Source organism: Indicator indicator, chromosome 1 (genome assembly GCF_027791375.1).
Source record: "Indicator indicator isolate 239-I01 chromosome 1, UM_Iind_1.1, whole genome shotgun sequence".
Taxonomy (NCBI): domain Eukaryota; kingdom Metazoa; phylum Chordata; class Aves; order Piciformes; family Indicatoridae; genus Indicator; species Indicator indicator.
The window spans coordinates 23,818,121-23,962,299 of NC_072010.1; the positions used below are offsets into that span (position 1 = coordinate 23,818,121).

General features: G+C 43.7%; 2 protein-coding genes and 2 non-coding genes across 4 annotated transcripts; 2 read left to right on the forward strand and 2 right to left on the reverse strand.

Moving 5' to 3' along the window:
- The first annotated feature begins 42,741 nt into the window (after positions 1-42,741).
- Positions 42,742-54,401, forward strand: USPL1 (ubiquitin specific peptidase like 1). Its single transcript, XM_054399962.1, has 8 exons — positions 42,742-42,840; positions 43,400-43,528; positions 44,606-45,260; positions 47,584-47,670; positions 48,592-48,721; positions 50,457-50,582; positions 51,141-51,301; positions 52,471-54,401. The coding sequence occupies exons 1-8, from the start codon at positions 42,742-42,744 to the stop codon at positions 54,348-54,350; spliced, it is 3,267 nt and encodes a 1,088-aa protein (XP_054255937.1). The 3' UTR covers positions 54,351-54,401.
- Positions 54,402-61,279: 6,878 nt separating this feature from the next.
- TRNAV-AAC (transfer RNA valine (anticodon AAC)) lies at positions 61,280-61,352 on the reverse strand. The gene has a single exon. It is a non-coding gene; the product is annotated as a tRNA-Val (tRNA).
- A 256-nt stretch (positions 61,353-61,608) lies between these two features.
- TRNAN-GUU (transfer RNA asparagine (anticodon GUU)) lies at positions 61,609-61,682 on the reverse strand. Its single transcript has one exon. It is a non-coding gene; the product is annotated as a tRNA-Asn (tRNA).
- A 10,308-nt stretch (positions 61,683-71,990) lies between these two features.
- ALOX5AP (arachidonate 5-lipoxygenase activating protein) lies at positions 71,991-81,462 on the forward strand. Its single transcript, XM_054389660.1, has 5 exons — positions 71,991-72,060; positions 77,480-77,579; positions 79,537-79,607; positions 80,601-80,682; positions 81,300-81,462. Exons 1-5 carry the CDS (start codon positions 71,991-71,993, stop codon positions 81,460-81,462), a joined length of 486 nt encoding a protein of 161 aa, XP_054245635.1.
- Positions 81,463-144,179: the final 62,717 nt, after the last annotated feature.

Here is a 144,179-nt window from a genome sequence, read left to right on the forward strand (position 1 = left end):
TAGGGTTATCAATTGGACTTGGTGATCCTGAGGGTCTTTTCCAACCTGAATGTTTCTGTGATTCTGGGATTTCTCTTCATCTGGCCTCTGGCAGCTCTCTGCAGCCCGGACAGGACACTGCCCCAGGCCATCCAGGTAAACAAGCCTGGCCATGGGGTCCCCAACCTGCTGACTCCTCTGGAGAAGTGGTGGCCCCAGCAGAGGGACTCTGAGTGAAGCTCAGGGACAATACTGGCTCCTGTTCCTGTCAAAAAAAAAAAAAATGTTGAGGAGAATCAACTTATCTCTGATTCCTTTTACTTCCCCAACTTGATGGCTTAACATGCAGTAAAATCCTTTGTATTAAGTAAATAAAAGTTTAAAAATTATTATTGAGGACATGAACATGTGAAATACATTGAAATAGTTGTTGATTAGTCCATAGCACTCACGGTGAGGTAAGGACTCAAAATCCTAGTATTCCTAGGAGGGAAAAAAACTGCTGAGATGTGACACTGACTTTATTTAGAATACTTATAGATGAGGAAACTCATCAATATGCAAGACAGGTGTGATTTCCAAAATTTGTGGGAGAGAGTAATTGTTTTTATCTTCTCAGTGTTAGGTCAGGATAGATATAAAAGTCTTTTTTTTTCCATTTTAATATTGAATTCCCACTTGCATACTACATGCATGTCAGAACGTGGTACATGACAAAGAACTGGTAACATCATACTTAGAATATAGTGTCCTATTTTGGTTACCTCAAGAAACATACAGACTAAACCCTGGCTACCACTCAGTCAGCACACTGGGGCAGGGGCAGAAGGCATGCCACAGCAGGGCTCTGCCTCACTGGGTGCAAGTGGAGGTCCCAGCCAAGGGGCAAGTGCATCAGCAGGGAGCAGAGTGACTCCTGACCTCCCACCTCTCTCTCTCCCCAGTGGCTGTGAGCATCCTGCCACTGGGATCCTGCAGAAACACTGCCCTTTTTGTCCAGCATGCCACAAAGTGTTTGCTCACAAATTTGTGAATTCACAAATTTTTACCAAGGTAAAGGTCATTTCACAGACTAACCTGGTCTTCACTGCTTCTTCTCTGAATAACCTGAAACTATCAGAAGGCTATTAATATGAAATTATTTTTCACAGAGTTACATTTCTGAGGAAAGGCAATATTAAAGTTTCTCTTTCCCAGGCTTACTACATACTTTAGTACTTTAATCTGGACACTTAACTACTAGACACCTAAGAAAATCTTCCTTCTTCCTCTTGCAAAGGCGCATTTACAGTTTGTATTTTGACATATGGTAGAAAGGTATTTATTGTAAAAGTAACAAGAAAGAAAATAAGCAGCTTTTTTTTTTTCTTTGTGTTATGCCTTCCTGATATTAAAGCTGCGTGATTCACCTCTGGTTTAAGTGAGAAAAGCCTAGAGAAAGTTCCAATTCCCAACCGTTTGTTACTATGCCCATACAACCATATGCCAGTGGAAAATTAGCTAAGAGTAGATGTTATTTCCTCTGCCCTCTCTCCAGTCACCCTTTTCAACCTGTGAGTTCTGGGACTTGCTGAAGGGGGAAAAAAGGATGACTGTGGCTGGCATGGGATCTGGCTATAAAAGCCTCAAGCAAACTGAAACCTTTCTGTTCCTGGGGAGAATTCTTCCATCATCAGGCAGGATAAGAATAAAAAACTGACTCAGTTAACTATATTATTGAAGTACTATGGAGCACAGTTGTTAGAAGACTTGACTTCATAATTTAATTGTAAAGAAATGACTGTACCCCATGTTCATTATTACTATAAACTAACAAAAAAGATCAGTGCCCTCCCAGCAAACCCACAATTTTTCATGCTAGCCACCCCACTGTGACACTACAAATCAAACTCCACAATTAGCATCCAGGCTAATTGGCAGGTGGTAAATATTCTAAGCAATATTATGTGGATAGCAATTGTAAGAGAGAAGAACTCCATCTAATACAACTTTATTTGATATTTTCATATGAATGACTTAAGATTTTCATATCATAGAATCACAGAATTGTTAGGGTTGGAAGGGACCTCAAGGATCATCCAGTTCCAACCCCCCTCCCATGGGCAGGGACACCTCACACTAGATCAGGTTGCCCAGAGCCACATCCAGCTTGGCCTTAAAAACCTCCAGGGATGGGGCTTCTACCAAGAATTTCCTCCTAACATCCAATCTGAATCTACCCATTTCTATTTTTGTTCCATTCCCCCTAGTCCTATCATTACCCAACACCCTAAAATGTCCCTCCCCAGCTTTCTTGTAGGCCCCCTTCAGATACTGGAAGGCCACAATAAGGTCTCCTTGGAGCCTTCTCTTCTCCAGACTGAACAGCCCCAACTCTTTCAGTCTGTCCTCATAGGAGAGGTGCTCCAGCCTTTTGATCATCCTGGTGGCTCTTCTCTGGACATGTTCCAGCACATTCAGATCCTTCTTGTAATAGGGGCTCCAGAACTGGACACAGTACTCTGTGTGGGGTCTCACCAGAGCAGAGTAGAGGGGGAGAATCACCTCCCTCGACCTGCTGGTTACACATATGAATGACTTAATTGCTGGTCACACACACAACGTTGTGCAGCTACACCATCATCCTGCCTACTGCTCAGACATGTGACTAGCATCACCTTAGATCCAATCAGCCAACCCATTCAGTCAGGTTATTATCACTGTCATCATCACCACATTTTGATTCAGTAACATTTTTCTCTCTGATTTTGAGAAATGCAGCCTCGCTCACATTCATTCAGAAAACTGCTGACCCTTTTCCTAGTTGCTCACTTGGAGAACACATCATTTGTCTCCACAGCCCTTCCTGGCTTCTCTCATATCTGTTACCTTCACTTTCAAGGCCCTTCCTTGCCTATCACCATCACACCTATTGTTTCTTTATCATTGACAGGAAGCCAACTGTGGTTTGATCACATTTGAAGCTAGGCCAATTTTCATGGAACATAAAGCTGAAAAGATCATTAGATCATACTGTCCAATTTATTATTTTGTGTTTGGCTAAAAACACTTTCAAAACCTCTCAATTTTTACTCAACCTTTACCTTTAGAGACACTTCTTCTGTCTCTTCCCCTCCTATCTTCCACTTGTCATTTAATGTCGAGAGTCCAGCTTTCAGCTCCTCTCTCACCCACATCACATTTTCAAACAAACCTTATGCGCCTTTTCCTGTTTATACCTTACACTATAGGGAAACTGCTTTAAATATTTGAAAACATACTTCACTGCTGTTCTTCAAAGCTTTCTCTGGAATTCAGCATACTAAGATACCCCTACAGCCCCTATGACCAAAACGTGTGATAAGAAGGTATGTATATACATGCCTCCCATGTTGAACTATCTAAAAGAGGAAAGTGTGGGATGTAGGAGATGGATCTTCCCATACAGTAAATGGAGGGTGGCTCCTGTTGAGAGCTATTTTGATGAAGGAACTCCTAAAATATCCCAAACAGTCCTCTGAAGGAGTGACTGGATAAGCCATGGAAATAGCCTACGGAATTACATGAGCTGGATTCATAAAGTATGAATGCTCCCCCTCAACTAGTACTTTCTTTCTCATCTGTGTAGATTTTCTCATTTCACCTGTATTACATTTACACTGCAAACATTTAGGATTGCAGATAATCTGTTCAATCCATGTTTGTGTGGTGCTTAACATCACAGGAAATTCTATGTCCAAATTAACACTATTTTACAATAACACACTAAGTATGTTATTAAACACCAACTGATTATGTAATTATCTATGCATGCATGCCAGGGAGAAGATGCACAGCTGTGCATCAACTTTAACTTTGCTGTCTTCTAAATTCCTTAATAACAAAGAGCTGGAATGTGTCTGTGGCTGGCACCTCTTGGTTTTCTCCCTAATGTGAATGATGGGCAAACCCTCCAGACAATTCAACACAGGAGAAGAGATGGGAAAGTAAGACTGATGGGAAGGTATATGTGGATCCAGGATGCATACAGAGGTTTTGGGAGAGAAAGCAGGGTGGGGGAAACAAACCATGGAAACCCTTGTCAAGTGTGTGACAGATGTCATAAGCTATTTTCCAAAACAATCAGTGAGAAAATGGTAAAATGCACGACTGGTAAGGTAAAATACAAGCAGTTCCTTTATATATGTGAAGAGTTCATGCCTCACAGCATGAGTCTCCAAAAACCTGCTTATCACTGGGAAAAAGATAATAAAATATTGTGAAGAAACAATGAGCTTCAAGAAGTTACTTACTGAAATGGGAGCCTCACTTGATTTTTTGGAAATCTAATCCTCATACAATCTATCAGTAAAACTCATACCAAGCATCATGTACAAAAGAAACAGAATGGAACAACTGCTAATACTGATGATCTAGTTCTTGCTCTAGATCTTTTCATCCAGATCACAAAAAATAAAGTTCTTTCAAAGCCCAAAGTGAGCAAAAAATTCCTCCTGAAGCAAATAAAGAAACAAAACCTAAGACACAGTCATAGATCAAAACCTGATGAGAATAGACAAGGCAAGATACTGGACTGAACGATCGACTTAGTTGCTATTAATTTCATTACTTGTAATGTGTTGCAAAAGAATGGATTTAGTCCTATGTTATGGAATAGTCGTTAATCATCCAGAAATTGAGGTCAGTACAATGGCATAAGAATCTGTACTTATTTGGGTTACTCAGAATCGTGGAAAACTGTTCATCTAACCAAAATAAGTAAGTAAACCCTAAAAAGACCAAATAATGATAGATAATGTACTAAAGTAAATCCAAGAGAAAAGAGTTTTTAATGAGGTTTCAAATTAAAGGTGCAACTGTATGGAAATTAGTGTAATAAAACTCATTGTGTTAGGCAAAGTAATGGTTACCTACAAAATCTCCAGATAAGCTGGTGTTACCCACTGACATTCATTCTCCCATAGATCTAATTCACTCACACTGTTATCCTCACTTATTCACAAGCACTGAAACTTAGCTGTCCAGATGGTCTGGCCAGAATAACTTACTCAAAACAGAGTAAGTTATTCTAAGCTCCCATTTCAGGAGCTGTTCGTAATTAGCAGTAAAAAAAAAAAAAAAGTTTTTTTTTAGCAGACCTTTTAGGACATCCTTCAGGAATCATCAGCTGTGACAAGACAGTCCTTTGCCTCAGTATCTTGGTCTCCTGGCCTTCCATAAATCTTAGGTCCTGTCGCTGCCCGCTGTCTGCTTTTCCTTGTTTGGAATTTAGGTCTGAAATGTATGCCTGCAGTCTCTCCTCCTGTCTGGCCAACAGGGAAAAGAACGGTGAATGTGCTATGCTACAACCTTGCTACCATCCTCCTGCTGTTAGGATACAAGGTCTTCTGCTAGCAAGTCAATCTGTGCTGTAGCACACAGATACTGCAGGGAATGGTGTCCTGGAAACGGTGTCCTTCATTATCAGTGCAGGCCATTTCCTTAACCCTTTGTTTCACTCTTTCACCTTATGCTTACACATACGTTTCCATCCATCCTGCATTTATACTTCCATTACAACTCTCCATAGTGTTATGCTAGTTAAACTGCTCTGATGAAGAGTGCTGCAGGAAAGGCACACTCCAGGCTTCCAACTCCTCCACCATTTGCCATGCTGTCCTCTGTTCTTGCAACAATAGCCACAGCCATTGCTGGTAAGCTTGCTCAGGGAGCAAACCACCACCACCACCACAAAACCCCAAACAACAACAACAAAACCCCACACCCAAACAAACAAACAAAAAATGAAACTCTTTATTGGCAAGGGTAGGGTTGCTTTTGTCAAGGGTGTATTTCCATGGACTGGATCACCAGGGCAGCTGAATGCCAGTGTCAGGTGCAAGGGAGGTGGAAGGACTGCCTCCGCTCAATGGAAGTCATTCATTAGATCAGTTACGCCATAATGGGAAAGAACACCAGGTGCTTCGGTCTCAGGAAGGAACCAGAGCACCACTTCAGCAGTTTAGTGAAAATCTCTGCTCAATGTGCCACTATAGTCAAAGTAAAAATACAATAGGCTGCTTAAACAACAGAATTAGGAAAAAGCTAGCATAGTAAGATTATAAAAATAATTGTTGTGACCTTAGCAGGAAAAAAGAACAAACATGAGGTACAGGTCACCTTCTTTTCCAAAAGGAAGAGCCAGAAAGGACTCAAATGTGAACAAGATAAACATTGAAAATATCCTATGAAAAGAAACTAGGAAGTTTAAAACCAGGAGTGTTATACATGTACATGTAAAATAACAACTGCTCTAGGAAAGGTCAGATCAGACATTTCTACACTTGTTATCTTATAACCCCCCCAAAAAAATATACAGGATCACACAGGATGTTAGGGGTTGGAAGGGACCTACGAAGATCATTGAGTCCAACCCCCCCTGCCAGAGCAGGACCATGGAGTCACAGGAACACATCCAGAGACATCCAAAGTGTGGAAAATTCAAAACTGATCAGAAGAAATGTTTTTCAAATTATATGCAATTTGTCCATACAGATTATCAAGGTAATTTAGCTATTAATGTAAATACAATGTTCCTATCAATGGTAGCATAGATCAAACTGGTTACTACATAAAGAAATCAGGAAGAAACTTAATTGGAGTTAATATATTAACTGAAGCATTGGGATACATTTACTAGTGAAGCAGGAAACTTCATATAGGAGTTACTCTATTGGCTTAAACTATAATACAAACAATAATTTTAAAAGGAATATCAACTTGATTTCATTATTTGACTTTTATTCACAATCTCACAGTAACTTTTCCTGCAGTTTGCATAAAATGCTAGTACCAGCTCATTAACATAAGACAGATTTTGAAACAACTGAAGTTTGAATACATTAAGATCTTATGTAAGCAACAGACAAATACATGAAAAACTTAAATCAGCATGATTATAAACTATTTTTCTCCTGATTTCTAATCACAGCCAGTTTCTTAGAAGTTTGTTTTTCATAGACCTGAAACTGAACATTCCCCTTGCCAATTTAAACAAACAAAAAAACAAGGATTCTCATCACAGATCTTGCCAAAAAGCTCTCTCAAAGCAACTACTTACTGATTATTCACAAGCAAGGGAACTAGAAATAGTATGCCATCATTATACTGCTTGGTTATCTTGATTAGATCATCCTGCTTTAGTTTGAAATGCATAGTCACAGCACATATAGAAAACACATTGCCCTATTGTATTAAATTATTATAAAGACTTACAGAAAATTGTAAGTTCTGTAATTTCTTCTCCAAGAGGGAAAAGTCTTAATTTTATTAAGATAGACAAGGGAAAAAAAGAAGAAGAAAAAAAAAAAAAAGGAGTGTAAGTATGGGGCTTTTTTTTTTTTGCTTTTTTTTTTTTTTCAGTTTTTCCTGCCTAGTCTGTGAAGGTAAAGAGAATATAACACTGTCCAGGGGTGGAGAACAGTGAGGAAACAGGAGAGGCTGCCAGCACTGCCAATGCAAGGATGAGACTTCATGATTTAGTCAGTGGCTGGGTCAAGTAAACAGCAGAAATAAATGGCTGAAGTACAATACACACAGTACAATAGAGGGTGCAAATGAAGACTGAAAAGGTCAACAATATAGACAACAAGAAAGATACCCTGGGAATTTATTCCAGGATAGAGAATGCAGCTGGTACCAGGATGAGAGAAAGAGACATTTAAAGAGCTACATAAATTTTGTGCAGTGACACTTGAATGTAGCACAGGTACCTGTTCTGTTAAGAGAAAGGAATTTCAGTCGATATACACTTCTGGGTCGAGGACCTTACTGTCCACAGTAACAGAAACACCATCTGACATACAAGCAAGCCAACAGGCTGCAGAAAGACAATATACAATTTCTGAACTCGAAAGGCAACACACCATTCATTTATGTTCCACGATCAGCAGGAAACTGGAACATACTCCTTCCCCTTGATTAACTCTGTTTTGCAGGTAACACAGGCTGTGATTTTGTGAGTGAAAGAATTGTTATTTGCCTGATTTACCTTTTGGTTTTATACCTTTTGCCTATGATCATTTTAATAACACACTCTACTGACAAATATTTACCAGTTTCTAAAATAAAGGGGACATTTGGCTTTTCTAAAGCTATTATATATTTGAGAAAATGTACTGAATATACATAACTTGAATATACTTCACTGTACCTTTATGTGCAAAGTTGCCCCATGTAATTTTTTCCTTTTAAGTAGAGGGAAACTACTCATGAGGGAGGTGGTTTAAACTAACTTCATTTAGATGTGAAATAATTTCTTGTTGAAGATGTTTCTTTCCTTGTTCCAATAGCATAAAAGCTACTTATTTGGTAATTGAAGTTTTTGGACTGAAACAGGCATTTCTGAACTTCTTGTTGATGATTAATGCACATTTTAAAGAATCATTACTTTCTGACAGGCACTACTGAAGCCAAGTGTCTGATAATATACCAGCTTCTGCTCCACTTTAATTCTAATGTAATGATCAGAACTCTTTTATCCTTTAATGCATTGTTTTAAATATTAAAGTGAAAAAGTTCAGCAGCATACATAGTAGTTGCTGTAAGAACAGAACACCAGCCTTACAGTGTGAACATCACGTAGGCATTAAACCAAAGATATTTTCGTATTAGCCAAAGCATATTTTTGAACATGAACATTTGCCACAATCTACTGTATATCCACTATACAAAAATATCTAGGCTTACCATATATATGCAGAAACCCGACATAAAATAATAAAATTACTTCAACTCACAGTAAGCTTCCAGATTGCATTTATCATCTGCTCTGTACGTTGTGCACATTATTTTCCCGAAATGAACAAAAGTATTTCTTGCCATTTTAAATGCTTTAATCATTTACTCGTCTTTTTCCAAGGTACACAGAAGCTGCAGGCAGGAGCGTTGTCTCCACTCTAACATACAGCCCAGCATTACGCACAGCACGTTCCCAGCGCCCAGCAGCGCCCAGCAGCGCCCAGTGCTCCCTCGTCCGCCTTACTGAAACGCACAACTATGGTATTACTGGCAACGTTGCAGTCCTACCGAGGCATCCCTAGCACAAGCCGCAAGACTTTGAACTGAAAAGCACAGTTCAAAGACAGCGCTAAGAGCCAAACCACACTGCACTACGGGGAATGGCTAACCCACCGCTAAGAAGCGCGGAAAGCCACCGCAGCAGCACCACGGGACCTGTCGCTTCAGCGGACACGTGGGAGGCGGGAGAGAGAAGACAGAGCGGCAGCGACAAAGGTCGCGCTGGCAGCGGGGCTCACGAGGTGCTGCCGGTCCAGCCAGGGGACAGAGCGGGAGGCGCAGGGCACTGAGCAGGGCGGCAGCCAATGGGGGCCCCGCGCACCGCCCGCCCCCAGGCAGCAGCTGGCGCGGCGGGCAAAGGTCCGCGCTCCGCCACGGCCCCCAGTCCCCCAGCAGCTGCGGCCCCGGCTGGCTCCGGGCGGAGCCACCCGGGTCCTAGTGCCGCCCGGTAGGAGCTGGGCCTTTCACCTCCTGCCCGGCAGTGCTGCTGCAGCTGCCTCCGGTGGCTGGAGTCACCGTGGCGATGCCCTGATCATCCTAATGAAGACAGTTTTCTGGTGGCGCAGCCAGCTGGCCCAAGGCAACGTTTGACTCGATTATTTATCTTAGGCTGAGGAACACAAGGCTTCTTGAACGTACACCAGTACGTTCCAGAGCTGCAGAAAGCCACGGGTGAAACCATCGCACCAGGAGAAAAGGACTAAAGGATTCAACAGAAAAGGTCAGTACCTTCAGCACCTGACATCAAACCTGGCAATGCCTATAAGAAACCCTGATTAGATCCTCAAAACTCAGCCCCTAAACTGAACCTTAGAGCTACACATCTTCATCACACAATACAAGAAAAAGCCACTCAGAAGCAGGTGGGAAAGCGAGAGCAGGACTAAAGCCGTACATACTCCAGCACACACTAGCAAAAGATTCCAGCATCTGTCCTGGTAAAGGAAGGAAGGATCTTGACAAGTCAAAGAGTCAGAACAGAGAAATCTGCAGGAAGAACGGTCCGGTGAGTCAGCTTTTACACCTGTAGATGTGGAATATATCAGCATGTCCAGTTTTCTGGCTTGCTGTTGCTACTTAGGTTTATTGAAAGCAGATGCAGCTGTTCAGGAAGACAGACGTACTGCCTTCTGCATCTACATTTCATTCTCTCAAACGCGTTATCCTGACCTGAACGGCGATTCTAGATGTATTTGCACTTTTCTGCCTCCTTCCTCTCCGTACCTATACTTCAATACCACTTGAAGATGAAACTAGTAGTACTGTTAAGTCTTCATACTCTTGCAGTGAGACATCCTTAAGTGACCTGAGATGACTTAGTCCGGGGTGCTAGAATTACATGGTTACTTTTAAAGTGCCTTCCAGTATTTCCTATGGGAATTGTGATCAGTTTTGTTAATGATTGCACATAGTTTTTATTAATGTGTCAACAGTCTTGCAGCCCAAACCAGACAAGCTCCACATCAGGGAGCTTCATAGCACATGAAAAACCTGAAACATCCTCCTACAGATTCAAAACAATATCTGAAAACATTTACTTCACATACTTTTTAGAACACCTTTCTCTCATCTTGCTGCTGTGAGTGCACATGTGTCTCCTATTACAGATCCTAAAGAAATGTAGGACTGGAACCCCAGACCAGTTTTGGACCTACTTTTTGCAGTTTCCCACCAATGTAGGTGATAATTTGTGTAATGTGTTGTCAAAACGTAAATCTCTTTTGTCTTTCACGTTTTTATTAAAGCAAGGAAAAGATGGTGAGAAAGCCAAAATACAAGGACAGTTGAGATAACCAGAAACCAACTGGTTTGTTCTAATTAGTGTTTTTACAATATGGAAAGCATTAGATCTGTGCTATCAAATTCCCAAATAAAAGCATTTCTGAATCTGTCTAAACCATTAAAAAAATCTCCACAGGTGGCAGTGCAAAGTGAATGCTTCTATAGTCTCTCATCAAAGAGTCCAGAATGAGTATACTCAAACTGTGCCAGTTTATTTAAAAAAAAAAAAAAATAATTACCGTCCCTCAATTCCAACTTAGGCTGACAAGACAGATGTAACCTACAAACTCAGCAGTGTGAATAAAGAGCAGTCAGACATGGTAAAACACAGCTTTTTGAAAGAAAGTACATTGAGTAAGTAATTGACAGCACATGTCCAATATGCACAAAACTTCTCAAGGATTAAAATGGGTAGGAGCATCTTCCAAATTTTTGTATGTATTGACATCAAGTTTCAGAGTGGGCTGCAGTATTGAGGGCATGCCTTTAGGCTGGCGTGTTCATTTAACATGAGTCATTCAGCGTGGAAACAGCATAGTAGAAACATCCACAAACTAATGAACTGTGAAAGAATTACAGCATTCTCCCCCTCAGGCTTCCACCTACTAAAGTGTCACAAATAAAGTTAATAGTCACAAAAATGACTTAGCAAAAGAGGAATTAAACACTAAATGACAATCGGTTCTTTTACAAGTCAGTCACTTGTTTTAACTGTTTTTATTTGAAACAGTCAGTAGTCACCTTAGAAAAGAGGAGCAGAAAAAGACACTCCAGCCTTCATTTTTATAACTACTGCGACTACAGATGGGGTACTCCTATGACATGGCAATTGGAAACTAGGCTTTTCTCAATTGATAACAACCTTCAGAATTTGAGAGGGATTAAAACTATGAAGAGCTCACCTCTCCTCTTCTTCCCCTGCTAAAAGTTGGTTTAAAAGACACAGATTGAATAACCAAACACTTGCCATGCAATGAACCAGGGTGAAAGGGATTAGCCTGGCAAAAAAACCCAACAAGTGAGCAGCCTAATTTCCTCATCCCAAGTTACTACAATAGCTTGCAGAATCATAGATAAGAGTAGGTTTTTTAACTGCTAAGCAGATATCTAAGCTTATAGATCTAGCATGCCCATTTTTCCAGTACAGCTAGAGAAACCTAGTATGCCTTTACATTACAGTTCCTGATTCATATGTTGTATTTTGGCACTGGAATGAATGCATAGCACTTTGAAAGCCAGAATTTTCTCTCCCACCCATCTAGAAAGTAAAAATGAAAAGCTGAGTGCTGCAGAAAGGGATATGAAATAGAAGCCACTATTAATCATTTTTCGTATCAATCTAGTTTCAAATGAAAAGACTGCTTACATTAATCTTTTCAGGTCTAACTAAAGACTAAATTAAAAGGAATCTCTTCTACTATCCTGTAGTTAAAGTAAAACTTCCACTCGTGTTTCTAGTCACTTTTTAAAATTTGTGTGAAAATTCCAACCAAGTACTACCAGTTTAGTACTCTCATGCTGTCTTTATACTTTTTTTTTTCAATCTATACAAGGATTAAAAGTTTCCAGCAACAATTAATTTGCCAGTAATTACCTAGATTCTTCAAATTTTCTGCAAATTGGATGTAATGCCTGTAGAGCAGTGACTTGCTTAGTGGTGAAATATGCCACCAGAGGTTAGTTACAACATACTGTGAGTGAAAAAGGATTATTTAAAATGACAGTTCAAAAAATATTCAGTTCTAAATATTTAGAGAAACAGGCTCACTAACAATGAACCATAAATTGACACTAACTCTAAAATAACTCTCTTAGAAAAGATACTTAAACTGTTTTTATGTGCCAGAAGTCCCTGCTAAGTAAATTGAAGTTGCTGAACACAGTTTTAGAATTTAAGATACTGCACAACCCTAACCTTCTATATTTTAGAAGAATTTTTTCCATTAAACAGACAAATTTTTGGAGAGATACACAAATACATTTTACCAAGAAGTATCATGTACTGTTTAATAAACTACATGCAAATTCTTACCAGAATGCCACTGCTTTTGAAGATGCCATATCCATCGTTATCCTTAACGTATCCATCATTAGTACCCTGCTCGCTTCGTGTTCAAGCTGCAGAATGGATTTCTGACAAGCAACCTGCACCTACCAGAATGGTTTGTAGAAAGCAAATTTAAAAGCTGTAAAACACAGAAACCAAACCAACAGTTTGCAAACCACTGCATGTGCAATGTAAACATAGTCAACATAAAACTAATTCTGAAGTGTTCATCGTATTATGCTGGACTGTAATATAACCGCAGTTGTAGTGATTTAAAAGTTCCATGTTACAAGAGCAAGGTTCCTCTTTTTCTGTTAAATCTCATATACCTCACCTCATTAAGGGTAGTCATTTGCCTATGAGTGATTTCTTATAAAAAAGCAGGATAGAAGAGTATTATTCTTAATCATATTAAAGGTCTTCTAAGGACAAATGAAGATTGAAGTTCCAACGTGCTGGACAGCGCATAAACACAGAGCAGTAAAAGGTCTCTGATCATAGGAAAACCAACAGTCTAAACAGATAAGACAGCATGGGGGAAAAGTTCACACACAGCACAAACAGTGTGATTGTAGTAAATACAACAGTAGCTCTATGTCGGGGATGGATTTTGCTGGCAAAAAAATGGAAGGAGATACAGAGTAAGGAGGGCAGACTGAGTAAGGGAAAACATATGACGTAAGCAGGATTGAAGCAGAAGTGAAAAGGTAGAATGGATGGAAAGAGGGTGGAACAAACAATGACTATAGGACAGAAAACAGCTAATTAAAGCTAGTGGACATTCTCTGAATGGCCAAAGGTCCCTGGGCTTTTGGCTCTTTCTGCTAGTTAGTCTCTGACTACATCCTTTACTGCTCCTAGGATTAGAGGAGAAGGATTAGGTGGTTGAGGCCCCATCCCTGGAGGTGTTTAAGGCCAGGCTGGATGAGGCTCTGGCCAGCCTGATCTAGTGTGAGGTGTCCCTGCCCATGGCAGGGGGGTTGGAACTAGCTGATCCTTGTGGTCCCTTCCAACCATGACTGATTCTATGATTCCATGATTACACTGATTTTCAGTCTTTTCCCCATCACAGTCTCCCCCACACCTTTTAATACGGCATCAAGATATTTCCTTTGCCTGGAGCTTTAAATTGAGAATCACCTGAATCTGCTCAACATTACCATTTATAGAACAAGCACATGCAGGTCATCCTTATTTGCAAATTATCCAAATTCTGATATTCTGATTTATTTCTTTCTTAGGTAACACATACTGGACAAGATTCATCAACACACCAGAAAAGTGAGGCAAGACACTGCTCTATAAAACAGCTGCTGCAAGTTTGATCAGAGTACATAAAACATTGTGTTCCACCCAGAATAACAGAGAGTTAAGCTAGGAATTGGGATTGGGACAAGCTGCTCAATAGGCCCTAGTGCATGCAGCTAGATGGAAATATTCTAACCTTCTACAGTAAACTGTACTTGTTCTTGAATTAAATGACTAGATTAGCTTTACATCAGAAAGGAAGATACATTTTTATTGTCAAAACACTCACTGCTTATATCTTATAGCAGAGATGGAGGTAAGTCGGTGTAAAGGGCAAGTTTGCCCACAAAGGCAAATTGAACCTATGGAACTGAAGTGGTGTAACTTTTTATGGGCTTTTATGGGTAAGGGCAAACAAACTAGAATAAAGTAACTTTCTTCTGGTATAAGGTCTCCAAAACAAATGGTTTATACAGGCATAGCAACTGCAATATTATTAAAAACATTTTCTGGAATGGGGCCAGCGCTCCTAGCTTGTTTCCTTCTATGTGGAAATAAGCTACCAATAGTTTTATACTGATACAGCTCTGTTCACACTACAGGGAAAGATGGCTGATACTTAATTATGCCAGAGGAGATAAAAGTAGCAAAGTGCCTGATAGAGGAATTACTGTTTCAGATACAGTCCATTTACCTACTGCAAGAGAGCTGCAATATTCCTAGCACAGGCAAGGCTTAAAGTACTAATTCTTAACGTAAGAAATAATCCCTCCTGTGTAATTCCCAGAACATCATCAACCTTTGAAATGTTAATGGAATTACTAGACACAAACCAGACTTTGAATTTCTGCTAGATTCTGTCAAGAGTTCAGCTGACAAGAATTTTCTGAGCTACTCAAGTGTCACTTCTTTTCATAATAGTTTTTTAGTTTAAAATTACTTCTTTTGGGGGTTTTTTGTTTGGGTTTTTTGTTGTGTGTTTTTTTTTTTCCCGGCAACAGTGCTGTGATAATTTTGAATCTTAGTGAAAACATTGCTAAAAACAAAATGCATGTTTTGGCTTGAAAAAATCACATAAAAGCAATTACTCCTCCTCATCCAGGCTACAGCTTTGGAAATTATCTCTGACTTGCCAATGAAAATAACAGGCAAGTAGTTATCCAGCAAAATCTCTTTACTTCAGCTGTACAATAGTACTTCCACTGCTATTTATACTTAATTTGGTTGTTTAAAACAGCATCTGCAAATTCAGGCTTAGTAACTAAAGCAAAGGAGAGGGCACTTCATCCATTACAAACTGAAATAAATACTTTGCCTCTTAATTTAAGAGCATCTTCAACTGAACCACTGTCCTTTTGAAGTATCTGGAGTCCCAAAGCCAAGTCTCTAAATGACTGCTGTATTCACAGTGCTGCATAAAATGAAATTCAAGTCACTGACTGTGCCTCTCTGATGTCCCAACTGGAGACTTCATTTGACAGCAAGTACAGTACTTGCATTGTAAGATGGACTTCCATAACTTACACAATTAGCCATTCCACAGGATAATGAAGGATAATGAAGTTAATCTACAAGATGCTACATTTATCGCTTTTGCTTGGTGAGCATGTCAGGAATGAGATAGAAGACCCTCTTGGAAGACCCTCAACCTCCCTTTGCTGTATTGCAGATAAGGCTGAAGAGTTTCCTCCTTCAAAAATAGAACCAACCAGCTCAATATGACAACATTAAAATGGTGGGAATCAAGAGGAGGGTATTGATGATGATCAGGACCACAAATTTCTGGACCTGCTCTCCAAAGAATGTCATCTCTAACCACATGGAAAACAAGAAGGTTATCGGGAGTAGCCAACATGGATTTACCAAGGGAAGATCCTGTCTGATAGCCTTCTATGAAGTTGTGATCAAGTGGGTAGATGAGGACAGAGCAGTGGATGTCATATATCTTGACTTCAGTAAAGCTTTTGATACTGTCTTCCGTAATATCCTCATAGAAAAGCTCAGGAGATGTGGCATAGATGGCTGCTCAGTGAGGTGGATTGCAGACTGGCTCCACAACAGAGTTCAGAGGGTCATCATCAGTGGCACAGAGTCACCTTGAAGGCCTGTGGCAAGTGGTGTCCCCAAGGGATTGGTGCTGGGTCCAGTTTTGTTCAATATCTTTATCAACAACCTGGATGAGGGCAGTGAGAGTACCCTCAGCAAGTTCACTGATGATACAAAACTGGGGGGCTTGGCTGACACCTGTCAGGCTGTGCTGCCATCCAACATGACCTGGACAGGCTGGAGAGCTGGGTGCAGGCAAACCTCAGGAAGTTTAATAAGGACAAGTGCAAGGTCCTGCATCTGGGGAGAAATAACAACAGGCACCAGTACAGGTTAGGGGCTGCCCTGCTGGAAAGCAGCTCCACAGAGAAAGACCTTGGAGTGCTGGTGGACAGCAAGTTCTCCATGGAACAATGTGCTCTTGTGGCCAAGAGAGCCAATGGTATCCTGGGATGCATCAAGAAGGATGTGTCCAGCAGGTCTAGGGAAGTTCTTCTACTTCTCTACTCTGCCCTGGTGAGACCACACCTGGAATACTGTGTCCAGTTTTGGGCTCCACAGTTCAAAAGAAACAGAGAACTACTGGAGAGAATCTAACGGAGAGCCACGAGGATGATTAGGGGACTTAAGGATCTCCCCTATGAAGAGAGACTGAGATCCCTGGGGCTGTTTAGTCTGGAGAAGACTGAGAGGGGATCTGATCAATGTCTATAAATATCTGAGGGGTGGGTGTCAAATGGAGGGGGCCAGGCTCTTTTCAGTGGTTCAGAGTGATAAGACAAGGAACAGTGGGTTCAAACTTGAACATAGAAGATTTCACTTCAACATGAGGAGAAACTTCTTTACAGTGGGGGTGACAGAGCACTGGATCAGGCTGCCATGGGGGGGTGTGGAGTCCTCTTTTCTGGAGACTTTGAAAACCCACCTGGATGCATTCCTGTGCGGACTCCCCTAAGTGATCCTGCTCTGGCAGGGGGGTTGGACCCGATGATCTCTTGAGGTCCCTTCCAACCTCTGATACACTGTGATACTTTGATACTGTGATGATGCTCAGTACCAAAATCTGAAAAGTGTATTGGGTAGTGTCCAGTCCTGCTATTGTTGTTAAACCCTAAGGTAAGCTACACATCTGCTCTCACAGCCAGTGAACACTATTTCAATTTCTTGGATCCCAAACCCTAAGAATAAGGTAGGAAAGGTCTCTGAGACAGGAGAGAGGAAGCTAATTGTGTTAGAGAGGAATGGAACAAAGATATTCCATAATACACCAGTGTGTTAGGCACAAAAAGAGGCATATGCACAGCTTATGTATTGCTCAGATACCGTGCTTTAACTTGCAGTGGCAATGGAGCATACTTACCTACGATGATATGGACTGTCTCTTAACATAACTCACTTCTTTAAGACTCCATGTGCTGTCTGCTATGGGGTTCAGTTTGGTTGGTTTGTTTAATTATCAAGAACTCTAAGTAATTGTTGCTCAGATTTTATATAACTTTACAAATTCGAGAGGTGCAGAATTTGCCCTCAGTTGTGTGTATCCATGAGAAGAATTACAGGAATTACCAAATTGTCTAGGGAAAAAAATGATAATCTGTATTTTTCATTACCTCTGAGGAAATATGCAACTTACTGCAAGCATGTGATATTTTTTTCTACTTAAAAAGAATTAAAAGAGCTACTATGGCAACTCTTGTGTTTAACCAATTGCTTAGCAGGAATAGTTGCTTACTTTCTTAAATCAGGTGATCTACTTAGGATGCACCTTTTTCTCTCACAGTCCATATTGCCTGTAGAACTGAACATAGAACCCCTAAATATCTTCTTGATGTTAATGGTTCATTGAAATTAAATATCTTTTAAAGGCAATTATTTATTTGATTTGTCGTAATATTTTTCCTTAAAATACTCTCAATTTTTATTCCTGATCTCAAAATACAGGTATTTTACAGTATCTTTCTGTTTCTGAAGAAGACAAGAAAGTAAGTCTATAACTGAAATTGGGCAAATCTTAAAAAAAAAAAAAATTAAAAATATCCCCAAAGCTCTAATATTTTCTTTTTGAAACATCATCATATAGAAAACTTTTTTTTTTTTTCAGACTGGAAAATTTCTTTCTCTACCAATTGCATAGGTATTTTGCACCTTTCTCCTTCAAAACAGTGAAAGAGGACTCTGGGTGATAAATTAGGATGTGTTACTGCTGGCCGTAACCGCTCCTATTTCTGTTCCACACCCTGTTCCTCTCTAGGTTTCCTGCCTCCACGACTGAGGCAGCAGTATGCTTTGCAAGAACAGAGTAAAGGAAAGCAGCATCAGTTCTAGGTGACTTTAAGGCTCTAGGTTACAAACTACATTCAGCTGTTGCAACATTGAGCTACCCTTTCCCTGGAGAAAGTGGGGACCAACTGGAGCAGGAAACAAAACCAAGTTAATCTCATCGTCTAAACTGAGCCCCTGCCACTTATTCCAATATAGAAGCAAGCTGTTACTAAATTATGCACACATTACCAACAGACACCTCTGTCTTTGCAAAATGGAAATTGCAGTAGCTGACCTAACTACACACTCATGTGTTGGAAAACAAGATAAAAACATGCCTAGGAATGAAACTAGACATCCATGTTCTGTGCTGGTAAAGAAGTCCTCTTTGGAAACACTACTGCTGAAATGGTAGATAACTATATAATGCTCAAACTGTAACTAAGAAATCCTCTCACAAATAGAGGCATATTGATTTTAAATGTAAATGGTACGTGGAAAATATTTATAGTTTTAAGTTGCAGCCTTTGCTACTTATTTATCATAATTTAGATAAGAAGAAACTTTTAAGTTCCTCCAAAGAAATCATTTACCTGAACTGTAGCCTGAAAGTCCCTAGTAATCAGGCTGTTCTGAGATACTCATCCCACTGCATGTCAAAGACCTAGTATTTCAAGGATGGCATTTCAAAATCACTTAGTGATGACTTAACTTTGTCTCACTAAAGATAAACCAGCCTTTATTCCCACTCAGGTCAGCTCATTGATTTCAGAGAAAGCATATGCTGAATACTTTCAGAAATTCCACCAGGAGATAAAAAGGGAAAAAAAACCCCAACAAACAAACTGATATACTTCTTGATGCATGGCCAATAAGTATCTTTGTGCATGTTCCAAGTCACTGAAATTACTTTTAATTGCTCACTAAAATAACGTAATCTGAGATACCTTACCTTCTTACTCTTCAGGTACAGGACTCGGAGGAAAACCCAGTTTTGTCCACATACAGGAGGTTGTGCTAGGTACAATAATAGTTCTGCTGAAAGATTCAGAAGAAAAATTAACCTGCTGCTCTCCACATCTAAATTATAGACATCATAAGCACTATTATTACTGAGTAACACTGAACTCAAAAAGCTACTTAGGCTTTTTGGAACTGTGTTCAATAAAAATTTGGCTTCATGTACAACCAGAATCCATTCCCACCAACAGGAAAACCTAGTAAGTTTAAGAATATTGTTCTTTAAGTATATGACAAATAAAGTAAGATGCATCAAGCCCTTAATTTTATAATTCTGTAGCATTCATAAAAAAACAGTTTAAAATTGGTATCTAGGGGACACTATTCTTAGCATTCATACTGCAAAAATAAAGCCAGAAAATTTAGGAAGTATCTCTAGAATGAATTCTCTTTTTTGGATGGTTTCATTGGAATGCATTTCAACTTTTACAACTTCCCTGAAGCAACAGCCTCCTTGTCACTAGTGCTGTTCCTGTTTGGAGTACCCTAAGACTTCATAAGCTTTTCTTAACTGGTTTCTGATTTTAATTATCCATTACATTTATAAACCATTTGTTTAAAACAGTATGTTCATGTCTTTTTTTAAGTATAAGGGGGCTAAAGTAAAGGCCTACACTTCAGAAATATTGTTCGGTCTACATCACTGAAGTTCTTTGGCATCAGCACTGTACCAGGATGGCACTGATAGAAAGTTCAGTGTGTACAAAACCACCAGGCAGAACAGAAACCACTCTTTCTAGACTCTAAAGATACAATGGTATTCAATTTAAAAAAATCAAGTATTTTTCATTCTGTAGGATTTTTAGCAAATGGTGGTGTTAGGGTTTCTCATATATGCATCTATAAAGAGATTATATTATATGCAAGTGATCATATATGCAAGTGATCCAATAATTTAGCAACAAATGATACAGGTATCAGAAATGTGTCCACCACTGAAAAGGCTGACAAACTCTGCCTTTCTGATAAGAACTAATTTGGTTGGGTGGGTTTTGGGGGGTTTTGTTGTTTGGGGTTTTTTTGGTTGTTGTTGGTTGGGGTTTGGGGGGTGTTATTTTGGGTTTTGGTTTTGTTGGGTTTTTTTTCAGATTATCACGTGTTTGGAACACCAAACCTATCACCAGTGAGAGAACCTCTGCAGTTTGAAATGAGAACACAGGAAAAGCAATTCAAGTACCTGTTTAAATATTCAAAATTATTTTATTAGTATATTACTAACACTTCATATTGAATGTACATTGCATACATGTCCCATGCAGAATATGGCTACAAACCAGCTTCTGCTGTGAAGTCATTGTTATATTATAAAAATAATTGGATGTCTAGAAAAAAAGTGATGTACAGTAACCATTCATCTAAAATTAAATCCTGATCCATGATAAGGCTTAGGAAAAAAATCCTGACAGGCAGAAAAATCAAAAGCTGATTTTTAAAAATAGAAAATTGGCAGATGATTCCAAGTAGTAAAAACCTGACCATGAAGTAATTTTTATTTCCACTCAGGGATTTGAGACTTAACATCTCCAAAACAGTAACTCTGGATTAGCAAAATACTGAATGCAGAAAATAAAGAAACACATAATGGAAACTCAGAAAAAAATGTAGCAAAAGGGAATTGTGTCATTACTATCTTCATAATCTCCATCCTCAACAGCTACTTCAGTGACAATAAATTATGCTAAAATAATTTTCCAGACAAAAATTTCCCTCCACACATCTCCTAAGTGTGCCTGCTATTGCATGTGCCTTTTCATTTCAAGATACTTCAGAGGATCAAATGACCAAAACAAAAGCTGCCAGGCTCCGACATAATACTGCATGTATGCTAATGTAAACGAAATGCCACCCTACAAATACCAGTTGAGTATAATTAAAAGACTAACAAAGCAAAAGTACTTACCTGATCTTGACAAAACACCTCTTAGCTGCATCAGTACAATTTCCTAAATGAAGAGTCTTCCTTACAAGTGAGTGAGCTTTCTTCAGATCATTATTCTGGGGCACAGGCTCCTCCAAATGGCAGAATGAATGTATTGCCATGATTGAAAATTTACAGATAATCTGAAGAAATTGAACTGAAAGCAAGAAGTACAGTGGCTTTATTTCATGTAAACTTAGTGAGAAAACTTAGTTTTCAAGAACTTACTTATCAATAGCATTTAAAAATACACAGAGGGTAAATGTATGCACTGAATGATAAATTAATTAAAGCAGATGGATAGTTCATTTGAGCAGGTAGAGAACTTCTACTTGCTGCTACTATGGAGCACCATTTCAGTAAAATTTAGAGCTGATCCTTTTAGAGAGGCATGCTGCAAAGCAGCTTTCACCAGGGCATCTATAGTGACACGTCTTTTTGCAAAACATTGACTTGTAATTTAGAATTACCTTCAAGTAGTTCCACGTTATTCCTTCCAGTGTGAATTATTCCTTAACAGCAAATACCACGTAACATCTACCATTGTTACACACATATATCCAGCCTTTGAAGGTTGCCCTCAAGTTCCCCACAACTTTCTCTGATTTCACAGAATGTATGCAGTATTCCACTTTGTTTGCTTATTTGTGGACAAGACTAATCACTTCTAAGACGGATTCAAGAGGCATAATTCGATGAACATCTATTTTGGTAAAAGTACCAGTTCAAACAGAGACAATGCTCCTGCTGCTTATTCTCATCCTTGTGACACAACCTCATCTGTGCAGGTATATCTGCTGGTGGACCCACTCACTATACTATATTGGGCAACTAACTTGGTGTGTCAGTGTGAGCTGAAATTCCCCCCACACCGACAATAACCAGGCTAGCTCAGTCTGGAAGCAAATGAGAGGCTGTATTTACAAGCAAAATCTACAGTCTATGATGAAATGCAATGAATATGTACACATATACAAAATTCACAACATTTGCAAATATATACAATCAACAGGAAAGCACAACCAAGCTCCCTTTGCTTCCCCCCACAGGGGACCTTTCCCAAGGTCCCCTTTCCACCCCCCCCAGACCCCCCTGGCAGAAAGCAGAGTTAGCTAAAAGCAAAGAGGCTGTTAACTTAGCTCACCAAGGTCAGTGTGTTATCTTCAGCCAGAAAAGAAGAAACAGCAGCCAGACAGCCCAGGAAGTTGCCCTGACTGTGCCTACTCTGTTTTGAGTAGTAGTTCTTAAACATTTCTATCTATCCAATGGAAGTGTTTAGAACAATCATTATTTTGCTTTCTTACACCCAATAGTGACTTATTTACATTCTTTTGCTTTCTCTGCTTGAACTTTGAGAAGAAAAATTAAAAAGACAGTTTCAAACCATCACACTTGGGTTAAAAATTGCCACTTGCCATCAATTCCTCTTGAAGGTAGGATCCATTTTCTGATCCAAGTCACTGCATGCAATACAAATGACTGTGCTAATACAACAGGAGGGAAAATGAGAAAATGAGCACACAGCTAATTGTAGCCACAAATGTCAGCACCTCACAAATTACTTTTGTCACCCCAGTTTAAATGACAAGGTAGACCATAGTTTTGCCACTGAAAGCAGTATAGGGTATTCTTGGACTGCTGTAACTTCTATTTCCATCTCTGCATCAAGAGTTCACCATCCCCACAAACCACCAAAATTGAGTGCTTATAGGGCCAAACCAAAATTGCCTGGGTTAGAGAGATGATTTCCTGCCAGAGGCCATGCACTGTGAATTTAAGAAGGTGTGATGAAGTACACAGAGCACACAAATATATGAATATATACTTGGTGCCTCTCTCTTCCACTAACAGCAGAAAGAACTTAGATCATTGCTTAGACTGCTAAAGACAGATCAGTGGCGCTTAATGTGCCTGCCTAGGTTATGCCTGACTCTTTCTAACTTTTATATCTACTACCTGACTTTGAACAGTTTTGTCAACAAGGAGGATTCAGAAGTCATTTACAGTTCAGTAAGAATTCAGAGATTGCAGAATTCCAAGTACTGGACAGGTAGAGTGGGAGAGAGAACTGAGCCACAAACTGCCTGAACTGAAGTAAAGGCTGCAGCATATGGCCATGTTATTAGAGAAAAAACACACACCTAAGAGACACCCCTTACAAGTACACCAGCTGCAACTAGTACTTCTAATTACCTCTTGAGAGACAACCACCTCAGAAACTAGGTACTGTTAGATCCCGTTTCTCACAGGACTCCTTGACTATCCATTTAGTTTTCAAATCTGCTTACTTGGCATTAAAAGGTGAGGCCTCGGTCGCCAAACTCCAGATCTGCTCCTTGTGTTCAGTTTTAAAGTACAGTATGTACCACACTTGACAGCTTCCGATCTCCTGGCTAGCATCTCCCATTTGGGACATGTTCTTAGCAGATCAGCCACTTCATCCTTTAGAACCACTGAATAAATTAATGTTATTAAGTCCTCATGACTTGCGGGTCTTCAGCACTTTATTCCAACGTTCAATTTTTGGTTATCTAACCTGGTAATAATGTCCTGTCAACATTATTTGGAAAGAATAAAATGTCCACGATGTCTTTGTGAAGAGTAGCATAAAGAAATCATTCTGGTCTTTCCTAGCAATAGTCATGAGGTTTAGGGTGACAGGTTGGACTCGATGATCTTTGAGGTCTCTTCCAGCCTTCTTGATTCTATGATTCTATATTCCCTGAAAGTCCAGGAGACCTGTCAAGTCCTTAACACATTACATACTGTATTACCATCCTCCTTTTCTTTTTGAAATAAAATCACAGAAACAACCCTGAAATGTGCTGTTACCAGTAACACATGACAACAACTATATCCTATTACTGTGGTTAAATATTTGGAAAGGTTAAAATGTTACATATAAGCATTTCTGGTCACACGCATGTGAAAATGATTTGCCTTTTATAGCCAGTAATTTTGAGATTTCCTCCTTCATCACCAACATCTTGCTTAAAAGAATCTAAGAACAGTTAAAGAGGTATTAATAGTTCAAATTTTATTCAAACACAGGAAGAAAATCCATATGACTTCTCTGCATATCTTAAGAAGGATCATACTACTGTCTTAAATAATGACAGACACTGTTAATAGTATTATTTACTAAACTCAACCAGCTGTGTCTTGACATCTACACAGTATATTGTAACAGTGGGGGGGTTTGCTGTTGTTTTGTTTGTTTGTTTGTTTGTTTGTTTTTGGGTGGTGGTGGGTTTGGGTTTTGTTGGATTTTAGGTTTTTTTTTCCAACACAACAATGCCCTCTCACATTCCAGGTCCTTGCTTTGGAAAGTTTTTAGGGCCCTAAGCCTTTCTCAGACTGCTAACCTGCACTGATGGCTTTGTTACCATAGTCTCAGTGCCAGCAGAGTAAGCTTAAGCTCATTCACACAGCTCAACTGCACATAAAGCATCAGATGCTCAGGCACTGTACTCTGAACTAGTTCTGGAACTGAGTTAGCTGTATACTAGGAAGGAATTCCTATAGCAGGAATTCAATCTGATATAAGGAATTTGATGCAATAGAGAAAAAGGCATGGACATATTTCTCTCAGTGGTTTAAATCTTGGGTAAAACCTGCAACTCCGTGCTACAACATGATGCAATAGGTAATAGAATTGCAATGATGTGCTAGACCTCAGCTAATTCAATTACTAATGAAATACCTATTTGCATAATGTGTGATAATCATAAAATCATTTTTGTTGGACCAGACGTCAGAGGTCACCCAGTTCAGCCTCCTCAAAGCAGCATTAATATGTGAATACTCATTAACACTACAGATCGTACGCTTAACCTTGCAAGCCACTAATCACGTGTAATCCTTCATCAAATGCACTCAACTGCCTTTGATAGGATTACTTATCTGCAGAAGGGTTTGTGGCACCAGTTACTTGCCATACATTACCCGTAAGCATGGCACACTATAGTACTTCCCAGCTACACATCTAACCAGTATCACACTTTCACTTTAAGCATTTTTTGGTTTTGAGCAGATACTGTTTGTGCAATTTTTGAAGTAGGTCTGCTGTACATTAGTAGATTTGGATATATGAGAATAGGATGGTGTGAAGTAGGCTGTGATAAAATGAATAGGCAAGGCAGGAAGAGCAGTTGGGTTCTGTTTTCAGGTGTGTTTCACAGGCTGATGAACGTATGAGAGGTCCTGCTCTGAGAGATACCTACAAACCCAAAGAAATTAACACCATTAGCAGCAACGGTCCTTCAATCAATAACAGTGACCAAACTTTATCAGAGTAAGTTTGGGCACCTCTGCTTTCATTTTTATTTTGCTCCTTCACTTGTGTTCTGATAAGAATAATTGCTCTGATAATCCATTTGGGATTTGTGTTAAAAGTTTGCAGCTTTCTTTCATGCATGAAGTAGTAATTCAATATTGTACAGCATTGCTAATTAAAGAATAATAATTAAAAAAATCACAGAATCCAAACGTAAAAAGAGGGGGGGAAAGTTTAAATGTCTTTTAAATCAATTCATATACAACACCACAAGTAGAGGCTAAAGAGAGACCTCATTGCTCTCTACAACTACCTGAAAAGACATTGTGGAGAGGCTGGTGCTGGTCTCTTCTGACAGGTAATTAGTGATAGAACAAGAGGGAATGGCCTTAGACTGCAACAGGGTAGGTTTAGACTGGACATTAGGAAATTTTTTTTCACACAAACAGTGGTCAGGCATTGGAATGGGCTGCCAGGGAGGTGGTTGAGGCACCATCCCTAGATGCGTTTAAAGGTTGTTTAAATGTGGTGCTTGAGATATGGTTTAAGGGTGAATTTTGTAGAATAGAGTCAGTGGATGGACTTGGTAATCCCAGGGGTCTTTTCCAACCTGAATGATTCTATGAATTTGAAAATAAATTTGTCATGTATTAGTCCATTCTGAAGCCTGAAATACAGTAAGTCACATCACAAACTCTTATTGTATTTCAGGCTTCAGAGTCTTCCCAGTAAGACTCTGTCACGCTAACAAAATAGAGGAGAAAAAGTTATCTTCTAAGTAATGATTTTATTTAAATGTTTATTGCCTGATATTGTAAATAACTTCAGATATTAATGCAACTTAATTAAGTTTATTTAATACAACTGAAAGAAGGTGATATTTTTATTTACTTTTTTCACTTTTTAGGATTTCATAGTTTAGTTTGGACAATACTGTAAACCATAAAAATGCTATTTAAGTGGTAACAACAGCAACAAGAAATAAACAGCATGAGGATATATATAAAGAAAGGAATTAACTTAAGGAGCTTTAATAACCTTGGTCTTAGGCTTTTCTGAAAGGTATTTTTAAACACCAGTATTTTTAAAAATACACTGAAAACCTTTTAAATGCTACAGTTCAAGTCATTATTTACATACCTTACCCACGCATTCATTAATAGCCACTCCTGTATGCTAGGCTGCTTAGACAGCCTGTTCCTATTTGACCAGATATACTAGCTCTTAAAGGACAGGGTACTCCAAGAATTTTACTCTTAATTATCCAGTTATATTTAGACCTTTCAGCAAACTTTCCCACCAGTGTGTAAATGGCAGAAGTTAGGTCACATAACAGTGCACATGCATCAACTACACACTATCACAAAAGGGGACATGCTTGAAAGATTCAGGTAGGAAGCAGCAAGAAACAAGAATCAAGGAAGCGATTCTAAATACAAAAATGAGAGGTCAGACAGATCTCAGTAAAGCTTTTGATACTGTCTCCCATAATAGCCTCATAGAAAAGCTCAGGAGGTGTGGCATAGATGGCTGCTCAGTGAGGTGGATTGCAGACTGGCTCCACAACAGAGCTCAGAGGGTTGTCATCAGTGGCACAGAGTCAACTTGGAGGCCTGTGGCCAGTGGTGTCCCCCAGGGATCAGTACTGGGTCCAGTTTTGTTCAGTATCAACAACCTGGATGAGGGCATTGAGAGTACCCTCAGCAAGTTCACTGATGATACAAAACTGGGGGGGTTGGCTGACACCTGTCAGGCTGTGCTGCCATCCAACATGACCTGAACAGGCTGGAGAGCTGGGTGCAGGCAAACCTCAGGAAGTTTAATAAGGACAAGTGCAGGGTCCTACATCTGGGGAGAAATAACAACAGGCACCAGTACAGGTTAGGGGCTGCCCTGCTGGAAAGCAGCTCCCCAGAGAAAGACCTTGGAGTGCTGGTGGACAGCAAGTTCTCCATGGAACAATAAGGTGCTCTTGGGGCCAAGAGAGCCAATGGGATCCTGGGGTGTATCAAGAAAGGCGTGTCCAGCAGGTCTAGGGAAGTTCTTCTACCTCTCTACTATGCACTGGTGAGACCACACCTGGAATACTGTGTCCAGTTTTGGGCTCCACAGTTGAAGAGAGACAGAGAACTGCTGGAGAGAATCCAACAGAGAGCCACAAGGATGATTAGGGGACTTGAACATCTCCCCTATTAAGAGAGACTGAGCTCTGGGGCTGTTTAGTCTTGAGAAGAGAAGACTGAGAGGGGATCTGATCAATGCCTATAAATATCTGACAGGTGAGCGTCAAGTGGAGGGGGCCAGGCTCTTTTCAGTGGTTCAGAGTGATAAGACAAGGAACAATGGGTTCAAACTTGAACACAGAAGATTTCACCTCAACATGAGGAGAAACTTCTTTACAGTGAGGGTGACAGAGCACTGGAACAGGCTGCCATGGGGGGTTGTGGAGTCTCCTTCTCTGGAGACTTTCAAAATCCACCTGGATGCATTCCTGTGCAGACTACCCTAAGTGATCCTGCTCTGGCAGGGGGGTTGGACCTAATAATCTCTTGAGGTCCCTTCCAACCTCTGATATACTGTGATACCGCGATCCCCAAACTGATGGAGTATTTTCACCAGCAAAATGTTGACCTTAAATATCTTTATAGTTTTGTCAACAAATGTTAATATTTTTTCCTGATTAATAAAGCTATTATTAGCTTTATTAATTTTATAATAATAGATTGTACCAAATATTTAAGTTCACTTTTAACATCAAACGATATTGCTTTCGTGTTTTAGAAAGTAAAATTTTACTGGAAAACCCTAACTGCATTCCTGTGCTTGTGGTACCCTTGTGTAGTTGGCATTCTAGTTGAGACAGGAAGCTCAATACCTGATGACCATGTAACAAGTCAGTGTCCTGGTGCCCTGTCTGAGGGAAGAGTGAACAAACTGTAAGGAGATGCTCTCATGACATCTTGCAAAGACAGTGGCATGGGCTGAGTTGAATCTGCTGCTGTTATTCATAACATGCTGCAGTCATGCCAGCTTTAAAAATCAAAGTACTGGCTGGAGCAAAATATTATGGGGCTTGAAGTTCAGATTGCAATACAGAAGGCTTCCTGTTCTGGTTGCTGCTTGAGGGTTCTGGGATTTTGGGTGTTGCCTTTTCTGCTAGGATGACAGTGGCACAAGCAAGGATGGGGGAGTAGTTTTCTGGTTTAGGCTTTTGGCTCTCTTCTGCTTGATGCTGCTTCGTGTTGTACTTTTTCTGCACATAGGCTAAGGTAATTAGCATTTTTGTGCTATGTTTATCTGATTTTGTTCAGTAAACTCCTTTCCTATCTCACCTTTTAATTTTGTCTCTATCACGAGTTTTTGTGTTTTACTTTCCCCTTACTGCTGCATTAGGAAAACAGACTGGTTTACCTGCTGGTTCCACTTGACCTGTTTTGTTCTGATTTAAACCATTACAGGCAGACAGGACCAAACCTTGCTACGTCCTGCTTCATGAAAAGCAGACAGCTGGGTTTGAATTTTGACCAGGGCATGAAACTACCTTCCTGACAACTTTGACTAGAAAACAAACAAAACAAAAAGAAGAGAGTTGTATCAATTATACTGTATTGTACACAAAGAACAACATCAGTATACAGATGTGGCATCAGCACACCTCAAAACACATTAACACACCACAGGTTATATGACAATTACCAGTGTGGCTAGTTAATAACATTTCTGATGTAAGGAAAAAGCACCACCAGACCAAAAAGGACAATTACAGCCATTCCTTTTTGTTCTAAAGGAAAAGGTATAAATTATGCTTTTTATTTTTATTTATGTAGAAAAATTATTGAGCATTAACATGGGTTTGAACCTATTATCTCTAATTTTAAAGTACAAAGAAAGGTTGAGAGATTGACAGGGGATATACAACTAGATGTATTTAACAGACCAGTAAGTTGCAACATATGAGGAAAAGGAGATAAATTTACATTAGCAAACAAGAAGGTAGCAGTATTTGGTTTCAGCTAGAAGTTGAACTATTCATATTATAGGCTCCAGAGGAAAAAAGTAATAACTTTTTTTGCTATCATCATCATCCAACCTGTACAGTCCCCAGGTCTCCCACCAGTACAGGAGCTAAGTATTATAGAAAAAATGTTCTAGAAAAAGTTGTGGGTTTTTTGGTTGTTTGATTGGGTTTTTAATTTATTTTTTTCTTTTAGTTTTCCCAACATTTATTTGTATGTTAGAGAAGGCTAGTGGTCTTCAGGCCCAAAATGTTTACTTTTTTGAGGGTGAAGAACCACATGTATTCTTACAGCAACCAACATAACAAAATTCAAACACGATGTGACCTTTCAGCACCACTACAAAACACGAACTTACATGTAAAAATATCTCCATCCTACACTTCATAAAGACAAAGTATTTTCTTTAATTAACCCTACCTAAGGAATGAATTCATACTATCAGCTTTACTAGCTGTTTCACAAATACCCATTAACACTAAGCCTGTTGGTAAGTTTTCAAATACTACAAAAAACAACCTCGAAAGGATAATTCGAAAACAGAAAAGATTTTGCAAAGTCTTGAAGTTTCCTAAATTAATCCCATCAAGTTTAACCAAGTACCTAGACTCGTAAATTTCTGTGAAAAACTAGGGAAGTATGCAATATGATGACAATTCAAGAATGAGGACCTGGGGCAGTTATATTAAAACTCTTCAAAATAAGCATTACTCTTTTTTTTCTGCAATTATCCAGTACTTAGTAGAAAGAGATACCAGCAACTGGAGCCTCTGCTCATGCATAGTGTCAGTGACTGTAATAGCACTAGCACATTTCCATAGGACATTTTTCCAAACAGGATTGTAAAAAGAAAGAAAAACCCTAACAAACAGAATCAAGCAAAACCAAGACTAAATAACAAAAGACCACAAGATACTGATGCTAAAATTTAGATTCAAGTGTGTAGAAGTACCAGAGGGAAAAGTCTCTGGTGGATAGGTAGTAATACGTCAGTTTAAGTTTAACTGGGGAAGTAAGAATGAATCATCTATCACTTTTAAACTTCTCATGAAATACAATTGTTCCTTCTTTCTCAGCATGGATTGCCATTTTACCAATCTGTTTAACTGAAGAGACTCCTTCCTTTTGAAAGTACCAGAAACTGGAACAAATGGTATATTATAAAGTGTAACAAGAATCAGCAAGTGTGTTACTTAATATTCTTCCTTCTGCTAACATCTGAAGCAAGTTCTGCAGGCAAGATATGTAGAAACTTTTTCCAGGTGTGACAAGGGTTCAACTTTAATTAATATATTTGATCACGGCTTATTTTCAAGAGAATAAAATGGCCAGCTTTCAAAGTTACTCTGAAAACAGAATGAAACAATTAGATCCTTTTTAAAGAGTCATGTGTAACATCAAATATTGTATACATGCATGGATATAATTTGGAGTTGATTTCCCTCTTACAAAGACATACAAAAGAGAAGCAGCACATTTTGCATCATCCAATTTTTCCTTCAGCCACTGTTGCTGAAAAATCACCATTCTCAAAACTAAAGAAACACCTGCTTGATAAAATGCCTTTGAATCCTGCTATGCTATAGCATAACTTAAAACTATAATCACAACCAAGAATAAAACAATGAAAAAAACCACCTTAGAAACCTCAGACTTTCATGCAGAACAGAAAGCCAGTATAAAATCCAAACAAAAAGGAGAGTCATATACAACACCTGTCGCTAACAAGCAACCCCAATTAAAGAAAAAACATACCAACATACCATATTTGAGTATCAAATACTAGCTATGATTTATTCAATTAATCTCAGAACACTTTGCTTGCTCTAATCCTTTTTATTTTGTATGTTCTTTGAGCAATATGTCTCCAAACTTTCATGTCAGATTTTAAAGTCCTTACCACCATAATCACACTGGCCAAGATCTTTGCCCTCACAGAGACACTGATTTTGTTTGACTGTTGTTATATTAACTCATGCTAGGACCTATTCAATTTTTCCAGCAACATTAAAATGCATTTTTATTCATACTGACACATGCTAGGAGTAGCAATGCAACACCACAATGCCACGAGAATATAACCTGACTACTGGAAGAATCCTACAGACACAAGTGCTCAACACAGCAACCATGATCATGACAAACATCACCCATCTTTACATAGGTTTCTGAAGCAACATTTAATCATCAATACTTTCCCACTTGAAACATTCCTGAAAAGAATAATTAATTTCTGAGAACACGTGGTAGGTTGAAAAATTTTAAAGGCATAGTTTAAAACTACCACAGAACACAAAAGCTACTAAGTTTTGGCTGTTCTTCCCTATTGGAATGGGGTCAGAAGCCTACAGACTGTAGGACAGGGTAACAGAGTATTCTGAAGGCCAGCTGCAATTCCCAAGTGGAAATCTTTGCAGTGATTTCAGAGAACATTGCATCAGGCCTAAAGTGTTCCGTTTCTCTCTCTGCTACAAAGCAAAGTATATGCTTCTGGTAAGGGTGACAAAGTAAGAGCAGCTCTTAAAAACCAAGCAAAGTAAGTTTATAACTCAGCGGTGAAGAGATTTCTCCTGCTCTGGCAAGATTACAGGTAACATAGCAGGGAAACAACATAGCATTTATTCTCAGAAAAAGTGAAAAATGTCTTTAAAATAAAAGGTTTTTACTTCAGAAGAATGGGTTTGAACAGGTAGTACCTGACAAAAAAGAACCTGGCCTTATGTTTTAGCTACTGATTTTATAACCTTTATCTCAAAAATTATCTCCTTGCTTTTGGTTAAAATACTACAATGTCGTATCCAAAGGACACTAAATGTACACATTAAAATCAGTAATTTTAGTAGTTCGTGGACTTAGAAACGGTTATGAAATGCAAGAAATTTTACAACCACAGTAATCTTGACTTCATATATACAAAAACTATCAAAGATGAGATTACTGTGACTAAGCTTTTTTATGTTCACAGGATCACAGGATGTTAGGGGTTGGAAGGGACCTCCAAAGTTCATTGAGTCCAACCCCCCTGCCAGAACAGGACCATAGAATCTAGCACAGGAACACATCCATAAGGGTCTTGAAAGTCTCCAGAGAAGGAGATTCCACAACCTCCCTGGGCAATAATAATAACCTCCCTGTTATTAATATTCTGTTGTTAACTATGTGATGTATTTAAGCATTAAGCAGGGAGAGCTATACTTAATATTGATTATTTACTTTATCCTCCTTACATTTCCAAAATGGCACTTTGCAAGTTTAAATGTTAACGTTCTTTTGTTAGTTTCTGGAAAAAGAAGAAGGAAAGCCAGCAAACATAAAAACTGAGAAACAAGACCTTCAGAGCAGAAGTTTTCAGTTGGTACCTCCCACTCCATACTCAGTTTCTCAGGAACCATCATTCAACGACAATCTGGTTAGAAGTAAGCAGCCAAAGGGTATGCAATTTGCATGTGAAAATATTTTTAGAAGACACACATGAATAGCATATGTTCTCAGCCTGACTACAATCTTCTAAATATATGCCCTGAATATTATTTCCCCTACATTCAAGGTTATTTTCCAGACAAAGATTCCCAGTACAGATCCACTACTCTTTGAAAACAACATAGATATCAAGCTTAATATCATTACTAATTACTTAATATTCAAGTGTTTAAATAGCATTCATTTTAGAGATCACCTTGGGGACTGGGGGCACCCTCCATATGAGTAATTTTTCTCCTCTGTATCTGCATATACAGACTGAAAGGGTTTTATTTTCTTGTTGCACTACATGCTTGTAGTATATGCCAAGAGGCTACAGTCATAGAAAGTGCCCAATTATTACAACATTTAGAAAAGATGTATAAGAAAGTAAAATGAACTAATATTCAACCTGTTTTAAAGTCTTTACTGCCAACATAATTACAAAGTTGGCAAATTATACTTGAAAACAGAGTGGAACAAGAAGATACTCCGATTCAGAAAATTAAGTCAACTATGTGCATTCACTTGGCCAAAGCATCTTCAAAAACCGTATAAGAAAACTCTTATACTCCCTCTATGTTAAGGAAAAAAAAAAACAAAAAACAAACAGTTAAAGAAAGGTAAAGACAGAAGTAATTAAAAACAGAAATAAGCCATGTGCTCATACATCGTTAGTTAAATTTAACCCAAATCTAGTCAAACTGACACAACATACCAGGGAAAACAATGCTTGAGCAAATAGCAGTCTAAGTAGATCCCAAGTCACTAACAGTCCACATCTGGAACACTCAAACCAATTCCTGGGGACTCTGGAGTTTGCATCATATAGTAATTATTACTTTAGGGCTGTTCAGTTTAGGCCAAATGAAGCTCTGTTATGCTGTAGATGAAAAATCTCAGTTCCTTTTCATTACCAACAGGCAGACTCTTTGTCAAGCACATGGAAGAACTTAGGTCTGGATTCTTTACCCAAGCTTTCCTTTATTCAACTTGAATGTCAGGGAGGAAAAAAAGAGGGTTACCAGTAAATTATACTGTGGTACATAACAGTATGTAGAAACTACCTGACATCATATAATTGTTCGGGCTGGAAGAGACCTTTAAAAGTCATTTAGTCCCACCACCCTGCAGTGAGCACGAACATCTTTAACTAGATTAGGTTGCTCAAAGCTCCAAGCAACCTAACCCTGAATGTCAGGATGGGCCATCTACCTCTCTGGGCAACCTCTGCCAGTGTTTCACCACTTTCAATGTAAAAAATGTCTGCCTTAGATGTAGTCTGAATTTACCTTCTTTTAGTTTATAACCATTAACCCTTTTCCTATTGCTATAGACCCTTGTAAAAGTTAACTTACCAAAAAAGCTGGGGGGGGGGGGAGAGGGAGGGGTAGAAGGGGAGGGGAGGAAGAGGGGGAAATGACAGGCAAAATAGAAAATGGGAGGCATTATGTAGCTTAAAAAAAACTTAACAACATCAAGTCAGGAATACTAACTGATCAGAGAACTGGAATCTATACTGGAACTTTGCTAACAAGAGGACAGACGTTTATTTAACCACTGTAGAGCACAAACACACCCCCAAGTAAACACCTTTTACCACATAATCTCTTAGGCAGTATATGCTTGAAACAAAAGCTTATGCATGGTAGAAGCCCAAACCAACAGACCACAGTCACCACCGGGAAAATTGCAAACTTAAACTTCAACGAAAATCATCTAAAAATTCATTATTAATAATCAGAGCATATATTAATTTTCATGTATCCAAACACTACTTCACCCATAAGTAAGTATTAGGGCTAAAATCACAGTATTCAAGATGGTCCTAAGATGCCATGAGAAAAATCATTGCATATACACAACTATCTAATGAAACTACTTAATAACATTATTCAGTGGATTGCATTATTCAACCAGTTTCAAGAGTCACACAGAGCAACTGAAAAACAGATGAGATACACAGGCTTGCATTTGGCTGTGTATGTAGAAACACCAGGCTCAATGGCTGTAGATTTAGTCACTTCCTTCTACTCGGCATACCCAAAAGCATTACACTACACAGACGAAAACACATTCTCCACAATGAAAGCACTAACGAATCAAACACCAAGATCAATCTACCAAAAGTACTCCTCCCAAGTTACATTAGTCTTTCTTCAGTCAGGCGAACAACTTCCTCCAAATGAACGAAATACCCTCAAACACTAATCCAAACCTCTACTACTGCAAAAAGCTAGGTTATGGGTGTTACAACGCAGCCACCCTAACTACTGGATTATTTCACGATGTAAATCATACGATGCTAAACGCTTTTAAAAAACACGACCAAGAGTAAGGTGTCAGCAAAGCAGAGGCGGACAGTAAGAGGGAAAGCATTTTTGTGTGCTATCACTAGAACAACTTCCTGACTCATTCCATCCTCCAGCCCCAGGGACCAGGCTGGCTTAGTCCACGCTGACAGCCCTGACGCAGCTGAAGCAAAGCGCTGACCTAAATGCCATTGCCGCGGAGCTCCTTGCAGCTCACGCTCAAGGAAAAAGGGCCAATATGGATTCAAAAGCTACATCGAGTACTAGAGATATTTCACCCTGCCACTGACAGTGCAAAAACGCCCGTTGAGAGCGTGCCCCCCACATCAGCCTCTTGAGACTGAAACCTCCAGACACGACTGCACAGCAAACTTTAGGCTGGTTAACAGAAGACTTTCAAAAGAAGCCTGCACATCACCGCACTTCGGTAGAACTGACAAAACCCGCGACTCGGTGCTAGGAGACAAAGGCAAGACCCGAGGTCCCAAACCTCGAACTAGGTTAAATCGCAGCTTGGGCGTGATTTTAAGCAGGTGATCAATGAACTGCTGATTAATCCTCAACTCTCTGCTCTAAGCAACGCCCAAAGACATTGCCAGGAACGACGCGGCTGTGAGGCGTCAGGTGGTCCCTCCAGTTACCGGGCCGGCACTGCGGGACACGGGGACCGCAGGCCTACGGCAAGCCACGCTGCCGCCTCCCGTCAGGGAGCTGCAAACGGGCCAGGCTTGCCACGCTTGATCCCTCCGGCGAACGGCAGGAGCAGCTGCCGGCCCCTGAAAAGGCAGAAGGCAACAGAATCGAGCAGCGTGCCACTCTCCCGCAGCAGGCCCGGCCCCCAACGGCGGTGGGCGGGCCACGGCCCAGGCCGTCCCCTCCCATGGCCCCGCGCGGAGGAGCGGAGAGGAAGGGCACGGGGGAGGGGAGGCTTCATCAGCCCTTGTTCGCACCCGAAGTCGCGCAGCTCCGCTCCGCCTCCGCTGCCTGGCGGGGCGGGGCGGGGCGGGGCGGGGCGGGGCGGGAGGGACGCGCCGGAAGCTGCGCAGCAGCTGGGAGGGCGGCTGCGCGGGCCGTGCGGGCCGCACTTGACGCTACTGGCTGCCCGCAGGCGACGGCTGCCGAGTGACGGCCGCCGAGTAACGGCCGAACGTCGGCGGGCAGGCCGCTGAGCGGCCCCGAGACGAGCGGTGGCGGCGCGGGAAGCCGAGGCACAGTGGCAGCTCGCAGGTGAGAGCGGGTCTTAGGCCCGGCAGGCCGGGTGGCTGTGGCGGGAGGGGCGGGCTCGGCGTGCACGGCACGCTGTGGGCCACGCCGAACGCTTTGGCAGGCTGCTAGGGTGCCTGTCCTCTAGGTTGTAGCGGAGCTGTTTCTAAATGCCGACTTAGTATTTCATGTCAGTAGCTGTACGGCTGAGCTGTGCGTTCCTTCTGTCAGTGTAACGCCTGCTGAAAGCCCCCTTTGATAAAGGATGCGCTCGGTGATGTGCCAAGTGCACGTGTGTAGATACAGACGTTACCTTGTATAGTATTCTGATGTTCAGACAACGAACTTTATAAACACTTTTTTCTTCTACAGTTTTTCCATAGCTTACGGATCACTCTGGATGTGGATTGGGAACTAAGAAGGCTGTTTCAGATAAACCTATGGCTATAGGTTTATCTGAAAGAGTTGAGCACCTTTTGGTGCCGAAGGAAGATCAGCAGCCAACACACCGTGGTGGCTAGCACAGCCCAGGCCGCTGGGTAGCTGGCACCCCACCCCTGTGCCCTTCATCTGCACTGCCTTGGGTCAGAGTCTCAAGGCTCTATCTACACCAACTCCCTTCCTGAAATCTTGTATCTCTGAGCTGCTAGATATAACAAACTGCACTAGTTTAGGCTGTATTTTTCTCACAACTGAGTTAAAAAAAGAAGAGTTAATGTATTGACAAATTTCTCAGATTTGTCAACAAAACATGAAGTCCCTGTCTTGTCATAAAACCATTTAATATGAGGAAGCTTAAGAGGAGTCTGTAGAAGAAACTTTTAGAACAGCAGAGTAATAACATTGTTTACTGGTTTACTTTGCAGCTCCATCAGTTTTATCTTTATTTGCCTTAGTCAATGTTAGGCTTCTTGCAAGAAAGAAATTTACATTTGCTTCTACAGAAGGGAAACTTTGTTACAGCAACAATGTCTTGTTACTGTTTCACTTAATAAATTCTGGCCAAAATAGTTTGGGTGTTTTGCTTTATTCTGTTTTGTTTTGGCTTTGTGTTTTGTTTTGGTTTTTTTTTTTTTTTTTTTTTGTAGTGGCTGTGAGTTGAATCTTTACAGTTATAACCTCAGATAAAAAAAATAATACACTGATTCCTTATTGTATAAAGAAAGAAGACTTCTGTTTGTTTCTTTTAATCTTTCCAATATCCCCTTGGTAAAGGAAAGGCAGCTTATAAGGTGATTTACACAAAGGTAATTTTTAAGGGTCCTTTTAGCCTTTAAATAAACAAGAGGTGTTCACTGTAATGTAAGCAGTGTTCTGTTACCTGCTTACTGCAGTTTGCTGTTGCTTTTTATTCATAAGATACTGTTGCATAATGTACAGCTCACTGTTATCAAAAGGTCCACATATCTTTTACCATAGAGTCATGCAGTGGGTTGGGTTAGAAAGATACCTGTAAGTATGGTCAAGTCAAGCCCCCGTGCAGTAAGCAGGGACACCTTCCACTAGATAAGTTGCTCAGAGCTCTAGCCAAACTGACCTGGAATGTTTTCAGGGATGGGTCATCTGCCACCTCTCTGGGTAACCTGTTCCAGTGTTTTATCACCCTCACTATATATACTCTATATATATACACCCTCTTTTAGTTTAAAAGTGTTACCCCATGCCCTGCGGCAACAGGCTCTGATAAAAAAATTCCTCCATGTTTTTTATATGTCCCCTTTATGTATTGAAAGGTGCAATAAAGTCTGTCAGGAGCCTTCTTCAGATTGAACAACCCCCAATCTCTCAGCCTTTCTTCATAAGAGAGGTGTTCCAGCCCTCTAAGATTTATTATAAACTTTCCTTTGGACCCATTCCAACAGATTCATGGCTTTGCTAAGGACTTCCAAGAGCTGCACCCAGTGCTTGGGGGGGGTTTACTAGGGCGGAGTAGAGGGAGAGAATCACCTCCCTTTAGCTGCTGGCCATGTTGCTTTTGATGCAGTCCATGGTGCTGTTGTCTTTCTGGGCTGCAAGCATACTTTGCCAGTCTGTGTCCAACTTTTCATCTCTAAGTACAGTCAAGTCCTTCTCCACAGGGCTGTTCTGTCACATTATCCCTCAACCTGTGTTGATACTGAGGATTGCTCTGACCCAGGTGCAGAACCTTGCACTTGACCTTGTTGAACCTCATAAAGTTCATGCAGGTCCACCTCTTAGGCCTGTCAAGGTGCCTCTGGATGGTATCCTTTTCCTCAGGCATGTTGACTGTGCCACTCAGCTTGGTGACATTCACCAGCATTGATGAGGATGCACCCAATCCCACTGTTTGTGTGGTTGGCAAAGATATTAAATGGTGTTTGTCCCAGTATGGATCCATGAAGGACACCACTCGTTACCAGTTTCTTATGACATTGAGCTGTTGAATGCAACTCTTCTGATGTGATCTGGCCAATTCCTTAGCCATCTAACAGTCCATCCCTCAAATCCATATCTCTTCAGTCCTTTGCCTTTTCCTTGTTTCTGTCCTCTGCCCTGTCAGCTCTTTAGCTCATCAGACCTTTTTATAGGCCAGTTTAACTCACTGGAAAAGCTTGTCTGAATTTTGTGCTCCTTTGTGACTTCAGTTAGTCTGTGCAAAATCTGACAAGGATGTGAGCTGTTGGGGATGGTGGGAGAGGAGAAAAGAGACTGCAGCAGCAAGTCATTCCATCAGTTCATCTGCTTGAGGAAGCATAACCATAGCCTTAATAACTATACCAAGTTCATAGCATATTTTACATGACATTTTTCAAGTTTCCAGGATAAAAGAAAGAAGCATAAGTGGTTTAATACATGGCCCATTAAGCTTGAAAGTGCATTGCTGTGTGCTTTCCCGTATTACAGGTATTGCACATGGCTGCAGTGGGTTGTTTCAACACTTGATTCAGCAGTCATTTAGTTGGCTGATTTTCTTGATCTAATGCCCAAATCTTGTACAGTGTGTGAAGATCACTAATAATTTAGTGTAATGTTACAAATACCATTGGTACCGCTCTGTGGTATCCAGTACCGGCACACCCTTTTTATTTGCTTTTTGTGTTTATGTCCAAAATAAAAGGACAATTAATGTAGAAGAATGTTTATTATATTCCTAAATGCAATAAAAGTCTTGGACTCCAGTGATATAGCTCTATTGCTTGGTGATTAGAATAGTACATCTCAGAACAGTATTAAAGCTTCAAAAAGAAGAGCAGAAGTAGCAGAACAAAACTGAAAAAAACCAACAAACTTTCCTTTTGAGGAATGATAGGGAAAACAGGGGACTTTCAAAGAAATAAATATGTTTTATAAAGCCAAGGCAGGCTTAAAAAGGAATAACTTGCAGGTTGTAAGTATTATGAACCTTTTTGATTGTGTTGTATTTATGTGGTGAGAAATTGTCTAGAGTGCCAGTTGTGTGATCTTTATATTTTATTTACTCTGGAGAGCTGAAACTGGTTCAGGCCAAGGAATTGACTAAAACTCCCCTGAACAAGTTAGAGAAATTTTCGTACTAGCTATAACATGGAGAGTAAAGTTGTTAAGTGTTTTAGTTGGGTTGGTATCTGCACAGCTTGTAATTGTATTAAAAAAAATCAGGTTCCTAGCTAGACTAAATACCTGATAATAGAGTTGAATCACAGTGTGATAGTGCTGTTGCCACTGTGTGAAAAATTGGAGAGCTTGCCTTTCCTTTATAGTCCAACAAGATTGTATGTTCTGAGCTAATTCATTCATTTTTACCTTGACTGAGACCCAGACCATGCTATTACTTGTACAACTTCCAGCTCTAGTTTGAAAACTAAACATGGGCTTGAAGGCACATGGATTGATACTTTATGTTTTTAGGCTTAATTATAACTACTCGGTGTATAAGTCAGGGCATACTCTCTTTACGTGCTGCTGAACACAGTGAAATTGTCTCATCTCATTTTGTCCCTCTCATCTCATCTCATTGTGACCCTCTCTTAAGTTCCTGTTGAGGACTGATTTGAAATTAACTGTTATATTTTCCTACCCTGCGTTTTTTTTTCCCCTTTCTTTTATTTTTTCTTTTTTAATTCATGGTCTTGGTTTTCAGCATTCTGACGAGTTCTGTAATGTCTGTCCTTGCCCAGTATTACAGATAGGTTTGATCTGAACTGGATTTTCATAGGTCTTCAAGAATGCCTAGGGATTATTGATCTGAGTTAGTGCTGTAGTGCAAGAAAGTGTTAAAAGGGCATCGTAGTGTGGGAGAGTATCTTATACAAGGGAAGTCCATTTCTGGTATCCCCATCATAAGAAGGACACAGAGCTGTTGGATGATTCAGGGGATGGAACATCCTCTGCTATGAGGATAGGCTGAGGGAGCTGGGGTTGTTCATCCTGGAGAAGAGAAGACTCTGGAGGGACCTTATAGCTGCCTTCCAATACCTGAAGGGATCCTACAGGAAGGCTGGAGAGGGACTTTTCATAAGGGTGTCTAGCAATAGGAAAAGAGGGAATGGTTTTAAGCTGAGGGAGAGTAGGTTTAGATTGAGTCTTAGGAAGATGTTCTTCAGTATGAGGGTGGTGGGACTCTGGAATAGGCTGCCCAGAGTAGTTGTGGCTGCCTCCACCCTAGGGGGGTATAAGGCCAGGTTGAATGAGGCCTTGAGCAGCCAAGTCTAGTTGAGAGGCATCCCTGCCATTGGCAGGGAAGTAAGAGTAGATGGTCTCTAAGGTCCCTTCCAATCTGAGCCATTCTATGATTCTGTAAGTAATGAAAAGGAAACAGTAGTGGCTGAAGGAAAGATACTACATTGATGACTTTGCAATTTAACTTAATAACCTCCTGCATCTTAAAGAGAGATGTATTTATTCTAATTAGTTCCATTGAAGTCAGCAGGAGCAGAACTGGGTTCCTGTAGTTCTAAACCCCTGTGTTTTTCTGCCTGATTCAAGTTTAGCCTCAGTATCAGTGAAGGAATCATAGAATCAGTCAGGGTTGGAAGGGACCACAAGGATCATCTAGTTCCAAACCCCCTGCCATGGGCAGGGACACCTCACACTACATCAGGCTGGCCAGAGCCTCATCCAGCCTGGCCTTAAACACCTCCAGGGATGGAGCCTCAACCACTTCCCTGGACAACCCATTCCAGGCTCTCACCACTCTCATGGGGAAGAACTTCTTCCTCATGTCCAGTCTGAATCTCCCCACTTCCAGCTTTATTCCTTTCCCCCTAGTCCTGTCACTACCTGATAGCCTAAAAAGTCCCTCCCCAGCTTCCTTGTAGGCTCCCTTCAGATACTGGAAGGCCACAAGAAAGTCACCTCAGAGCTTTCTCCTCTCCAGACTGAACAGCCCCAACTCTTTCAGTCTGTCAGTGATCTTAAGGAGCTGCCTTCTGGTGTGCACCTCATCCCTAATGAAATTTTCCACCACAAATGTATCTGTGTGATATGTGAGAAGGACAAAATTTTGCCCTGGATTCAAGAAATCATTTAAAATAGAATATGCAGTGTCACTTGTAAAATATGCACTAGAGTTATACAGCAGCAGTACTGTGGAAGAGCTAGGAAGTCTGTAACATCATTGAAATAACATTAGGAGAAGTTTCCCAAAACTGACAGTTTTCCATAAGCTGGCATCAGGATGCTCTTCTGTAGTTAAAAATTATGTTTGCAGGATAAACTTTGAATAGTTCACTATGAAATAAATTTCAGCAACAGTGTGGGGGAGGGGTTGGCTGGGTTTTTTTCAAGTGTTCCACAGCAGCCGCCTATGACTGTATGAGATCATTCAGTGGGTTAGATGCAGTAGGTTGGGATGCCAGGCAAATATGTGAGAGACCTTGTAGAGTGCAAACAATAGATAAGCTTGCAAATTCAGGGCCCAAGCTGTTAAATCTATTATGTGAATTAATTTACAGTTTTGAGTTCCTAACCTAAACCAGAAAATAAGTATTTTCAGTTAAGAAAATACTCTTCTGAATTCATTTCCACAGCATATACAGGCTATGTTACTGTTGGTATGATTTATTTTTTTTTCCCCTAAGATCTGATCTAATTTTTCTTTAATTGTTTTATTTACTTCTTATTTTTCAGGAGTCTTTGAAAAGTCCTTAGTGGTCATGACATTGTTACAAGTGACATAAGTTAGCCAGTGGCTCAGAATGATGGATACCCTGAAGACTACAAATGGTTTGCAAGTGATTGGAGAAGGGACTGGTATAGGGAAATCGACACTCCACATGGTGGGGTATTTGGGAAAAGTCAGTTGACACTTGTTTTACATGTGTGCAAAGTTCATATCTTTCTCTGCTTTGAGAGATTTTTAATTGGTCTTAATTTTACAAAAACTAAGAAAAATTACCAAAATTATTTTCCACGGAAATCTATAACAATGGCGAAAGATTATTCTAAATAAACCTGTGCCTGTGATTTTTTTGCTGGCACTGTTTCTTATGACTATTTGCATTCCTATGAAAATGGGTGTGTCTTTCAAAGATCTGAACACAAATTCCCTGGTAATAAAGACTCCTATGGTTTAGTTCAAGTGGAATGAAATGTGGCCTAATTGTGTTGTTAAAGATACCTTATTATATATTTGAATATTTAAATAAAAATATAACATTTATTTAGAACACTCTACCATATGAATACATATAGTATAAATATTGAAAAAAGTAATCTATATATTTTTTACTATTGTATTAGGTATTATATTTAGAAGTTGCACGTTAATTTTCTGTCTTGGTATGTATATATGTCTTACCTTGGAATAATATATGAAATACATACATCTGTGCTGCATTATTTATTTTTTTTTAGAACTCTAATCTTGTGGAAACACCTGCACATGAGTATTGTCCAGTCTGCAAAGAGAAGGGACAGATCCAAGTTTTACGGGCCTACCGCCTTAATTTTCAAGAGTCCATTTTCCTTTGTGAAAATCCTCAGGTATTACATTAATTAACAGTTGTGCTTGTGTAGAGGCCTTTCCCTTCAGTAGTTATACCTCTGAGTTCTGAGATTTCCTTGGTGGTTTCCAGCAGACTGTTGAGATAGGACTCCTGTGAGTCCAGATGCTGGATGATATTTTCCTATATATGGCAAAAATATAACTAACCTTTGTACATGCAGTGCTTAGGTGTAGCTAGCTACCCTAAAGTATTAAAATGGTTAAAGGCTTATGTAAAAGGGGAACACAAGGGCACCAACTAAACTTCTGTACCAATCAGAATAGAAGGTAAAATTTTGATTATTCCTGTACTAATACATGACTCTTGCTGGTCTGAGTCTCCCAATTCCCTTCTTTAAATCTGGGTAATGTAGGTAGGTTTGTAATTATAATGTTGTTTGGTTCAGTTTGGTTTTCTCTTCTTTTAAGTTTAACCTTAGCTGATTTCCCGTGCTGCTTAATATTTGAGTTGTGATTTCACTGCCTGTCCACCACTGTTTCACGTATGTGGGGAGCATACCAATCCCATATGGACTAGTGCCCTTAAACTAGACTAGATATGGGTCTCTGACTTACTCTTCCCTTCCCTTCCTGCTTTTAAACAATCATAGTGTCATTCTGGAGATTGGTAGCAGCAATTTGACTATATTCTGGTTGCAGAGCAGCTATGTATGTAGGACCCTACCAACATCTGGTCTAATGCATCCGACTAGCCTGAAAGATACCTTGCCAGTGATCTCTCAGGCCAAATATGTACTCTGAAGGAATGGGTTTAGCAGAATAAGAGAAGACTCTCCTTTGCTGATTAGGTTGTTTTCAAGGGTTGGAAATGTGTACTGGAAAAGTACTGTTGATTATCACTACTGATATGTTTACTTCACAATTGCTTATGAGATGGTGGTTGGATAAAAAAACACCTTCCTGTCCTATGTGTTGAATTTACATATTGATTTCATTAGAGTATCACTTTACAGAAGCAACATTGAATTTTAAGAGTACGATTTGTCCTTTTTTAAGCTCTTGTTCACCTGAAATGGCTTTGTAGATTTCACTGTAACTTTCTTTCTTTCCTTCAGTGTATCTACCCGCTTGGTTATAAACCGTTAAACAGCATAATTACTTCTGCTGATTCAGAAAATCATCAAGTTCCACCTACTCATAAGAAAAGGAAATTGTCTGTTATCAATGACTTGTCTCCTGTTGAATCACATCCAAAAAAAGCGAGAACTAATAGTGTGAATGTTGAGCACACTGTTAATGCAGACTCTGTTGTCAAATGCCATCAGAATAGTTTATGTATTCCCAAGTCAAGCCCACATGATGTGTTACAAAATGGCCAGCAAAAACCTGTTAACAGTGTGGAGTCCTGCCTGCAGAAGGTCGATTTTGAAACAACCACCGACACCAACAGCTATCAGGAAAGTCTGCCTAAGGCTTCTAGTCCTGGAACACAGCTCTTGGCAAATTCTCAACTTTGCTCAACAGCATCTGAAGTTTTGCTTAAAGATGATAAAGGTTCCACTAATAACACAGATTTGTGTCTTCAGTGGAGAAACAGCCATAAGCTTTGTTGGTTAGATTGTATTTTGTCAGCGCTGGTACACTTAGAAACATTGAAATTTGCTCTGGCGGAAGAATATAATGATGGAACATGTTTACTCCAGAAACTCTTAACAAAATACAATCAAGCAACTGTGCTTCTGAGTAGCTGTAAAAGGAATAAAGTAAAAGGTGAGTAAATTTAGTGCTGTTTCTTCACATACAGATTGATCTCATCTGATTTGCTACAAATATGTGGAATTTAGTGTAATTCACCCAAACATGCCTCCGTTCTATTTCAAGATAACAAAAAATGAGTTACAACTCACCATCAATTTGCAGCCTTAGTGTGCTTTATCTAGCAGAATCTTAGTAACCTCTGAAATTGTTTTTCTTAGGGCAAACCTGCACAAATTTGAAAGCATCAAACACTAAGCATCTCTGGAATTTTTTTGTTATATCCCACATAGAGAATTTGTGAATTATGTAATTGAGCCTTACTTTGTTTCCTTCCCCTGTGTTAGTTAGCATATGAGGATGCTGTTCTGATCTTAAAAATAATTTCTGTTAGCATATTAGGATGCTGTTCTAATCTCAAAAATAATTTCTGTTGTGGCTTATATCCTTGCATAAATGGGCAGTTGCCTTGTCACATCAAAAATAGTACAGCTGGGAACATACATTCTCTTCTGGCTCCAGCTGCACTCACAGAGGGAATGCTTATCCTGCACGCTGTGCTGTGGATGATAGTGCTTCCTCACCTGCTTCAGTCAAAGTCAGCCAAACACATTAACTTGGTTCATTTTCTCTGGAATAGCTTAGTGAATACTCACATGTGCAGCTTTACAGGTTTGAGGACTGTAACCTACAAGCACAGGGACAATGATGGGCAGCTGGGGAGCAACGTTCCAGGCAACACAGCTGAAGTCAGAGAAGCATGTGTCACTGTAATGTGTTAATATGGCCTCTGGTCATTTTCTGTTAGGTGGATTCAGTTTAAGACTCAAGCTAAGATCTGTTTTCCCTGAGGACAGGGATATTGGGGATGTCGGTTGACGAGAAGCTCAACATGACCCCACAACGTGCATTTGCAGCCCAGAAAGCTAACCGCAACCTGGGCTGCATCAAAAGAATGACCACAGGTGGAGTGAGGTGATTCTCTCCCTCTACACCACTCTCATGAGACCCCACAGTTCGGGGGCATCCAGCATAAGAAGGACAGGGACCTGTTGGATGTGTCCAGAGGAGGACAATGAAGATGATAAGAGGAGGCTGGAGAACCTCTCCTGTGAAGAAAGGATTGGGATTGTTCAGCCAGAAGAAGAGAAAACTCCAGGGAGACCTTATAGCAGCCTTGCAGTACCTAAAGGTGGCCTGTGGGAAGGAACAACTTCTTACTAGGGCATGCAGTGACTGGACAAGAGGACATTAAACTGAAAAACGATAAATTTAGATTAGGTTAAGGAAGAAATTCACTGTGAGGATGGTGAGGCAGTGGAACAGGTAACCCAGTAAGGTTATGGATGTTCCCTCCCTGGAAGTGTTCAAGACCAGATTGGGTGGGGCTTTGAGTAACCTGTTCCAGTGGAAGATATCCCTGCCCATGGCAGAAGGACTGGAACTAGATGATCTTTAAGGCCCCTTCCAACACAAACCATTCTAAAATTAGTCTTCTTAAACTGTCCCAATGGTGTCAAAAGTCTGTACTTTCAAGAGTTGGAGGATCAATATAGATGTCTGGTTAGCCAGCACCTTTCATGTTTTTTGTTTTTTGGTTTTTTTTCATTAAATGTGCCAGGGAAAGTGTATGTTTTAATACACATAGTCCCAGAACAGCATAATTGTCCTTCCTGGGAAAAATAATAGGTATGCCAAAAATGGTTTAATCCACCTTATGGTGCAGAAAAGATTCTGATTTAGTTCATATACTCTGCTTGCTAGAAAGCCCAGATACTTGATTTTAAATTTTCAGCTATTATCTGGAAGCCCTCTACCATCACAGGACCTGTCTGAGATGTTTTTCTTTCCCATTGGTTGTGCTGTGTTTGCAAAAGAACTCTGCTGTGTAAGAACTGTTAAATGGGGATGTTAGGTGTTGGAATACAGTGTTTGAGGTAACTTAACCCTTTTCATTTCCAGGAACTACTGCAAAAGAAATTAGGTTGTTTGGACTACAGTGGAAAAGGGATTGTATGAAGAGTATTGTGTAGAATACGTGTAGTATTTGTTCTTCCCTTCTGTTTAATTTTTCAGCATCTTTTGAACACAATTGATTTAAAAACTGTAAAAAGCAATTGAGCTGCAAGAAACTACCTTTTTTATAGATACAGATTTTATAAGTAGTAAGTAGTTTCAACAGCTATTCTAAATCCTTTAATTTGTGCAGGTAATGTAGTAGAAGCTATGCTCTTGCTTCTGCTGAAAGAATGTTGGTTTTTTTTGTAGGAACAATGTAATTTGCAAATGTAAAATGCTAAGATATATACATCAAGTTATATGTATTTTTTTTCTGTAGATGTGCTTCCAAAAGCAGAATCTCATCTCAATGAAATCAGAAATAGATTGTTTACACAGCTTCAGCCTCAGCTTAAGTGTGAATTGGGTAAGTAATTAGTGCAGCATCTCAGTACTTACTTTCAGGAAATTTACATGTGGTAGTTTTCGACTATGCCTTCAATATTTTTCACAGATCTTGAGCAGAAAGTAGTAAAAATGTAAATAAATCACTACTGGGTGTAAAAAGGAAATTAATGATTATGCTAAACAATTCCATTGGAGAGAGATCTCCCATAAGATTTGGTTCCCAAAACAATCTTTCTCTCTTCTTGCTTCTTCACTGGGGAGATACTAACAGGCTTTGCTGACCTTGCTTGCATCGCTTTTATTTTGGCTAAGTCTGTGCTTCTCTCTCTCTTCCCTTTTGTGTACAGGGGGTAAGGGGGAGGCAAGGAGGGAGAAGCTGTTGCAGCTCCCCTGGTCTTTTGGCCAGGGAGGTCCTAGTGCTGTTTATTAATTGTAAATATCTGTAATATTGTAAATACTGTATATTTGTACATATTCATTGCATTTCACTGTAAATTGTAGTTTTGCCTGTAAATACAGCTTCCATTTGCTTCTACTGAGCTGGTCTGGCAAAGTTAATGTTGGAGGGGGGGAATTTTCAACCCACCACAACATGTTAAGCCTTTTATGTCAGTCAGTACATAAAAATATGTATGTGCATATAAGACAGTTTACAAGTACATTTATTTTGTTAGTGATATATTTTACAGTGTGATCTACTGGTTTGTCTCCTGACTTTTTTGCTTTTTAAAGTGTATATTCTCATCTTTGTAACTGTGCTGTGGTCATGAAATAGTCATTGGTAACACCCTAATAACATGGATCAATTTCTTTGTTGTGAGGATTAGAAACACAGCATTTAAGGGACAACTGAAATTAAAGTCATAGTCATAAGCTTCTCTTAGTACTGAGAGCTGATTTCAGACGTTCAGTGACTCTTTTTTCTGCCCCATCTTTGAAGGCAAGGAGGAGAGTCCAGTGTTTGCACTGCCTCTACTCCTACGACTGGATCAGCAAGCTGAGAAACTCTTCTTGCATTCATTTTCAGTGAAGTTTGAATGTGTGTGTTGTGGCTACAAAGAGCAGAACCGGTGAGATTTTTTTCAGTGGCTTCTATATAACTGTCCTACCTTACCTTTTTGAATCTGCATATAATAGTTGATTTTCTTCAGATCTCCAGGGTTTTTTACAGCGTAAGCTTATGGATGGAGTTCCGTGTGTTCTGCCTTTTTAGGCTAGTGTTTGCAAATAGTTTACTGCTATGTCATGTCTTAGGAAACCTTGTTACCACTTAAGTAAGAAAGAAATAATAGGCAACTGTGTGAGTCCTGTGCATGCTCTGATTTTGTGGTGAGAGTATACAAATTGTTACGGTTCTAAAGAATATATGCCTCGTACACTTTCACTGTTGAAGCATGAGTAGATCTGGTTATTTGAAGGAAACTCTTTTGTATTTCAGATGTTTATTTTATATATTATTGAATCAACTATTTACTGAAAATCTCACTGAAGGTTTGCAGAAGAGAGGCAGAAGTTGTGAGAGTTGGGGCTCTTCAGCCTAGAGAAGAGAAGGTTCAGGGGAGACCTTATAGAGGCCTTCCAGTACGTGAAGGGAGGGCTACAAGAAAGCTGGGGAGGGACTTTTGGCAAGGGCTTGTAGTGATAGGACAAGGGGGAATGGATTGAACCTTGAGGAGGGGAGATTTCGGCTGGAGACTGGGGAGAAATTCTTTACGGTAAGGGTAGTGAGACACTGGAACAGGTTGCACAGGGAGGTTGTGGATGCCTCCTCCCTGGATGAGGCCTTGAACAACCTATTCTAATGGAAGGTGTCTGCCAATACCAGGGGGGTTGGAACTAGACGATCTTCAAGGTCCCTTCCAACCCAGACCATTCTATGAATCTATGAATCCGTATCTGTTATACTCATTTGGATGACAAAGAATCAGAGATTCTCTCATATAATTTATCTATTTTAAAATAGTGTTACTGGGAATTAATTTCTTGGGAATTAATTTAGTTCTGTGTAGCTGCAGGTACAAGCTAGTAATTTAGGCTCCTTTTAGAGTCAACAGAAAAAGAGAAACCTTTACTTGAAAAATACCTGTTTCTCTCCAGTGTCTTAGATTTATACAGTGAAACTGTAGATACCCAAGTGAGATGAGATTAATACTGTCTACTGTGCTGCTGGCTAATGTGTTGTCCTGGTTAATAGGATGTGTTCAAGAGCCTTCGTTACATACTGTGGGTTTTATTTTAAGGTGAAAAATCTAGGTTAGGTTGAATATAGAGGAAGTCCTTTCTGTGGCTGATGAATGAATAAACTACATTTTTTCACTTTTAATATCCCGTACATTGTATTCCCATACAATGTAACCTCTGTGTAATCTCTGCTCTGAATGCTCTGTTTTGAAAACAAGACCTTGTGTAACATGGATTCTGAGGTAATTTGTTACTGCTTCCTCCTTTCCTTGAGATTCTGTATTAGCTAGTAAATTGTAAGGGTCCTGGTACAAGCTCTGTCTATGGTGGAAAGGAAGCAGACACAGCATGCTAGGGTAGAAAGAGCAAATGATATGAAGCTGAAGGCCACAGACCTACTGAAAAGAAATAGTGACTGATACTGTTTGGCAGAACTGAATGCAGTGTTGACTTGGATGTGATGCAGTCAGTGTCACACAAACAGTATCGATTTGAACAGAATTTTATCTTTATCATAATGTTTTCATAACTTTTTTCTTGTGATAAAGTTTGTTTACTGTTTTTCTGATCAGCAACTCAGCTTACTTTATTTGTTTGTTTGTTTGTTTGTGTGCATGCGTCCAGGTTTAGGAAAACACTAACAACGTTCACGAATATAATCCCTGACTGGCATCCACTTAAGGCTATTTATGTTGGACCATGTAATAACTGTAGTGATAAATCTCAAAGAAGACAGATGATTTTGGAAAAGTAAGTTTGAATATATGCACTTGAAAAATGTATCATTCTGAGACTTCATTTATTTGAACATAAAGTTTTTAAAACCTTGGTTTTGCAGAGATGATACACTTTAAACTCTGATACTCACTTTTAAAGTTTTTTAGATTCTTCTTAAATGCTGAAATAGCAAATAGCATGTAATAAACATGAAACAGAGCAGTGTTTAACATGCTGACCAGCACATATGTTTGAACCCCATCATAAATACTTACTACCATGTAGTAAGTATAGACAGCTGATATCCAGTGTCAGCCTGTTTACAACTCCTGCTGTTGGTTGATAAAACTGTTGTTTGATCATCTGTTTACTAGGTTGACTTGGGAACAATGTCCTTTCCTACTGCGGTTATGGCAAATTGTTTCCTGTTTTTCACCTTTTCCCCACTTCCAAATTCCCTTACGTGGTGTTGGTTTTCTCCCCTAATCTCTAACAGATATGCTAGATATGCTTTGAGATGCCTTTCTCTTTCCTTTGGAACTTTTGCCACTCTTTTGTTGTAATAAATGGGTTCTTTGTCTCTTTTTTTAGAGTACCCTCAATATTAATGTTACATTTTGTAGAGGGCTTGCCACATAACAACCTGAAGAACTATTCATTTCAGTTTGAAGAAGACACCTACCAAATAACATCTATTGTTCAGTATCAGACAGATAAGAAGCACTTCATAACCTGGTCTTTGAATCCTGATGGTAAGAATCAAAAATTCTATTATAATGCTTCATGAGTCTACATCAAACCCTTAAGGGTTACTGCCATAGTCTCCACAGCCCATATATAACAACAAGGTTTTCTTTTGTCTGCATTGTAGACTTCATGTTACAATTTTGTGAATAATTGTGGGAACTTTGTTCCTCAAGGTGAGGGCTTCAGATTGGTTTAACTGATTTGTTCAGCAATGTTCTGTCCTACACTGTAATCACTGCAAAAGTCATTTGAGTAGTTTCCTGCCATAATTTTTTATAAAAGTTAAAAAATACAGTTTGAGTGTGGCTATGGGACAAACAGTATTGGTTATTTTGAAGCCAGTTATTAGTTTGTTATTGTCTGGAAGTAAGAGAACCTTTGGAACTACCGACATTAATGGAATTTCTTTTCATTAACTTTACTGCACCTGAGAGGTGGGAGGTACAAGCCTGTTAGGAACATTACTAATGGTATGATGGTTGTACCATTGACAGAACTCCATAATCAGTGAAGGTGAGAGGTTGGAGTTTTAGTTTCTGTGCTTCTATAGAGAGAATGGAGTGCAATGTTATCAAGTGTTGTGACATGGAAATTTTCTGAAACGTACTGCCAGAGTTTAAGAAGAAATAGAGGATGCAGCTGGGACGTGCCTGGTTAGGAATATCCTGTAGTTCATATATATATAAATATATATTTAGATTCTTAAAGCAGTAAAATATTTGCTCATGATTTGTGAGCAATTGGCAGATGACGAGGCAGATTCTTAAAATGAGCAGTTTCTTTTAACCCTCCATATCTCACATCCTGGCAATGTAAAGGTCTGCAGAGAAACTTCATTTGAGAAGTGGTTCTTCCCTCAGACCTTTGTGGGTATTTTCAGACAAGATGTCAGAATCATTAGCTCAGACAAAACAAACAACCTAGCTTTGTTTTTTGTTTGACTTATTACAACCTCTAATAGTATTGCTGCAAATTATGCTTATGTTTCGTCTTTTTACAGTGGAAATCCCTCATTTTTCTCTGATGTAATAAGGAATGGAGAAAACCCCCCAAACCTTTGTTTTCTGCTAATCAGGGGAACGAGTTAATAAGAATATTTGGCAAGTGTCTGGGGGTAGAGATTTCAGTTTTGAAAGTCTCTGAATGTCTACACTGGTTGCTATTTCTTTTTCAGGAACTTGGCTTGAATGTGATGATTTAAAGGGGCCATATTGCAAGAGACGTAAAAGATTTGAAGTTCCTCCTTCAGAGATTCATATTGTTATCTGGGAAAAGAAAACATCCCACATGCCAGAAGAGCCGAAATCACAGTTCCAGCATAAAAATAATGAAGATTTTCCTCTTAATGACGTACAGTTGAATTCCAAAGTCTTACACTGTGGTCCTGATAATGCCGAAGACAACATACCTGCAGAACATTGCAAAAAGGACTCTGTAAGAACTCCAGATAAGGAACAGCAGTGGGTACCTGAGGATGAAACTACTGTTCATCATGGTTCAGAAAATCCAGCACATGATGATCTTGTCACACTGATACTTGAAGAAATTAAAGTTGACTCAGAAGGTCAATCGCTGCCAAATGGACAGATGGTGGGAAATAACCTTGTTGAAATGGGCACACCGCAACAGCAGGAATTAGCTTTTTCACCTAACACCCCATGTACAAGAGAGTTGGCTGGAACTAGTCTAGTTATGAACAATGAATGCATGTTATATGAAAATTCCAGAATTTGCTTACCCCTAGAAGAGTTGAAGCCAGCAAATACTGACCCTCCTGTGCCCAAAATACAGAACTCTGACCTGTCGGATTCATTGCTTGCTCAAAGAGCAAATAGCAGAACTAATTTACCTAACACAGAACATGGATTAAATTCAGAACTACAGCTGAACAAGAAGTTGTCACCAGTCAAGGATATTACACAAAACTCACTTGACTTGAAAGATGCAAGCAAAATTGTAGTTAATTCTCAGGTTGCCAATTCTGCTGCCAATAAATCGTTTCAGCCTTCACACAAAGACCAAAAAACAGGATTTGTAGGAAGCTGGGTAAAGAAATTATTAAGCAAGAATACTTCTTTTGTACCTTCAAGTGCCTCATCTCTCAAGGACCAGAGAAGCTGCAAATCTCCCTCCATGCAAAAAATAAGTGAAGTGCGGCTGCCGGTCAAGGGAGCAAGTAACTTTGGTGGATTTCAAAGCAGAGGTACAACCAAAACAACGGAGACCCCAAAGTCATTGATTCCTCAGAGTAGTAGCAGCACTCATCCTTTATCAAATTTCAAAGGATTTTCTCAAAGCACTCGTCTTCCAACAGCAAGTCATACCACCTGTTCAGGTCCAACTTGGAATAAGTCAGGAAATACTCTGGGTACCTCGGGTAAAGTGACTCAGGCCCATTCACCTGGCCATAACTCTGTGAAGGCAGCAGAGTCAGACAGCGACAAAACAAAAAAACTCCGTCTAAAACTGTTAAAAAAACTTAATGCTAAGAAGAAGAAGTTGGCTTCGCTGGATAGGCTAGCAGTGGAACAGGTGAAACATGAGAAAGCTGTGAGTGGTGGTGTAGGCACCCCATCACAGACTGAATCTCACAATGACAGTGAGTTGTTGCAGAGCTTTTTGAGGGAACTGCAGTATCAGATGGATGTTGCAGACAGTGAATCGGGGTGCACTAGCCATAGTAACAGTGACGAAATACTGGCAGAATTGCTGTCCCCTACTTCAACTGTTGCTTCATTAGAGGCTCCAAAAAGTGAAGATGAATGTATGTATATGGAAATGGTGGACAGCAGTGTTCCAGTGACGGTGTCGGATGAGCAGACCAATGTGCCACAAGCAGCAATGACAAGTGAAGACCACAATTACTACAGTCCTGTAAAGGACAGTCATTTGGAACTTCTGACAGGAAGCAAACCCAATGTGAAAAAACTTGCTTTTGAAAGCTTCATCAGGGAAGATATCTTTGAAGACTTGTTCTCCATTTCAGCACCAAGCTCAATGGCAGGTGACATAGATTTACCTCATTTTGATGAAACTCTGTTTGAAACTTGGTAACTCTGTGGTGTCTTGTTTTTAAGTATTTTTCAATATTACTTATATTTGTAAGCAAAGCACTATTAAATTATGTTTTCTAGTTTAATTTCACACTGGCTGTACTTGAACAATTTACATTTGAGGTCTTTTTTCTTAAAATGTTATTGTAGCGAACAAGGTTTTAATGCATTTCATTTTTCTGCAAAGCAGTTTTTTTAGCTGCCACATATGATGATTTTTAATTAAAAGCTCCTACGGGTCTTAATTTTTGCTACTTTTAATGTGGAGAACTTAAGCCACGTTCTGCTGAGTTTGAGAAATAATGAATTTCAGTGGTTTATTTAGGTAGTAGTGATTTTACAGGACCAGCCAACTATGGAGTTGTTTTGTCCAACATTAAAGAAAAAAAAATACTTTCTCTAATCAGAGATGTGTATTCTTTGATACAAAGATCATCTGCAACACTAGAGGCTGTCATTCTGTTGGGAACTCCACAGTGCTCAGAGTTACTGTTCTATAAGCTCATCCTGCTGTACACGACCCTTGAATCCATGGAAAGATGGATACGTGGTAAAATTTTCCTGTTTATAGCTACAACATGTGCTGAGTTTTCATCTAATCCTGGGTAACGGTGCTGGTTTTGCACCAGACTGAATTTGGGATTTATCCCAAAGAAGTAAATAATAACACTTGCACAGAGTTTGGAAGTTAAACGAAAATAATATTTACAAAAGTAGACTAAATACAAAAGGTAATAAATATATACATGTCTATCTATCTATCTAGATATAGATCTATAACCCGACAATGGCTCAGTCCCCCCCTGAATCAAGCCCAAAGGCCTTGTTGCATAGCTGAAATTTCTCTCTCCCTGTCCCTGCTGCACTAGGCCTTACCTCCCACACAGCAAACCCAAACAATGTTAAGTGAGGAGAGAAAGTAAGAGCAAAGCGCAGAGGAGCATAAGGGAGAAAGAACAAGCTCTAACTTCAGATTATATAGAGATTTCCAGGGGGATGGGATAAAAATATTTCATAATGTCCTGTCCAACTCCCTGGGGATCATTCAGCTCCCTGGTACTCTGGAATACTCTGGAAAACTTTTATTTGTAATAGGACATTAGTCCTGTAACAGTAACTGAAAATACAATCTGTCAGAATGTTCTTCTGAGCCTGGTTGTTTTTCAAATCCTCATCCTTACTCTTCCACTAGGTGCAGTTCAACATAATTGTTATTACAAAGCACGGCTACAGATTTAAATGGTTTTGGATTGCTTCAACCAGATTCAGAAAGTATGGGAAAAACTGTCAGCGGCACTGAACTCACCCTGCCAAGGTGTTTCTGTTGCAATTAGGTACATGCTTATCAAACTGGCACTTCAGACAATAAATGGTTTCATTCTTGAAATACAAGTCTTTGGAAAGAACTGGAGTTCCTTGTTTGTTTTAAATGCTGTAATTGGTAACGCTGCAATAGAAAACAGATGAATGGATTCTGAATGTAAAGTGCTAGTGTACTGCTGGTGAAACTGTTTTGCCTGTTTGTGAATTCCTTTATTAAAAAACAAAATGCTGACCAAAGTTAAGAGTTTTATTTATCAGTGAATAACACAGGTGCCTCTGTAGGACTTGAGTAGTTTTCCAACCAGTGGTTTCTACATGTGCACACCAGTAAAAACTGATGTGTCTCCCAACCCTGTCTACTTGTTGCAGAGGTTTCCCCAAGCAGTGGGGAGCTACTTTCAAGTGTAGGTACTGTCTGTGACTGACTAGATTGCAGCTACCTGCAACTGTGGAGTGGGAACTCCACCACTGCCTTGGAATGCGACACACACTTGGAGGTGAGTGAAGCAGTGAGCCTGGGGTTGGCATCATTCAGAATGCAAAGGGCAACATCTGAAAGAGACCCCTCTAGAAGATAAGATAGTCTTGGTGGTAAGGATCATTATAAGGGTAAAGCAGAGAAGGGTATAGGGGCACATCTGCTGGGAATATATGCCTAGATATAAGCAGGAATCTCTGGTCATGCAGCACTTCTGCAAACTGATGTTACAGGTCCTTGTTCTGCGGCTGTGTGGGCTACAGCGTGGGGTGCACATACATATGGAAGCTCCAAGAACAAATAAATAGTGCCTGAGATTAAAATGTGAAACTAAATCTGAGAGTGCTGCACGTTGTTTGCTTCCTTTGTTCTGAAATAGTTAACTAAAGGTGACCCTGTGCAGATCTGTTTCCATAGGTCTTTTGCTGGTCTGATCCTGTGGAAGCGTAAGATTGAATGTAAAATTCATGACCGCAGGTATTTCGGAGTTTGGCGGTTACCGGACTTTTAAATGTTTGGAACTAGTTTCGAGATGCAGGGCTTTACTTGCCATAAGGAGAATACAAAGTGGTGTATCAGTTTGCTGCCAGGAATACATAAGGTGGACGTATAGCAAATATGATTAATGAGCAGAAGTTAGTCACTGTGTTTTGGAGGTTTTATCAGTGTGACTTTCCAAAAGTCTAATGTCTGTGAGCACTTGAAGGGATTGTATTTTACATGTTTCTTCATCTTTCTTATCATCTTGGCAGTTGGTATCTTCTGATTTGGGAAAAGCACAATTGTAGCACTTGCAGATTTACAGCTTTTAGTTCAGAGTCAGCTCTGTGGTGGAGGTACCACTCTGGTTCAGATCTTGCTACTTATGATATATTCAAACAGTTTTTGTCGAAGAGCATGGGGAAAAAAAAGAGCCGCCTTCTTGCATCCTGCCTAGAATAAATCAGCCCATCTGCAAAGGAGCTGCCTGGAGGGATTTTTAGCTGTATACCTGCTAGAGCACTGTTCTAGAAATTCATTGTGGTGTTCATTACAAATCTGATTTTGATGGGGGTTTGGTTTTCGGGGGGTTTGGGGTTTTCTTTTGGTGTGTTTTTTTGTGTTTTTTTTGTGTTTGTTTTTTTTTTTTTTGGAGGGGGGGTTTATGTGTGTGTGTGGCTAGCTATTGCAATTTATTCTTCTTCCAGCATTGTTTTTTGCTTTAGATAATCATTTCCTTCCTGACAATGTATTAATGAGCAAGCACGTCGTGTCTGTGTTCCTTTGCAAAGCTACACAGCTGCTGTTCTCCATGTGAGCCCCTTTGTGCTCAGAGCAAAGCATGTTACTTTCCGAGCAGATTATACAGCTCTAAGCATGTGCTGTGCTTTAAAGTCCACCAGGATTCAGTCTCAGAGTGGAAGAGCTTACAGTCTAAGTATAGATCTAAGACACTGTGCAGGCAGGGCAGAGAGAGAATAAGGTTAACAGGGTTACAGGGCTGATGACATTTGCAGCATGCTTAGTTTTGCACCACCATGCACAAATACAGTGTAGTTTTTACAGGGGAGATGCTGAAGCTGTGCAGTGCAGTGCAGTAGAACCAGGTGGAGCCATGGGAGCTCATGAAGGGCAGTGGATAATGGGACAGTAGTCCAAAGCAGCAGGCCTGACCTACATTTTGGGGGCCAGGTGCCTCCAATTTACATTTTCTAGAGAGAAACTAAGGAAACACTCCAGAGATGTTTCTCCCTGGGCATGGGTCTATATTACTCTTTTATGTAGGTGACTATCTAACAGGGCTTCTATAATGTTTAAGAGAGGGTTTGGGCTAGCTATAATCATGTCCAACTTAGAGACAGGGCAAGTAGTCAACACGTTTAAATAACCTGTGAGCTAGAAAGCTTGGCAAGATGCTGAGAAACCCACTACAGAAGTACCTGGTGAGGAAGCATCTCCCCTTTCCTCTTTAGAAAAATGAACTTCGATCAAAAATTAACATTCCCAAGTGCTGCAGTCAATGGCTTAATGTCAGAATTGAAACCAGTGATGAGTGGCCATCCTCAGAGGCTGATACTGGGACCAGTGCTGTTTGACATCTTTGCAGCATGGGCAGTGGAATTGAGTGCACCCTCAGTGAGTTGGCAGATGACACCAAGCTGGGTAGTGCAGTCAGTATACTGGAGGGAAGGGATGCCATCCAGAGGGGCCTTGACAGGCTTGAGAAGTGGGCCTTTCACAGGCTGTGTAATGTGTGGATTGAGAGCAGCCCTGCAGAAATGGTCTTGGGAATGTTGGTGGACAAAAACCTGAATATGAGTCAGCAATGTGTCCTCACATCCCAGAAAGCCAGTCCTATCCTGGGGTATACCAAAAACAGTGTGGCCAGCCGTTCAAGGGAGGTGATTTTTCCCCTCTACTCCACTCATGAGACTCCACCTGCAGTACTGCATTCAGTTCTGGGGCCCCCAGCATAAGAAAGACATGGACCTGCTTCAGTGGATTCAGAGGTGGGGCAGGCAGGGCACGAAAATGATCTGGAGGCTGGAACACCTCCCATATGAAAACTGGCTGAGAGTTGAGGTTGCTCCTGCAAAACCTTGAAGCAGCCTTTCCATACTTAAAGGAGGCTTATAGGAAAGATAAGGAGGAACTCATGGCTTTCCCTGGAGCGTTCAAGGTCAGCTTAGATGGGGCTTTGAGCAACCTGATCTGTCAGAAAGTGCCACGACCCATGGCAGGGAGATTGGATGATCTTTAAGGTCCTGTGGTGGGTTGTCACAGGTCCTCTCCAACCCAACCCATTCTAGGGTTACGAATTTTGGTCCTGGTGACTCGTCCTCTTGCAGAACCCTTCAGTGTAATCGCCAGAGATGCAAGACTGAAGTTAGGAGAGCCCCAAATTATTTTTTATTCCTCCTAGATGACATGCTAAGGCACATGGAGGACAGGGAAGTGATTCAAGACAGCCAGCATAGCTTTACCAGGGGCAAATCCTGCGTGACCAAACTAGTGGCTTTCTACGATAAAGTGATTATGTCAGCGGACAAGGAATGACCTATGGATGTGATCTATCCGGACTTCTGCAAGGCCTTTGACACAGTCCCCCAGAGCATCCTACTCACCAAGTTGGAGAGATATGGATTTGATGGGTGGACTGTTCAGTGGCTAAGGAATTGGCTGGTTGGTCACATCCACAGGATGGTGCTCAACGGCTTGAAGTCCAGATGGACTTCAGTGACAAGTGGTGTCCCTCAGGGGTCTGTACTGGGACCTGTGCTGTTTAATGTTTTTATTAGTGACATAGACAGTGGGATTGAGCACACCATCAGCAAGTTTGCAGATGACACCAAGCTGAGTGGTGCTGTCCATACACCAGAGGGATGGGATGTCATCCAGAGGGACCTGGACAAGCTGGAGAGGTGGGCCCAGGTGAACCTCATGAGGTTCAACAAGAGCAAGTGCAAGGTTCTGCACCTGGGCCAGAGCAATCCTCACTGTCAATACAGACTGGGGGAGGAGGTGATAGAAAGCAGCCCTGTGGAAAAGGACTTGGGGGTGCTGCTGGATGAGAAGCTGGACATGAGCAGGCAGTGTGCACTTGCAGCCCAGAAGGCAAATCACATCCTGGGCTGCATCAAAAGATGTTTTGCCAGCAGATCCAGAGAAGTGATTCTGACACTTTTGTTCTGGTGAGACCTCACCTGGAGTAGTGTGTCCAGGTCTGGAGCCCTCAATACTGGAAGGACATGGACCTGATGGAGGAAATCCAGAGGAGGGCCACAAAAATGATCAGGGGGTTGGAGCACCTCTGCTGTGAGGCCAGGCTGAGGGAGCTGGGGTTGTTCAGCCTGGAGAAGAGGAGGCTCCAGGGAGAGCTAATAGTGGCCTCCCAAGTACTATGAAGGGGGCATACAGGAAGGATGGAGAGAGACTGTTTACAAAGGCCTGTGAGGATAGGACAAGTGGCAATAGCTTCAAACTAGAGAAGAGCAGATTTAGATTGGATGTTAGGAGCAGATTCTTTGCCATGAGGGTAGTGGAACACTGGAACAGGTTGCCTGGGGAGGTCATTGGGGCCCCATCCCTGGAGAGATTCAAGGTGAGGTTTGACAGGGCTCTGGGCAACCTGATGGAGTTGAGGATGCCCCTGCTGACTGCAGAGAGAGTTGGACTACACGACCTTTGTAGGTCCCTTCCAAGTGAGACCATCCTGCGATTCTGTGTGATTCTGTTAGTAGGCTATGTGTTCAACCTCCTTGGATGAGAGCAAGGATGGCCCACAATTTTATGTGTGAAATACGTATTCGGGCTTTTTAGCGATTTTACATTTCTTTTATACTGCAACTCTACTTTTTGGGTAGGCTGTTTTACTTTTCTGTAAACATATTTTCACTAGCTTGCTTTTTCTATTGGTCTAGCAGAGCAAGAGATTCAAGCAATGGAGAAAGATGAATTTTCTAAAATAGAATTTTAAACAATTTCTATATTTTCTTTCTTTTTTTTTTTCCTTCCCTTTGCCTTGCTCCGCCATGGGAAGATGAGGTTTCTAAATGCTTTGTGCAGCAGCACCTTAATGTTACCATTAACTGGCATTATCTCCAGCCAAAACTTCAGCAGTTCTTGGGCTAAACAAGCATCTATTCCTATGGCACTTCAGGGGCAAACAGTGAAAAACTGGTGGTGAAATTAGACTCTTTTTGAAGCTTTTGTCTGAAGATGTCCCTGCTCATTGCAAGAGAGTTGGTACAGAAGGGGCTGGGTCCCTTCAAACCCAAACCCTTCTATGACTCCATAATGTTCAGACTACTTCAGCCAAGACTCACTTGTCTTTCAGGTCATCCGTCCACGCAGCGGGGAAAAGTCTGTGGAGCAGAAGCTTGTTGAAGGGAATGAAGTGAACCAGTTCCTCCCAGTGAAGCCCCGAGCCTTGCCCTTGCATCAGCTCTGCACGCCCAGTCACGGCGCAGGCTGCCTCTCTCGACTCCCGGAGCCAGGCGCATTTGTGCCTCACCATGGTGGGTGTCCTCACGATGCGCGGTGGCCTACGGCCCAGGACCGCGTCACGAGTGGACAGGTTTTAAAGAAGAAAGCCGAACAAACCGATCACGGTCCGCGGTGACGCAGAGAGGGAAAAAAAAAGAAGTTGGTGTTTCCGCCCGGTTTCGAACCGGGGACCTTTCGCGTGTTAGGCGAACGTGATAACCACTACACTACGGAAACTCCCGCTGATCAATGGGTTTTCCGCAGTCCCTCTTGACGGAGCAGAGAGAGCATGGCAGTGCGCAATGCTACGGTGACCCTGCAATAGAAATTAGCTACAGGACAAGTTGTTTTGGTGAATGGCAGACTCATGGGCCTCGAAGTGAGTCTCAAGCAGTTCCCAGCAGCATAAAGGCAGCGCAGACAGGACGCAAGCCTCGCGAAACTTGACACACCGAGACGGAAAATTACCGTTGCGTTACAAAAAGTAGCTCCTCGTCCCTGGGTGGGCTCGAACCACCAACCTTTCGGTTAACAGCCGAACGCGCTAACCGATTGCGCCACAGAGACAGCTTGCCTTCCCGCTTTGCCGAACACCTGCTGATTCCCGCGGCAGGCTGGAGGGGGGGGGTGGGGGGGGGGGGGCAGCGGCTGCATGTCCTCGCAGGGAGCAGGGCTCTGCCCGCGCACCCCAGGAGGTCTTTCTCTCACCTCAGAGTGCCCCGGGAGAGTTTCGCGTGGCATTCCTCCTGCTGCTCCTTCAGCGTTTCGCGGGTGGGTGTGGTGCGAGAGGAGGACTGGGCGGTTTAATCAGTGCCTTTGGTGTCTATTTCTGTTTATAATCTAAAGAATATTCCATTTTCCCCCTTTGTTTTTTCCGTAGCATTTCCCGCAGGAGCAAGGGAGAGGGGAACTGTAAGGACAAAAATAGGGTTTGAAGTTCTGTCTACTGACAAGTGAGGGTGGGAACATGACAGCTTCTCTCTGTGACTGGCCAGTGAGAGTTCTGTGAGCGTATGCCACGGACGAGAAAGTAAAAAATGAGCATTGACCTATTCCTTAGTACATAACCAAAGTATCCAATATTTTTTCTTCCTAAACACTAAAAGGGCTATTTATGACCAGAGACTTGACCAGAAAAACAGACAAAAATCATCCCACAATATTCAAACGCCTTTGATAATTATCTGCAAGGGCTAATGGAAAGTGGAAACACTGACAGAAACAAGTCAGGGCAGAAGAAATATCTTAAAAGGAGAGCAGAGGGGAGCACATGGGAACATGCTCCCCAGGCAGCCTTGCTTCAGCTCTACAAAGTCTGTCAAATGAATTACAAGCAATCATTTTGCTGCCACCCAAAAGGTAATGAGGTGATAACAACAGCTAATGTGAGTTGGGAAAACCAAATGGTGTTGAAGGAGGGTAATTTGCCTTTGGGAATCCCAGGTCCCAGAGACAGAAGAGAAAGGCTGGAGTGAGGAAGATGTACCCTTGGTGGCTGAGGATCAGGTTACAGAATACTTAAGAAACTTGCACATTGTCCCTGATAGGATGTACCAACAATTGCTGAGAGTGCAGGCAGATGTTATTGCAAGGTCAATCTCAATCATCTTCGATTGATCATGGAAACTGGGAGAAGCGCCCAAGGACTGGAGGAAAGAACTTGCCATCCCCATCTCCAAGAAGGGCAAGAGGGGTGACCTAGGGAGCTACAGACCAGTCAGCTTCACCTTGATCCCTAGGATGGTGATAAATCAGCTAATCCTGGAAACTGTCTTTAGGCACATCACAGACAGAGAAATCATCAAGAATAGTCATCATGGCTTCACCAAGGGGATGTGACACTCAACCAACTTCATAAACTTCCATGATGAAGTTATTGGGCTGGTAGTGGAGGGGAGGGTCATAGGTGTTGTCTGCCTGTACTTCAGTAAGGCTTTTGACACTGTCTCCTGTAAGATCCTTGAAGAGAAGCGGCTGACATATGGGTTGGATAAGCAGATGCTAAGGTGAATTTAAACTGAACAGTTGCACCCAGAGGGTGGTGATCAGTGGTATGATCCAGCTGGACACCAGTAACCTGTGGTGCACTGCAGGGATCAATACTGCTCACCATCTCCATTAATGATCTGAATGATGGTGAAGAGTGTGCCCTAAGCAAATTTGCAGATGACACCAAACTCATAGGAATGGCTGATAGACTAGAGGGTCATGCTGCTATCCAGGGGGAGCTTGATAGGCTGGAGAAATGGGCTGACAGGTACCTCGTGATATTTAACAAGGAGAAGTGCTACGTCCTGCAGCTGGGGTCAACCAGCCCCACTGGGCACATCCACCTCAAAATCTGCTTGACAAAGAAATCTGGGGGTCTTGGTGGACACCAGGTTGAATATGAGCCAGCAATAGGTCTTTGTGGCAAAGAAAGTGAATGTTATCCTAGGCTGCATTAGACAAAGCATTACCAGCAGGTCAAGAGGGATGATCCTTTCTCTCTACACAGGACCAGTCAGGCCACACCTGGAGTGCTCTGTCCAGTTCTGGGCTCTGCAGCACAAGAGAGACATGGGCACACTGGAGACAATCCAGTGAAGGGCTGTGAAGATGATGACAGGACTGGACCATCTCTGCTGTGAGGAAAGGCTGAGAGCTGTGATTGTTCAGCCTGGAGAAGAGACAGCTCAGGGAAATCTCATCATTGTACATCGATACCTGAAGGTAGGGTACAAAAGAGGTTGGAGCCAAGCTCTTCTCATTGGTGGCAAGTGACAGGACCAGAGGCAGTGGGCACAAATTGAAATACAGAAGGTTCTCTCTGAACATCCAGAAACACTTTTACACTGTGTGACTGACCACTGACACGGATTGCCCAGAAAGGTTGTGGAGTCTCCCTCCTTGAAGGTATTCAGAAGCTGTCTGGACATAGTCCTGGACAGCTTGCTCTAGGTGGCCCTGCTTGAGCAGAGGGCTTGAACTGGGTGACTTTCAACCTCAGCCCTTCTGTGAATTTCCTCTTGTGACAGGGTGGCTGCTTGTTGGGACTGTTATTAGGCCATCATGCTGATACCCCATGGTATTACAATGGCTGCTGAGAAGCTGGTTCTTCAGATCAAGGGAGGGAAAGATTGCAGTGATGAAATCCCTCCAAGGTAGCACTGCCACTCAGTGGGCATCACTCAAACCCTACTAATCAATAGCTTCCAGGGAAATCTGGGGGCTTTGCCAAAGAAAACCCTAGAAGGGGCTGTCCTGGGCTATTGCCAAGTCTCCAGTCTCCCAGTGGCAGAGAGAATGTCAAATATGTGCCCAGGTGGGAAGTGAGCTTCCATCTTCCTAGTAGAGGGTCTCAGATTCAAAATTCTCTTACTACATTGGAGCAATGCTCCAGGCTCAACACACTGATATTTATTAAACGTAAACCTAAGCAACCATGCTGGAGAAGATGAGCCCTGGAGCACAAAATCCATTAGATGGGCTCACCGTTGAGGCAGGAGTGCTGAAGAAATGGACCCAAGGGTGAAGTGCACCCACAGGGATGTCAGCAGTGCAGCACTTGTACAAAAAAGGCAGATTTTACTTGGGAGACAGTGGGTGAAACACAGAGACCGAAGAAGAGGCTTCACTGGGGAGCCAGGAGAGACTACAGGCTCTGTCTTCACATGCTGTGTTTTGAGCTGAATTCGTACAGATGGAGTGTGGAGACAGTTATGAAAAGGAAGAAGTCTGGGAAATGTAGAGAATGGGAGATTTCTGGAGACAGCACTCTGACTGCTCCCACAGTGTCGTTCATTTGGCTGTGCAAAATGAAGACAGCATTAAAAAAACCTGCAGCATTGCCCTTTTCTTTGTGTTGCTCTTCACATTCCCAGCTCTGTTTGTGCTCTCCTCTGGGGTTTTGTCAGGCTTTAGGATGCAATGCTGAAGCAGAGCAACGTGACAGCATGTAGTGCCACACACCTATGGCTATGGTCTGTGTATCTGGGGGTTCTGCAGTGCTCTAAGTTTGCAAAGTGTGGTGCTAAAGTGTGATGCCAACCAGTCCAAGGGGCTTGTGTCCAGTTGCAGTATGATAAAGCATGATGGCTTTGTGATGCCTGACATTTATGTACAGGAACCTCCCTGAAGAAGATGTTATTTTATTAGAAGAGACCCTTTCACTGGAGTCCTTGCAGCCAAGCACTGAGCAGAGTGCATGAGAGGAGAGATGAACATCCCCAAAGATATTTATAGATCTGTGTTCCCAGTCCTTTCCTCTTCAGCATGAAAGCAATTCTAAGAAAGGATTATTTTGACTGGCTGTTCAAGATTTCCAGAGAAGGAGATTAATGTGTAGGAACCCTCTCAGCACAACTGGAAAGGCTTGCTAGTTGCACATTTTCATGAGCTGCATGGCTGACTGTGTCAAGGTTATCTTCCTCAGACAGGAAGATGTGGATGTCAAATAGCAGTGCAGCAAGCAGAAGGGCTGGGGTCTGACAGCAGCTGCTGAAGCACAGAATTAACTGTGCCTGTAGAGCACTGACCACAACTAGGGGTTACAGTGGATGCAGGCTCTGTTTCCTCCTTTTTGTTTTTTTTTCCTACTTGAGAAAATCCCCTATTTCAAATGGCCAAGTGGGACATGATAGAAATGTCTTGCACTGATGTTTCTCCCCAATGAGCAGGGTTCTCCAATGGTGCCAGCTTTGCCTGCCCCAGACAGTGAGCCTGTATGTCTCCCACGAAAGAAGGGGAGGCAAGAGCTGCCCAGATATTTAGGTCTTGGGAAGAGGCAAACCTTTAGTGTGTAGATGTGGCAGGAGCTGTTTGCAGAATAATTTTGACCACACTTTAGCCCTCTCTTGCCAAGGCAATTCTCCAAATTGAAAAAAAAAAAAAAAAAAGCCAGACACTCCTTCCACTCTACAGCTATTCCACCAGGAGCAAGGGGTAAAAAAGACAGTATTTTCTCCTGCAGGAGGTTTCTGCTCATCCAGCTATGTTTACAACAGTATTACTTTGTTAAGACTCTGTTAAGGGATAAGACTTCTGGGTCTCTCATACCCTCCCGGTTTCATCTGCTTTTTCTTAGACAGAACTGTCAGAATGATGTTGCACTTAAAAATCCCCCACCAAAACATCACAAACCTGCAGTTCTCACTTTAAGGCAGCCATACCAAACAGATTCTCACCAGAGAAAGATCTTTTCTCCACTCAGAAATCAGCTTAGCAAGCCCTGGAGTTGATGTCATGGTGAGGGCTTTTTTCCAGGGAGGAGGGTGAAGCCATGTTTTCCTCCAAGCATACATGAGGGATGACTTTGGAGCGGGGCTCAGCACTGATGCCACTGGCAGATCTTGTGGTGCCAAGCAGTGCCAGGGGACAGACAGGTATCAGAAGAGGTAGAGCAGAACATCAAGGCAGGCATTGAGAGCTAGGAAAGCACCAGGAGGATTAAAAAGGAATTTAAGGCCCTTGAGAAATCGATTGATGGGGCAGGAGCTCAAGTGGTGTTCTGCTCAGTTCCCTCAGCAGCAGTGGTGTACACTGAGAGGAACAGGAAAACCCACACCATCAGCAGTTGGCTTAGGAGATGGTGCCAGCAGCGGAATTTTGGCTTCTTTGATCACAGGGCAACTCTTACTGCACCTGACCTGCTGGACCAAGTTGGGTTGAATTTATCTAGAAAGGGTAAGAGGGTGCTGGCACTGGGGTTGGCAGAACTCATTGGGAGGGCTTTAAACTAGGTCTGAAGGGGGTGGGTGTGGAAACCAGTCTCCCTGGAGAGGAGGGAGGACCACATAAACTGGTGAAATCAGCAGCCCAGCTGAAGTGCATGTACACCAATGCACACAGTATGGGCAACAAACAAGATGAACTGGAACTCTTGGTTCACCAGGAGAACTATGATGTAGTTGCCATCACAGAAACATGGTGGGACGATTCTCACAATTGGAGTACTGCACTGGGGGGTTATAAGCTCTTTAGGAGAGACAGGCAAGGGAGAAGAGGAGGAGGGGTGGCCCTGTGTATTAGGGAATCCTTTGATGCCTCAGAACTTGAGGTTGCAGATGAAAGGGTTGAATGCTTGTGGGTTAAAATCAGAGGGAGGCCGCACAAAACTGACATCCTGGTTGGAGTCTGTTATAGACCACCCAACCAGGACGAGGAGGCCGATGAGATATTCTATAAGCAGCTGGAAGCTGTCTCAAGATCATCAGACCTTGTCCTTGTGGGGGACTTTAACCTACCAGACATCTGCTGGGAACTTAATTCAACAGAGAGGACACAGTCCAGAAGGTTCCTAGAGTGCATGGATGACAACTTCCTGATGCAGCTCTTAGGTGAACCTACCAGGGGTAAGGCTCTGCTTGATCTGCTGTTCTCAAATAGAGAAGGGCTGGTGGGAGATGTGATGGTTGGAGGCTGTCTAGGGTGCAGCGACCATGAGATAGTGGAGTTTTCAATATGCAGGGAAATAGGGAGGAGCAGTAACAGAACCCTCACTTTGGACTTTCGGAGGGCAAACTTCAGGTTGTTCAGGCAACTTATTCAGAAAGTTCCCTGGGTAACAGCCCTTAAGAAGAAAGAGGTCCAGGATGGTTGGACCTACTTCAAACAGGAGCTCCTAAAGGCACAGGAACTGGCAGTTCCCACATGCCGTAAGACGAGCCGGCGGGGAAGACAACCGGCCTGGATGAGCAAGCAGCTCCTGAAGGATTTAAGGGAAAAAAAGAGGGTTTATCGCCTTTGGAAAGGGGTGGAGGCAACTAGTGATATGTTTAAGGATGTTGTTAGATCATGTAGAAGAAAAATTAGAGAGGCAAAAGCACAGTTAGAAATTAAACTGGCCGCTTCTGTGAAGGACAACAAAAAGCATTTTTATAAATACATTAATGCTAAAAAGAGGGGCAAGAGGAACCTCCACTCTTTATTGGACGTGGAGGGTAACATTGTAACTAAGGATGAGGAGAAGGCTGAGATTCTAAATACCTTCTTTGCCTCCATTTTCAACAGTAAGGCAGGAGGACTTCAGGATAACTGGCCTCCTGAGCTGGTTGATGGGGTCAAGGAGCAGTGTTGTACTCCTGAAATCCATGTGGAATTAGTTCGAGACTTGTTGAGTCACTTGGATATTCACAAGTCCATGGGACCTGATGGCATTCATCCTAGGGTGCTGAAGGAGCTGGCAGATGAGCTGGCCAAGCCTCTGTCCATCATTTTCCACCAGTCCTGGCTCACTGGAGAGGTCCCAGAAGACTGGAAACTGGCCAATGTGACGCCCATCCACAAGAAGAGACGGACAGAAGAACCTGGGAACTACAGGCCTGTCAGCCTGACCTCAGTGCCAGGGAAAATTATGGAGCAGATTGTCTTGGGGGCAATCACTGCGCACCTGAAGGATGGCCAAGGAATCAGGCCCAGCCAACATGGATTTAGGAAGGGCAGGTCCTGCCTCACCAACCTGATCTCCTTCTATGATCAGGTAACCAGCCTGGTGGACGTGGGAAAGGCTGTGGATGTAGTCTACCTGGACTTCAGCAAGGCCTTTGACACCGTCCCCCACAGCAAACTCCTGGCCAAGCTGGCAGCCCATGGCCTGGACATGAGCACTCTGTGCTGGGTTAGGAACTGGCTGGAGGGCCGAGCCCAGAGAGTGGTGGTGAATGGTGCCACTGCCAGCTGGCAGCCAGTCACTAGTGGTGTCCCCCAGGGATCAGTGCTGGGCCCCATCCTGTTCAATATCTTTATTGATGATCTGGATGAGGGGATTGAGTCCATCATCAGTAAATTTGCAGATGACACCAAGCTGGGAGCAGGTGTTGATCTGTTAGAAGGTAGAAGGGCTCTGCAGAGGGACCTTGACAGGCTGGACAGATGGGCAGAGTCCAACATGATGGCATTCAAGAAGTCCAAGTGCCAGGTGCTGCACTTTGGCCACAACAACCCCATGCAGAGCTACAGGCTGGGGTCAGAGTGGCTGGAGAGCAGCCAGGTGGAAAGGGACCTGGGGGTACTGGATGACAGCAGCTGAACATGAGCCAGCAGTGTGCCCAGGTGGCCAAGAGAGCCAATGGCATCCTGGCCTGCATCAGGCATAGTGTGGCCAGCAGGAGCAGGGAGGTCATTGTACCCCTGTACACAGCACTGGTTAGGCCACACCTTGAGTACTGTGTCCAGTTCTGGGCCCCTCAGTTTAGGAAAGATGTTGAATTGCTGGAGCATGTCCAGAGAAGGGCAACAAGGCTGGTGAGAGGCCTGGAGCACAAGCCCTATGAGGAGAGGCTGAGGGAGCTGGGACTGTTTAGCCTGGAGAAGAGGAGGCTCAGGGGTGACCTCATTGCTGTCTACAACTACCTGAAGGGAGGTTGTAGCCAGGAGGGGGTTGGTCTCTTTTCCCAGGCAACCAGCACCAGAACAAGAGGACACAGTCTCAAGCTGCGCCAGGGGAGGTTTAGGCTGGAGGTGAGGAGAAAGTTCTTCACAGAGAGAGTGATTGGCCATTGGAATGGGCTGCCCAGGGAGGTGGTGGAGTCACCATCCCTGGAGGTGTTCAAGAGGGGATTGGACGTGGCACTTGGTGCCATGGTTTAGATAGTCATGAGGTTTAGGGTGACAGGTTGGACTCGATGATCTTTGGGGTCTCTTCTAGCCTTCTTGATTCTAATCTGAGAGCTGTTTTTCTAATCAAAGAGGTAGAAAACAAAGAGTGAGACAAGGGAAAAAGTGAAGGCACCAGCAGCCCAGCTCTTACATGGCATGCACATAGGGGTGTTTTTGCGGACTTTTTGGCATTATGGCCACTTCAGACCTTAGCAGCCTGATTCCTACCCCCAATAACAGGAGACTTCTGCCAAACTGAAGCCACTTTTGGGAAGTCTTTGAAAGCAGAGAAGTATGTGCATTTTTGTGGTGAGTTGGAGGAAATCTCAGTGCAGGCTCATATGCTTTCACTGCCACTCGTAAAAGCAAGCCTCAAGCTGCCTTGTGGGTTTACACCAGTGTAAAACAGGCAGAAGGAAAACAAGGATCAATGACGGCTGTGGGAGGACAGCTGGAAGTTGTCCTGCTGTGGATGCCCTGAGAACCTGTGCTAACTCTTTTGCCCCTTCCCATCAGCAGCTCCATCCTGTCCATGCACAGGTCCTTCCTTCACAGTTATGGCACTGGTCTCCACTTGGAAAATGCTCATTTTTTTAACCTAATTCCATTACTGCTTTTAGGTGATGGGTTTTCCTCTTCAGGAGATTAGTAGAAGCTTAGCATTAAACACCTTCACTAAATACCAGTTATGATCCCATGGTCAGTAGACCACAAAACATAAACTTTGATGCTCAAGTAAGAAAAGGCAATTTTGTGGGGAAAAAGAGAACTTCAGTCCTATTATAAACATTTGGCCTAACAATGTCAGATCCCAGCCGAGACACTGCTGCTTGCACAGTTGTGTCTATATGAACTGTAGGGAAAGTATCCTGGAAAAAAAGCCATCTTAGCTTAATAGAAGGTCACAACTCACAATGTTAATCATCTACCTCTCAACCATCATGTTTCTATATATTTGCTTGTACCCAAAGTAGCTAAAAATTTTCGTATCTAGTGGTATAGACAATAATAATTTGCATGCTAGGGAGACTGGATAAAAAAACTGATGTAGGTAAATGTGTTCCCATTGAACAAGATGGGTTTTGCAGCTTGGCACCTACTGAGAAGTTCTACCAGGCTGTGTCTCATCCAGAGAGAGGTAACAAGATAAGTGGCCATGGTTTGGTTGCTGGGGCAGCACTCAGACCTGGATAGTGTGTGGTGGAGTACAGACAGGAGGGGCAAAAGTCCAGGGGTCAGTCTTGCAAAAATGTTCCTTTTGATAGTATTTCATCCCTGCTAAAGTTAAGGATTATTCATAAAGCTTTTCACTGTCATCATATGGGCAACATGGAGCAGAGCAGTTACAGTCAACAAATGATGTGCACTTTGCATGAGGATGCTTTCCAGTGATCTGACACAAGCTGTGGGACCTTTTGTAGCCATCCAACACTGCAGCCTGTGCTTCCCTGCCACCTCTGTCACAGGAGTCAAGGCATGGACATGGTGTGACATTTATGTTCAGTCATTTTGGGCTTCAACTACTAAAACTGGGGTACAACTGTGAAATTTGAGCCTGTAAAATGCTGAATGCTGGTAGCTGTCTCTGTCTTCCAGGGAGTTGTTTGTAGGGGGAAGAAAGCAAGATCCATCTTTGACAGTGAAAGGCGTATTTCTGAGCCCACATGCAAAGCTCACAGTGTGTATGTGCTGCCCCTTCAAATGTGCCTGATGGATCAGCAGCTTGTGCTTCTTACCTGGAAAGGGAGAGTCTCTTCACTGGTGAGGCTGATTGATGGAGATGCAGTGAAGGAAGGCACATGTCTGAGAGCAGTAGTGTTATTGAGACTCACCGTGTTATTTCTCCCCCCATCTACTTTTGATGTAGTCAAGCACATGCACGAGACAGGATAGCCTGCCTGGTCACTTCCAGCCATTCTGCTCTTCCACACAGCTGGGTAAATGGTCAGATATAATTTAGATATCAAGGTTACTGTTTTCTTTCTGTGCAGGAAGTGCAATAGTTACATTTTCACATTGCATATCCTCTTAGATCACAGACATATAATGTCTTGTTTCTCTAGGCTTTGTCTGTGTATGGTGAGTGACTGAATGATTGTGTGAACCAACCAGCCAGCCAGCCTTGTGGTTGTGTTGCTTTGACAGGCACCCAAGTAGAGGGTGATGTCACTCTCCTGTGGAGCCATAGGAAGTGTTTCATGATTCAAGATAAGACAGACCTTCATTTCCTCCTTCTGTGCTTGCAGGGTTGAACTGCTGCCCAGACTGCACCATCCACCCTGGGAGCCTGCTTGCAGAATGGACCAGGAAACCCTGGGAAGCATTGTCCTGCTTGCCATTGTCACCTTGATAAGCGTTGTCCAGAATGGTAAGACAAAAATAAGTATTTATTTAAGGTCTAAAGGGAGCTGAGAAGAGTGCAAGGCGATGTATGAATACCTGATCTTTGGTTATAAATGCATGTGTGCTCTGGCATGACTTTGGCTTTAGAAATGATCTTCTAAGCATACATTCTTGCGTGCCACTGTGGCACTGTCTTGGCAGTTGCAGGGTCCCACTCTCTGACATTCTAGAGTGAGGTTGTTACAAATATGTCAGCTAATATTCTGGGGTACCCTGTGACAGTACTCATTTAGATTTGGTGGCTTAGACCTCCCTTCCTGACTAAAGTCCATAATGTGGGTAGCCAGGGCTGCTCTCCACCGCCAGAGCTTTGCTGCCATGGACAGGGGCTGGAGTCCTGGCGAGATGCAGTGGGTCAGACCTTTGTTTGGAGCTAGGCAAAAGGGGCAAAACCACCCTGCCTCCTTGGAGGAGCCTGGCTTTTTGGAGTTTGGTTTATTTGATGGCAGGCACCTCTACTGCTTTCCTGCATCTCCAGCTCCTGCTAATCTCAATTAACTGCTGTCGCAAGAACACTGCACATTTCCTTCAGTGGAGAAGTTTCCTTTTTTTAGATGCTATTCAGACTGTTACAGTCCCTACTATTCTTCAAATTTTTAGAAGTAAACCAAGTTTCTCTCTTGCACAAATCTGATTTAAATTGTATCATTATCTCACATAAGTACTTAATGATTTTAGCAGTAAATTCTGTCCAGAATACAGAGAAGGTAATGAGTTCTGCCCTGGGTGTGTTGAGATCACCCAGGTTCAAAGAGGGCCAGTGGTAGGATAGGGGGGCTTGCAAAAATGGTGGAAATCTTCTGTGAAGACTTCTTGGTACGAATGGGAACTTCCCACTGAGCACAACCCCTGTGTTCAGTCCTAGGAAATGGGCTATTCTTGGGCTGCTGCAGAGAGGGGAAGTGGTGGAAGCCTCAGCATAAGCCTGGCTGCTAGAGAGCAAAATTTAAAAGGGATGCAGACTGTTTTAATTTCTATATAGACACTAAATGCCACATTGTTTAACCCAATGCTGGTTTATGGCAAATGCACGGCATGTGGCATCACCAGAATATGGCACATTTTGATCAGAGCACATTCCACAATTAAAAAAATGTGTCAAATATAAATTTCTTGCTATCAAACGGAATGATTTTATATACAAGGGTTTTTCCTCTCACTTTGAAGCTCAGGCATTTGCCTTCCAGCCTGACACGCTCATAGAAATCCATCTGTGAGATTATTGACCCAACTGCTGCAAACGGGCAGTGCAACGGGCTTGGCAGAGGACTTAGCATGCCAGGCACGAGTAGCACACAGCCCTAAACCATGATTTCAGACCTTGCATCATCTGATTTCCTCTCCCAAGGCTTTCTGGCCAGAAAGACCGAACTAATATGCAGTCCTGTAACAAATGCAGTTATTAAGGCAGTAGAAATGCTAGTCGAAGACTATCAGTTGTACTGAACTCCTGCTATGGCTCTGGTTCAGAAAAGCACTTGGGCATCTGCTTGACTGTCTTTAAGTATGTGAAATCAGCACCATGTAAATTTGGGGTTCTATGCTTTTCTGCATCTGGTGCAGAATTACAAAACAGTTTGGGTGAGTGCTGTTATTCCTGAAACTGGAAGTGGGCTGGGGTGCTGCCCAGGCCTGACATCCATTTACTGTCACCTTGTTCACGGATGTGTTCTTGTGCAACCTGATCTAGGCATACCTGCCTTAGCAGGGGGGTTGGACTAGATGATCTCTGGAGGTCCCTTCCAACCCCTACCATTCTATGATTCTGTCTTTCTCTCTTGGGAATCTCCACATCCTACAGAATGATTTGTGTGGCTGGATACCACTGAGTCACATGTGTAGCTTTAAGCTTTGTCCTTGCGTCAGAGAGAGGCTGCAATTCAGCAGCTTTCAGGGCACATCAGTGGTCATTGCTGAGCAGATCAGGGTGAAGGAAGCAGGGTGAGGTCCACAGAAAAAAGGAGCAATGTGCACGTTTGCCAGGACTTGCTAGGTCAAAGCATGAGTGCAGTGTCTCTGTTGGCATGAACTCGTGAAACAGCCAGGCTTGGACTGAACTCTTGCATATTAGCTTGTCCAGAGCAGGGACTGCAATGGTTCAGGATCAGAACAGCCTGTGTAGCCCTGGAGCTTCAGGGCAACACCTGCAGTTGAGCTGAATTAAATCCCTCAGCTCCAGCCCTGCTCCACTCACTCATCTCATGACAACTTTTGAAACTATGCTTTTGCCTTGAGGTTCAGAATAAAGAGCGGGAAATATATCAGTGGTCTTGCAAGCTGCTTTGCACTGTAGTCTCCTCTTTCACCAATGTCAGGTTAACAGGAGCCCAGGGCTGCTGAGGTGAGAGCACAGACCTGCAGTAAGGACCACCCTGGATGTGAATCTCAGAAAGCCAAGACCCACCTCTTGGGCTGCCTTTGGGGAGGATTTTCAGAGCCTGCAGAATATGTGAGGTTGACAGAACTGGGAAGACACTTTAGTGGGTGAAAAGTTCACTTGAGAAGGAGGCTCTGCCTCTCCATATGACAGTGAAATGTTGGGTTCACCTCTGATTCACTGCCTTCACTTTGAAGGTCCATGTGGTCCATGCAGCCATTTTGAGAGGCTGGTGGTAATCAACTCAGGAATTTTTGCTAGCTAAGAGGTGGACATCTCAGGTAAAGTGTTTGCCTGAGCTCTTTCTTGAGTCAATGGAGAAAGATCAGCACCTCTCTGAGGGAGGGATTGACTTCTTGAGGTGCCTTTCTTTCATCTCCCCCCTGTCACCTGCTGTTAACAGAAGGCAAACATCAATCTCTTCAGCATTCCTCAATGTCTCAGAAGTGAAGTGAGACAAAACCTGCTCTTCCTCCATGATGCAAGTATACATGATAGCCTGTCTCTGGTCTTTGCCCTGCTGCCCAGGCTTTTGGCCAAGCATCCATAAAGACAGCAAGAGTTTACAGGACAGATGCCTGGATGTCCACAGTCAAATCCTTCTCAGGAGACCCAAGTACCCCCAGGCTTGTCCAGCCCTGACCCCAGAGGGTATGCACCAGAAGTGTCACCACTGGCACTTCCAAGTCTTGTCCTTGGTGACTACTGTCACATTGGACATGTCAGTGTTCATTCTGATGCCTTTCAGCATTACAGAGCTTCTCTGCAGTGGCATTTGGGAATGCTGGCATTTGGGAAGTGGAAGAACCTGCAGCAGCAGAGAGGGAGATATGTAGAGAGTACTTACTCTTGGCTATCTCTGAAGCTGTGGCATCTTCTAGTGATTTCACATACGTGCTAAAAGGAAGGGAGAAGTTATTCTACATACCTCAGTGAGCCCATGCAGTCTGGGACCTGCAGGAAGTGGTTTCCCATCACTACAGCTTTGCATTGAACAAAAATCTGCCTTCAGCTAGGTCCTCTTAGACTCTGTAGGTAGGTTAATAGCCCCATGTCAAAGACCAGGGTGGTGGGTGAATGGAAATTCTAACTGCTCTTGGTGGCTGCACCACTGGGTAGTGCTTGCTCTGAGTTCTCCAGGGCCAGGTCCTCCAAAAGCTGTCCACTGCAGTGTATTGGTGGCAGTGGGAGTGTCTGCAGCCTGGCTCAGAGCAGGGACACTGGCTTAAAGCAGCACACTTTTTTCTGGAGAAGAGCTGTATGTACCCAGGGAATCACTTGAAAAAGGAAGGCAAAAAAAAAAAATCTAACATCTAATGAAGGCAGTGGAAGTACAAAAGTCATGCTTATAGCACCAGTGAGGGAAAAAAAAAAGAGATAACACTTCAGATTCCAAGGATAAAATCTTGCTGCTTATCATGTTCTGTTATTATAATAATATCTTTTCATATATATTTGGCTAATATTCTAAACCAGATGGGATTCATGATAACACAGAATTTGCAGCTTGTTGTCTGTCAGGTGTATTTGGACACACGACTGATGATCTCTGGTTTGGTGTCATCAGATAATATGTTTGTTAAGTGCATGATACATTATCTTGAGGTGCTGCATTTTTGCAACAGCTAACACCCTGACATATTACTGCTGCTTGAAAGGAGAATATACACAATATAGACATACAGAGACCAAGTTTTCAATAGGCCTTTCTGGAAAATTAACCAAGCCTGCAGAATGTCCCTAGTTTGGCAAATGAGTATCACTAAAAGAGAAGAGACTCCATTGTCTCTCTGCTCTGTTAAAATCTGGTTTTGGCAGCTCTGACTGGAAAGCTTCTTTCCCACTGGGAACTCAAAGGATGGAACCTGGGCTGTACTTCTGCAGCAGGCAGAGGTGCAAGCTGGCAGAAGTGCAGTGTGGGGATGAAGCAGGGCTCAGAGCCTGCTGCCAGTCACATACAGACATGTGGGGATGTCTGAGGTCAGATCATGTTGCACTTGAAGGTTTTGGTTAAACCTCAGTGAGTGAGTGTGCACACTGGCCACATTCTGTACCTCCAGCACCCTGCATCCTCTTCTGCCATCCAGCCCGGACGCTCTTGCCCCGAGAGGGACAAAACAATGACACACAAACGGATCGGAGAGTGATGGAAAGTTTAAATGGAAAAGCAATTGGTGAGACTAGAGAAAACTACAAAGCATAGTGACAAGAATATCCCAAAGCATACAGAGCCCCTTACATAACTCCCAATTCTTCCCTTCTCCCACCTGAGGGTATACTCAAAACCCCCAGGGCTGTTTCTTCCCCCTTCCACTGCTAGGCTAGTCTCAGGCTGGCCAGGTCTGAAATTGCTCCACCCCCTTTCTCCTCCTGGCATTAGACCTAGACTGGCCTAGGAGGCCTTGAGATACCCGATAAGAGAGCATCTGCCATGGGAGCAGAGAGGGAAGAAAGAGGCAGAGAATGACTTTGCAGATGGATTGATAGGGGGCAGGATTTATGGGTAGAAATACGCCGTTTCCTGTGTCTACCTTATTGCTTACGTGGCAGTAAGAGGAGGCACACAGCCTAAACTGCCACATGAGTCCATAAAGCCCAGCTCCTGCAATACCTCCAAATGACATCTCAGATGAAACACTTTGTGTCGGAGAGCATGCACGGACCCAGGTAGGTGTAGCAGGAATCCATTAATTGGCATCGAACAAGCAGTTTATATAGAAAAACCAAGCAGGCTAAACAATAACCCAACATGTTTTTACCCTTGTTGCTAATTGAGTTTCTTCTTTGATGTGTAGCTGTCCATTGTTGTCTTCTTCCCATATCAGGCTGAGCTGATTTTGCATGTAGGTAAATGTTGTCCTGTCTCACACTTCAAGTTGTTTACCACAGTCAGCTCCTCTCATCATCAGGTCATTCTTCTATTGAACAGCAGCCTGCTGTTCTTTCTTGTTCTGAAGCCTTTCATAGATACTTTCTGTACTCCCACAACTTTGTGTTTTTTTAACAGCTTTTTTTGCTAGCAAACTGGAGCATGAAAGCAAACACTGCAACGGCAAGGGACTCCAGCGGCTGGGATCCTCTGCTTTTGACCGTGTCTACACTGCCAAGTGAGTAAGCAAGCCCTGATGTGCTGGTGAGGACAGAGTGGGGTTCATGTCTCTTTTTTTGGGGTTTAATTCAAACTCTTTTGTGGTGCAGACTTTGCTCTGCAGACCCATTGCTGTGTGCATTGCAGTGGCATTTAAACCCATGGTCCTCCAGTATGTTTGCTGAAACAGTGGATGCTGTATTTATAATGGACTTGCTGCCCTCAGGTGTATTATGTCCTTTCATTGTCAGCCCATGCATCCAGCAGCAGCTAATACTGGAAGTGTGATACAAGCACAGTTGGTGTCCCAGGAGTGCTGTGGCTCAGAAGAAAAGAAGTAGTGCAGAGATGCTGACCTGCTGAGGAGCAAGTTGGTGACAGAGCTCTTATGGACTCCTGTGCCTCTGAACTCCAGGCAGCTCCCTGAGCACATGGCTCTTCACTTGTCTGCCACCTTTTGTCTTTGACATCCTTTCAGGGAGAGAAGAGGGGAAAATTAATTCCAACCCAGAAGATAAAAGAACATAAAATATTTTTTATGACCCATGAAGTGCTGTTTGCAACTGGATGGGACATCCAAGTGATGCCCTTCACAGATGTGCATCCACTGGCAAGGGTGAAGTGCTTCCCCCTCAGAAAGCAGTCCTGGCCAAAGGAGACAGCTGAAAATCATTCCTGTTCCTCTGCAAAGAGACATGTCAGCTGTCAGACACTCCAATTTGCTGAGGGGTTTTCCTTTCATTGGTTTCACGTAGCTTTCTATGCCACTAACTTGTTTAATACGACTTAATTGCAAGGATATTCCACACCAATAAAAGCACACAGCATCTATTATACACGTGCCTTGATCAAACAGGTTAGAGGAGGAAAGTGGCTTTCACAGGTGCCAGGCATGTGTGCAGGGCAGTTTGTTTCCTCATCAGACAGGACAAAGGCATCCTTTGTCTGGGTGAGGACACAGAAACAGACCTGCAGGCCAGGCAGCTGCTGTGGACACAGCAGTCACCCCCAGCAGCAGCCTGCTGCAGGTAGGTTCAGGGTGTCCTGCTATCCTGAGGTAAGAGCCCACCTGCAATAGCATTAGAGTGCAGCCCAAATTCACTCCCCACTGTCCTTTGCTGGTAAGACAGGTTGATTTTGTTTCCATTTCCCCACGTTCTGATCTCTGTCATATATAATGGTCATGTAGGGCCATTTTTTTGGTGTTAAGTTGGTTGTAAGATGAAGTAATTCTGCAAAACTATCACAAAAAATTGTATATATTTTAAACGCTCATGTCACTATGTTCATGCCCACTTTATCAGCAGTTTACCTCTGTAAAAAAACAAACCCAAGCAAACAACAAGAAAAAAAATCCCCAAAAAGCCTGTGGAATGTTGTGAGAATGACACCACCATTGCAGATTTTGTGATCAATGATGTGTCATCATGACCACCATATACTCACAGCTGTATCCGTACCTGTGTTGTCTCATCTTGCTTTCTTGGAAGCAAACACCACTGCCTTTTTTTGCATCATTCATCCATGACGAAAGCTATAATATCTATCAAGAAATAACAACTGAATTCCATAAGTGTCAAGCAAAAGCCCTTCCCATTTTAGATATAGGAAACACATTGGAATTCAGTAGTAATGCTTTTAGGGTTCAGAATCTTTTGGAGGAATGAATTCATGATGAGCGAAAGAACCTTCTTCTACTATTTCCTACTGTTTGTATAACTGAGATAATAATTATATATATATTTACATATATATATGTAAAATTTATATAACAAGATAACTGAGATAATAATTATATATATATTTATACACACACACACACATATATATATGTAAAATTTATATAAGAAGGCCAGGCTGGATGAGGCCTTGAGCAGCTGAGTCTAGTTGAGAGGCATGCCTGCCCATGTGTGGGAAGGTTGGAGTAGGTGATCTCCAACCTAAGCCATTCTGTGATTCTGTGATTTACTTTCTAGCCAAAACTGTGGACATGCATACCCTACGTTTCTTGCTGTGCTTTGGTGTGCTGGACTTCTCTGCAGCCAAGGTAACACTCATTTATGTTTTTCCCTTCAGCCTTGCACTGATTTCAGCAAGGGATGGCAAGTGCTTCAGAAGTTACAGTTCCAGGGATCAAATGCTCACGCAGTGGAGTAGCCTGCCTCAGTAGACTGTCCTGCAGCTGCACAGGGTGTTCGGTTAGCAGCACACTCCTGGCATGGTTTGTGCCATCATATGTCTTTGCAGGCATGATTCAGGACAGTTCAGGTCAGGGACATTTCCCATACAGACAGGCATTACAGAGAAGATGCCTCTGTTTTGGATGGAGGGTTTAGTACCTGGATTCTGGATGCCACATCGTTCACCCTGGGGACTGGAAATGGACATTTCATTAAATTGCCAGAGCTGCTGTCCCTTCCTAGCAGTGAAGGCAGCCCAGAAGTATTTATCTGTATTTCTAAATATGATCACTTTCAATGCAGTTGGAGTGGTCTGAAAGTTAGGATGAGTACTTTCCTGGAGTCTGGGGCAATTCTTTCTGCAAGAGAGGAGTTTGTTGACCGAAGTAGGGCTTTTGCCTGCGGGTATGGAGAAAGCTAAAATTAGGGAGAAAAGAGGAAAAGCCCCTTTTTATGTGCTCAGAAATGAGTACTGGACTACAGTATATTCCTCCATCTATACCTGGAGAAGGCAATCTATTGGCTGCCTTTTATTTTTGGTGGAGATGGTGTGTGGGCTGGCACCCTCCTTCCTGAGCCCGGCATGACCCATGTGAGGTTTCCAACAGACAGGTGTGTGCTCTGCAGTGAGAACAGCTGTGGGCAGGATTATACCCACAAAGGCTTCAGAAAAGCCAGAGTGAGGGCAAGGCAATGCTCTGTTTCCCACACAAATGTCTCTGTCCTGGTTCCATCACTCATTCCATAACCCAGGACTGCAGGTTCTCATTTCCCGGTCTGGTCCAGGCAGCAGGTGGGGACAACACATACAGTGAGACATGGGTTGGTGTTTGTAATGCCTTTGTTTACTCTTTACCCAGCTCCTGCTGCTTTTGCTGGCCTGATGTACTTGTTTGTGAGGCAGAAGTACTTTGTGGGCTACCTTGGGGAAAGGACTCAGAGGTAAGGACTTGCAGAGCCTCTTTACAAAGCCCAGGATGCAGCAGCAGTGCGTCTGCATGCTGCCAGTTCCACAGCCACTGGCTTATGGCACTGTCTGTGATGGATGCTTGTATGGGGTAGCACAGGAGAGCCACCCTCTTCTGGGTTTACAAGAGGAGCTGTGGCATATGTAGGAGGTGCAGTGCAGTCAGAAGATCTGCAGGAACAGTGTGGCTGCTTCAGCAGCTCCTGGTCATAGCATCTGCAAACCCACACATTTGAATGTTTGTGCTGCTATTTGCACAAGGTTGTCCTCTTATATTAATAAAACTCATTACACATGTGGAACAAGGTTGTATCAGCATGTGATGGCTGAGAAGATGTACAAGTCTCTCTGAATAGCCACTTTTGTAAGCATCAACCTATGCTGGGCATAGAAGGACAAATCCAAACCCACATGGATCCTGAAAATGACATTTAATAGCTTGCAACTGCCCTGCCATACAAGACAGAGCAAAAGTTTATCCCTTCCACCTCAGCCCCTGAGGTCTTTCAACAGCAGAGGTCAAAGTCTGAGGACTTCTCGTGTGGGGTGGCACACATTAACGAATTGCTTCCCCTGCTTTCTGTCCCCTCAGCACTCCTGGCTACTTGTTTGGAAAGCGCATCATTTTGTTCCTGTTCCTCATGTCCCTGGCTGGAATACTCAACTACTATCTCATCTTCTTTTTTGGAAGTGACTTTGAAATACACATAAAAACGATAACCAGTGCAATCTCTCCATTGCTGCTCATCCCCTAACCCCCCACAGCACTGAGGGGGTCAGCGTGCTTAATACATCGATACCCAGAAGCAGCTGTAATTCAACTGAGAAATGAACCTCTAACCCTTTTACATTGCTGTAAATTTCGTACTTGATGGCTTTGTAGTTTGATTTAACCTTGCTTCTTCCTTCAGGAGAAAGATTTGTTGTGAGCACTCGGCACACCCAAGGAATGGTAACAACTTCCAGTTAATTATTTTGACTTTTTTCCCTAAAATGCAGCTTGCAAGCTGATTGAATGACTGCAAGGGACACTGTGTGCCTGTTTCATGACTGCATTGTACTTAGCTTTTGTCTCAAAACCCAGGAGCCTTTCAGTGTTGTTCCTGACTGATGACTCCCACAGTTATCCTCATGCACAGGTATTGCCCTTCACATCATCTCTCATGCCCCTGCCCACGCAAAGATCTGGACCAGCTTCATCACCTACCCTTTCTCTCCCACTTGTTGATGACCATGCTGCCACTTCTGCAGGAGGGCAGCAAAGTGGCCCATTCCTGGTCTTCCTTGATAAATATTCATGTGTGTAGGGCTCCCGACACTGATCTCATTTATGCTTTAGCCTTCTTTGTTCTCGCAGAGCTGTGGAAAGGGGTCTGGCATCAATGTGGAGCTGGTGTATTGACAGTGGGGTTGGTTTTGTTTTGCTTGGCTTTGTTTAATAAAATGATTTAAAAGGATGAAATCTGTTTGCTCCTATCTTCTTTGCCTGTAGCATGATTCCAGTGCTCTGTGGCTCGGCAGCTGGCTGGTGAGCAGGGCAAGGGAAGCAGCACCAGGCTTTTTGTGTGAGCTGCTAATTGCCCTGGGCATGGCCTCGGAAGGACACGAGTTTTACAGCTCTCTCTATTAGCAAGCTCAATTTTCTGCCTCTGCCACTAACAGTGTGCCTCTACAAGTCCATACTGAGGAGTGGCTTGATTAGAGAAGTGGTCTGAGGTAGGTAAACAGACATGTGCAATCTTTTTAAACACTGCTGCCATAAGGGTGCTTAAGCTCTTAAGCCTGTCTGATTACCACATGCAGGATGGATAACGCTGTATTTTATGACTCCTTTGGGAGGGATGGAGACTCTGTGCTATATGAGAAGAGGATTTGCAGAGCTGTTCACAAAAGCAGGTGCAGAAAGATGCCTGTCTTCGTAACACACCAAGGCTGGTGGGTTTTGTTGCTGCCCAATGGGCCAGAGGCACTTGTGCATTGCTGCTCTCTACTGCACCTGATCATCTGCACTGCCAAAAAAAACCCCATAAGTAATAAACCTCATTTATTGTATGATGATTAGCTAATAAATGTTCCCACTGGTTAAACAGGTAATTGAAAAGTATCTGACCTTCTAACTCATAGCTGCTGAGACACCTTATTCCTAGGTACCAGCACTTACATTTCTTCCCTCCTTTCCTTCTTAAAAGACTATAATACACACTTCGGATCCTGCTTCATTCCATGTTTCTCTGTCACCCTCTCTCTCCATAGCTCATTGGCAGCTGCTCATCCTTGGTAGTGACCCCTAGAGATCAGCCGACCAAAGGGTGGCAGCACCTCAGGAGGAGAGAGGTAACCCCTGTGGCCTGGAGTTACAGAGCTCTTCTGCACTTCTGGTATCAGCAAAGGCTCACACTCCTACCCTCATTACCCATTTCAGAGGAGGAGATAATTCACCAGTACCACACTTGCTGCTCTCCAGCTAGTCTGGTCTCCAAGAGGTCTGAACTTGCTTATGGAGACCATCACTTACAGAAAGTGGCTCTCCCAAACCTATGTGTCTACCTTGCAGCACTCCCCAGCTATTCAAGTCTCCCCTGGTGCCTTTTGTCCTCTATAGCAAGCAGCAGCTCACTTGACCAACTTCAGATATCTCCTGCTAGTATGAGAAGAGGTGCTCCACCAGCCAGCTATAAAGGTTGAAATCTCTATTTTGGGTCAGACAATGTACCCCATCACTCTCAGGTCTCTCTGTTGACTCGATGGCTGGTTTCCACACAGCTGCATTTAGGTAAGATCAGGTCATCTTCTGAGGGACCCAAGGTTCATCTTTTGCAGTAATCATTTGTTTTTCAAGAATATTTCCTACTTACTTCCTCAAAGCTTTTCTGATAACGACAGAGTTTAAAATGTAGGCAAAAATCTATTTTCCATCTATCTATAAATGGAAATGGTGATAGTACCAGACAAATAGGTGGTGCATAAATTGATCACTATGTAAATTCTCTGTGAATGTCACACTGTGTTTTCCATGTTACAGGAAAGTCTTGTGGTTGCATTTGCCTTTCTATGAAAGAGTGGCAACATCAGTGCTGTTTGGGCTTTCCCCACTGTGTTAGACAACTGCAGGTTTTGGTTTTGATGGTAAAACCATCCTGATCTAGGCACTACAATTGCCAGCACTTTGCATATCAGCTACTCAGAAAGCCACAAACACAAGGTCACATAGAATCACAGGATCACAGGATGTTAGGGGTTGGAAAGGATCTCTGAAGCTCATCAAGTCCAACCCCCCTGCCAGAGCAGGACCATAGAAACTAGCACAGGTCACACAAGAATGCATCCAGATGGGTCTTGAAAGTCTCCAGGAGAAGGAGACTCCACAATCCCTCTGGGGAGCCTGTTCCAGTGCTCTGTGACCCCCACAGTGAAGAAGTTCCTCCTCATGTTGAGGTGTGCTGTAGTTTATGTCCATTACCCCTTGTCCTATCACAGGGTGCAATGGAGAAGAGCCTGTCCCCTCCCTCTTGACACCCAGCCCTCAGATATTTATAAACATTTATTAAATCCCCTCTCAGTCTTCTCCAAACTAAAAAGCCCCAGGCCTCTCAACCTCTCCTCACAGGGCATGTGCTCCAGTCCCTCAATCATCCTGGTAGGTCTCTGTTGGACTCTCTTCAGTAGATCCCTGTCCCTCTTGAACTGGAGAGCCCAGAATGAATGCAATATTCCAGGTGTGGCCTCACCAGGGCAGAGTAGAAGGGGAGGAGAACCTGCCTCGATCTGCAGGACATACTCCTCTGAATGCACCCCAGGATCCCATTTGCTTTCTTGGCCACAAGGGTCCTTTTAGGCAGTTGGACTACATGACCTTTAAAGACTCCTTTGACTCCAAACCCTTCTATGGTTCTACGTGAAAATACATAGGCTATTGTAACAGATGTATGGGTGTGTACTGGGATCATATACACAAGAACCTTCTAGGACCTACTTAGTGGCACTACTGCACTAGACGTGGGGACATGGCTGGTGGCAGAAGTGGCAGTCAAGTCACCTCTGATGGCCCCCCATTCAAGACCAGCTGGGCTGCATCAGGAAAAGTGTGGCCAGCAGGTCAAGGGAGGTGATTCTCCCCCTCTACTCAGCTCTGGTGAGACCCCACCTGGAGTACTGCGTCCAGTTCTGGAGCCCCTATTACAAGAGGGATCTGGACATGCTGGAAGGTGTCCAGAGAAGGGCCACCAGGATGAGCAGAGGGCTGGAGCACCTCTCCTATGAGGACAGACTGAAAGAGTTGGGGCTGTTCAGTGTGGACAAGAGAAGGCTCCGAGGTGACCTTCTTGTGGCCTTCCAGTATCTGAAGGGGGCCTACAAGAAAGCTGGGGAGGGACTTTTTAGGCTATCAGGTAGTGACAGGACTAGGGGGAATGGAATGAAGCTGAAAGTGGGGAGATTCAGACTGGACGTGAGGAAGAAGTTCTTCCCCATGAGAGTGGTGAGAGCCTGGAATGGGTTGTCCAGGGAGGTGGTTGGGGCCCCATCCCTGGAGGTGTTTAAGGCCAGGCTGGATGAGGCTCTGGCCAGCCTGATGTAGTGTGAGGTGTCCCTGGCCATGGCAGGAGGGTTGGAACTAGCTGATCCTTGTGGTCCCTTCCAACCCTGACTGATTCTATGATTCTGATTCTATGACCAGCACCAGCATCTGGTGTAGCCAAATGGCATGGCAGGTCCTTGCCCAGAGCAGGGCTGCACGTGAGCAGCTGTTACTGTCCCATCCCACCGGTTGTGTCAATGCTCCTAACTGTCCCACTCACCACGTTGCCAGGCTGTGGGCTTTGCTCACCATGGGTGCCCTGGCTCCTCACGATGGCGTGCCACTACCATGTGTAATAAAAAAGAATACTTTAATGTATTTTATAATTAATATTTCCTGGTGGTGGTATCTTCAAGCACCACCGTAACTTATTTACAAAATAAGTATTCACAGGTTCAGTTATTCGGTTGTGGAGTTTACACTGCACATACAGAGACAGTTACACGATTTAAGCACAGATCTAACGTTTCCAATACAGAAATACAAGCTGTACATACAGGTGCTGTGATCTGTGGTTTTCCCACAAATGGGATTCCATGGCACATTGGCTGGGTACCCACGACTTGCTCCTTTGTCTGGTGTCTTCCCAGATGCTGTGGCTATGATTTGAGCTGTCCTTGGCTTGGAGAGGGCTAAGGGCCTCTCTCTTGTCATGCCCAGTTCGTGGTCTGGAGCTTGCCCTCAGCTCAGAGAGGGCCTCTCTCTTGTGTGCTTATTCACTGGGCTGCAGCCTCTTCTAGGATTAAATTCTCTTGGAGCTTTTCTCCTTTCTGCCCTGGTTCAGGTGCAAGGTCTGGGTGAAGTTGCTGGTCTGCTAGAGCAGGTCCTTCAGCAGCTACTCAGGCAGCACTTGGCTCTTGTTGCTGTCTGGGTGAGAACAAGGCAAGTTGCCTCACTTCTTGGCTGGTTTAAATACTGTCCGAAGACAATTAATGCCCTTTGGTAACACAGGACCCTGATAACTGGACCTATGGGATGGGGCATATCCAAACATGACCAGGGGCAGACACAGTTCACAGCTGTGTTACAAAGTTAATGACATGTGGTACATGTTCATCTGGACCCCAGGAAGTGTCCAGGGTTGCACACTCACAGGAGCTTACAATGTTAATCACACCTGCTATACATTTGCCTTGACCACCTGGACCCCAGGAACTGTCCAGGTTAACACATTTGCAGGGCATGTTTGGGGGTTTGCCCTTCAGGCCACCACGCCTTGTGGTTGTTTATGAATCAAAATCTCAGGTACACAAATAAATGTACAGTCTGTGTGTCTGAGAGAGTGTTTGCTAACTATATCTTTTTATATATAAATGTGTGTGTGTATATGTATAGTAGGTGCTGAGTCATGTGAATGCAAGAGGCTTTTCAGGGCAGGCAGGGAAGCAGGTTGCTCAGGCACCAGCCTGCCTGCAGCTTGCAGGCTGTATACATCAGAGACTGCGGCGGCTGCTGGAAGCCAGGCTATCACAGGATGCTTTTGATCTGCTGACAAAGGCCTAGAGTGCTTACAATATTCCTGCCACGGGAACCACTTCTGCTTCCGTACAGCACTACAACCCTCTAGTGGAAACGCAGCCCTCTCGGCACGCTGGTGTTTCTGGCTGCAGGGTGAGCCGTTCTTTTGAGGCTTGAAGCCTGATGGTGATGCAGCAACATCCACACTTCTGAGCAGACGTATTTTTGCTATTGAATTATATTTTTTTATTATTCCAGCGTGTAGGAGCCCCTGTCCTAAAGCAGAATCCCCATCCTACTCCTCACAGAGGAAGCAGTCTCGGTTAGCACAGGGGCTAAGCAAGCAGGTAACATCCAAGGGGGATAAGAAATCCGAGCACACCACCCACAAGGGTTTTCTGCAGTATTTCCAAATTCCTAGAACTTGCAAAATCAGACTGTGTATTATCAGCTTGAACTGAGTCACAGCTACACATCTTTCCAAACAAGTCTCTGAGGACCAAGAGAGCAAGTTCTGCTGGCAAAGGCTGTTCTTGGGCAGCTGCTTCAGCTCTCATCTGCTTTGAGATGACTTTCTTATATCAGAGTGGTGGTTTAACATCCACAGAAACCTTTCAAATGTCTTGTTGGGGTGGAATGCTGCAATGCACTGAACACTGGCCCAGATCAGTGCTGTGCCTTTTGCAAACCACAGTGGGAGCACGATTAAGTCATACAGAGAATGCTTTGAAATCATCCAGCCTTGGTAAGTGAAAGGGCAATACAGGATGAGAACAGTGGTAAAACCATTCCCTGAGTGATTTCAAATTGGTCTCATGTACCAGCCGGAGTGAGCAGGGTGAGCATTCTCTTGGAAAAGCCCTTTGGTGAGCTGCAGAGCCCAGCAGAGCTTTCCAGCATCCTTGCAGAGGACATAAGAACACTCATGAGGGTGAGAGACCCTGGAAGCTGTGATGTCCCTTCAAGGCAGCTGGGAGACATATACAGAATCATAGAATCATAAAATCAGTCAGGGTTGGAAGGGACCACAAGGATCATCTAGTTCCAACCCCCTGCCATGGGCAGGGACATCTCACACTACATCAGGCTGGCCAGAGCCTCATCCAGCCTGGCCTTAAACACCTCCAGGGATGGGGCCCCAACCACCTGCCTGGACAACCCATTCCAGGCTCTCACCACTCTCATGGGGAAGAACTTCTTCCTCACGTCCAGCCTGAATCTCCCCACTTCCAGCTTCATTCCATTCTCCCTAGTCCTGTCACTACCTGATAGCCTAAAAAGTCCCTCCCCAGCTTTCTTGTAGGCTCCCTTCAGATACTGGAAGGCCACAAGAAGGTCACCTCGGAGCCTTCTTTTCTCCAGACTGAACAGCCCCAACTCTTTCAATCTGTCCTCATAGGAGAGGTGCTCCAGCCCTCTGATCATCTCTGATATGAGTTTCACTGTTCCTTTGGGTAGTGAAGACTGATGTCTCCATGATGTCAGGGAGGGTGCAAGACACCTTAGCTGTGGTTCCTCTCAAGGCAGTTCAGTACCTTGGGGGATTGGTATGGAGAAGCATCCTCTACACCACTAACTGGCTGCAGCAAAGAGATGCTTTTTTAGCAGGGCAGCCATGAATTCCAGAAAAAGACGTCCTGTGGAGAAGAATAGCTCAAGCTGGTGCTTGATCTCTGCCTGTTGCTGTACCTGCCATGATGAGGAGGGAAGGCATCAGCACCACCAGAGTATCTCCCTGCTCCCAGATGGCATGTAGAGACATGAAAGCTGGCAAAACTGAGATTCCTAGTCCTAAAGGACAAGCAGCCTTTACAGAAAGCTGGTTTCCCCTTTAGAGGAGAAATAAATAACTTTTCAATTTCAGCTGTGAAGATCTTCTCACTGTGAGATGATTTCATCAGACAGATGAGCTCCAGGGCCATTGTGCTGGCTTCTTACTGAGCTGCTCAGATAGCATCCACTGAGCACTTCTTGCTTGTGCACAGGGGAGGAGACAAGACACGAGTGGGCCAGCCATGATGTGGGGCACAGAGAGTGAACAGGGTGTGGTTTTCACTTAAAAAAATGAATTACCTGGCATTGCCAGGTAATTCAGGGTTACAGCAGTGTTGTTCCTCCCATGTGTGAACTTGCAGAGACTTCTTGCATGCTGTGACCTCTTGCACGGCCAGGGGATGCTTTGGGAGGCTCAGGAGAGGGGCTGCCACCTGCTGCACAGCTATTTGACACCACTTGTTCAAGCATATGCTTGATTTATTTTTCCTGTGTTTTCCCAAGCGAGTACCACTGTGACTGCCTTCATCTCCAAACACTATTTTCTGTGCTTTTGGAACAGCACTTCAGATGGGCACCCAGCAAGAGCCCCCTCAGTGCTCTGGGATTATGCAGAGCAGCACGATGTCTCCTGGCCAGCTGCTTCATGCTTTTTGTTTGTGCTCCCGCAAAGGAATTCCTTTCAAAAGACAGCACCAGCCTTCCTGCTGCCCTCAGCAGGCAGGAGGGAACGACCATATCCCCATCAAGTGGAGCCACAGTCCTTGTATTCTCACACCTCCTTGGGGAGCACAGACCCTTGCTGATGTACAGATGCTGGTGGACAGATTTAGTTCCCTTTCTTAGAGCAGACAGCTTCAGCCATAAACCAAAGTCATTTGTCAGAGTTTAAGTTCCAGTGCAGTCCTGAGCTATGTTTAACAATACTGTGGTTTCTTGGAAGGTATCTCACTCTATGTGCTTTCAGCAGAGGCAGTGCTGAAGAGCACAAAATAATAATTTGCATGGTATAACCCCACTGCTTAGCCCAGCTCTGACCTCATTCCTGAATTCCCATGTGCCTCCTGTCCCTGCTCCCACCAGGTTTCCCAAGCATCCTCTAGAGTGCCAGCCCCACTTGCTCACTCTTTCATCCCCCTCCATGTTTGTTATCCCCACCACATCCCTCTGGCTGGTCAATGTGCCTGCTGGCAGAGCTGCCTGATGAGTCGGTGCAGGGAGCTACACCCCCCCCCCTCCCACCCCCCCCACCCCTTTCTTGGCTTCATTTTAACCCATTTCAGCTCTCTGATCCCCACTATTGGAAGCAGGACCCCCACCAGATATATTCATGGAGCTCATGGGGTGTAAATGCTGTGCTCATGTCTTAGTCTTGAGACTCTCCTGCATGGGAGAGCTTCCTTCCCCTGATTCACAGCGAGTTACTGCAGTCACCCAGACGCCAGCCCCACCCTCTGCTCTCACCTCATACTGTCTGTAGGATCGACAGGGCATCCCATGCAGTGCAAAAAACATGGCTGTACCTGCATTCTGCCAAGCTTGCAACTTCTGCTGCAGGTGCCTGACAGCACAGACCCTGCCCATGATGTACTAGTGACACAGCTCACAAATGCAGGAGGCTCTGTCCAGGCATATTACAGGGACCAAAAACTCTGCCTCTTGCTCACCCCACCCACTGTTGTTTTAATGACTCCTGGGCTGCTGTACTTCAAAAAAGCAATTTCATTTCCCAAACAGAGGCTTAAGTTTGTAATCTTGGTGGGGGTTTTGGTTGATTTTTTTTTTTCCTGATTGAAGTGGGAAGATGTAACCCTTCTGACAGGGCTTCACTGGCAGTAGCACAGACTTGGCTCAGGTTTAAAGGGGTTGCTGATAAAGCATCAGCTCCAGCTCCCTGGCAAAAATCAGCTCATCTTTTCTCATTCACGTACAAGCCACACTGCCTTTGAAACAGTCTTTTTAAGAAAAGGGAAACATGAAAAGCAGGAAGGTAGATAAACAGTGATACAACCCCTACCCTTTCACAGCCCAGTCTCCCCAGTGAGGTGTTCTGGGCTAGCAGGTCCTTTGCTTCTGTGTGGTGCCAGCAGGTCTCCATCGCACTGGAGCCACTGCTTCCTGTGGGACTGCACACACATCCCGAGCCTGATGTTTCTCAGATGCTGCAAGCCCAGAGCTCAAGGCTTACCACATTTGTACCTCACCATTACCTAGCTCCAGCATTTCACTATAAAACATGTTTGCAAGAGGCTACCCTGGCCTCTCCAAGGTGGTGAGTGTCCTTCATCACCTCTTGCTCCACAGTAGGCTACTCCCATGGGCTGGATTGTTTCTCTCTTACCTTCCCTCTGCACACCCTGATTCCTTGTGACACTTTCTGGCTTTCCCCCTGCACAGTGTGGTCTGAGGAGCTGCCATCCAGCAGCACGTTCAGCATCCTAATTTGAAAAATCAGGACCCTGTCAGGGCTGTGTTCTGTCACTCATCAGACACAGAGCACAAGGTGCTGTGTGTTTGCTCCTGGTGGGATGCAGAGACACTCATGCGTGCAGCCATGGGCGGTCTAGACCCGCTGACAGCTGCATGACGTGCAGGGCTGCCCCAGGTTAACCTCTGACACTGACAAATGGGTGTGAGGGGGTCTGCTCTGGTATCCTGTGTGCTGCCACCATGTAAATAATGAGTGGCAAGTGAAGGTCAAGATGTGAGGTTGCACATCACATGGCAAAGCTATGGTTTCATGCACCACTGAACACATTTGCTAGCTAGCAGGCACTGAAGGAGAAGGCTCATAACTTCCTGTGCTTCTCCCAACCCTCACTTTCCCAGCTCTGGTCCTAGTGTCTCATCCCTACCTTTGTTTCAGCTATGACCCCCAGCAGATCTTTCTCTTGAGCCACTCCATTCCCTCAAATGGCAGAAACCCACCTATTTCCGTGGGTTGCAGCAGTCTGCAGAAAGAGTCTTAGAGGCCAGAGCTGTTGCAGGTTCTGCCCCTGTACTGAGCCCTGGTTAGGCCACACCTTGAGTACTGCATCCAGTTCTGGGCCCCTCAATTCAAGAAAGACGTTGAGTTGCTTGAAAATGTCCAGAGAAGGGCAACAAAGCTGGTGAGGGGTCTGGAGCACAGCCCTGTGAGGAGCAGCTGAGGGAGCTGGGGTTGTTTAGCCTGGAGAACAGGAGGCTCAGGGGAGACATTATTGCCATCTACAACTACCTGAAGGGAGGTTGCAGCCAGGTGGGGGTTGGTCTCTTCTCCCAGGCAACCAGCAACAGGACGAGAGGACACAGTCTCAAGCTGTGCAGGGGGAAGTTTAGGCTGGATGTTAGGCATAAATTCTTCCCAGAAAGAGAGACTGCCCATTGGAATGGGCTGCTCAGGGAGGTGGTGGGGTCAATGTCCCTGGAGGTGTTTAAGAAGAGATTGGATGAGGCACTTAGTGCCATGGCCTAGTTGCTTAGTTAGGGTTGGGTGATCAGTTGGACCGGATGATCTTGGGGTCTCTTCCAACCTGGTTGATTCTGTGTGACTCTGTGTGGGAAGCAAAGGGTGCAGCCTCTGCCTGTGGCTGTGAGTTGTGTTTGGCTAGGTGTAGCTAAGGCTGTACCTGGATGATGCCTAGGTAGCTGTGGCTTCGGACTTGAGATCAGTGATGTCATCCTGTGCAGATTCCAGTGCTGCTTTTGAACGCAGCTAGGAATCCTAGAAGGCCTGGGGAGTGTAGTGTCACTGTGTTTGCCCTGTGCTTACTCCTGTTCACACAAATCTGCTTCCAGCCACCATCTGAGACAGGATCATGTTGATGAGAATTTTTGGTTTGACTCAGTGCAGCTGATCTCATGTTTTGATGAATCTCTGCTCCCAGCTAATTTTGCAAAGCACACCATGGCTTTCCACCGAGGCAAGGAGAACAGAGCAGTGATGCATGCTGCAAACCAATTAAGAGATACCCTGCCAAATCTCCTCCTCTGTCAAACGATTCAGCAAATGAGTACAGGGTGGTACAAATGGGTTTTATTATTATAGCATGAAAAATTCAGCACTGTAAATGAAAGAAAGGTAAATCCACAGGCCCTGAAGCCTGTAGCTGGGCAAGGCTTGTTCTCTCACTCCACCAGCAGATGACCTTCAGCTGCACACAAACCTCAAGCCTGGATGGTACCAAACTGCACCACTAGCTTGTAGTGGAGAAGTACCCTCCTCCCAGTAGCTTCCAGGGAAAGAGACTTCTCTGCTGGCCTGGGGCACTGAACAGTCCTTCTGTAGGAGCTCCACACAGCCACAGCCCCAAGGGCAGTAACAGCACTGCAGTGTGTGTGAACAGTCTCCTTGTGCTTTGCCTGGAGAGACAGACCCTTGGGCCATGGCAACACCAAGCAGCACTCCACTGACTGAGCACGCCATTGCCATCCCAAATCTTTCTGGGGAAGCTCACACAAGCAAAACTTGCCCTGACCTCCTGAATTGAAAGCAACATGGGGCAAAACCTCTGGGATACAGCTTGCCATGTCCTGAGTCACCCTGCTGGCTGTGGGTAGAGGCTGTCATTGCCCAGTGACAGTCCTTTCATCACTCCATTCTCCACACCATGGAAAGGTGGATGGCAAGCACCACCATTCCCTCCTGAGTTCCCTCCACTGATGGTGCTCTAACCTTTTTGCTGGACCTAGATCCCATGAGACATGGTGCTGCCCCTCCAAATGTTTGTTATCAATCTGAAATTTAACAATGTAGCCAGTAGCAGGAGCTCTGCTCTGAGTCTGCTATGTTTCAGGAGAGCTGGAGTGAGCGTGAAGAGAAGTTGTGTCTGACCTGCCTCTTGCACATGCCAATCCATGCTGCTGGACCCACTGCATCTTACACAAGACACTCAGAAGTTGGGGGTAGCAGGCTGGAGCCCTCATTTATGGAAGAATTTGTATCCTGGAATTGATAAACTACTTTCATCCAGACTTTTTTCATACAAGTATGGCAGGAGCAGCCCTGGAGGAAAGGATGAAGAAGATATGAAAGACCAGGATGCATGCACCCTGCAGTATCATCCAAAGCATCTGAAGCCTGAACTATTGCACCCATTGTCCTCAACCTCCCTCACCAAAAATGCCACTGAATGCAGGCTCAGGACAGACCCAGATCAGATGTGTGCCTCCAGAGGAGCCATCTCAAATACAATGCCAGCAGCTGTGAAAGTGTGGTTCAGGGCAACATTTGGCAGGATTCTTAATGCTTTTCTCCCTCCTTTCTGGGCTGAGGAAACACAGAAGGTGGTGCAGCAATCATTTCTTCAGCGCAGCCTGTGTTGCAGCTTTTCATCTGGTAGTGGAGGTGTGGCAAACCTAGGAAGGCTACACATCCTAGGAAGCACCTATATGTGGACAGCTTCCAAATCACTCTGTGGTGGACCTTGGCAAGTGCCAACTGGACAAGGTTTCAAAAAGGTTTCATTCCCAGTATGGCAGTGTTCTTTACCCTTGTTTTCTGGAGTTTTCTAACTCTGATGGCAAATGATAATTGGCTTTTTCCTGTGCTTGACTACTGTAATAAATTTTATACTAACAAGAAACCTAAAATTTGTTAGTGGTCCAGTTTCTTGATCTTTCATTATAAACCACAGGAGAAATTTGTGGGAGGTATGCTTAAGATATCCCTACCAGTAGCCTACAATTATGGTATAGCCCTGTGGAAACTGTACGAGGGTATGTAACTCAGTCTTTATATTCACCATCTGTGTGGCTAAAGCTAAACTAATGATATATAGCCCAAGTTCTTGCACTGTTACCCTGCTCATTATGCCAGGAGTCCTTACTGGTTTCTTTATAGAGTTTATTACTTTACCACTGGCAAACCTGCAGTGACACTGAGATTCTGGATACAGGAGCCTTCCAGGATTTGATAAGCCTTGGATGGAAGGTGCAGAGAGCATTGAAACAAAGCCAGTGCCAGCTTCTAGCAAAGGACTCCTCTGTACAGCGAGTGGGAGGGAAGCAGAGATGTGTTCCCTGCTCCTGAGGACCTGTCACAGTTGGGACAGGATAAGCTGAGCTTGGATAACTCACACACTCCTCTTCTGCCTCAGCACACACTATATCACTCAGGCTGACACTCTTCCAACAGGTCTTAGGATTTAGTACCGTTCATATTTGATCAGGCAGATCCCCAAGGAACCATTTGAACAGCAGAGGATATGAGTACAGAATATGAAAAGACCACCTGGGTCATTAAACCTGGTCCCCTGTTGTCCCTGGCAACCATATAATAGACATTTAATCCAGAAAGGCCCAGTTCCCTCCATTCCTTCTCCCTTGCGTGGCCAGAGCCTGTAACATGATATTAAAGCCGTCACTGAAAGTACATTTCTTGCTGCGAAAAAAGCAGAGCTCCCAGAAAATGGAAAGCCTCTGGTGTCTTTGGCCATAATATATCAGTAGGAATAACACAGTTCCTAGCAATAGCATTTCACACAGAGCCAGACTTGGCACTTCCCCAAACACTTTCTCAGCCATTTTAGAGATTTATAACTAATAATTGCATAGCTGGATAAATAATTAGACTCTAAGGTTTTGTCTTAGCTACCCCCCCCCTTATAAATAAATGCCATATTCACAAGCTATATTAAAACACCTGTCAGCAGTGTAATGTGCATTTCATAGCAGTGACTCGCTTATTTCCTGCCTGGGAACATTGATTTAATTTCTATTATCTATACTCTTTTATTTATGAAATTATTGGACCTATCTTTCATCTCAAATTCATCTATTCTATGTGTACAGGTGAATATCACTGTATTGGAGACGATCCAGGTACACGAATGCAGAAGCACAAAGGGTTACAGAGATCAGGTCAGCACGAGGCAGAAACCCATTGTAAAATGATGGAGCATCCTAAATTGTATCTGACTGACCCAAAGGAGTGATGAGATAAAGCAGAGCTGAGGCAGACCACACTGTCCCACTGAAGGAGCACTCTGAAGGAAGAGCAGTGACTCCCAACAATGAATTTGAACCCTACAGAAGAATTGTTGTTTAATGTCTAGAAGCACCTTGTGGTGGGTTGGAAATAACCCCCCCCCAACATTGACTTTGCCAGATTATCTCAGGTGGAAGCAAATGGAAGCTATATTTACAGGCAAAACTACAATTTACAATGAAATGCAATGAATATAGAATCATAGAATCAGTCAGGGTTGGAAGGGACCACAAGGATCAGCTAGTTCCAACCCCCTGCCATGGCCAGGGACACCTCACACTACATCAGGCTGGCCAGAGCCTCATCCAGCCTGGCCTTAAACACCTCCAGGGATGAAGCCTCAACCACCTGCCTGGATAACCCATTCCACGCCCTCACCACTCTCATGGGGAAGAACTTCTTCTTCACATTCAGCCTGAATCTCCCCACTTCCAGCTTTGTTCCATTCCCCCTAGTCCTATCACTACCTGATAGCCTAAAAAGTCCCTCCCTGGCTTTCTTGTAGGCCCCCTTCAGATATTGAAAGGCCACAATAAGGTCACCTCGGAGCCTTCTCTTCTCCAGACTGAACAGCCCCAACTCTTTCAGTCTGTCCTCATAGGAGAGGTGCTCCAGCCCTCTGATCATCCTGGTGGCCCTTCTCTGCACACCTTCCAGCATATAGAGTATTTACAACATTTACAATTAACAAACAGCACTAGGACACCCCTGGTCAAAGACCAGGGGAGCTGCAACAGCTTCTCCCTCCCTGCCTCCCCCTTACCCCTCTGTACAAAAGGGACAAGAGACAGAAGTAGAGATATTAGCCAAAATAAAAGCAATTCAGCCAAGGTCAGTAAAGCCTGTTAGCCTCTCCCAGAGTGAAGAAGTGAGAAAAGTGAGAAAAATTGTTTTGGGAACCAAATCTTAAGGTAGATACCTCTCCAATGGAATCGTTTAGAATAATCATTGTTTCCCTTTTTATACACAATAGTGATTTATTTACATTTTACTACTTTTCTGCTCAAGATCTGTGAAAAATTTTAAAGGCATAGCCTAAAACTGCCACACACCTTCAGAAGGTGCTTTTAGAAGGGGAAGATTAAGAAGGAATAGAGAGCTATCATAGCGCTGAGCTCTCATGGGACCTGGTGTTGGCGCATATGTATTAAGCATCCAAGAAAGCAAGGATAAAGAAAACAGAAAGAGGGGAATTAGGAATATATTCGCCTCTTGGAAGTGTACACTGCTTTCATTTCATTCTTGGTGTGCCAAAAAATTGTGCAACTACTTAGAGTCAAGGACAGGAGAATAGACATCAGATTAGATTTATAGAAGGACAGGCACCCTCAGCACCAGGAATCGATGAGCACATCGCCTTTTGTCAACCAGACACAGATTTATGGCAGGGAGGACATGGGAGGCTAATGGGGATGATGCTCTCCCCCACCCCGTTGCTGCTGCCTCATGTGGTACGTGCTGTGCATCATGCCATCAGGCTCTGCTGCCCCTCAGCGCTATCACAGCCATATCTAGTCCCCTTTTGATTCTCCACTATCAGTCTCTCATGCAGCTTCATCCCCTCACCCTGCCCTCACTCTTCTTCTTGAATTAGATGAAATCTCTTTTCCAATTTAGGGAACAGAGTTTGCAGCCCACAGGAAGTAGTATCTCCTTAGGGGCTGTGCTGCAATGGAGAAACCAAGGTAAAAGTTGTCCAGGAGCAGACTGACTCTTGTGTAAACAGAAATGTGCACTCAGAAGATGCAGAAGATCCCCAAACCTCTGCTTTCTCTGTGCTTTATTCTCCTCCTATTTTATACCAGCTGGGTGCTCTTCTGTGCTAAAGACAATGGAGCTGCAGCAAGTGGGGCAGGGAAAACCTGCAACCAATACTGAATATAAACAATACTGAATAGCAGTACAGTAAAGACTGGGTATAGCCAGCGCAGCCCTGAGGCCACCTGACCTCATAAGTGAAAACTGGGCTCACTTCTGTGTCAATAACTTGATTTCATAGTTGTGTTGGGACACAAGAGCAAGCAAAGACACTGGCTTCAGGCCCATTGTCTCATTCTGACCCTGGGCAAGGGTGACAGATTATGTGTGAGAGACATTTGTTACTGACACTAATTTCTCTTTGTTCACTTGAAGACCTTTGGCATAACACCAGCAAGTACCAATAATAAAGCAGGTAGATAAACATTGCTTTTTCTGTGTATCTTCTAAGGATGGTTGTATTCTGCATCATACAATTGTAAACCTCAAACTCTAATGGGATGAGTCAAACAAAAACAATTTGTAGGAACTCATTACTGTTTCTTCATACCTGCATTATTCTTTTCTTCCTCAGATCCAAGCCTTGCAGCAAGGGCCACAGAAACACTTCTACAAATGCACAGAGTGTGCTTCTGCTAGAATTCTACCCAAAGCAAAGGGGCTGTGGAGCCAGTGAGCCAGCCTTGCCCACATGCCTCCTCCTTTCCAGCATTCCAGCTACACACTGTGCTTTATCTCCAGGCCTCGGGAGACCTCCTTGATATGGGCTTACATGGGCACAGCTGCTTCCTGCATGTGTTTTGCTCATGCTCCATGCAGGCATTGGTCTAGGCAGAGCCCTGAGGACACTGTAAAATTGAACATTTTGATTTTGCTGGCTGGCAGGAGGTCCATTTTCCCCTTGCTCTCAGCGAGGGGTGTTGAGGAGCAGCCACTCCTCCACAGTCACAGCTGGGCAGTCCAGTGGTGACGGTAGGTGATTGGTTGCTGGAAAGGGGCAGGAGTTTGAGGAAATGCATTAGCCATGCTATTTACCAGAATAGTCTTTGGTAACTACCAAGTGATTTCCTGGCCCTAGAAGGATTGTTGTTTTGTTGTTTTTTTTTTTTTTTTCCAATTTATTTGGCCTGTTGGGTTTTATTTTCACTATTACCTTGTGAAACACCCCAGAGAACCTCTGCTTTTAGCAGCTGAACCTATCCTCTGCCTCACGAACCAGGCAGCCATCCCCACTGTCCAGCAGCCACATCATGACTACTCCACTGCTGCACAGCCCTTAGTGAAGCCACCTGGGCAGCATCCCTGAAAGAGCACCCAGACACTGCAGCCACTACCTTGTGTTCATCTGTCCTGTTAGGAGAGACCAGCAAGGCTGAACAGAGACCTGCTAGCCAAAATAGAGAGCAAGAGGGAACTGCACAGACAGTGGAAGCAGGGTCAGGTAAGGAATACAGGAACACCACCTGTGGTTGTGTAGAGATGAAATCAGGAAAGCCAAGGCATGGCTAGAGCTGAACCTGGCAAGGGATGTAAAAAATGAAAAAAGGGCTTCTATGGGTACATCAACCAGTGAAGAAAGGTTAAAGAAAGTGTAGCCCCTTTGAGGGGTGAGAATGGAGAGCTGGTGTCAACACATGAGGAGAAGGCTGGGATACTCAATAACTTCTTTTTGCCTCAGTCCTCACTGGCAATCTTGCTTTGTTGCCCTCCCAAGCTGATGGACCCGTAGGTGCAGATCAGTGCAGTAAATTCCCTCCCACTGCCAGGGAAGATCAAGTTCATGACCACCTGAGGAACCTGAACATATAAAAATCTATGGGACCTGAGGAGATGCATCCCAGAGTTCTGAAGGAATTGGCTGATGTAGTTACAAAGTCATTCTTCATGATATTTGAAGTTCTGGCAATCAGGTGAAGTCCCTGGAGACTGGAAGAAAAGAAACATGACACCTGTTTTTAAAAAGGGTAAAAAGAGGACCCTGGAAATTACCAACCTGTCATCTTCACCTCTCTGCCTGGAAAGATCATGGAATAGTTTCTCCTAGAAGCTATGCTAAAGCACATGGAGACCAGGGAGGGGATTCAAGACAACCAGCATGGCTTCACAACAGGCAAGTCCTGCCTGACCAACCTAGTGGCTCTCTACTGTGATGTGACTACATCAGCGGGCAAGGGAAGGCCAGCAGACGTCATCTATCTGGACTTTTGTAAAAGCCTTTGACACAGTCCCCCACACCATCCTTCCCTCCAAACTGGAGATATGGATTTGGTGGGTGGACTGTTCAGTGGATAAGGAATTGGTTGGATGATGGCACGGAAAGGGTAGTGGTCAATGGCTCAATGTCCAGATGGAGATAAGTGAGAAGTGGTGTCATTCACGGGTCTGTATGGGCACCAGTGCTGTTCAATATCTTCATCAATGACACAGACAGTGAGACTGAGTGCACCCTCAGCAAGTTTGCAACTGATACCAAGCTGAGTGGTGTGGATGATAAGACTGAAGGACAGGATGCCATCCAGAGTGATCTGGATGGGCTGGAGAGGTGGGCTGAGGAGAATCTTGTGGGGTTCAATAAGGCAAAGCACAAGGTCCTGAACCTCAGGTGGGGTAATCCTCTACCAATACAGGCTGGGGGACGATGAAATTGAGAGCAGCCCTGCAGAAAAGTACTTGGGGGTGCTGGTGGATGAGAAGCTGGGCATGAGCCAACAATGTGCACTTGCAGCCCAGAAGGCAAATTACATCCTGGGCTGCATCAAAAGAAATGTGGCCAGCAGATCCAGAGAGGTGATTCTGCCGCTCTGCTCTGCTCTGGTGAGACCTCACCTGGAGTACTGTGTTCAGTTCTGAGACCCCTGACACAAGAAGGGCATAGACCTGCTCGAGCAGGTCCAGAGGAGGTCCATAAAGATGATCAGAGGACTACAGCACCTCTCCTATGAAGGAAGGCTGAAAGAATTTAGGCTCTTTACCCTGGAGCCCCATGGAGACCTTGTAACTGCATTTCAATATCTGAAGGGGACCTACAGGAAAGTTGGGGAAGGACTGTTTAGAAGGGCTTGTAGTGATAGGACTAGGGGCAATGATTTTAAATTGGAGCAGGGCAGATTTAGGTTGAACATCAAGAGGAAGTTCTTTACAATGAGAGTGGTAAAATCCTGGAACAGGTTGCCCAGGGATGTGGTTGAAGCCCTGTCTCTGGAGACATTCAAGGCCAGACTTGACGTGGCCCTGGGCAGCCTGATCTAGCTGGAGGTGTCCCTGGTCATTGCAGGAGAGTTGGACAAGATGACCTTTGAGAGTACCTTCCAACCCACTGCAGTCTGTGATTGTGTGAATGTCTCAATGCTGACATTTTTGAGATAAGCCTTGTAGGTACTCATCTACTTGCTTTATTACAAGAACACATCCCCAGCCTGTAATTCTTGCGCAGGAAAAGCAAAATAAGAATTAAGAGCTGTGATTTACAAGGATGAGTAAGGCGATGTTTAACCTAGCCGGCTAATTCCCCTTTAAATCTCTGCTGAAAGCCACAGGCAGGCTTCCAGCATGTGAGTCTTTCTTTAATATTCCTTACAATTCGAACAAAAGTTCAGCTGGAGTTCTAAATTGCTGGGGGAAATTGGCTCTTCTCCATTTGGTTTCCACCAGCTCTGCAAAGATCACACAAAAACTGAAATTAGCTTCCTAATATTTCAGAATATGCTGCAGCTGTTGGAAGCGAATGGGAGAGACTAGTGCATTAACCTACCAGCAAGGTCACACTGCAGAGGAAACTTGACCTCTGGCTGCAGTGTGGCTGGTGGAGTGTGAGGAGCAGCAATTGCTACATGATCTGTGAGGAAGAATTTGTCATCCACACAAATTAGGGGGAACCACATGGAGCAGTCTGGGGACTTTCCATTCAACCTCTATGGAAAGAAACCTGGAAACTGTCACTCCCCCTCCCCTAATCTCTAGATCAAACCCATTTTGGCTACCCTATAGGAGACATGTTTTTCAGTTAGAAATGTTGGTGCTTCTGCCCATGCACATTTCCAATGCAAGGGCCCAGAAACATCCCAAATTATGTGTTGTGGTCTTTCAATATACTTGACATCTTTTTGAACCTTGAATGAAATTTTATTGGAAGTAAGATGCCAGGCTATTGCATATAGCTGCAAGTGGAGCCTGACAGAGCATAGAGGGGAAAAAAGAGAGCCCAGTGGACACAGCAACATGCCCACTGGTGTACAGATTGGGTTATTTAATGGAACTGTGAACACCTAAGACTCTAATAATAAATAATTTTGGACAGAGGCAGCCTGAAGGTTCCATTTTGCTTACTGTGGAAACTCCTCATTCTGGAAAGGTTTGGTGCATGTACATTTGTTTAGTAGACCTGTAGAGAAAGCTGAAGGGTGAACATTTATTGTCTCTCAGGACTGCTTAATCTACAGGATTTACTTCTAATGGTCAGTCTGTAGCTGTGACTTTCAGCCAGAGAACAGGGCAGACCTTCAGGCGGTGAATGTGAATTCTGAGCGGGTCTGGGCTTGGGAGGAGGAGAGGCAGAAAGATGGATGGTTACAGCCTTTGGACGGACCTATGAAACAGCCATTTTATAGGCTGGTCCCAGATTTTACAGATTTGGGTGGCTGCAACATATTTCTGTTCCACTGAAAGCCCTGATGAAACAGGCAGAAATTTCTCACAGCATCAGGGCAGCTTTCAGCAGTTCCTATGGGTGCTTCCTCCCTCAGCTCTGTTGTGTTTATGTGAAAACACACAGAGGGGTCCTGGAGACTTATGCAGCTTTCAACTAATATGGGGAAAAGGAGGGAAGAGGTTATTCCTAATCCTCACCAATTTGTGTGTTTGGTCTATGGTGCTGTCCCAGGAATGGTAGTTTATAATGAACGTTCAGCTGTAGAGCGACCATGAACAGTTAGCTGGCATTGCTGCAAAGAGAAGTATTTGTAGACCCACAGCTTGAAAAGTTAAAACTTTGGCCAGTACTTCAGCAAAGGACTTAAACTGATATGCAGAGCAGCAAGTATGTAATATAGTAACACAGACAAAACATCTCGGCCCCCTCCTCTGATTTCTGAAACACGATCATGTCACACTTGTCATCTGAAATAAAATATCCTTTTTCAGTAGACTTGCATCCTCATCAAGGATTCTTACAGCTCCCCATGAGGTTTCAACCAACAGATGGCAGTAACCTTATTCCTAACGGCACTATTGCTACGATTTTTGTTCTCATCAGGGCTCATAGTTGGCAGGTGCCCTGGGATGATTTAATTGAGGCTATGGCCAGAAGGGCACCCGAAATGTCTCTAACAGAACGAGTGGCTGTGAAACACAGAGTCTCCACTGGCTGCACTCTCCATTGCTTCCTTGGGGACAGGACAGCTTAAATAAATCTACAGGTGCCCTGAGCCCTGCTAGAAACATCAGGCAACACAACCCCACCAGCTGCATGGTAGCTGACACTCTGCATCTCTGGCTTTTCTTACATGAACACTGTATGGTTTATGTAACCCAGGGATTTATGCACTGCCTCCACCCTGCTTGTGAACAGCACTTGGCGCAAAGTGTGTGTAGGTGGTACTTTTGGTCGAGTGCTGCAGGCACTTCTCACTTCTCCTGGCTCTTTGCCACTTGCCCTGTAAAGGCATTTGGCCATTCACAGACAGCCACAGACTTTTGCCTCTGACAAGCGACTTGAAACTCAATCTCCTTACATAAAAGCTTTCTTTATTATCCAGCACTTACATATTTTATATCCACTTTTTATTTCAATGTATGTTTAAGTTGTCCATGCACAACGATGGTATAAAATTCATTTTTTGTGTGGCATTGCCACAGACTCCCCAGGTATCGTGTACAAATTTTGCTATGTGCAACACATAGCTCCAGGACTTGCCAGAAAATTTCCTTGGCTACCATACTGCATTGAAGAATGGAATTAGTGGATTTGAGAAGCAGGAGGGAGTTGAGTGCTGCAGGGCTGGCTGTTGAATTCCTTTTTTTCTTCCCAGTGCCCCCATGATGATTATCTGCATCCACTGGGCATTGATCAAGGCTTAGCAGGTGCTGCACATGTCACGGTGTAAGAGGAATCATGGGCACAAATAGGAGGAGGTGATAGGAGATGTGGGAGAGCAAAGGCAGGAACAGATGTCAAGTTAGTTTGAAGTTACCTCCCCACTCATTGGTGCACTCCTAAAAGGAAGCAAGACCTCAAGCAAACTAGTGTCAATTCCAGCAAGCAGAGGAAAGGAAAATGAGTCCATGTCCCAGTGGAGGCCAGGGACAAGTGGAGTCACTCAGGGATCAGTCCTGGGACCAGTCTTGTTCAACATCTTTGTTAGTGACATGGACAGAGGCATTGAGTGCACCCTCAGCAAGTTTGCTGATGACACCAAGCTGTGTGGTGCAGCAGACACGCTGGAGGGAAGGGATGGCATCCAGAGGGACCTTGACAGGCTGGAGAGGTGGGCACAAGCCAACCTCATGAGGTTCAACAAGACCAAGTGCAAGGTCCTGCATGTAGGTCGAGGCAATCCCAAGCACAAATACAGGCTGGGCAGGGGCTGGCTAGGAAGCAGCCCTGAGGAGAGGGACTTGGGGTTGCTGGTGGATGAGAAGCTCAACATGAGCTGTCAGGGTGCACTTGCAGCCCAGAAAGCCAACCAGATCCTGGGCTGCATCAAGAGAAGTGTGGCCAGCAGGTCAAGGGACGTGATTCTCCCCCTCTACTCAGCTCTGGGGAGACCCCACCTGGAGTACTGCGTCCAGTTCTGGAGCCTCTATCACAAGAGGGATATGGACATGCTGGAAGGTGTGCAGAGAAGGGCCACCAGGATGAGCAGAGGGCTGGAGCACCTCTCCTATGAGGACAGACTGAAAGAGTTGGGGCTGTTCAGTCTGGAGAAGAGAAGGCTCTGAGGTGACCTTCTTGTGGCTTTCCAGTATCTGCAGGGGGCCTACAAGAAAGCTGGGGAGGGACTTTTTAGGCTATCAGGAAGTGACAGGACTAGGGGGAATGGAATAAAGCTGGAAGTGGGGAGATTCAGACTGGACGTGAGGAAGAAGTTCTTCCCCATGAGAGTGGTGAGAGCCTGGAGTGGGATGTCCAGGGAGGTGGTTGAGGACCCATCCCTGGAGGTGTTTAAGGCCAGGCTGGATGAGGCTCTGGCCAGCCTGATGTAGTGTGAGGTGTCCCTGGCCATGGCAGGGGTGTTGGAACTAGCTGATCCTTGTGGTCCCTTCCAACCCTGACTGATTCTATGATTCTATGATTCTACGAAAATGAGGAGGTTTTTTTTGTTTCCTTAACGCGAGGATGCTGTACCAGAAAATCCTGTACAGAATGAGGACAGTGGCTAGCTGGTGGGCACACCATTGGACAGTGCTGAATACAGATCTTCCTGGAGCTTGAAGATGAGAGATGCATTTTCCCTGGAGGTCACATTTGTTTGCTTCTCCTTTCTGCTGTGAGACACCTCAGGAGAAGGTTCAGATAAAATTGTGAGATGGAGAGGTGTGTGCTTTCCATTCTCAAGCCTGAGCAATCCAATTTAACTCATATTTTCCAAATCCCTTCTTTTCTGGAGAACTTCAATATTAAAGATGAAAGATCTGGGAAACGGCATTTAAATGACTGAAAGCAAAATAGAATAGATGCATGTAATTTAACGCAACACCATTGCTTGAATAGTTGCCACTCTACAAAAAAAAAAAAAAACAAACAAACAAAACAACAATAAGTACAACAAAACACCAAACCAAACAAACAAAACAAACAAACAAAAACTCCACAAACAAATGAGAAAAAACCCAAACCCAGTAATTTCCTCAGGCAGCTGGAAGAAGTGAAAGAAGCTGCCTATTCACAGACCCTAGCCCTCAGGGGAGATTTTAACCACCCCAATTTCTACTGAACAGGCAAGACATCAGAGCACATTCAGGAGGTCTTTGGTGTAGACTGACAATAACCTCCTGACACAGGTGACTGAAGAGATGACAAAGGGAGATGATCAGGGCTGTGAAGGTTGGGGCAGCCTTGCCTGCAGCAATCATGAGATGGTTGAAAAAAGACCAAGAACACAAATGTGGACTTCAGAAGAGCAGACTTTAACCTCTTCAGATTGCTGCTTGGAAGGATCCCATGGGTTATGATCCTGGAAAGAAGAGGGGTCCAGAGGAGCTGGTTGATTTTCAAGGATTGCCTCCTGCAGGCCCAAATGTGTTCTATGCTCAGATGCAGGGCATCAACCAAAGGTACCATCCTTGGGATGACAGGGATCTCATCAAGTTCAGCAAAGAGGAGGGCCAAGCTTTACCCCTGGGGAGGAATAACCATATGCACCAGTACACCATAGGGACAAAACACCTGGAAAGAGCTTTGCAGGGTAGGGCTTGGGGGTCAATCCTTGTCTGCTCAGTCCTGCTGAGACACATCTGGGGTGCTGTGTTCAGGTCTCAGATCCTCAGGACAACAGAGATATGGACATACTGGATAGAGTCCCTTGAAGGACCGTAAAGATACTTCATGGATTGGAGAATCTGATGCATGAGGAAAGGCTGAAGGAGCTGGGGCTGTTCAGCCCAGAGAAGGAAAGGCTCACAGGGAACTTATTAGTGTATATAAATATCTGATTTTGGAAGACAGTAAAGAAATCAGAGCCAGACTCTTTTTAGTGATGCCCAGTGGAAGGTCAGGAGGCTATCAGCACAAATGGAAACAGAGGAAATTCCATTTAAACCTGAGTTTTTTGGTTTTTTTTTTTTTTTTTTTTTGTTTTTTTTTTTTTTTACTCTGTAAGTGATCAGAGAGATTGTGGAGTCTCCATTTCTGGAGACACTCAAAACCCAGCAGGATATGTTCCTGGACAACCAGCTTTAGATGGCTGTGCTTGAGCAGGAGTTTGGTCTAGACAATCTCCTGGTGCCTTCCAACCACAACTATTTGTAATTGTTGCATTCTTTAAACAACCTTCTTCATCAGATAAGTCAAATGCATATTTTTTTTCCTGAAGTGAGAGCTGAGGCCAAGAAATTACACAGAAATATGAATCAGTGGATTCTTGTGATTTTAGAAAAAAAAAAATTAGTGATTTGATTGTTCCTTAAAGTAATTGTGTGATTAAACCTTGTTGGTAACTTTATTCCTTGGAAACTGAAAGCCTGCTGATTTACAGTCCACATAAAAATCAGCTTGGCAAATACCCTGGACACCAGACCAATAACCTTCCAGTTCCATCAGCATTTGGGCTAAACAAAATATGCTAGGCATCTTAATGAGGTATGTGCAGTCATCTTGGAAGGCACATAGAAAATGACCTAATCCACAATTAGCTCACTGAGCCTGGGTTCTGTGGGGGTTTACTTCTGCTCCTGATTATGCTGCATACATAATGCAGCATAGGAGGCTGGCAAGAATACCCAAGCACACACACGACTGTGCTGTCCTTGTCCCTCCGGTCTTGCTGCCAGTCTGTGTTTTGTCCCTCTGGTGTCCCCACAGCAGGAGCTCTCTGGAGCTCTGCTTGCAGCACAATGGGGCCCTCTTGACTTTGTTGTGCGTAAATACATCAAAGTGTTACTCTCCAACTCATTTATGCAGTCCCCAGAGGAGGGTTAGTGGTGCTTGCCTCTGAAGAAGATGGATAAGTGAAAGCTTACCTTAGCAGCCCTTACTCAAGGATCAGGTATGGCAGCGATCTCTGCACTGGGAGGAGGATAATGCTCAGTACCCATTGCAGAGCCTCTCTACATGTGGAAGGAGGGGAGATAGGGACACACACAGCTCTTATGTTCACACAGAGAAAAGAGGTGAGAGCAGGGGTCACAGTACTCAAAGCAAAATGGGTGCACATGTGCAGCCCTAGGAGATGTTTTATTTGATTTTGCTCTTTTGAGCAAAACCAAAGAAAAGTAAATCAAAATAAACACCCCAGCTTCCACGGGTTCACTGAAAACCAGCCCAGCTGTAATAACAACAAATCATACACAGTGCATAGCTCATTTTTCCTGCTGGAGGTTAACCAGAGAAGGTCACAGCAATCATGTTTAATAAAAGAAGGTTTCCCTTATTTTCTGGGACTGGCTCTGAGCAATTGGCCTGTAAGAGCTGCTTTCAAAATCACTCCCCAGTTACTGCGCCTCTTTTCTGCTCAATGTTCCTTGAGGCACTTTCAAATAAGTAGATTATTTCTGCTTCTTTTTTCTTTTTTTTAATGAAACAACTATATTAATTTCACTCAGATTTCAACCAACACACATCATAAGTCTCTGCAGATAGAATATTAGCACGGGAATTTTGAATACACAGTAATTGAAATAGACTGCATTCAAATAAATTCTCGAGAGGGCAGCTTCAAATGATGGTTTAATTCTCCTGCTTTTATAAAAGTCTGTGCATGGTATGAAAAGAAGTCACCAGGACCCTCCCTACACTAATTAACTAGTTCACTTCTTTCTCCTAACAGTGCCTTGTATTTTTAATTTGACAGCTACCCCTGGGCATGTGGTCTGACTACCTATCAGCAGATCTTTAATCATAGAATCACCTGGAACGGACCTCTAAAGGTCATCTGGTCCAACCCTCCTGCAGTCAGCAGGGGCATCCTCAACTAGATCAGGTCACCCAGTGCTATGTCAAGCCTCACCTTGAATATCTCCAGGGATGGAGCCTCAATTACCTCTCTCGGCAACCTGTTCCAGTGCTCAACCACCCTCATCGTAAAGAACTTTTTCCTAACACCCAACCTAAACCTACTCTTCTCTAATTTCAAAGCATTGCTCCTCATTCTATCCCTGCTGGCCCTCCCCAGCCTTCTTGCAGGCCCCATTCAGGTACTGGAAGGTGGCAATTAGGTCTCACTGGAGCCTTCTCCAAGCTGAACAAACTCAGATCCCTCAGCTTGTCATTGTAGCAGAGGTGCTCCAACCCCCTGATCATTTCCATGGCCCTGCTATGGACCCACTTCATCAGGTCCATGTCCTTCCTATATTGAGAGCTTTGGACCTGGATGCAGTACTCCAGGTGAAGTCTCACCAGAGCAAAGTGCAGAATCACCTCTCTGGATCTGCTGGCTGCACAGCTTTTCACACAGAATCACAGGAACATTCAGGTTGGAAAAGACCATCAGGATCACCAAATCCAACTGATAACCCTATTCTACAAGGTTCACCCCTAAACCATATCCCTAAGCACCACATCCAGGGTTGGTGACTCAACCACCTCCCTGGGCAGCACATTCCAATGCCTGTCCACTCTTTCTGTGAAAAACTTCTTCCTAATGTCCAGTCTAAACCTACCCAGTCACAGCTTGAGGCTCTTCCCTCTTGTTCTATCACTAATTACTGTTGAGAAGAGACCAGCACCAGCCTCTCCACAATGTCCTTTCAGGTAGTTGTAGACAGCAATGAGGTCTCCCCTCAGCCTCCTCTTTTCCAAACTAAACAGCCCCAGCTCCCTCAGTCATTCCACATAAGATTTATTCTCCAGGCCCTTCCCCAGCTTCGTTGCCCTCCTCTGCATTCGCTCCAACACCTCCACATCTCTCCTGTATCGAGGTGCCCACAACTGGACACAGTACTCAAGGTGTGGCCTTACCAGAGCTGGGGACAATCACTTCCCTGCTCTTGCTGGACACAGCATTGCTAAGACAAACCAGGATGCCATTGGCATTCTTGGCCACCTCAGCACACTGCTTGCTCAAAGCAGCAGCCCAGGATGCAATTAGCCTTCTAGGCTGCAAGTGCACGCTGCCTGCTCATGTCCAGCTTCTCATCCATCACCACCCCCAAGTCCTCTTCCTCAGGTCCGCTTTCTACCACCTCATCCCCCAGTCTGTATTGACAGGGAGGATTGTTCTGGACCAGGTGCAGGACCCTGCATTTGCTCACGAGGTTCACCTGGGCCCTCTTCTCCAGCTTGTCCAGGTCCCTCTGGATGACATCCTGTCCCTCTGGTGTATGGACAGCACCACTCAGCTTGGTGCCATCTACAAACTTGCTGATGGTGCACTCAATCCCACTGTCTATGTCACTGATAAAACCATTAAACGGCACAGGTCCAAGTATGGACCCCTGAGGGGCACCAGTTGTCACTGGTCTCCATCTGGACTTCAAGCCATTGAGCACCACCCTCTGGATGTGACCAGCCAGCCAATTCCTTATCCAATGAACAATCCACACATCAAATCCACATCTCTCCAGTAAGACTCTGTAATCCTTGCTGTAAGCAGTCTGTGTGGTGAAGATGCTCTATAATTATATCTTGCCTATCACCTAGCTCAAAGCCACTTCTTGGTACCTTCTGAGCTACATTACCTGTGACTACATCCATCACACACCAGGGCAACTGTGCTGTCTTTGCAGCCCAGCCTAGCCGCAGTCTGTCCTGCAGCTCCACTTGCAGGATGGTCCTGCCAGGCCCCTTTTCAGGATGGCAGCATGCTTTGCAGTCACCTTTACTTCTTGTCTGGAAACCCCACCCTTGGGGCCTTCTTCACCAGGACTGCTACTCTGCCAGGGTTAGCAAGTGCCACCGGGCCTGCAGAATCTTGTTAATACTGACAGAGAATGACTCAGGCAGGCACAGCTGTCACTGCCGCCTACCCAAGGAGTGGAGAGCTGTGGTAATGGAAAGTGAGCCTGCAGCTTGTCCTAAAAGCAGTGTTCAGGGTGGTCATGAGTGTGACATGCCACCACCTCGGGAGACTAATTGCACATGAGTCTCAGCTATAAGTGATCCTAACCTTAGGGCAGTCTGGTCATCACTGGTCTGAAATGTTGGACACAGAGACAGCATCTGGAAAAATAAGTGAAGTAGACAGGCATTTCCCAAGCCTCCTACCCAGATGCTCTGCTAAGAAACACCTAGCTCAGGCTCCTCAGCAGTTGAAGAGCAGAAAGCTAGAGTCTTATACCTTTCCGTTACCCTAGACCCACCTACCCTAGACGCACCTACCAGCTCATGTCCTGCAAATATCCAGGGTCTCCTGTCAGTGCCCTGGCCTCCCTGGCACTTCTCCAATGTGAAGCAACCCACAGACTGGGGCAACTTCTGCTTCCCTTCCCTCAGCCTCATATATCTGTCAAGTAATAGGAAAAAAACAACAAATTGTCTTTCAAGTGAACTGGATGCAGTTGAGCTGCGGGACTTGGGTGCTCCCTCGGAGCATGGTGTGAAAAGAGAAAGACAACCCAGGATGTGTCTGTGCCTTCATTTCCCAACCTAAGGCTGTCTAGATCACATGGACACCCTTCTTGCTTGGAAGGTTTTGGTGGAAACCACAGTCCAGCATCCTCAGTCTGCAGAAATCAGCTTTCATCTATTGCTGATCTGCATTTCTCACCCCTTCTGCCCTTACAGAATCACAGAATCAATAAGGTTGGAAAAGACCTCAAGGATCATCAAAGTCCAACCTGTCACCCAAGACCTCATGACCACTAAAATATGTCACCAAGTGCCACGTCCAATCCCCTCTTGAACACCTCCAGGGACCACTAAAATATGTCACCAAGTGCCACGTCCAATCCCCTCTTGAACACCTCCAGGGATGGTGACTCCACACCTCCCTGGGCAACACATTCCAATGTCTAACAACTCTCCATGAAGAACTTTCTCCTCACCTCGAGCCTACACTTCCCCTGGTGCAGCTTGAGACTGTGTCTTGTTCTGGTGCTGGTTGCCTGGGAGAAGAGACCAACCCCCTCCTGGCTACAACCTCCCTTCAGGTAGTTGCAGACCCCAGCAGCTTGTTTCCACCCCAGCCCGCTCACTTGTGGAGCTCTCTGTTTCCGACCCCAAGGCCATGCCCTTTCTATTTGTGCTCTAATCACTCACCTCTGCTTGTACACTAAGCTCCCACTCCAGCTCCTGTGGTTCACATAGCTTATAAACAAACAGGATCTGCATCAGGAATTTTAATAGAAACCATCAGAAGAGACCGGAGGATGCTTCAGACTCTTCAGGCCACAAGGAACTCTGAAGAAGTTAAATATTCCAGGAATTAATTAAATGCTTGTACATTCTGCTTATCTATAACATTAGGTTCCGCAGCCAAGGCTGTTCACCAAGCTGTGTTCTCATAGTGGGAAGCCCCAGAGCAAGGTGGGAAATTAGCAAATGGCATGGCTACAGCCCAAGGCAAGTGCTGGGGATTGCAGTAGCCTATGGGCAGAAGTCAGGGTAGGGAAAAGCCAGCAGGAGAGACAGCCCTTACTAAAGTCAGTTAGAAACAGTTCCCAGATACCATTAGGACGTTCCAAATAAGGAAGTATAGTTTACAAGAAAAGGCCAAGAATGCCATCATGGATTATCTGGAGAAGGACAGTTAAGGTTACTTAGAGAGCTGGTGGATAATGATTGCTGCTAAGAAAACGAAGGTATCAAACTCATCTCTGCAGAAAGCATGGGGGGAGCTGAGGGACAGCCATGATCAGACAGTCACAACAGCATTGACAGCTGTGGTGTGGGGATGCTGTCAGCCCAGGTAACACATTCAGACAATGCTGGGCAGAATACAAAACTGACGAGTAACAGGCTGCAAAGACCTGGTAAAGCCCATGTATCTAAGGGCCATGGATAGGGCACACCACAGCCTCAAAACAGACCCTCACTTTATAAGGCCATTTCTGACTGGCCTGAGATGGTGATCCATGCAAACAAGCCGACAGATATCATTGCAATGCCTTCAATCTCAGCTGGAAGAGCAGCAACATGACAAAAAAGTTGTTTTAAGTATGCATCCCTTTGAAATCTCAGCACCCTCTGCTAGATGCTAGGCAAAGAGATAGACTCCACATTGCTTAAGGTTTCTGAGAAAGATTTTAAATATTCATACAGACAATAACACCAGAGTTTAGAAGGGAATAGGTTATACAGCTAATTAATTTTTGATGCTACAAAGCACTATTATTCTACTCCAGGACACAACAGTGATAGTCTGGAGCAAAAAGTCTAACCATGTTCAGGTATATATGATCCAAGATATGCTCAGTGAACAGATTTTTTCCTATGGGATAGAGATTTTGAAAGGAGTGAGGGAACTTTCAGGATAGCTGGGCAGAGAAAATAACTTTGAACTAATTCATCTGATTTTTTTTTTTTTATGCAGAAGCACAATTAGTTTTACAGAACAGAAGTTTTGCTGATTCCAAAAGGATAAGTTTTGAAGAAATGAGGAGAGTTACTTAATGCTCTTAAATAAAGCTGAAGGGCTTGTCTGTGAAAAAGGCTGGAAGTATCTTTACTGTAAAGGCACAAAAACTATATGCATTGATTGTTCTAAGTTTGTGTTTTAACCAAACTGGGAAGGTCTCCATGGTCAAGTGGATAAATGATTATAATTTTTAAAAATATAGAGAATAAAGAAAGAGCAAAAGGAAGACACAAGCAACAAAGCAGGCCATTTCTTGTTGCTTAAGAAGTACTGGGAAAAAGTAAGCATTGGCAAATACCAAGCTGAGTTAGAATCTGAACAACAAAATAAGAAAAATACTGCAAAAGGCTCTTAGAGCAAAGGAGTGCAGGGTAAAGATTTAGCCTGTATTTGTATAGCCCCATCCTTTTATAGGCCTGTGCTGAGAAATTACCTGGAATATAGTGCACAGTTCATGTAGGTCAATTTCAGGGAGCATCTGAAGTGGAACAAGTACAGAGTGTAAATGTGAAAGAGAGAGAAGAGCTCATGGACTTAGACTTCTGTTGGGCCTGGTACAGTAGCTCTTACTGCCAGCCTTGCCAAACGTCTCCCCACACTGATTAATACCACATGGTCCATTAGGACAAATCTGATCCTGATTAAGAGTAACTACCCTGTCTACAACTACCTGAAGGGAGGTTGTAGCCAGGAGGGGTTTGGTCTCTTCTCCCAGGCAACCAGCAACAGAACAAGAGGACACAGTCTCAAGATGCACCAGGGGAGGTTTAGGCTGGAGGTGAGGAGAAAGTTCTTCACAGAGAGAGTGGTTGGCCATTGGAATGTGCTGCCCAGGGAGGTGGTGGAGTCACCATCCCTGGAGGTGTTCAAGAGGGGATTGGACGTGGCACATGGTTTAGATAGTCATGAGGTGTAGGGTGACAGATTGGATTCGATGATCTTTGAGGTCTCTTCCAACCTTCTTGATTCTATGATTCTATGATACCCGATTTCCCTTCTATTAGATTAGCCTGGGTGCATCAGGATGTGTATTCTGACTTTATGCTTCACCTTCTCTTCTGACACGTCGTGGAAGGACGAGGAGTACCTGGTGTGCGTTACAAGGGTGGATGTGGACTGCTTCTGGACCTTGTGTTGTGTAGCTGCAGCAGTTTGGATTCATTACTGCCCCACCAAAAACCAGATATTTCATCTCCTACAGGTGCGCTCCTGCTCAGGCCACAAGGATGATCAGAGGGCTGAAGCACCCCTCCTATGAGGACAGACCGAGAGAGTTGGGGCTGTTCAGTCTGGACAGGAGAAGGCTACAAGGAGACCTTATTGTGGCCTTCCAGCATCTGAAGCGGAGCTACAAGAGAGCTGGTGAGAGACTTTAAAGGGTGTTAGGTAGTGATAGGACTAGGGGGAATGGAGCAAAAATAGAAGTGGGTATGTTCAGATTGGATGTTAGGAGGAAATTCTTCACCATGAGGGTGGTGAGACACTGGAACAGGTTGCCCAGGGAGGTGGTAGAAGCCTCATCCCTGGAGGTTTTAAGGCTGGATGTGGCTGTGAGCAACCTGATCTAGTGTGAGGTGTCCCCGCCCATGGTAGGCGGGTTGGAACTACTTGATGTCCCTTTCAGCCCTGACAATTCTATGACTTAATTAACAGGGGGCGTCAGGGGGGAAGGGAGTGGCTGCATTTTTCTCTCCCTCTCAAACAACACAGAATGGTGTTTGATGGGAAGGATGTTCCTCCTTCTCAGGAGCCTGGTTAAAGACTAAGAGTTGTGATCTGGGAGGCACAGCAGGCTCTTTTCTGCCCTGAATCGCTCTGGATTCTCTCTGCGCTCACATTGTTACCTTGTAGTGCTGCTGGCAGTGATACTGGTGGGGAAAATAATGAAAGGGAGGGCTGAGCTGTACCTCAGTAGTAGATCACAAAGTCAGGTGGGTGACACAGCAGAAAGGCAAGCTTGGGAGTAAGTTTGTCGTGCATTTTCAGACTAATTTGGTATAGTCTCCTTGGCTGCCGTTGCAATGCCTTCCACACTTACTTAAAAGCACACTTACACAAACTGAGCAGTGACTGAAGTGGAGAGGGGCAGTCTGATAAGCCATATGGGGCATGGCAGTAACATAATTCCCAGGCTTTCATCTTTCCCAGAGGTGCTCCTGAAGCTGCAGTTTTATTGCTGACTGTCAGGACATGATTCCAGAGGTGCCAATGCTTCTAAGCTCAGCATTCTGCAGCTTCCTCATGATTGGTGCCTCCAGCTGCATGGGCAGCTGGGGACTTGCTGACAAACCACCTTGACTCTTGGCTCTGTCTCAGGTACAACTTTGTTGTCCTCAGTTTAAAAATGTACTTATAAAATTAATAGTAAATCCAAGCTTTTCAAGTAGTTTTAGGTTAATTTTATCCTTAAAACTTAAGATACTTTAGAATCATAGAATGGTAGGGGTTGGAAGTGACTTCTGGTTATCATCAGGGCCAACCCCCCCACCAAAGTAGGATCACCTAGGGCAGGTCACACAGCACTACATCCCAATGGGTCTTGAAAGTCTCTAGAGGAAATGCTGTATTTCTTGTTGGCATGACAAAGAAAAGGACCAAGCAACACAAACTTGACCCTGACTTGAGGCTGATTTTTCTTTTCAGCAGGTAGGTTCCTGTGAAGGTCTCTCCCAAAAGTGGTTTCGACCCTGCTTGGGAGTTGTGAGGAGTAGAGTGCTCCTGCCTGTGCAGTTTGTAGGATCTGTTCTGTCATTTGTGTGTTGTTGCCCATGCTTTCCACTTACCAATGTTGTGACAACATAAAGATCATGTTTTGTGCTGTGGAAGGCAGCCCTCTCATTTTTTAGCTCATAAAGTACTTCATGTATGAAACTACTATATAATGAAGTCCTCCAGTCTCATGTACTATCACAAGTTCCTTAAAATCCAGCTAGCTTTAGAAATAAAACGTTCCATTATTTTACATTAGAAAGAAAAAAGCTTAAGAAAAAAAGTGGAACCATATTTTTGCTGCATGAACAGTCCATGGACATTGTTTGGTGCTCAAAAAATTCCTTCTGAAATGTTTAATGTGAATCCTTGGTGATATTGTTTTCCTTCTGTCACATATGCTCCATCCATAAGATTTGAGTCATTCTTGAAGAAAACAGGAGGATCTCCATGGTGACAAACTCCTGTGGCCTTAAAAAAATTGTGACATTTTGTCTATATCCTAAAGTTGTCCTTTTGTCTTTTTTTTTCCCTTTTTCCAAAACTGATTTTACATTGGTAAATGAATAAAATCAAGGGGTTTAAAGTTCAGTATAAACAAATTCTTCTTGAATGTGCAAAGAAACTGTTCTCTCTTATGTACACCTGCAAAAAGTTACCCACAGTGTAGTGAAAACTCCAGGAGGGATACATTAACACAAACTGCTGCAGACTCACCCACACGAGAGCTACCAGAGCTGGAGAACGTTGTTTCCTTAGCCTTCCCTTATGGAAAATTAACACAGAAACATCTCTCTCATAGATCCTACCAAGATGGAGGCTGTAGCATTCTATGTGTTTATATCCCCTAATGAGCGATGTCTCTAAGGCTGCTCTGAGCAAGAGAAGGATGGAGAAGGCTCCTGAAAGGGGTAAAGGCTTCAAGGCTTTGCCTCCCTCTACAATGCCAGCAAAACCCAGATGCTGCTCTTGTGCTGGGGACCCACTGTGCTAAGGTCTTTACAAGCTGCCAGAGGAAATGGGCCAGTTCTCCCAACGACCTCACATTCCTAGTAATGAAATTTGAGCTTTTTCCTCCAGTTACTGGAAATTGTAGAAGACAGAAATACATTCAGGTCAGGGTGGGGTGGGGGAAAATGCAGCCTCTTGTACTTTGTACCAGTTTGGAACGGGTCTGTCTCAAAAATACCATGGGATGCAACTGTGATTTTTGCACAGACTCAGCTCACATTATATACTCCAACTAATTCTAGCAGTTGCCCTGTTGATACGTCATACGATCTGTGAGATTAAAGCTAATGGCTGGCAAAAAAAGTCCAATCATGTTTTGTCCTTCCAGTGCTCTGTACTCACAATGATCCTGTTAAAAAATCACCAGTCCCCATAGGACAGGAGCCAGCTGAGCTTATACACTTTCTTGTTGCTCCCAACATGCTAAGCAGCAAATTCACTTATAATACAGCTTCTTGTAAATATTGCAGATCATGATTTTCTCAGTAAATTGCTTTTCATGTATTTTTTTTTCAGTACCTGTAATTATGATAGGGTTGCACAGCCAGTTCCCTAAGAAAACAGTCTTGGCTTCCCCTAATCTTACTCAGGTTCTGTAGCAGAATATTTATATTAATTCAGTAGGATGGGTTCTGATTTATGATGGCTTAACATGGAAATAAAAGAAGTAAAAAAAATAGAAGGGCTGGTGAATAGTAGGACTGTTTTTTTTAACTTTGGTATCAAAAAAAAAAAAATCTGGAACAAATGAACAACTTGTAGCATGAAAATGAGTAATAGATAAAATACATTTGTCAAGGACAATCGGTCAAATTGACCCATGTCTCTTCTGGGTGATAGGTCTTGTGAGTAAGGGAAAAGGAGCAGAAGTTACACACCTAGCAAAGTTTCCTCTGTCTTTTGTGATTCATTCATTGGCAGAACAGGCAAACATGGACTAAACAAAATTATGACTACAAGGTACAAAATTATTAGGTCATGTACCAGACTGAAATTATCAAAGATTAACCCATGAAATGAGAGGATATATTGACTGGAGTACATCTGCCACCTGTCCTGAACTTAAGTCCATCATGCACTTTCGTAAGTAACCCAACAGCAGCACCAAGCACTCACTCAGCAGACCTATATGGTACAAAGGGCAGACTACAGTTGTTTGATGTCTCTTTGGTGTGGCATTGGTACCACAGATCCTGCCATGGGGCGGGGGGGGATGAGCTAGACCTGCCCTTGCTTAACTACAGCAGCTCATCTCTTTCTTAACAGCTCTTTCCCAATGCTTCTGTTCTCAGCAGTGAGTGCTGGTTGCTAGTTCTTCTTTGCTGTTAGTAGTGGTGATAAGAATTCAGCAAATGTTAGCACTAAAGCTGTCATTGACTTCAAAGGGAGCAGTGATGCACTGCTCTTGTCACCACTGGAGATCCTGGGCTCAGTTCAGTGGTCTAAACATAGGTTTAGTAGGGCATGTGTGGGGTTGGCAGATGTTTCACAGCACTCAGGTCTTTCTGCAAGAGCAGCTAGACAGTAACTGGGATGCCCAGGACATCTCAGACAGCACCAGAGGCAAGAAATCCGTTGACATCTAAACAAGCAGTTCCATGTGATCGTTTGAATCACTCTCTAGGCTATGCTGATCATACCATGTAATGTCCACTGACTGTAATAAGAACTATGATTCCTGTCTCACATATAGACTCCTACATTTTTAATTAGTCAACATGTGAATCATATTTCCATCATTTTTTATAGGAGTTTTGCTGAATATTCAGCAGTAGAGGTCCAATACAAAACTGTTAAAGAGAATGAGTTTTGCACTGCCCTTCAGAGATAGAAAAGGCCTTCAAGTACAACTTGGGCACAAAGATTCTTCACTGGGGTCATTTCATGGTTTTACTCTTACTGAGGGATGCAAAATATTAACTCTTGTTAACTGTTTTATCACCAAGCATTTCTCCAGACACTGAAAGAGACACAAAACTTGCTCCCAGACACACAGAAAATCAGTGCCAAACTGAGAAGACCACATGATTCTCAGCATGGTCCACCCACTAAGTCTTGCTGACCATGACAAATTTGAATTGCAAATAAAACATTTTGCTGATCTAATAGAAATCTGTATTAAATTTCCTTGCACCAAAACTCAGAAGCAATAAAGAAAAAAAATTGGAGGAAAAGAATTTTTAACCTACTCTATAAGCATTCAAAGTATTGTTGCTGTCTTGCACTTACCAGGGATCCCAGCTCTGAACACTTCACATACGTTTGGGATCACATCATTCTAAATGGAAAAGCCTTGGTGTCTCCTTTTGTTCTTTCATTACATGAGGTTGGCTCATATTGTGCAAATGTTTGATCCGAAAGTGGAACAGAATCAGCCAAGATTAAATCAGTCCTTGTGCCATGTTTAAAGCATTCATGTACATCAAGATCACAATAGGGCAAAAGTTGTCCCCAAGACAAGAAGGACGTTGAATTGTTTGCAAGTTTGGAGGAGGGCCACAAAGATGCTCAGGGGCTGGAGCACCTCTCCTATGGGGTCAGGCTGTGAGAGTTGGGGTTGTTCAGCCTGAGAAGAGAAGGCTCTGGAGAAACCTTATAGCAGCCCTCTAGTACCTGAAGGGGGCCTAAAAGAAACCTGGGCAGGAACTTTTTACAAGGGCTTGTAAGGATAGGATGAGAGGAAATGGCTTTAATCTGAAAGAGGATAGATTTAGACTGGTTATTAGGAAGAACTTCTTTACAGTGAAAGTGGAAAGACACTGGAACAGGTTGCCCAAGGAGGCTGTGGATGCCTCTTCCTTGGAGGTGTTCAAGGTCAGGTGGGACAGGGCCTTGAGCAACCTGGTCTAGTGAAAGGTGTCCCAACCCATGGTGGGCAGGTTTGAACTAGATAATCTTTAAGGTCCCTTCCAACCCAAACCATTCTATGATTCTATGGAAAGCACAAAAACGGAAGCTTCTGGCCAAGCAAAATACATTACAGAATATCGAGAAACTGTGAGTCATGAAATGTATGATCCAACATCACTCAGCTGTCTCATTTCCAGATTGCCTGCTTTCATGTCATTTACTGAGGGTTAACAAAAAATCCATTCTTTCTCATACTGTGCTCCTTAGAGAATTTGTAAATCATGTCATTCTGCTTTCCGCAGTGTCACTGGAAAAATGTCTATTGTCCCCAAATGCCTGTTAATTGTGCTCAGTTTACTATAAAATTATTGTTTCTTCTTCTCATGGCTTACCCTGCAAAGCAAACTGAGATTGGCTCATCCATCTGAGCTCACGCTTTCTTGCACATTAACAACAGTGCAGAAGAAAGCTAAATTATGCCTACAGTTATTGCAGACAGTCATGGTCTTCCAGCTAATCTCAGAGTAATGTCACTGGCATCCTATTATCTCCAGCAGTAGAGATTAGGCTGATTTAAGCAGCAATTTCCCACAATGTTCCTCCTCCACTATTTACTGAATTTGCAGGGCTGATCTACATTATTAACAACCTTCAAATGCAGACTGAACTTACTGCGTCGTTGTAGAGCACGTTTTCTGGGCTACACTTAGAGAGTACATGTGTATGCAAAAACTGGGGGGCTGAGGGCAAAGCAAGCAGACAAAATTCATCTGCAATTAGCTTCGGCAGTACAGAACTATTCACTTTTAAGTTGGTAAATATCACAGTATCACAGTATCACAGTATATCAGAGGTTGGAAGGGACCTCAAGAGATCATCAGGTCCAACCCCCCTGCCAGAGCGGGATCACTTAGGGTAGTCCACACAGAAATGCATCCAGGTGGGTTTTGAAAGTCTCCAGAAAAGGAGACTCCACAACCCCCCTGGGCAGCCTGTTCCAGGGCTCTGTCACTCTCACTGTAAAGAAGTTTCTCCTCATCTTGAGGTGAAATCTTCTATGTTCTACTTTGAACCCATTGTTCCTTGTCTTGTCACTGTGAACCACCAAAAAGAGCCTGGCCCCCTCCTCCTGACACCTACCCCTCAGATATTTATAGACATTGATCAAATCCCCTCTCAGTCTTCTCTTCTCCAGACTAAACAGCCCCAGGGATCTCAGTCTCTCTTCATAGGGGAGATGCTCAAGTCCCATAATCATCCTCGTGGCTCTCCATTGGATTCTCTCCAGCAGGTCTCTGTCTCTCTTGAACTGGGGAGCCCAAAACTGGACACAGTATTGCAGGTGTGGTCTCACCAGGGCAGAGTAGAGAGGCCGAAGAACTTCCCTCGACCTGCTGGACACACCTTTCTTGATACATCCCAGGATCCCATTGGTTTTCTTGGCCACAAGAGCACATTGTTAGACTCTATTACTGAACAGATCAAAACTGACCATGAACAAGACTCTTACCGTCAGAACCATCAGGCCCTGGAACAGTTTTCTTCTAGGAATATTAAGTGTTGAAGTGTGAGCAGCTCAAATGTAACCCCAGTCCTTCATGAAGGCTGAAAGAGTTCAGTGTTCCAGCCTGCCTAGCAATGGACAGCCTTTGCAGATGACTCCAACTGTGAAGGATGCCTATGCATGCATGAAGACTGCAGTCTTCCCACCCCATCACCACCTGCCTGCACCTCCCAGTCCCTGGCTTCAGGGCTCCTGAAACAGCATTTGAGCTATCGCAGGGAAGCATACGCTGCTCATTGGTAAATACTCCCCTTTTTTGATTAAACTGCTGTTCCATCTGAGCTGGTAATTTGCACTCCTGGAATATAAATTCCAGTTAAATTAAAAAGGAAAAACTAAATTAAGTACAAACTGATGGGAAAACAAAAGAAATCTGATCCGCTGACCCTAAAAGCTCTGATAGATTTTTAACGTTTCGGCACGCACACAAAAGCCATGAATGTATCTCTAAAATACTCCAGCTGCTGCTCTAACAGAAATATGTTAAAAAATGATCATCCAGGATCACAGGATGTTAGGGGTTGGAAGGGACCTCTGGAGATTGAGTCCAACCCCCCTGCCAGAGCAGGACCATATATATCATGATAGATGTAACTGGATATTTAGGCATTTGCAGACTAATTCGCCCCCAGAGCACTCAGTTTCCTCTCCTTCTCCCATATTTTTCTTTACCTGTAATTTCATATCTATTCCTATTCACTGTGAGACCTGCCAGCTTCATGGTATTAACTACAGTCATACTCAGGGGATCTGTGAGTTTGCCAAATACTCTTCTGAACTGGTTGCAATGTGTTTTGTGCCAAGACATGTCCAATTCATGCTCAATTAATCTATCAGCCATTTTAAATTGAAGTAGCTGAGCATGAATGGTTGGATGTTTCAAGAAGAGCATTGGCACATCTGTATCTGTGTAAATATAGCCATAACTTAGTTTTCCTGGAGTTAAAATTCTTGGTTTGTACTTGTCACACATGGAAAAACTCAAATGTATTCTGAATTTAAAATGTCACCCTTGCTACAGCTATCACAGATCAAAACTGCACTTGCTTACATGGTATATGAGAAACCTCTGGCACCAGGGACGTTGTGTGGAAGGGAAGAAAAAAGACTTGAAAGGCTCCAAGACTGCAGAAGTTTGCAATCTGTGAAACCCATGTCTCTTTAAGATGCTTTCTGTGAAAGCTCAGAAAGCTCCTTCTCAAATTAATTTTGCATACTTCTAGAGGCCACTAATGGATGTGAGCACTGTTGTTTTCTCTGGCAACTGCCAATAGAGGATCATGAACAAAGTCTTACTGGAGCCAGCTGCAGGCCATGTGGTCTAGCTGAGCAATTAAAATACCTAGACAGTGCAATGTGTACAATTACCACATCTCCTTACCAGCTCATAATCTTGAGACTTTCCAACAACAGAACTTCTGTTCTGGCTTTCGAACACAACCAAATAGCAGCAATTCATTAAAAAACTTGTTAAGTCGCTTAGAATAGCTTCGGTGTTGTGGTATTGTGTTCACGCTGAGAAATCAATGAATCCTTTCCAAATAGCCATAAATTGCCTTGAAGCATTCCTTAATAACTTAAATTCCTGCTCAAGCCTTGCCGAAGTCAACAGCATTAAATAGGTGTGGCTGTATGACAGAGCTCAGCAAAGGACTCAGCTGAGGGGGGATATTAGGGAAGAATGACAGAGGTCTGAGCAGGGCTCCGAAGCAAAGCAGCACACGGTGGCCTTCAGTAGAAAACAAACAGGTTTTTTAAAATCACTTGAAATTTTACCAGTAGAGGGAAACAGAGCACCTTGGCTGCAGCCCGCTCAGAGATGCAGGGTTCCCAGTCACATCTTGAGTGTCTCTTTTCTTAAATGATGAACTCTGCTCCTGCCTTGTTTCCTGATGAACCATTGGGTTGCTCCCTGACTTCCCAGTGCTGTACACTAACATGCTGTCAGTCTGGGAGCAGGAGAGGGCCCTTCATGGGCCACCCCATTTGCTCAGCTCAGGGAATGATCAATACCTTCAGCACCTTGCTCTCTTGGCTTTTCCTGAAAATGGGATAACGCTTGCCCTTGGTATGTAAATGAAACTCTCAAAGTTGATTTTATGAAGTTAGGTTGCTGAATCTCCATTAAAGCATTTAAATACAAGTAGTTTAATCTTCAAAACTGCTACATAGCTCAGACTTAATGGATCTTGTGTCTTAGCACTTCTGAAAATCTGGCCCCTAAAGATGTTATTCAGCACTTGTGTTTGGCGTTAGGATCCTGGTTAGAGGGACAGAGATTTGAACCACAGAATCACAGAATCAATAAGGTTGGAAAAAGACCTCAAGGATCATCAAAGTCCAACCTGTCACCCAAGACCTCGTGACTACTAAACCATGTCACCAAGTGCCACGTCCAATCCCCTCTTGAACACCTCCAGGGATGGTGACTCCACCACCTCCCTGGGAAGCACATTCCAACGTCTAACAACTCTCTCCATGAAGAACTTTCTCCTCACCTCGAGCCTACACTTCCCCTGGTGCAGCTTGAGACTGTGTCCTCTTGTTCTGGTGCTGGTTGCCTGGGAGAAGAGACCAACCCCCTCCTGGCTACTACCTCCCTTCAGGTAGTTGTAGATAGCAATGAGGTCTCCCCTGAGCCTCCTCTTCTCCAGGCTAAACAACCCCAGCTCCTTCAGCCTCTCCTCATAGGGCTTGTGCTCGAGACCTCTCCCCAGCCTTGTTGCCCTTCTCTGGACACATTCAAGTATCTCAAAGTCCTTAAATTGAGGGTCCCAGAACTGGACACAGCACTCAAGGTGTAGCCTAACCAATGCTGAGTTACAGGGGCACAATGACTTCCCTGTTCCTGCTGGCCACACTCTTCTTGATGCAGGCCAGGATGGCTTTTCAGTATCTGAAGGGGGCCTACAAGAAAGCCAGGGAGGGACTTTTTAGGCTATCAGGTAGTGACAGGACTAGGGGGAATGGAATAAAGCTGGAAGTGGGGAGATTCAGGCTGGAAGTGAGGAAGAAGTTCTTCCCCATGAGAGTGGTGAGAGCCTGGAATGGGTTGCCCAGGGAGGTGGTTGGGGCCCCATCCCTGGAGGTGTTTGCAGCCAGGCTGGATGAGGCTCTGGCCAGCCTGATGTAGTGTGAGGTGTCCCTGGCCATGGCAGGGGGGTTGGAACTAGATGATCCTTGTGGTCCCTTCCAACCCTGACTGATTCTATGATTCTATGATTGGCCTTCTTGGCCACTTGGGCACACTGCTGGCTCATGTTCAGCCAGCTGCTGAGGGGAGGGTGTTTTGTTTTCCTCAATCTGTTAACAACTATCTGAACACTAATTTATGCAACCTGTAACTGGTATTTTTGCTTGCTCTTCTGACTCTTTTCCTCTTTCATAGATGCAACTGTGGTCTACAAGCTTCGATAAAAAGGGAGTATGCCTATGTCTTGCATGGTAGAAATACAGCAGCAGTTCCTTGAAAGCAGTAAGTCCATAAACTTTTGAAGAAAAAAAAAAATCTTTTTTTTTCTGTGATGGATTCTGTCTCTGGCAGCTGGAGAGCAACAATGTGGTCAGTGAGATTTTCTGCTCATGCAAATGTGTGTGTAGCAAGGGCAGCTTTTGCTCTTTCTTCCCTCTTCTCCCAGGGGAGGCACCTTTCTTATCTCCTGGTATTTTTACTTGGCAATCATGGCTCAGACCTGGAGGTGTAGTGCAGCCTAGATGGAAGAAAGAGGAGGGGGGTGGGCAGTTGGGGCCTGCCCAGCCTGAACTAGCCTAGCAATGGGGGGAAGAAAGAGCACTGGGCTTTTGGTGTAATTTGGTGCAGGTTCTGGAGAAGGCTTTGGCCTGATGGGTTCTGTGTTAAACTCAGACTATGGATTTTTGTGTGTTTCATATGGTTTTGCACTGTTTTGCATTGTAAATTTGTAGTCATTAATATCATCTTCCATTTAATCTTCCAATAATATTCTGTATTTCTATCCAATCCAATCTTGTGTGGAGTCTTCTTTAATTACTTTGGGACTAATTTTTAGAGCCTGTCTTCCTCCACTCCTTAAACTCCTTTTAACCAAAGACAAATGTGTGTCAAGAGGGCAGGTAATGCCAGCAAAGCCACATTAGGCTTGTGTGTTTGTGTGTGTACAGAAATGAGCACTGCATCTTTAAAAAATTCAGATAGACTCCAGAACAGTATTAGCCTGCTTTTGGAATACAGCTATACATCTTACATGCCTGTTAAGGTCAGGAAATAAAGAGAAAATAATTTCTAAAAGAAAATGCAGACAGGCAGCAGACAGGAGCATTGAATTACTCCTCTCCAATTTTATTTATGACTATTTATTCTTGCCAGAGGAGATGCTGAACCAACTTGCTCAATACACAAAGGAAGCATCCACTACTGCTCTTTGGCCAGTGCCAGTTCTTGTATGCAGCACACAGCAGAACACCCATTTTTTTTTTTTTTTTAATTCTTGCACTAACATGAGTTGCTTGCAGTTTCCACTAGGCTAATAACCTCAGAACAGCTACATAAAACAGACTTTTCTTGCTGGTTTTCCTGTAGATCAGCTCTTTCTGGACTGGTGCAAACACACCCTTTTCTGTCAGTCATAGCTGGAGTTATAAAAGCAGATTTTGCCAAAGCACCAAATAATTAAATAGCCTCTATGGTTTTGCTACTTGAGCCCTGTATGATGTCTAATGGGGTTGAGCTCCTTACACAATAAAAGTCCCAACCACAACAGAGGAAAGAAATTGCATGGCTCATCTGCAGGTTTTGCAGTGACTGAACAGAAGATGACAGAGCATGGAAATTCAGGTGCAGCTTTCCTAGCTGGCATCTGAACTGTTTCAGAGGCAATGCCATCTTTTCTTCTTGGACAAAGGCTTACTTGATACACTTGGCAGTTGCGGCCCCCAGCTGCTTGGAGTTCTGCACTATTCAAAATAGAGCGGTTTTAAAGAAAAAAAAAAATCCCTAAATTCTTTTCAGGAAAAAAGGGAATAACATCAGATCTTGAGACCCTTCCCCTTCTCCTTCCCCTTTGATTTTTTTCTCACAGGAAACCTGCATCAAAGAAAAAAGTCTTGACAAGGGAAGAACTGAGTGTATTACTATTTTGATTCAGGAAATAAAATCACAACAGTTTGTCCATCAGAGAGACCACTGCTCAACATTTCTGATGTCTTGCTGTGTTTTCATTCCATCCTTCTTCACATTCAATGCCAAACCCCCAAACCTCTTGGCCATATTGTCATAACCACAGATGCTGTTAGGAAGAGAATTATTTAGAGTTCATTAGGGAGCTTCTATTAGTGGAAAGGAGGTGGCATTTTTATGTCTGTATTTTTTTCTCCTTGTATTTAAAAATAAAGAGCTCAGTTGCTGTAAACTGTCCCAGTAAGAGTGTGTTGTGTTGACTATTTGGGCTGCAGTAATGTGTTCCTCTTTAATGCTGTTGCCACTTGCTGGTAGTTGTCGTGAACGCTGACTGCTCAACCTGAAGTTATTTAACACACTTTTTGACAGCTATTTTCCCCACATTCTTAAGATTTAAGAAAGAGTAGCTCAGATTTGGAGATCCAAGACAAGCATAAAAATAGACATATATGTCACTAAACTGATTTATATTTGAAGTAGCCATTCAGTGGAGGGTGTATTATCTTATAGAAATAAGCTTCAGCCAAGAAGTACCTTGCAATGGCCTAATGAATACCATCTTTGCATCCATATCTTTGTAAATGTTGTCATAGCCTTCTTGAGCGCTTTTGGCTTATAAATTATTCAGATGGAAACATTAGGCTGCATGTGATCCCACTGAAGAGCTGTGAAATGGTGAGTGGTGCACAGGGACTGAAGGAAAGTGTAGAAGAGGCTTTGTAAGCATCCTTCTCTAGCCCTCAAAATCCCAAATCTGCTGGCACTTCTGTTGTCCACAGGAGAAGAAATTGCTTTGAGGCTGTTTGCTTTAAAGAAAGCACTCTCCCCACTCTGCCATGCTATTACTTTCACCAAAGAATTGAAGCAACAAATACAGTTTATAGCAGACTCTTCTGGGGTTTTATGCTATTTGGTTAACTTAATGACACTAAATTTTAACAACACATCAGCTTTGCTCTCTTACTTTCATATTAGTTTGAGGTGATTCCATGTGTACTTCTGTATATATGCAGATTAGTAACTGAGATGACACTTCTGTGCCAAGGTCAGAGTTACATATTTTTTAACATGCCAATAAAAGGTTACCAGAATTTTGCACCTCTTGCCTTTGAATTTAATCCTTGTATTCTGAAGTGGTAACTAATAGGAAGTGAAGCTGTTCTGAAGATTCTTGTAGTTAATTTGTGGTGAATTTTTTTAACCATAGGGAGTCAACACACTTGCAAACTCAGGCTGTTAGTTTATCAAGGCATGAAAAGTCTCTGAATTCAGAATGATTTTATTAAAAGATGTAGAATTAATGGAAATAAACACACATGTATAGAGAGATACATATCAGTAGAAAACCCCATGCAACTCTCACTGCTTCTCCATGTATACTAGACACGTGAGTAAGTAGCCACAGAGTATTCTTTTAACAGAATTTCCCTCTTAGGGCTATGAATTTAACACCCAAAAGAACCCCACCCTGTTAATTTCCATGGAAGGAAGCTGTACTTCCACAGTTTGTCTTCCCTAACATAGATCTGTGGGTTATGGCTTTCATTCTATTTTGCTGAGGGGGTCAGGACTAGAAGAAGAGCTTTGTACTGCTTTGCACCATATTCCCTGGCCCAGGATTATAAGTGCTCAGCCCCACAGCAGGGTTTAAATACCATGCTGGTGACAGAGATGGCCATGGTGTGGATGGTGCTGCCCTGCACCCCATGCATCCTCACGTTCCTGCATGACACTGAGAAAGAAGGGAGGTGCTGGGAGGCACAGTGTTGGAGCTGTGGAAAAGTCCTGTCCTCAACATTTGTCTCAACCTGCCAGAGCTGAGAGAATCCAGCAAGCAGCAACTGGTGCCTTGAATTGACAGAGACTGGCAGCTCAGGTCTTAATGTTGCACAGAGACTTTTCAGGACGTGTCTCATAAGAATAAGCCGAGACTTTGCTCAGTATGTGTTACTTTGGAGCTGCTTTTCTTGCAATTAGTCTCTCCCTGGAGCATCCGTTGTGGCATGAAAGTTTGTTACTGGTATTTAAGAAGAAGTACTGAAAAGCTGAGGGAGCAGATTTTAAAGGAAGGACTAAAGACTTGGCAAGGATGAGTAGGGGCAAGTATTTTACAGAGCTTGAATTTGCCCTTGTGACCCATTCCTCATCTCTAGTACCAGTTTCTTGTAGAAGGCTTTTCCAATTTGACAGACTCAGAAAAATTACTAAATATTAGAATAACTCATGCTAGCAGCATTCAAATAAGGGAATGGTGCTTGACTGATAATAATTAGAAGCACTTGGAGCATTGTATCCTCATCCAAACCCTCATCCATGGGCAATGTGCTGCCATGTGTCCCCAGTGCCTTGTGCTCAGCAAAGCTTGTCCAGGATCAATCAAGCTGACAATCAATCAAGCTGACAGCCTCCGTGCTCTAAATTTTAACTTGTGTCACCCAGGTGCTGTGTTCTTGTAACGTCAGGTGGTGTGTCTTAAAGCAGGACAGATTGCTGGTTTACCTCTTCCAAAAGGGGCAAAAGAAAACCACTCACACCCAGGACTGGAGAGCTGGAAAGTTTAAACGGAAGGACAATTCATATACTACAATGCTACAGTGGTATAGTGCAAAGCATAGCAAATCATATAAAACACAAAGAAATCCATAGTCTGGGCTTAAGTCAAGCTCATTAAGCCAAAGCTTCACATAAACCAGGCCTTTAAACCACACCACACAAACCCAGGCTCCCATGCCCCCCTCCCTCCCTTTCATGCCACTCCATTTGTGACACAGCACAAAATTCAGCTAGCCAACTCCAGACCCAGTTAGGCAGCTCCAGGCTTAATTGGCAGCATTGCCAAGGTTGACCACTAGGAAGAACCTGGTCCTCCTTCCCAGGAGGAGAAAGGGAGGGAAAAAGGGAAGAAATTTGATTTTGCAGCCAGTTTTATAGGGAGGCAGGACTTATGGGTATGAAATACAAAGATTGCACTTTCTGGTGCACCTCCTGGACCTCTCTAGCTTCTAGAGGTCTGCAACGAGGATGAGAGCCACGAGGATGATTAGGGGACTTGAGCATCTCCCCTGTGAAGAGAGACTGAGATCCCTGGGGCTGTTTAGTCTGAAGAAGAGAAGACTGAGAGGGGATCTGATCAATGTTTATAAATATCTGAGGGGTGGGTGTCAAGTGGAGGGGGTCAGGCTCTTTTCAGTGATACACAGTGATAGGACAAGGAACAATGGGTTCAAACTTGAGCATAGAAGATTTCACCTTAACATGAGGAGAAACTACGGTGAGGGTGACAGAGCACTGGAACAGGCTGCCCGGGGAGGTTGTGGAGTCTCCTCTGGAGACTTTCAAAACCCACCTGGATGCATTCCTGTGCAGACTCCCCTAAGTGATCCTGCTCTAGTAGTGGGGTTTGACCTGATGATCTCTTTAGGTCCTTTCCAACCTCTGATATACTGTGATACTGTGTAATACTGTGAACTCTGTGGTTTTCTCAAAAGCACTAGCCTCAAACTGCCGCAGGCGGTCGCCAGAGGTGGTTGGTTACGGTGGTGCCAGTGTGTATTTTTGCATAAAGTGCTACCTTCTTCCACACCATGGCCATCAGGGGACTCCAACTTTTTGTAATGCATCACTGGGAGAGCAGGCCTAGTTATGAACAGGCATGGTTGCTAATGTAATCTTTTACAGTGGAGATATTTATTTTTCTTTTAATCAAATATTGACCTTTTAATGAAGAGTTCAAAACTAGAGATGAGAAACCATAAAGAAGAAATCAACTTCACAAGAAGAGTTCTTTGTTCTTGTTTTTTGTCCTTTGTAGGTGTCCTGAAGGGTCAAAAGCCCCAAACACACCCTAGCCCAGACGATGGGCTAAGCACCTGCAAATGTGCTGACCTGGACAGTTCCTGGGGTCCAGATGGTCAAGGCAAATGTATAGCAGATGTGATTAACATTGTAAGCACCTGTGAAGGTGCAAACCTGGACACTTCCTGGGGTCCAGATAAACATGTACCACGTGTAATTAACTTCGTAACACAGCTGTGAACTGTGTCTGCCCCTTGAGTGTTTGGATATGCCCCATCCTAGAGGCCCAGTTATCAGGGTCCTGTGTTACCTAAGGGCATTAATTGTCTTGGGACAGTATTTCACCAGCCAAGAAGCCAGGCAACTTGCCTTGTTCTCACCCAGACAGCAACAAGAGCCAAGTGCTGCCCAAGTAGCAGCCAGAGATCCTGCTCTAGCAGACCAACAACTTCACCCAGGCCTTGCACCTGGACCAAGGCAGAAAGGGGAAACACTCCAAGGGAATCGAATCCCAGAAGAGGCTGCAGCCCAGCAAGGGAGGGCACAAGAGAGAGGCCTCTTAGCCCTCTCCGAGTCAAGGACTGCTCAAATTATAGCCACAACATCTGGGAAGATACCAGACAGAGGAGCAAGTTGTGAGTACCCAGCCAATAGTTGAGTGCAGGTGACTTTGTGGAAGCTGGGTATTGAAGCTCCCTTTTGAGTCCTTGGAGACCCACTTGGTCTGGCCAGCTCCATTTGGAGGGTGCTCAGTTGGTCAGCAGGGGCACTTGCTTTGGGAAGAGCTGAATCCCTCCTTGGTTTGACTGCCTGCATTGACAGGGACATGACTCAGATCTACTTTTTTACCTACCTTCCCAAACAAAGGTCTGGGATACCCCAGAGGTTCTCAGGTGGCATTAGGAACCTCTAGCTGGGCACAGAATAATCCCTACAAGTAGTGGAGTGGTGCACCAGGTGCAGACCGTGGCTGCATTGGCTAGGCTGAAGGAGGACATCAGACACCCAGCTCACATTGCATATCCACAAAAACAATGTGGCCAAATCTGGAGCTGATCTTGGTTCTTTCCAACTGTTTCTTTGGCTTGACTAACTTATCAAGCCACAGTGGCTGGATTGTGTGGCCAAATTGTCCTTAGCTGCTGCCAGAAGATATTTCCCCTGTTCTCATTTTAAATTTATCTTTCCCACCCAGAGCAGGGCCCTTGCTCCTCTCTCTTGTTCTTATCTTGTAAGCTCTTTGTATCACCTAAGGCAATAGGGTAAAACAGACTATTGAAGATAAAATACAAACACCTGGTACCAGTCAGTTGTGGTTGCAGCAGTCTCTGGCTTCTGCATGGATGTGACAAATTCCAGCCTGATGTAAAAAGAGCTCAGGACTCAAGAATTCTTGGCCTGCTTCTAGCTTTATGCATGCATTTCGTGCTAACAGCTCAATGTGGCAGCCATGTACAGCCTTTCCACACCTCATCCCCTGCGCCTGGTGTGCTAGGAGAAATAATTCTCAGACTGTGGCTGCAAAAGATAACAAAACCATCTCAGTAATGTATGAATCTGGCACCTCCTCACTGTTTCAAGCTCAGCTATGCTGACAAGCTGTGACATTGTGCTGCAGGATGGTCTCACAGGTGACCTGAAACACCATCTGCCATATGGACTACTGCTCCATCACACAATTTCATAAGGATGTTCAGAGGCACGATTTACAGGGGGCAGGGATTGTTAGTATTCTGCCAGTTGTAATATCTGCTCAAGTGTGTATCAGTGATGTTTGGGTTTTTTCTACATGCTGGAACCTGGAAGAAGCAAGCTGTTTTCTGATTATAGAGAGCTACATGCATGTTGTTCTCAGTTACACAGGGTGTTTGATTACTAACATTTTGGAAATTGCAGACTCCTCTGGCAGACCCTGTTCTTTTCCGCAGTCTCACAGCATGAGCATCATTGTCACTTGAAAAGGATTGTGTTTTATACCACAGTTTTCTTCTTCTTCCCTTAAATTAACTTTCATCTGTGTTTTCCACAGATGCAGCTAGAGCACATGCTGGAAAGTACTAACAAGGGCATCATTCTGTTGCTTTCAGTATTAAGCAAGCTCCTGTTAACAGTAGCTGCAGTGATAGGCAGGATCTCTGACTCTGGAGCAGGTTCCCACTGAGCTAGTGACTCCATAAACCCAGAAAGTGATGAGCTACACCATGGGAGTTTACAGGTGAAGCATATGTAATAGGTACATCTGAAGTACATGAGCACAAGGAAGTCTATGTAATGCACTGCAGCAGGCAATATAAAATGACCTTATCTTTCTGAATATGGCAGACAGTGTCCTTGGCACATGAGTAACCTAATGGGTTTGGTCAAGGTTTTTTAAGTGATGCAAGGTTGTAGTGGGAAGGTAATACTCACTTGTAAAGCTGAGCAAACGGATGGGAGCTCTTTGGACATACTGACCTTTTCTGTGCCTATGCTGTGTAGCCAGAGCTGCTAACAAGTGGAAAGAAGAGGATGGAAGTAGTTCTATGTGTGGTGGCAACAGGGAGCATTCCTTGCATGGGAAGGGCAGCAAAGACGAAGAGAACTGGAATCTGAGTAGTAGTTGTAGGATAATATTCAATATTATCCAGTTTGGGGTCTCCCAGTTCAGAAGAGCTATAGACCTATGTATCAGTGTGAGAGCTGAAATTCCCCCCACCGACAATGACCAGGCTAGCTCAGTCTGGAAAGCAAATGAAAGCTGTATTTACAAGCAAATCTACAATCTATGATGAAATGCAATGAATATGTACAAATATACACTCTTCACAACATTTACAAATATGTACAATCAACAGAAAAGCACAGCCAAGCTCCCTTTGCTTGGAGAAGGTCCATCAGAGGGCTACTGCTGGGACCCTAGAGCACACAACCCAGAAGAAGAGCTCGAAGGACAAGAGCTGGTTTACTCTGGAGAACAGGAGGCTAAGGGCTGTTTTAACAGCTGCCTAATACTGCCTACAGCTGCATCAAAGGCTATGAAACCTTGGAGTCAAACTCTTCCTAGTAGAGCCACTCAACAGCAGGGACAACAGCCTGGGAGATTTAAGTAGGACATGAAATGTTTATCACAAGAGTAAACTTTTTACTGGCACAGTTACCCAGAGATGGAGGCATTACTGAGGCAGAAGAATAGTGAAGAGGTGATTTGGTATAATCAACACAGCTTCACCAAGGGCAAGTCATGCCTGACAAACCTGGTGGCCTTCTATGACAAGGTCACAATATTGACAGACAAGGGGAGAGCAGCTGATGTCATTTATGTGGACCTGAGCAAACTCTTTGACACTGTCCTGCATGACATCCTGGTCTTCAAGCTGGTAAAGTCTGGGTTTGATGGATGGACCATTCAGTGGATAAAGAATTGGCTTGATGGCCGCACCCAAAGAGTGGCTGTCAATGGCTCCATGTCCCAGTGGAGGCCAGTGACAAGCAGAATCCCTCAGGGCTCAGTCCTGGGACCAGTCTTGTTCAACATCTTTGTTGGTGACATGGACAGAGGCATTGAGTGCACCCTCAGCAAGTTTGCTGATGACACCAAGCTGTGTGGTGCAGCAGACACGCTGGAGGGAAGGGATGGCATCCAGAGGGACCTTGACAGGCTGGAGAGGTGGGCACAAGCCAACCTCATGAGGTTCAACCAAATTCAAGGTCCTGCATGTGGGTCGAGGCAATCCCAAGCACTGATATAGTCTGGGCACTGACTGGCTTGAGAGCAGCCCTGAAGAAGAGGACTTGGGGTTGCTGGTGGATGAGAAGCTCAACATGAGTCACCAGTGTGCACTTGCAGCCCAGATGGCAAATCATATCCTGGGCTGCATCAAGAGAAGTTCGAAGGAGGTGATTCTCCCCCTCTACTCCGCTCCAGTGAGACCCCACCTGGAATATTATGTCCAGTTCTGGAGCCCCTATTACAAGAAGTATCTGGACATGCTGGAATATGTCTGGAGAAGGGACACGAGGATGGGAGCTAGAGGGCTGGAGCTCTTCCCCTATGGAGACAGACTGAGAGAATTGAGGTTGTTCAGTCTGGAGAAGAGAAGGCTCCGAAGAGACCTTGTGGCCTTCTAGAATCTTAAGGGGACCTACGAGAAAGCTGGTGAGGAACTTTCTAGGGTTTCTAGGGTAGTGATAGGACAAGGGCGGAAGGGATCCAAGCTAGAGAAGGGTAGATTTAGATTAGACCTTAGGAAGAAATTCTTCACCATGAGGGTAGTGAGAAACTGGAATAGGTTGCCCAGGGAGGTGGTGGAAGCCCCATCCCTGGAAGTTTTTAAGGCCAGGCTGGATGTGGTTCTGGGCATCCAGTGGAAACTGTCCCTGCCATTGGCAGGGGGGTTGTAACTAGATGATCCTTGAAGTCCCTTCCAGCCCTGACAATTCTGTGACTCTGTGAAATCCCCATCTCTGGAGATTTTCAAGTTTTTTCTAGATGATGCACGGCTTTGAGCAGAAGACTGGACCAGAGACCTCCAGAGGTCTCTTCCAGCCAGTATGTTCCTAGATGCCATGCTCTGCTTGCATCCAGATCCTCAATATAACTTTGCTGGTAAAACATGATCAGTGTACAGCAGCACCTGCTGCTCCTGTAGGGTGTGACCTGCCTCATCATTCCCTTCCCAAAAGTTTAGGTTTTTGCTCTCTTCTCTCAGATTCTCTCTCTACTGCTAAATAAATGAAAGGTAGTAAGCCAGTCATCTTCACTACTCACTACCCATCACACTTTCCTGCAGGTGGTTCTGGCAGGGTATTGACCAAACTCCATGGGCTACTGGTCACAGCACACCTCAGGCTGTAAGCTGCATCTCCTGCCAACAGCTTCAAGGAAGCAGCCCAGTAAGATGACTCTCTCCTTCCTGAAAAGCTGATGAAGGAGGCATGGAAAGGGCACCAAAAGTGTAAATCCCTCAGGTTCACAGTGAACATATCAGAGAGTCCAAGTGATCTGCAAAGAGCCTCTGGAAAGGAAAGGTAAAATGAACAGTGTGCATCACTCAGCTTCTAAATGTCTCTGCTGAGGACATGATTTGGCAAAGAGGAGTCAGGCAGCCAGACACAGAGCTGTCACTGGTGGTTTGGGAGAACTTAATCACACAGTAATGTGGAAAAAAAAGTCTTATTTATGGCATGCTGAGTTAGATGGGTAGCTGTTCTGGTGGAAGGTAGAGTACGAGCCAGACAAAAGCATATCCAATTGGCTGTGCAATTCAAACTTCAAACAGTCCTAGCTACTGACTCTGCAGGAGGCACCTCTGATCCAGCAGAGAAACTAAACTTTTCATCTTAATACCATGAGCTGCCCAAACCAAAGTTTGCTGCTCAGGAAAGCCATTTCCAGACACTTGCCTGAGTCAGCCAGGCCATAAGCTGACAGTGAGCCTCACCAAATGTGGAGCTGAGATAAAATTCTCATTTTCTTCACTGAACTCAGCCACCAAGTGATGGAGGAGAAAACAGAAGAATGTATGGGTAGGAGGTAAGACTGAGAAAGAGAAGTTGAGATGCTGGAGCTTCTAGGACCGCCTGAAGAAAAGAAAAGCTAATGGGATGCAAAACCTCTGGCAGCAGATGCAGATAGACAAGTGTGGGATAAAAGATTGACTGGAGGAAATTTCTGTTCATGAATATTGGCTGATTTGTCTCCTGAGTGGAGATGGGCCTCTGAGAGCACATAGTGACATGAACTGCTTCTCAGGCAATGCCAATGCTGGGGCTGCATGCAGGACTCGAGTGTGCATGGTGTGAACAACAGATTGCCACGAGCCCAATCGTTCTGCATAAGGAAATGCCATCTCTTTCATCAGCCAAATATTTATTCACTTTCAGGAAAGCAGGATGGGGAGAGAAAGAGACTAGCAGCAGATATTGGTATTCAAGAGCAGAGTTAGAATTTTAATGTCTGCCACTCAGGAGGCAAAATTGTCAATATAAATGCTAAGAATTGCACACTCTTATTATGATGGATGCATGAATATGCATTGTCATTGCTGGTGTGGGGAGTCTGCCTGCTCATCCTTTGGTGTTGCCACAGTCTGGGCAGGCAAGAAGAGCACTAAGGAAGCCAGCCAGGGACTCTATCTAAGGATATCATTAAGAGAATGAGCCAAGACTGGGATGGTGTGGTGGTTTTAAGGCTATGCTTTTAATTTCTTTTCACAGAGTTTGAGCGGAAAAGTAAAAGAATGTAAATAAATCACAGTTGGATGTAAGAAAGTAAAATAATTATTATTCTAAAGACTTCCATTGGAGAGAGAGAAACCTTTAAGATTCAGTTCTCAAAACAAAAGTTCAGTGTTCTCTCTGCAGCATTCTAGCATAGGTTTTTCTGCTCTTCTCTTCTGGCTTTGTTTCGGAGAAAACACACCCGCACACTGACCGTGGCTAAGTTCTAACAATCCCTCTGCTTCTTGTCTTTCTTCCTTTTGCCAGGGCTGTCTGGAGAAGGCAGGGAAGGGGGAGGCAGCAGGCCAGCTTTCCTGGCTTTGGCCAGGAGGATTTTGTGCTGTTTCTGTTAATTGATCATATTTGTAAATATTGTAAATACCGTAAATACTGTGTATTTGTACATATTCATTGCATTCCATTGTAGACTGTAGTTTTTGCTTGTAAAATACAGCCTCGTTTGCTTCCAAACTGAGCTAGTCGGGTGGTGTTAATGTGGGAAGGGACTTTCAACCTACCACTGATGGCTATAACGTTGGGTTAGAATAAAGGCAGCTCTGGCTGAGATGTCCCAATGCAGGGGAGATTCCTCACCCTCTCCCTGCTCTGGGAAACTTGAATCTTGCTCTTCCTGCGCCATGTCGAGGTGGGGACAAAAAAATGGAAGCCACCCAGAAATCCTTCCCTAACAGGAGCAGGGGATGGTGCTGCTGGGGCTGGGCTCTGTGGTCACTTGTAGATAGCTGTACAGTGCTGCTGGGACTTTCTCTGGAAGTGGGGACAGGTGAGTAGATTTAAATTACTTCCAGTGTTTCCCCTGTTACCTCCTGCTCTCCTCAAGTCCCTTTGCAATGCTTTCCTGTGTTCAAACATGTCTGCTGCAGCAGATTCCTTTACTGCTCTCACACTACTACGCCTCTTGTAGGATCTATGCAGAGTGCAGTTCAACAATTAAATCCTGGCTCCAGGCTGTTTGTGCAGTGTCAACATTTTGTCACATGGCTCTGAACAGGTCCCTGGCTGATGTCATCAGGAGTATGTAAACTGAACTGTATACTGAGAATCGGTATCGAAGCAAAGTGCTGCTCAGTCCCATTGCTTGCCATCTCAGCATCTTGTTAATTACTGCTGCTCAAGGAGCATCATTTATGCAGTAAATTATTAATGAATTCAGCTCTGTGAAAATGTGAAACTGTTGCCTGTCATTTGGCTGAATGAATAACAGTACGTGGAGCACTTGCAGCAAACACCTTGTCTCCCTGATCTGAAGAAAAAGGGGAAGATAGGGAGAAGCATTTTCTTTGGATGACTGCAAATGTACAGAAAATATTTTTCTTTTCCATAATCAGGTTTGATTTTACTAGGAACTATATACAAATTAAGGAGTATAAGGAGTTCCCAGCAGCTATCAGGAGAAGAAACTTAGCCTGCAATGGGGAGACACCAGTGGATTAAAAATAAACTGCTCCCTTCAAAGGTAGTCTTGAATCCTCGTTGTCTTTGGTAGGTACAGGAAAGAATTCGGCTTAGGGAATATATATAAATGGGATCTAGTTTCCATAGAGGCATTATGTTTATTTAAGAAAATAATCTGAGAGGAGAAGAAGAGAAGTGTCTGCTTCTTAATTCAGATCTACCCCTTTTAGAAGCTTGAGCTCCAGGCACATCAGCAATTCACTGTGCAGCATTACTGTGAGCTTGACTAGCAGCACAGTGGGTGACTTTTTTTCTCTAATGTCTGCTTCCTTTTGTGACTTCACAACAGGAAACTCCTGAAAAACTTCAGAGTCTGAATTCTATATTTCAGGTATGGGTTTGCCAGCAAAATTGTCATCGCTACATGAGCATGGGAACAAATGGCCAGAGTGGGCCAGGAGTGATGTTTCCAGCAGCCGAGGCCATAAGGATGGAGCCAAATGATTGAGAGAGACACAGCTTCTCATCCAGAGGGGCTGCCTTAACCAGCATGAGGTTCAGGTGGAGGGAGGAAAGTGTCTTCAGCACAGAGTGGTTGTCCAGCCTGTGGCTGCTGGCAGCATGAGTTTTGCAAGTGAAAAAATTTACTTTCCTTCAGCCCAATGTCTGCTGTCTGGCACTAGAGGAGGAATCATCTTAGGAAGAGGAAAAGAAAAAGGAGCTGTGCAATAGGATTAGTCTTCAGCTGCTTTTGGGATCTTGAAAAAGCAACATAGCCAAGATCTGTCAGATGGAAAAGACCTTTTCTGCTGGAGGAGGAAATCTGGTGCCCACTTAGAAAGGCAGATGCAGATTGGGCAGCCTGCAAAAAGGGATCTGTGACACAATGAAAGAGGCTTATACTCCAAAATATTTGTAGTCAGGCAGCTAAATAAATCCTTCTCCTGCTGCTGTTCATGAGATGAGAGGCTGGAGTTGTGCTAGGATCTGCTCAGCCTGGCTAGGGGTGGTACGGCACAGAGGCAATTGAGGTTGCTTCTTGTGCTCCTAGAAATGCTGTAGCTCAGGATGCTGATCCAGCATGGGAATTTTGGCAGTAATGAAGAAAGCAAGTTTTTTAGATTGGCATATTATTTGCCATGGATTCAATGATCAAGCTGCAGAAGGAAGAGAGGTCTGCAGGTGAAACACCCTGCTGTCAATGGAAAACTTCCTGGCTTGCTGCAGTCAAGTCCTAGGAATAGTGCTATGACCTTTTAAATATTAAATACACAGCCCTGGTTTCTAAATGAATACCACCTCCTGAAACTGCCCCACTGAGTCATGGCCCAGACTGCCCTGCTGGCCAAGAGGGACAGCAAAGAAAGGAGAAAACACCATCTATGTGAGGAGGTCAGAGGGATTGGGCAGAAGGCAATGCTGTGGGATGCAGAGCTCACCAGCCATCTCCACTTTTTTTTGTAGGAAGTGCTCTCTTGGCTGGACTCTGCAACAGGCTGGAACTCAGAAAGAAGAGAGGGCAAGGAGGGCCTGAATAAGGAAAAAGTGGAATAGAGGGATCAGGGAAAGGAGCAAACCCAAGCAGCTGCGGAAGAGAAAGTGTAAGAGACCAAAGAAGATATGCAGAAAGAAGAAAAGCAGCCCTAATCAGACAGCAGGCAGGAAAGGGGAATAGCATGAACAGGTCAGAGTACATGAAATGCAATCTTCAAAAGTTTGGAAAGTAAGACTATGTTTGGTTAAAGCTTATCTCTGCTCTGTGGACATAATCCTGCAGTCAAGAAATTCATCAACAGCCTTTTGCTGTTTTAGCCACTCAATTTCCCAGAATAACAGAAGTTAAAAAATGCAAACTATGAAAAAGATGTATTTTAAACATACATATTTCTCTCTGTGTCCAGAGTAGTTATTTGTATATGGAAAGAGGGAGAGAGAGTTGCTTGCCTTTAGTAAAAACTGTAGGATTGTAGGATAATACTGCAAACAAAACTGAACAGTATTTGGGCCATGATAATTTTTACACAGTCATAAGAGATTTGGCCTTTTTATGTAAAATAAGGCCATAACTGGATTAATCTGACCCATATTTGGAAAAGAGTTGTTCCTGAAATTCTATTACTTGCTGAGAAACCAATATGGAAACCAAGACTACACAACCCTGTCATTTCCAGATGAGTAACAATCTATCATGAAAATAAAGCATGCTAATTCAGTTACTCTTCACATAACATGCTTGTCTCAAAGTCATACCACACACGCTTTTCAGAGTCCCAGGCAAGCTGAAAAACTTTTCATGAGAAAAGTCTATATTGCTACAGGCAGAATTCAGTGGGTGAGTGTGTGGGGGGGACAGCTTCAGGGTCTTTCAATTTATTTTTTTCTCACTCACTGAACAAATCTTTCAGCCAAAAAAAAAAAAAAAAGAGTGTAAAAACTGCAGCCTCAGAGGTTCACCAATGGGATTTAAGTCATGGTTTATGGTGTATTAAAGAAAGGGAGTATTAAATGAAGTTAAAATTTTCACATGAAAATTTTTCTGTAAAATGCACTTTTTGTTGTTGTGGTTGGTTGGGTTTGTTCTGTTTCCTTGGTACAGAATCCAAGCTTCCTTCTTGGGTTTTGTACTAATTGAGCAAGAAGGTAGGAATATCACAGTATCACAGTATATCAGAGGTTGGAAGGGACTTCAAGAGATCATCAGGTCCAACCCCCCTGCCAGAGCAGGATCACTTAGGGTAGTCTGCACAGGAATGCATCCAGGTGGGTTTTGAAAGTCTCCAGAGAAGGAGACTCCACAACCTCCCTGGGCAGCCTGTTCCAGTGCTCTGTCACCCTCACTGTAAAGAAATTCCTCCTCATGTTGAGACAGCAGCTAGAGTCTCATGTGATGTTTCTCCACAATGTCCCATTAGATGTACAGAACTATATCATTAAATAAGTCGCTCTGTCTCTCTTCATTACAACCTTGATTTTATTACTCTACCCACTACCCCCTATATGTTTGGGTGCTTATTCACCTTGAAGTCAGACATAAATGGTAGTACATGGGTATCCAAGGTACTCACCTTGATGGTGAGGGAACGTGAAGTGAAGCTAATGCCCCTTGAGGACCTGCCTCTAAAATATTGCACAATAAGAAATATCCAGTACTTATGGGAGATGATATGGATTGACCATGCCATGCAGTCATCAGCTTATCCAGTGACCCCAATTCTTCCTCACACCTAGTGTGGTGGGTTGAAATTACCCCAAAAATAGACTTGCCAGACCAGCTGTGGTGGGTTGAATTTCCCCTCCCAACATTAACTTCACCAGACTAGCTCAGTTTGGAAGCAAATGGAGCTATACTTTACAAGCAACACTATAGTCTACAATAGAATGCAATGAATATATACAAATATACAGTATTTACAATATTTACAGATATTTACAATTAACAAAAACAGCACAAAACCTTCCTGGCCAAAACCAGGAAAGCTGGCTCTCTGCCTTTCCCTCCCCACACTTCCTGCCCTCCCCCCCCATCCAAAGGGAAGAAAAAAGAGAAAAAAAACAGAGATTATCTTAGAGCTTGCCAAGGTCAGTATACAGCATCTGTTTTCTCTTCCAACAAAGGAAGGAAGAAGAGAAAATGCAGAAAAACCTTGCTAGACTGCCACAACAGAGACAACTGAACTTTGTTTTGAGAACTAAATCTTAAAGGAGCTATCCCTCCAATGGAATTATGTAGAATAATCATTCTTTTCCTTTCTTACACCCCATAGTGATCTATTTACATTCTTACTACTTTCTGCTGAAAAATTTTAAAAGCATAGCCCTAAAACCAGTACACCAGCTCAGCTGGAAAACAAATGAAGCTATACTTGCAAGCAGACTACAATCTAGAAATATGGAATGCAATGAATATGTACAAATACACAATATTTACATGCATTTACAATTTATAAACAACATAAGAAGCCCCCTGGACAAAACCAGGGGGTTACCAACAGCTTCTCCCTCCCTGCTCCCTTCTTCCACCCTACAGAAGGGAAAAGAGAGAGAGAGAAGAGCGAAGAGTAGCTTGTTAGTAATTAGCCACAACAAAAAAACACAGCCAAGGTCAGCAAGCCAGCAGAAGCAACCAGCCAGTATCTGCTAGAGTGAAGAAGCTGAAAAGAGCAGTGAGTTATACAACTAACTTTATGTTAGTTATCAGACCAATGGGATTATTTAGACCTTATCATTATTTTTCTTCTGCATCCATTGGTAATTTATTTACATTCTACCACTTTCTACTCAATCTGTGGAAAATTTCCTAGGCATTAGCCTAAAACTACCACAGCTATCTATTCCCTATTTTACACTGGGCAATGGGGGGGAAATGTATCACATCTCTCAGAGAAAGGCATTTTGCCTTCTGCTGAGAGATTTTGGGATCATTTGCCTGATGAAAGTACTAAGTGAACAGATTTAAATCTGCTCCCTTCCAAACCACAAAGAGCAGGGTTGGGCCCAATGTGACAAAATGTCCCTGTTAACTACTGTGTAGCATACCAAACAGGCTGCTGCTGCAATAAAATATTTATAACTAATCATTTTGTTAAATGAAACATGTTCTTTAGAGCACCTTTTATAATTAACAAACCATGTTCCAGTTAATTTTGCACATGATGTTTCACAGTTTATTACCAGGATACATAATAAGTACCTACAACTGCCATATTAAGCTGTAGCATTGCAAACAAAAGTGATTGTTCTCCTGAGAAGCTTAATATTATTTGTTTGTAAGCATGCGTATGGGTAGGAACTTTGTCAAACAATAGGATGGGTTAGTGGGATGATGAAGCAATAAACCTTACAATGTACATGGCATCCTGGCTTGTATCAGAAATGCTGTGTCCAGCAAGAGCAGGGAGGTGATTGTCCCCAGCTCTGGTAAGGCCACACCTTGAGTATTGTGTCCAGTTTTGGGCACCTCACTGCAGGAGAGATGTGGAGGTGTTGGAGCGAATGCAGAGGAGGGCAACGAAGCTGGGGAAGGGCCTGGAGAATAAATCTTACGTGGAATGACTGAGGGAGCTGGGGCTGTTTAGTTTGGAAAAGAGGAGGCTGAGGGGAGACCTCATTGCTGTCTACAACTACCTGAAAGGACATTGTGGAGAGGCTGGTGCTGGTCTCTTCTCAACAGTAATTAGTGATAGAACAAGAGAGAAGAGCCTCAAGCTGTGACTGGGTAGGTTTAGACTGGACATTAGGAAGAAGTTTTTCACAGAAAGAGTGGACAGGCATTGGAATGTGCTGCCCAGGGAGGTGGTTGAGTCACCAGCCCTGGGTGTGTTTAAAGGTGGTTTGATTGTGGTGTTCAGGGATATGGTTTAGGGGTGAACCTTGTAGAGTAGAGTTATCTGTTGGACTTGGTGGTCCTGAAGATCTTTCCCAACCTGAATGTTTCTGTGATTCTGTGATTGTGGAGCTACAGTAATAGAATAATGGGCATGTCTTAGTACAGACTCTAATGAAGCTGGATTTTACTGCCAGATAATGTTTAAAGATACTAGTAGGGTCAAGCTGTACTTAATGATGCATTAGATGACCTGAATGCTGCCACTAGCATTGAAATAACAGTTTGTGATCTAAATTAGGAATTCTCAGTGGATTATGGTTGTGTGAACATATCCAGCCTTTATCATTAAGTTATCTAATTTGCAAATTAAAGAGTAAAAGAATACATTTGAGAGGTTTATGTTGAAGTGAAAACTCCTACACCTGCCATTCATATTGTTGTCAACAAGACAGAGGTTGTGGATATAAGGAACTCTTGGAGATTTGTTCTAATCTAAGCAGAGAGCAGAGATATGGCAGGCTTTGACAGGCTGGAGAGGTGGGCCTGTGACAATCTTATGAGGTTCAACAAGACCAAATGCAAGGTCCTGCATCTGGGGCAGGGCAATCCCAAGCACTGATACAGGCTGGGCAGGGACTGGCTTGAGAGCAGCCCTGAAGAAAAGGACTTGGGGTTGCTGATGGATGAGAAGCTCAACATGAGCCAGCAGTGTGCACTTGCATCCCAAAAAGCCAATCACATCCTGGGCTGCATCAAGAAAAGCATAATCAGCAGGTCAAGGGGGGTGACTCTCCCCCTCTACTCCACTCTGGTGAGACCCCACCTGGAGTACTGCATCCAGTTCTGGAGGCCCTGTTACAGGAAGGATCTGGACATGCTGGAATGTGTCCAGAGAAGGGCCACAAAGATGATCGGAGGGCTGAAGCACCTCTCCTATGAGGACAGACTGAGAGAGTTGGGGCTGTTCAGCCTGGACAAGAGAAGGCTCCGAGGTGACCTTCTTGTGGCCTTCCAGTATCTGCAGGGGGCCTACAAGAAAGCTGGGGAGGGACTTTTTAGGGTGTCAGGTAGTGATAGGACTAGGGGGAATGGAATAAAAAGTAGAAATGGGTAGACTGAGATTGGATGTTAGGAAGAAGTTTTTCACCATGAGGGTGGTGAGACACTGGAACAGGTTGCCCAGGGAGGTGGTGGCAGTCCCATCCCTGGAGGTTTTTAAGGCCAGGCTGGATGTGGCTCTGGGCAACCTGATCTAGTGTGAGGTGTCTCTGACATTGGCAGGGGGGTTGGAACTGGATGATCCTTGAGGTCCCTTTCTGACCCTAACAATTCTATGATTCTTTGATTCTATGTTGCATTCTTAATTCACTGACTTGACAGCAATGCAGAGTGCTAAGTCATCTCCTGTTTGTTTCTGCTATGGAAGTGTAGAACAGGCCACTATCACTATTTCCTTTGGGTGTCTGGTGGGGCAAACCTAGTCAGGATGGGGTAATTCAGTGGGATTCATCTTGCTGTCAAAAGCAAGAGCAGGCTTAAACCAACTAAATGTCAACAGTTTCATATTACAAATGTGATCCGAGGGGACAGCTCCAAAGGCTTTTTGAATCATAGAATGGTTTCACTTGGAAGGGACCTACAAAGATCACCTAGTCCAACCCTCTCTGCAGTCAGCACGGGCATCCTCAACTAGATCAGGTTGCCCAGAGCCCTGTCAAGCCTCACCTTGAGTATGTCCAGAGATGGGGC

Excerpts from the sequence above, each read along its gene's own strand:
- ALOX5AP (XM_054389660.1), top strand. The coding sequence starts at position 71,991 with ATGGACCAGGAAACCCTGGGAAGCATTGTCCTGCTTGCCATTGTCACC. Across the intron at positions 77,580-79,536 it reads GACCGTGTCTACACTGCCAA|CCAAAACTGTGGACATGCAT; the intron begins GTGAGTAAGCAA and ends TTTACTTTCTAG. Across the intron at positions 79,608-80,600 it reads TGGACTTCTCTGCAGCCAAG|CTCCTGCTGCTTTTGCTGGC; the intron begins GTAACACTCATT and ends CTCTTTACCCAG.
- USPL1 (XM_054399962.1), top strand. The coding sequence starts at position 42,742 with ATGATGGATACCCTGAAGACTACAAATGGTTTGCAAGTGATTGGAGAA. Across the intron at positions 42,841-43,399 it reads TGGTGGGGTATTTGGGAAAA|AACTCTAATCTTGTGGAAAC; the intron begins GTCAGTTGACAC and ends ATTTTTTTTTAG. Across the intron at positions 50,583-51,140 it reads AGACAGATGATTTTGGAAAA|AGTACCCTCAATATTAATGT; the intron begins GTAAGTTTGAAT and ends CTCTTTTTTTAG.